This window comes from Lathyrus oleraceus, chromosome 2 (genome assembly GCF_024323335.1).
Source record: "Lathyrus oleraceus cultivar Zhongwan6 chromosome 2, CAAS_Psat_ZW6_1.0, whole genome shotgun sequence".
Taxonomy (NCBI): Eukaryota; Viridiplantae; Streptophyta; class Magnoliopsida; order Fabales; family Fabaceae; genus Lathyrus; species Lathyrus oleraceus.
Window position 1 is genome coordinate 433158531 of NC_066580.1, and position 144179 is coordinate 433302709.

Here is a 144179-nt window from a genome sequence, read left to right on the forward strand (position 1 = left end):
GTCACGTCGCAACAACATGCCCAACCAACATGTGAGGAACGTGAGACCACGCTAATCCTAGGTGTATACTCGGGCCTGGGTTTTAGCCCCACTCAGAACACCCACCCCAAATTAGAGGAACCAACCTGTACAGGATCCAGCATAATGATAACATGATGCATGCAAACATTTATGCAAATATATACACAACATAATAATCATAAATGCAATAAATAAAGCAGCACAAGCAACCAAAACTATCCTAGAGAGCGCTAGGATTGACTCGCTTAGGGAAGATGGACCAGCAAGAGGTCAACTTCTTATAGTCCCCAGCAGAGTCGCCAGCTGTCGCAACGCAAAAAACAACCGGCGGGAAAAGACAAACAAACAGAGCCGCCACCGTGCGTTATTTATCCCAAAGGAGGGAAAGGAAACGCTCGAAGTAAACCTGGAAAGGAAATGGTCTTACGATCGGAGATTGCAAGGATCGGGAGTCGGTTACGCAAGGGGAAGGTATTAGCACCCCCTCACGTTCGTCGTACTCGACGGGATCCACGCTCAAAAGAATAGAAAAAGGTTGCTGAATAACTGCTCAAAAAGAATGCACACACACTGGAATAATAAAACACAGATGGAAAGAGATGGAGGCGGACTCGGCAGGATGTCACATCCTGGGCCTACGTAGTTTGTCAGAAACAAACATCAGAGTCGACGTAGTTCGGGGAAATGGGAAAAAGGCTCGCTAGGATATCGCATCCTATGCCTACGTATCTCATCTGGAATGAGAATCAGAGCTACCGTAGTTCGGCTAACGCACGCCGAAACAAAACACAACACAAAGACGCTGAGACGTCAAAAGAAACACCAATGGAAATAGACTGCCAATGGCTGGTCTTACGTCCGACTCCAAACAAAAGAAACACAAACAGGAAACCGAATGCCAATGGCTAGACTTACATCAGACTCCAAACACACACAAAAAGGAAAAGGTTGCCTGGAGAGATCTCGTGCGATCTCCTGCCTACGTACCTCATCTGGTATGAGGATCAGGGCGACGTAGTTCCCCTTAACAGGGAAGAAACTTTCTCCTAACCAGAGACCGGGAAATAACAACTAAAAGGGAGACTACGACTCGAGCCTAGAAGTTGTCATGTAATCCACAATAGTCCTAGGTTGAGGTTTCTGACAAGAGTTTGACTCACACAGGCAGTGAGTCAACTCAAGTCTATCTCTACGTACGTTCAACTTCCTCGAAAGTTGATCATACGACTCCTACAGAAAGGAGATGAGAAGCAAAAGCCGATAAACAAGCAGAGGTGAACAGGTATCACACACTATACGCAAACAAGTGGCTCATACAAGGCTGAGCTTTAGTCGAGGGGTCATATCGACCTCGACAAACAAGCCAACTGGAAAGGTGTCTGAGGCTCTTAACCACTGACATTGAACGTCAGGGTGAGCAGATGAAATGGGAGATGAGGGTTAGACCTCACAGCTCTTAACCCGGGCCTGGGTGAGCTTGAACCAAAGAAGGTGTGGGAGTCCAGAATGTGGGACTCTATTCCACATGACTGACACAACAAGATTTTGGGTGTTTATTCAAAATGCGTCAGCACGTAGTGCGAGCAAGATGAAAGACTCAACTGAATAGCAGGGGATGGATTGCACATCCCTGCTATCTGCCAATGCCTCTTCACTTAGGAGGTCTTTGAAGTACACGACACAAATATAAACAATCACAAACATTGCCTCTTAAGGAGGGCTTCAGACAGGTGCCTGCCAAAGATAGCATATCTTCCAGACTACATGGAATTCAAGAAATTACCTAAGTGGTATGCCAACCACAAGCAAAGCAAAGCAACTCAAATAATGAGTTAAAGCAGCTAAGGTACCTGTATGAAAAGCTAAACCATCAGTATTCTATTCAGACAAACAACCAACAGTTAACAGATAACAACAGACAGACAGTGGTTCCAATAGACACAACAAGTCAATCCAACAAGTAAACAACTCAAATGATTTCATCTCCAAGGAACCTACAACACAATAAATGTTAGTGGAACACATCATTTTGCATCTCAATTTATGAGATCAACATCATCCATCAAGACTAGAAGCTTAAACCTGAAATGCACAACTCAAAAGATGAGTACAAACCACTAGCACCAAGGCTAGGGTCAAAGGTAAGGTAAAAAGTCAAAACAGCAGCTAATACTCAACATGAAGCATGTGTGATCAATCAAGAACATGTCCTAAAAAGGACCAAGTCAAAAGCATTAGTCAAGGTCATCATTCAACCAAGAGAAGGCAAGGCAAGCAAAAGGTGCATACAATTGGTCATCAAGAATCAAAATTCCATATTAAAACAGAAATGACTCAAACAATTCTAGAAATTTTTATGAGCATACAATATGTCAAACATAATCATCATGCCAAAAATTGTAAACAGAGAAGCTCAATTGGCAAGGCAATGAAAATGAATAAGATCAACATCAAATTGTGTGACACACATTGTCACACCATACAAACACATGCATAAAATAGAGATGGAAAATGCTAAAAATGCACAACCAAACCCCAAAAATCACACAACATGTTGAGAATTAGCACACAAAATTTCATGGCAATTGGATCATTATTGAGCATTTCACATTAGTTTGAATGAGGCTATGTCACAATGCATACATGTTCAATTAGTCTAACACAATTAAATTTCCAACCAGGCACAATTCCAGAAATCCACATCAAAAAAAGAAGACATTCATATGATCACATAGAAAAAAAATCTGGAATTAATTGGATCATCATACTATTTTTGGTGATTTTTTGAAGTTGGAATAAAAATGAAATAAAAATTGCTAAAACATGAAGAAATAATGAAATGAATTGAAGAAATGTGGAAATGCACCAGGCCAGGATCGAAGTGAGGTGCGCGCTTTGTAACACCCTTCTAAAATACCCCAAATATTTAATTAAAACAACAAATATATATCAGAGTAGATATGCAATTAAGGGTGTCACACAATCACTTCACACCATTCACCAAAATAACTGTCATGCTCTTTATTTAATCAAAATAAACATTGCATAATTCGCAGCGGATAGAAATCAAATCAATCATGCAAAACATGTAACACATTACATGTAAACTGGTTCAACAACCAACAATAAAACAATTAAAACATCCCTTCCCGATGTTACATCTACCAGAGCATGACCCACTAAGGAACTACACTAGACTCCAAGTACTAGCTCCTACTCAATCACTGCTCGTTACCTGAAAAATAGTTGTAAGGGTGAGTTCCTCAATCGATATAATAAGCATTATAAAATATCATGTAATGCTAAGTAAATTAACACATTTCATCACCCTAATCATATCACACATTCAGCAACGGCAACATCAACTCATAATCATACTCATACTCAACACAACCACAAAACACACGTATAATATTGGAACACATCCATTCATATTATACGCCATACATATATTATGCAATGAGACTCCATGCATGCGGTACCGACTATTCGTGAACACATAGTTCAACCTCACCGACCAAATCCAGGTACGGCTACCAAGCTCACTAGTCCCACTCATTTGAGACCTAGTGACTCACTCACTAATTCCTCACCATGGGAATTAGCTACCACCCCAAGGGCTATGCTATGCACGCTAAATCACCTAGCATGCAAACATCAACAACAGTCCACAATGACTAACTCACTAATTCCTCACCATGGGAATTAGCTACCACCATAAAGGCCACACTATGCATGCTAAATCACCTAGCATACAACCATCAACAACGATCCACAATGGACATATGCTCACACTCTAAGCCATAAAAACAGTCCATCCACAATTACATACATAATATATACATTCACAACATTATGCATATTTTCACACATCATCAGCATATTTATCACATAATCATATCATGTCATGCCAAATAAGTCAATCACAGTATTAGCACCCTCTACTAATACCTATACTACTCAAAACAATGGGAAATGATCCCTACTATATCACACACCGATATAGGCCAATCATCAAATATGTACACAACATTTAAATACCAATTTTTCCACTTTTCAATAGTGTTAACCGGTTAACGCCCTGGGTTAACCGGTTAACGCAGGACATAACACGCTTCCTGGCACATTTTAACAGTGTTAACCGGTTAACGCCCTGGGTTAACCGGTTAACGCAAACAGAACAGCAAATTTTCATAAATCACAACAGTGTTAACCGGTTAACGCCCTGGGTTAACCGGTTAACGCAAGAAAAACAGCAATTTTTCGTAATTCATAACAGTGTTAACCGGTTAACACCCTGGGTTAACCGGTTAACGCAAGACAGAAAGCTGTTCCTGCGCTAACACGAACAAAACGCAGAATTCTCCGCATTTTTCGCCGTCGGAGGACCTCCGGACCTCCGATTTCGATTCCGTAAAAAGCTACACGTCCAGCAAATTACGACTCACACAACTATCGATTCAATTACAGTTTTTAACATAACTCATCCATCACAATTTTCAGCATTCATAATCCGAATTAGGGTAAATTCAACGGCTTATCACTACCCATTACATGTTAACCCATAATACCCATTAAACGACGATAAACCCCCTTACCTGAGTTAATCCGGCAATCCTTTAGCTTCAAGCTTTTCTCTTCTCCAACCTTCGTTCTCTTGCTCTTCCTCTTTGCCCTTTCTCCACTTCTCTGCCGCTTCTCTGTTTTCACGTGAAAACCCTCTTTACCAAATGAAACTCTTTTTCTTATTCCAACTTATATATTCCAATTATAAAATCCAATAATATTCCAATTATTTAATTAAATTAATAAATATTTATTAACTTAGATTAAATAATTATCTTATTTTTATCGGGGTGTTACAACTCTCCCCCACTAAAAGAGTTTTCGTCCTCGAAAACATACCTCAAGCGAATAACTCGGGATAAGACTCCTTTATCTGACTCTCAAGTTCCCAAGTCACATTGCCACCTGCTGGTCCTCCCCAAGCTACCTTTACCAAAACAATCTCTTTACCCCGCAACTGCTTCAACTCTCGATCCTCGATCCTCATAGGTGATGTTTCAACAGTCAGGTTATCTCTCACCTGTACATCATCTACTTGGACCACATGCGACGGATCAGGAATGTACCTCCTCAACTGAGACACATGAAAAACCTCATGCAAATTCGCAAGTGACGGCGGTAAAGCGATACGATAGGCTACCTCCCCTATCCTCTCCAAAATCTGATAAGGACCAATAAATCGAGGTGTCAACTTCTTCGATTTCAAAGCTCGACCAACCCCAGTTATCAGAGTAACGCGAAGAAACACATGATCTCCCTCTTGAAACTCAAGTGACTTCCTCCTCTTGTCGTGATAACTCTTCTGACGACTCTGAGCAATTCTCATCTTCTCCTGAATCATCTTAATCTTTTCCGTAGTTTGTTGAACAATCTCCGGTCCAACCACAGCACTCTCACCGGACTCATACCAACATAAAGGTGTCTGACATTTCCTACCATACAAAGCTTCGAACGGTGCCATACCAATGCTCGAATGAAAACTATTGTTGTAGGTAAACTCAATCAAAGGTAAATAACAATCCCAAGCACCTCCCTTTTCCAAAACACAAGCCCTCAAAAGATCCTCCAGTGACTGAATCGTCCTCTCAGTCTGACCATCAGTCTGCGGATGATATGCAGAACTCAATCTCAGCTTAGTTCCCAAAGCCCTCTGCAAACCTTCCCAGAACTTCGATGTAAATCTAGGATCTCTGTCCGAAACAATACTCGACGGAATACCATGCAAACTTACAATTTTCTCAATATACAACTCAGCTAATCTCTCTAACGGATAATCCATTCTGATCGGAATGAAATGAGCCGATTTTGTCAATATGTCAACAATCACCCAAATAGCTTCAAAATTCTTAATTGTCCTCGGTAAACCAGAAACAAAATCCATACTGATACTATCCCACTTCCACTCTGGAATAGCCAACGGTTGCATTAGCCTAGACGGCTTCTGATGCTCAATCTTTGACTTCTGACAAGTCAAACAAGAATAAATAAAACTCGCAATTTCTCTTTTCATTCCCGGCCACCAAAATAACTTTTTCAAATCATGATACATCTTCGTAGCCCCAGGATGAATACTCAGGCCACTACGATGTCCTTCCTCCAGAATACTCTTCTTAAGTTCGGTAACATCCGGAATACACACCCGATTACCAAATTTCAAAACACCATTCTCATCAACTCTGAATTCACCACCTTGACCTTGATTCACTTGAGTCAACTTATCAACCAAAAGCACATCGGATTTCTGACCCTCTCTAATCTCATCCAGAATACCACTCGTTAACTTCAACATTCCCAATTTAACACTATTGTGAGTACTCTCACACACCAGACTCAAGTCTCTAAACTGCTCAATTAAATCCAATTCCTTAACCATTAACATAGACATATGCAATGATTTCCGACTCAATGCATCAGCCACTACGTTTGCTTTACCCGGATGGTAATTCAAACCAAAGTCATAATCCTTCAGAAACTCTAACCATCTCCTCTGTCTCATATTCAGCTCTTTCTGATCAAACAAATACTTTAAACTTTTATGGTCACTGAAAACCTCAAATCTTGACCCATACAAGTAATGTCTCCATAACTTCAGAACAAACACCACAGCTGCCAACTCTAAATCGTGTGTCGGATAGTTCCTCTCATGAACCTTCAGTTGTCTCGAAGCATAAGCTACAACCTGCTTATTCTGCATCAAAACACCACCCAAACCCAACAATGAAGCATCACAGTAAACCTCAAGTGGTTCTGACGGACTTGGTAATATCAGAATAGGAGCAGTAGTTAACCTTCTCTTTAACTCTTGGAAACCTTCTTCACATTTTGAGTCCCAAACAAACGCTTGCCCCTTTCTAGTCAACATCTTCAATGGTAACGCCAACTTAGAAAATCCCTCAATGAATTTCCTATAATAACCTGCCAAACCAAGGAAACTTCGAATCTCAGCAACAGACTTAGGAGCTTCCCACTTAGATACCGCTTCTATCTTAGAAGGATCAACAGCAACACCACCTCTTGAAATCACATGACCAAGAAAACTAACCTCTTCTAACCAAAATTCACACTTGGACAATTTAGCAAATAACTTCTTTTCTCGTAGAACTCCTAAAACCACTCTCAAATGTTCAGCATGCTCTTCTTCAGATTTCGAATACACCAAAATATCGTCAATAAACACCACAACAAACTTGTCTAGGTACGGATGGAAAATCCTATTCATATACTCCATAAATACCCCAGGCGCATTAGTCACACCAAAAGGCATTACAGAATACTCATAATGTCCATACCTTGTTCTGAAAGCAGTCTTCTGAATATCCTCAGTTTTCACACGTATCTGATGATACCCCGATCTCAAATCTATTTTACTGAACACACTCGCACCAACCAACTGATCCATCAAATCATCAATCCTCGGCAAAGGATACCGATTCTTGATCGTCACTTTATTCAGTTGCCTGTAGTCCACAAACAACCTCATAGTACCTTCTTTCTTCTTAACCAATAACACTGGTGCACCCCACGGTGACACACTCGGACGAATAAATTTCTTATCCAACAGATCTTCCAACTGACTCTTCAATTCAGTTAACTCAACAGCAGACATACGGTACGGAGCCATCGATATCGGCCTAGTACCAGGTACCAAATCAATCGAGAACTCAACTTCACGCTCTGGCGGCAATTCATTCACTTCTTCAGGAAACACGTCAGGAAAATCACACACCACGGCTAGATCGCAAATCACCAGTTTATCTTTAGCCTCCAAAGTCGCTAACAGCATAAACAACTCTGCCCCATCTGCTACTGCCTCATTCACCTGCCTTGCTGATAGAAACAAACTCTTTCCTTCCTCAATCTCAGGAAAGATCACAGTCTTATCAAAACAGTTGATAGAAACTCGGTTAAACACCAACCAGTTCATACCTAGGATAACATCAATCTGCACTAGTGGAAGACACACAAGGTCCATTCCAAAGTTTCTACCAAAAATACTCAAAGGACAATTCAAACAAACTGAAGTAGTAGTCACTGAACCCTTCGCAGGAGTATCAATCACCATACTTCCATGCATCTCAGATATCTCTAATTTAAGTTTCACAGCACAATCCAAAGATATAAAGGAATGAGTCGCACCGGTGTCAATAATAACTACAAGAGGAAAGCCATTAATATAACACGTACCTCGGATCAAACGATCATCTGCAGAAGTCTCAGAACCCGATAAATCAAAGACCTTGCCTCCTGACTGGTTCTCTTTCTTCGGCTTAGGACACTGTGGACTGATATGACCCACCTCTCCACAGTTGAAACAAGTCACAGTCTTCAACCGGCACTCTGCAGCTAAGTGACCACCTTTTCCACACTTGAAACACTTCTTCTCAGTACTGGTACACTCATGGATACGATGTCCAGCCTGACCACACCTGTAACACTTAGCAGGGGCACTAGAGTCTCCCCCACTAGGCCTCTTCATTCCACTCTGCCTCTGGAAACCTTTGCCAGCTGCATACGGTTTTCCACGATCATTCTGATTCTTGCCTTTCCTATCAACCCTCTGCTGATAGCTCTCCGCTCTGGCCTTGGTATCCTGTTCGAAAATCCTGCAACAGTCAACCAAGTCAGAGAACACTCTGATCCGCTGATACCCAATAGCCTGCTTGATCTCGGGACGTAACCCGTTCTCAAACTTCACACATTTCGAAAATTCCCCAGTAACCTCATCATAGGGAGTGTAATACTTCGACAGCTCTGTGAACTTAGCAGCATACTCAGTAACAGACCTGTTACCCTGCTTCAATTCTAAGAACTCTATCTCTTCCAGCCATCTCTATTCTGAGAACCCAACAAGCTAAAACAATAAGTACTGATAGGGTTACACAACACCTATCACGTACAGGGAAACAAATAATTACGACTCGACTCGACCGACTATGCTCTGATACCACTAATGTAACACCCTTCAAAATACCCCAAATATTTAATTAAAACAACAAATATATATCAGAGTAGATATGCAATTAAGGGTGTCACACAATCACTTCACACCATTCACCAAAATAACTGTCATGCTCTTTATTTAATCAAAATAAACATTGCATAATTCGCAGCGGATAGAAATCAAATCAATCATGCAAAACATGTAACACATTACATGTAAACTGGTTCAACAACCAACAATAAAACAATTAAAACATCCCTTCCCGATGTTACATCTACCAGAGCATGACCCACTAAGGAACTACACTAGACTCCAAGTACTAGCTCCTACTCAATCACTGCTCGTTACCTGAAAAATAGTTGTAAGGGTGAGTTCCTCAATCGATATAATAAGCATTATAAAATATCATGTAATGCTAAGTAAATTAACACATTTCATCACCCTAATCATATCACACATTCAGCAACGGCAACATCAACTGATAATCATACTCATACTCATACTCATACTCAACACAACCACAAAACACACGTATAATATTGGAACACATCCATTCATATTATACGCCATACATACATTATGCAATGAGACTCCATGCATGCGGTACCGACTATTCGTGAACACATAGTTCAACCTCACCGACCAAATCCAGGTACGGCTACCAAGCTCACTAGTCCCACTCATTTGAGACCTAGTGACTCACTCACTAATTCCTCACCATGGGAATTAGCTACCACCCCAAGGGCTATGCTATGCACGCTAAATCACCTAGCATGCAAACATCAACAACAGTCCACAATGACTAACTCACTAATTCCTCACCATGGGAATTAGCTACCACCATAAAGGCCACACTATGCATGCTAAATCACCTAGCATACAACCATCAACAACGATCCACAATGGACATATGCTCACACTCTAAGCCATAAAAACAGTCCATCCACAATTACATACATAATATATACATTCACAACATTATGCATATTTTCACACATCATCAGCATATTTATCACATAATCATATCATGTCATGCCAAATAAGTCAATCACAGTATTAGCACCCTCTACTAATACCTATACTACTCAAAACAATGGGAAATGATCCCTACTATATCACACACCGATATAGGCCAACCATCAAATATGTACACAACATTTAAATACCAATTTTTCCACTTTTCAACAGTGTTAACCGGTTAACGCCCTGGGTTAACCGGTTAACGCAGGACATAACACGCTTCCTGGCACATTTTAACAGTGTTAACCGGTTAACGCCCTGGGTTAACCGGTTAACGCAAACAGAACAGCAAATTTTCATAAATCACAACAGTGTTAACCGGTTAACGCCCTGGGTTAACCGGTTAACGCAAGAAAACAGCAATTTTTCGTAATTCATAACAGTGTTAACCGGTTAACACCCTGGGTTAACCGGTTAACGCAAGACAGAAAGCTGTTCCTGCGCTAACACGAACAAAACGCAGAATTCTCCGCATTTTTCGCCGTCGGAGGACCTCCGGACCTCCGATTTCGATTCCGTAAAAAGCTACACGTCCAGCAAATTACGACTCACACAACTATCGATTCAATTACAGTTTTTAACATAACTCATCCATCACAATTTTCAGCATTCATAATCCGAATTAGGGTAAATTCAACGGCTTATCACTACCCATTACATGTTAACCCATAATACCCATTAAACGACGATAAACCCCCCTTACCTGAGTTAATCCGGCAATCCTTTAGCTTCAAGCTTTTCTCTTCTCCAACCTTCGTTCTCTTGCTCTTCCTCTTTGCCCTTTCTCCACTTCTCTGCCGCTTCTCTGTTTTCACGTGAAAACCCTCTTTACCAAATGAAACTCTTTTTCTTATTCCAACTTATATATTCCAATTATAAAATCCAATAATATTCCAATTATTTAATTAAATTAATAAATATTTTATTAACTTAGATTAAATAATTATCTTATTTTTATCGGGGTGTTACAACTCTCCCCCACTAAAAGAGTTTTCGTCCTCGAAAACATACCTCAAGCGAATAACTCGGGATAAGACTCCTTTATCTGACTCTCAAGTTCCCAAGTCACATTGCCACCTGCTGGTCCTCCCCAAGCTACCTTTACCAAAACAATCTCTTTACCCCGCAACTGCTTCAACTCTCGATCCTCGATCCTCATAGGTGATGTTTCAACAGTCAGGTTATCTCTCACCTGTACATCATCTACTTGGACCACATGCGACGGATCAGGAATGTACCTCCTCAACTGAGACACATGAAAAACCTCATGCAAATTCGCAAGTGACGGCGGTAAAGCGATACGATAGGCTACCTCCCCTATCCTCTCCAAAATCTGATAAGGACCAATAAATCGAGGTGTCAACTTCTTCGATTTCAAAGCTCGACCAACCCCAGTTATCAGAGTAACGCGAAGAAACACATGATCTCCCTCTTGAAACTCAAGTGACTTCCTCCTCTTGTCGTGATAACTCTTCTGACGACTCTGAGCAATTCTCATCTTCTCCTGAATCATCTTAATCTTTTCCGTAGTTTGTTGAACAATCTCCGGTCCAACCACAGCACTCTCACCGGACTCATACCAACATAAAGGTGTCTGACATTTCCTACCATACAAAGCTTCGAACGGTGCCATACCAATGCTCGAATGAAAACTATTGTTGTAGGTAAACTCAATCAAAGGTAAATAACAATCCCAAGCACCTCCCTTTTCCAAAACACAAGCCCTCAAAAGATCCTCCAGTGACTGAATCGTCCTCTCAGTCTGACCATCAGTCTGCGGATGATATGCAGAACTCAATCTCAGCTTAGTTCCCAAAGCCCTCTGCAAACCTTCCCAGAACTTCGATGTAAATCTAGGATCTCTGTCCGAAACAATACTCGACGGAATACCATGCAAACTTACAATTTTCTCAATATACAACTCAGCTAATCTCTCTAACGGATAATCCATTCTGATCGGAATGAAATGAGCCGATTTTGTCAATATGTCAACAATCACCCAAATAGCTTCAAAATTCTTAATTGTCCTCGGTAAACCAGAAACAAAATCCATACTGATACTATCCCACTTCCACTCTGGAATAGCCAACGGTTGCATTAGCCTAGACGGCTTCTGATGCTCAATCTTTGACTTCTGACAAGTCAAACAAGAATAAATAAAACTCGCAATTTCTCTTTTCATTCCCGGCCACCAAAATAACTTTTTCAAATCATGATACATCTTCGTAGCCCCAGGATGAATACTCAGGCCACTACGATGTCCTTCCTCCAGAATACTCTTCTTAAGTTCGGTAACATCCGGAATACACACCCGATTACCAAATTTCAAAACACCATTCTCATCAACTCTGAATTCACCACCTTGACCTTGATTCACTTGAGTCAACTTATCAACCAAAAGCACATCGGATTTCTGACCCTCTCTAATCTCATCCAGAATACCACTCGTTAACTTCAACATTCCCAATTTAACACTATTGTGAGTACTCTCACACACCAGACTCAAGTCTCTAAACTGCTCAATTAAATCCAATTCCTTAACCATTAACATAGACATATGCAATGATTTCCGACTCAATGCATCAGCCACTACGTTTGCTTTACCCGGATGGTAATTCAAACCAAAGTCATAATCCTTCAGAAACTCTAACCATCTCCTCTGTCTCATATTCAGCTCTTTCTGATCAAACAAATACTTTAAACTTTTATGGTCACTGAAAACCTCAAATCTTGACCCATACAAGTAATGTCTCCATAACTTCAGAACAAACACCACAGCTGCCAACTCTAAATCGTGTGTCGGATAGTTCCTCTCATGAACCTTCAGTTGTCTCGAAGCATAAGCTACAACCTGCTTATTCTGCATCAAACACCACCCAAACCCAACAATGAAGCATCACAGTAAACCTCAAGTGGTTCTGACGGACTTGGTAATATCAGAATAGGAGCAGTAGTTAACCTTCTCTTTAACTCTTGGAAACCTTCTTCACATTTTGAGTCCCAAACAAACGCTTGCCCCTTTCTAGTCAACATCTTCAATGGTAACGCCAACTTAGAAAATCCCTCAATGAATTTCCTATAATAACCTGCCAAACCAAGGAAACTTCGAATCTCAGCAACAGACTTAGGAGCTTCCCACTTAGATACCGCTTCTATCTTAAGATCAACATCAACAGCAACACCACCTCTTGAAATCACATGACCAAGAAAACTAACCTCTTCTAACCAAAATTCACACTTGGACAATTTAGCAAATAACTTCTTTTCTCGTAGAACTCCTAAAACCACTCTCAAATGTTCAGCATGCTCTTCTTCAGATTTCGAATACACCAAAATATCGTCAATAAACACCACAACAAACTTGTCTAGGTACGGATGGAAAATCCTATTCATATACTCCATAAATACCCCAGGCGCATTAGTCACACCAAAAGGCATTACAGAATACTCATAATGTCCATACCTTGTTCTGAAAGCAGTCTTCTGAATATCCTCAGTTTTCACACGTATCTGATGATACCCCGATCTCAAATCTATTTTACTGAACACACTCGCACCAACCAACTGATCCATCAAATCATCAATCCTCGGCAAAGGATACCGATTCTTGATCGTCACTTTATTCAGTTGCCTGTAGTCCACAACAAACCTCATAGTACCTTCTTTCTTCTTAACCAATAACACTGGTGCACCCCACGGTGACACACTCGGACGAATAAATTTCTTATCCAACAGATCTTCCAACTGACTCTTCAATTCAGTTAACTCAACAGCAGACATACGGTACGGAGCCATCGATATCGGCCTAGTACCAGGTACCAAATCAATCGAGAACTCAACTTCACGCTCTGGCGGCAATTCATTCACTTCTTCAGGAAACACGTCAGGAAAATCACACACCACGGCTAGATCGCAAATCACCAGTTTATCTTTAGCCTCCAAAGTCGCTAACAGCATAAACAACTCTGCCCCATCTGCTACTGCCTCATTCACCTGCCTTGCTGATAGAAACAAACTCTTTCCTTCCTCAATCTCAGGAAAGATCACAGTCTTATCAAAACAGTTGATAGAAACTCGGTTAAACACCAACCAGTTCATACCTAGGATAACATCAATCTGCACTAGTGGAAGACACACAAGGTCCATTCCAAAGTTTCTACCAAAAATACTCAAAGGACAATTCAAACAAACTGAAGTAGTAGTCACTGAACCCTTCGCAGGAGTATCAATCACCATACTTCCATGCATCTCAGATATCTCTAATTTAAGTTTCACAGCACAATCCAAAGATATAAAGGAATGAGTCGCACCGGTGTTAATAATAACTACAAGAGGAAAGCCATTAATATAACACGTACCTCGGATCAAACGATCATCTGCAGAAGTCTCAGAACCCGATAAAGCAAAGACCTTGCCTCCTGACTGGTTCTCTTTCTTTGGCTTAGGACACTGTGGACTGATATGACCCACCTCTCCACAGTTGAAACAAGTCACAGTCTTCAACCGGCACTCTGCAGCTAAGTGACCACCTTTTCCACACTTGAAACACTTCTTCTCAGTACTGGTACACTCATGGATACGATGTCCAGCCTGACCACACCTGTAACACTTAGCAGGGGCACTAGAGTCTCCCCCACTAGGCCTCTTCATTCCACTCTGCCTCTGGAAACCTTTGCCAGCTGCATACGGTTTTCCACGATCATTCTGATTCTTGCCTTTCCTATCAACCCTCTGCTGATAGCTCTCCGCTCTGGCCTTGGTATCCTGTTCGAAAATCCTGCAACAGTCAACCAAGTCAGAGAACACTCTGATCCGCTGATACCCAATAGCCTGCTTGATCTCGGGACGTAACCCGTTCTCAAACTTCACACATTTCGAAAATTCCCCAGTAACCTCATCATAGGGAGTGTAATACTTCGACAGCTCTGTGAACTTAGCAGCATACTCAGTAACAGACCTGTTACCCTGCTTCAATTCTAAGAACTCTATCTCTTCCAGCCATCTCTATTCTGAGAACCCAACAAGCTAAAACAATAAGTACTGATAGGGTTACACAACACCTATCACGTACAGGGAAACAAAATAATTACGACTCGACTCGACCGACTATGCTCTGATACCACTAATGTAACACCCTTCTAAAATACCCCAAATATTTAATTAAAACAACAAATATATATCAGAGTAGATATGCAATTAAGGGTGTCACACAATCACTTCACACCATTCACCAAAATAACTGTCATGCTCTTTATTTAATCAAAATAAACATTGCATAATTCGCAGCGGATAGAAATCAAATCAATCATGCAAAACATGTAACACATTACATGTAAACTGGTTCAACAACCAACAATAAAACAATTAAAACATCCCTTCCCGATGTTACATCTACCAGAGCATGACCCACTAAGGAACTACACTAGACTCCAAGTACTAGCTCCTACTCAATCACTGCTCGTTACCTGAAAAATAGTTGTAAGGGTGAGTTCCTCAATCGATATAATAAGCATTATAAAATATCATGTAATGCTAAGTAAATTAACACATTTCATCACCCTAATCATATCACACATTCAGCAACGGCAACATCAACTCATAATCATACTCATACTCATACTCATACTCAACACAACCACAAAACACACGTATAATATTGGAACACATCCATTCATATTATACGCCATACATACATTATGCAATGAGACTCCATGCATGCGGTACCGACTATTCGTGAACACATAGTTCAACCTCACCGACCAAATCCAGGTACGGCTACCAAGCTCACTAGTCCCACTCATTTGAGACCTAGTGACTCACTCACTAATTCCTCACCATGGGAATTAGCTACCACCCCAAGGGCTATGCTATGCACGCTAAATCACCTAGCATGCAAACATCAACAACAGTCCACAATGACTAACTCACTAATTCCTCAACCATGGGAATTAGCTACCACCATAAAGGCCACACTATGCATGCTAAATCACCTAGCATACAACCATCACGATCCACAATGGACATATGCTCACACTCTAAGCCATAAAAACAGTCCATCCACAATTACATACATAATATATACATTCACAACATTATGCATATTTTCACACATCATCAGCATATTTATCACATAATCATATCATGTCATGCCAAATAAGTCAATCACAGTATTAGCACCCTCTACTAATACCTATACTACTCAAAACAATGGGAAATGATCCCTACTATATCACACACCGATATAGGCCAACCATCAAATATGTACACAACATTTAAATACCAATTTTTCCACTTTTCAATAGTGTTAACCGGTTAACGCCCTGGGTTAACCGGTTAACGCAGGACATAACACGCTTCCTGGCACATTTTAACAGTGTTAACCGGTTAACGCCCTGGGTTAACCGGTTAACGCAAACAGAACAGCAAATTTTCATAAATCACAACAGTGTTAACCGGTTAACGCCCTGGGTTAACCGGTTAACGCAAGAAAAACAGCAATTTTTCGTAATTCATAACAGTGTTAACCGGTTAACACCCTGGGTTAACCGGTTAACGCAAGACAGAAAGCTGTTCCTGCGCTAACACGAACAAAACGCAGAATTCTCCGCATTTTTCGCCGTCGGAGGACCTCCGGACCTCCGATTTCGATTCCGTAAAAAGCTACACGTCCAGCAAATTACGACTCACACAACTATCGATTCAATTACAGTTTTTAACATAACTCATCCATCACAATTTTCAGCATTCATAATCCGAATTAGGGTAAATTCAACGGCTTATCACTACCCATTACATGTTAACCCATAATACCCATTAAACGACGATAAACCCCCCTTACCTGAGTTAATCCGGCAATCCTTTAGCTTCAAGCTTTTCTCTTCTCCAACCTTCGTTCTCTTGCTCTTCCTCTTTGCCCTTTCTCCACTTCTCTGCCGCTTCTCTGTTTTCACGTGAAAACCCTCTTTACCAAATGAAACTCTTTTTCTTATTCCAACTTATATATTCCAATTATAAAATCCAATAATATTCCAATTATTTAATTAAATTAATAAATATTTTATTAACTTAGATTAAATAATTATCTTATTTTTATCGGGGTGTTACACGCTTCACTCAAAACGATGCCGTTTTGATGCTCTACAGTGCATTTCCAGAAAACCCTAGCGCTACAGTAAACACGGCCATGCACGGTGGTGCTCGCGGTGGAAACCACCGTCTTCTTCATGAAGACGGTGGATGAATAGTAACGTCATGCATTTTTTTTCCAGATTTCGCTCATGAGTACATCATTTGAAAGCTTACAACATGAGGAATTCAAATCTATCATTATTTCATCCTAACTACTCGTGAATCATGCAAATCGATGGAAAGAAAATTTCACATCCAAACTTTAAACTCATGTATCTCCATGAGTATTGCACCAAATTTCAAGATCTTTATATCAGGAGAATCAGCAAGCAACGAACTACAAGTCTATGGCAATAAAAATAAGAATTAGGAGGTTCGAAAATCTGACCTCTTGAAGCTCCAACAATGGCAGTAATGGATTCAGGTGTCTAGCAGCATCCAAATCTCTTCTATCAACCTTGTTATCAATTCTGAAGCATAAATCAACTCCTGGAATGGCTTGGATCTAGCTAAACTTCAAAACTCCATGTTCATGTTCATGTATGGAATTGCTTGATTCTTCACCAATTTCTTCAATCAATGGCTTGAATTCTACCAAATGAGGATCAAGAAAACAGAATATGCAATAAAAATCAAGTGTTCTTTGAAGAATTTTTGAATTATGGTGGAGAGAAATTTTGGAGGGAAATTTTCAATCTAGATCTAGAATTATGAATAATGAGAATTCTGTTAGGATTTACTATTTATATGATATGTTAATCCATTTGCTAATCATGCTTAGGCTTGGTTAATGGAATTTTAAGAAGAAAAGAGGTGTTATGCAAAAATTGGTTTTTCACCTCATGCATGGCAATCCCACGTGAACAGTAGCCAATGGCCATGCAATTTCACTTAAAACCATTTTATGAACATGTTGGAATGATCAAAAGGCTCATGTGATGCACCAATTTCAAATTCATGATTTTCCCTCCAAAATGAGCATGATTAAACAAATGGTTATGTGATGAAATTTCATGCAATGCCTTGATGGATTTGGAAATTTCATGTCATGAGAAGAAATATGCAAAAAGGAGCACTCAATTTGGAGTTATGAGTCAAAAGTTATGTCCTTTTGAAGTTCCATGCACTCTTGGCCATGATTTGATCATATCTTCTCAACCATTCATCAGATGCTCAAGATCTTGGACTTTTTGGAAATGGGAGAGAAAGATCTTCAACTTTCATGTTGGACAAAATTTCATTTGAAGCTTCTTTGATGATGTAAGATCAAGTTGAATTTGAACCAAAATCTTTCCATTTTTGGAAATTTTCAATTACAGGTCACTTTCCATTTTGGGAAACTTTTGATCTGACCTCAAATTCTTCAAGATATGAGTTTGTAATGACAAATGAACCTCTTTTGAACATGAATGAGATGTTGAAACTCATTTCTCCCCCTCCTAGCCCTCAGTTGACTTGCTGTTGACTTTCTAGGTCCTCAGATGACTTGAAAATGCACTGTGGACTTTGAGCCTCTGATACTTGGCCAATTTGCTTCAAAATGAACCTTGGCTCACATAAGCTCAATAAAATGATCATGTGATCCCCCTCTCCATAGAATACCTCATCTCCTTGAAAATCACTGATTGAAAGAATGCATTGATTAGGGTTGACCAGAGGTCAATACCCTAATCCCAAAGAACCTGAGCATGAACAATGAACCCCTTAATAAGGACATAACCATGATGATGAGGATGTATCCTTGCAACCAAGATAATGCTCAACCTTTTGAAGGCCCCAGAAAACCCTAATTGAAGCACAAACCCTCAGATGGTTGGTGATCTATTCAATAAGACCCTCAGGCTTGAATCTCTTAACCTCTCCATCTTCTGAGAAAGACTTAGGAGGATGACTTGTTTATTTTCACATGATATGCAATATGCAATGACTAATGCCCTAAATATAAAATGAAAATATGCTAAGCTAGTCCCAAGAGGAGGAGGGCAAATTTTGAGGTGTTACAAATGGCAACCGAAAGTGGCGGTGATATCCGAAAAGAAAAATCTATCAACGATGACGTCAGCAACATTGTTTGGTAAATTCCAAGAATATGAGAGGGAACTTGGTAGACTTGAAAAGCATGAGAGTCTAGACAAGAAAATCAAAAGCATTGCCTTGAAAGTTGATTCCAAAGAAGTTGAAAAAGAAGACAATTCAGAGGAAGACGAGAACTTCATGCTTCTTGTAAAAAGGTTAGGTAAATATTTTGGTACTAACAAAAATTCTAACTTTACAAGAAAGAAGAAATATTTTAACAAGAAGGAAACATCCACGTCTACTCAAAACATCACTTGCTATGAATGTGGAAAGCAAGGACATATACAGATAGTTTGTCCAAACCTCTCAAAGAAAAATAGTTTCAACAAAAGAAAGGATTCAAAATCTAAAAGAACCTATATTTCATGGGAAGATAATGAAGTGAGTTCATCTTCCGATTCCAAAAGCGAAAAATGTGTTAATCTTACATTGATGGCTTCACACCATTCCGATGATGAAGAAGAAGATGTTAGTAATGAAACATCCTCTCATAATGATACTCTAGGTGCTATTGATGAACTTCTAAATGAATGTAATATTTTGTATAAAATGGTGTCAACTCAAAAGAAACAAATCTTATCTCTCGAAGAAAAGATTGACACCATGGAAAAGAATTTTGAAATAGAAAAACAAAACTTTCTTGAAAAGGAAAAACAAAATCTTACATGCAAAAATTGTGATTCACTTACCTTCCAAATTGTTCAATTAAAAAGAATCCTTAAAAGATATGAAAAAGAAAAAGTTGGATTGGAAAATGTTCTTAGCCAACAAAGATATTCAAATGATAAAAGAGGTCTGAGTTATTCTAAGTTTAACAAACCAAGTACTAGTAAAACTATCTTTGTTAAGGCAAGTGACCAATCCAACAAGGAAAAAGTGAATAAAGCACAAAAAGTTCATCAACATCCTAAGAAGAGATTTCCTAAAAATAAATCATATGTTCCTAGGTATAAAAGTAATTTTGTGCCTACATACTTTTATTGTGGTATAAGTGGCCTACATGCTTTTTTTTATGATATCCATAGATTTAATTATAAAAAAAAAATGCATTCCAAAGACTTTCTTTATTCATTGAGAATTTATCTGTAAAAAAATTATTTAAAATTTATTTATTTCTTAATTAATTTACATATAATTTTTTATACATTCCCCCAAATCTAAATAAAATTAATTTCTTTCATCAATTTATTAATATAGAATTATCTCTTTTCAAATAGATGAAATTTTTGTGTGTATATAAATCTACACCATTCTCAAGTTCTATCCGACTAAAAACAATTCAACTTACTTTAACTAAAATTTAAAAACATTTAAAAATACTAATTTCACACCATAACACTTATTAAACTTTAATATTTTTTAGTATTATATTTTAATTTATTCTTATTAGAAATTTGCCTTCATATCTTGACAAAGAAAAAGAAATTTGCCTTCATATAATGTATTCGTTTAAAAAAAATATAGTAATTAAATTATTTATTATTAGTTACTATCATAATTAACATTTAAGTGTGATTATTATGTTAATCAGTTATATTTTGCATATTCAATTACATAATCCCTATGTCCCAAAAATAATGGCGCATTTTTAAAAATTATTCGTCTTAAAATAAATTTCCAATACAATTTTAATCTTTATTTTCCAATGGTATCCTTCAATTAATAGTTACAATTTACTATTTCTCTTTCCTTATAATTTACTATTTCTCTTCCTTTACATTAATGTAAATGATAGTTAGAATACACCTAAATTTTATTGGGAGGGAGAGAGTATTACTTTTAAGATGTTATGGATTTAACCCTACTCTAAATAAAATTTTAAAAATGGATTATGATTTACACTTTAACTATTATATATTTTTAATAAAGATATATATCCATTTCATTCAAAGGATTTATTCATCTAGTTTCGATCTCTTACCTTTCACAAACATTCTTTTTTTAACTATTATAACTATTATTTATAACATAACTGTGATTTAATTGTAACTATTATTTATAAATATAACTTAATATACATATAAATATAATGTAATTTTATCATAATTATTGTAAATACTAATTGTTAGATGATTGACGCTGAATTTGACCGAAATAATCACGGTTAGATCTCCGCAAGTGTAATTAAGAGAAAATTGGAACCAATTAACTTACTCTTAAACCCAATTAATCCATTTGATGGTGAAAAAAAGTGCATACTAAATCACTTTGTAGTATTCATTTTTATATTTATAAATGCATTTATAAATAAAATATGTATTTGTTTTCTAAACAAAGGTTTATAAATTTTTAGTGACACTCATTCTATAGAGATTTATTAAAAATATATTTGGTTTTCTAAGAAATGAATTCAATATACAATAAATAACAGAATTGACATTTAAGTCAAATTATTAGATATCTTGATTCTATATATTTTGCACATAGGTTGATTTTTTAGGATATTCATAAATTTAGTTATATAAAAAATGCATTTACTTCATGAATTTTTTTATTTAATAAATAAATTACATATTATTATTTATATATTTCTCCTACTAAAAATAAAATAAATTTTGTATTATATTTTATATTATGTAATTATTTTGCATATTACAACCTATCTTTAGATGGAACTTTTATGTATATATAGACAACAATGATTTTTAATTTATATTATATTCAACTAAAAAAACATATTTAAACATGGATTACGTTTTCAAACCTTTATACACATAAAAAAGTAGTATATTATTTTAGACAACACTTTAATATTATATTTAAATATATTTTTCATATAGAAAATAGCTTTATTATACATGTTACAAATTCATATTATGATGAAAGTTTTTAATAAATATAGAAAATAGCTTTTTTTATTCTATTATAATTATAATTTTAATAAATATATTTTACTTTTTTTAAGTTTACAAGAATATCATATTTATTTTAATAATTCTCTACAAATTATTATGATGAAAGTTTTTAATAAAATAAAATTAAACACTTTGAGATAACATTACACAAAACTAAAAAAAAAAATAAAAAAAAAATTCTAAGAACTTAGAGCTAATGTGTTTCTATAATCAAAACTTATTATGCATAAGAATTTTAGATTATGACAATTCATTATTTAAACTTCTTTTCAAATATTATAAGACAATTATAGTGTAGTAGGCAAGTGTTAACAAATATATAGAAAGATAGAAACTATTATATCAACACCTCACTATTTAGTTATATAAAAAATTACAAAGAGTTAAAATTCAATAAAGAGCAAACACATTATTAATATTTCTCAAATCTTAACCGAGGTTTTATCGTCACATAACTAAAACATGATTTATTAATTAAATTACCAAGCAAGCGAACCTTATTATACATTTATTCTCACCATTTTAATGAGAAAAAGCAAAGGAAAAATAAGAAACTAGACAAGAGAAAGGAATATTTATCAACCATAGACCTAAAACAATATACAACACAACCAATTAAAAACTTATCAACCTGTCAATTATCCCTAAAAGAAGATATTTCCTCAAAGATGGGAAGTCTTCTGGATCTAATATGACTCCATACATTAAGCGACCCATCAATTTCCTTCACAAGATCATCATCAAGACCTAAATCATCCATAAACTTAGGTTGTGGCAAGTTTGCATTCAACTCTGTAAGCAATTCCTCAGCTTTATTTATGAACTTAATTTCATCAGAACCTTGAAGTTTTCCTTGCAAAACTTCTTCAATAATTAAATAGGCTTCTTCATAACGTGATTGTCTGATTAAGCATAAGGCCAAGTTTAGAGCCTTCTTGACATCAGCATCTAACACTTGAGCTTCCTTAAAAATTACCTCAGCCATTATGTAGTTTGTCTTTTGCATGTAGGTCCAGCCCATGTTTCCCTATATGATTAATACATATTTTAAGGAGTCAATAATCTAAGAAAAAGAAAACAGTGTAAAGTTAGATTAAAAATAGTGAAAGATTTAAGTACCAATAATCTTGCAGTTTCTTGGTTGATTGAAATTTGGAACTTCTTGCCATTAGAACGAGAAGTATTTGTAGTCTTTCCATTAAAGTCATTTCCTTGATATATAAGTTTAGAACAAGAATTATTTGTAGTTCTTCCATTAAAGTCATCTCCTTGATATATAAGTTTTAGCTTTCTTTTAGATAAATCAATTTGCTCCTCTACTATTCCACATTTCTGTTAATTCCAACAAAAACTAATTCCTTACAAAAATGACACTTGATTTGGTAAATAACATATTAACTAAAACTACAGTTTGAGAAAAATAACACTTACAAATAAATCAATATTTGTTTCAATCTCTCTAATATGTTAATCAATTGATACGTATTTATTAAAAATATTAAATATGTCAAATCATGAATGTTTTGTCATTTTGTATTTATTATTTGGGTAAGATTATCATTGTTTTTATTATAAGTGTTCTGTACAATGTTTGTGCTCTGATCTATATCACATTAATTACTTGTGTCATTTTTTTATAGTGTTCTGTGCAATGTTTGTGCTCTGATAAATCACTATAACAGATTAACTAAAGTTATTATTTGTGTCTGATCATCAGACAATCAGTGTCTTTTTTTGTGTTTATGTTGTATTTATGTAAATTACTAAAATATGATTTATACTACCTTGTAAATATCGATAACAACATTATCAATGTATTCTTGAGAATGTTTGTAGCAAAGACCTCTAGAAGATTTGAAGGCCTCAATAGCTTCTTCAGTTCTATCTAATTGATTTATCACGCCAATCATATCTTTCAAAGCATTATCCACTTTGTCTCCAACATTAATCGGCTTCCAAAAGTACACTATATCTGCTTTTGGATCTCTATCCACCAATTGAATTCATAGGTACATTATATCATTATTCACTAAGATTCCTGAAATTTGTATGATTCTTTGAATCTTAAAAGAAAAGTTACACTACCGCAAGTAAATCTAAAAGTTGAAAATATCTTGATAGAATTACGAGGAAATGGTGGAATTTTCAGAGACAAAATGATGTAGATTATGTGTATGATACCGTTCTTTTATTATTAATAAGTTATATAATGTGTATGATACAAAATTTGGATTATCTAATGTGTATGGTTAGTCAAATTATATTTATAATATTTTAATTCAAACTACACATGTCTTAATTTTTCTGTATGATTTTTTATTTTATATATATATATATATATATATATATATATATATATATATATATATATATATATATATATATATATATATATAGATATATAATTTGTACAAAAATATTATAATGAAAGATATTTAAAATTCTTAAAAAACTTACTAATAACAATAATAAATATTTTAAGTTATACTATGAACAATACAATTAACGTGGTCTATTTTAATTTCAAAATTGTTCTCCATCTTTTTTATAAATAATTTGAGTATTTGATAACGTTTGTTGGTTACCAATTGAAAAATTAACTTGCATCTCTCACGAAAATAACCCACTTTTTTCAGGAAATTCCCAAAATACCTTTGGTTTCAAAAAAAATTACAAACTACCCCACTTTTAGGAGGAGCCGTCAATTGAATTGGAGATTCCTCTTAAAAATTGAATGGAGGCACGAATTGGATTGGCTAGGGCAGGTGCCCTAGCCAATCTAATTGGCGCCCATGTGTAGGGCTTAAGAGGAGGCGCCAATTCAATTGGAGACTCCTCCTAAAATGCAATTTTTATATTATAAATAGATGTGTTGTGTGAGTAATTGTTCCACATCTCATATAATCATTTGGCAATCATGTTTGGTGTTTGTCGCCGATACGGAAAAGTGATTTATGCGAGAGACAAACCTCAAATATTGATGCTGTTCTAGAACATCACTATGTTCGATCAACTGAAGAGGGAGTTGGTTCGTTGGTTAGATGGGGAAATACCAGAAGGGGAAAAAATTAGAAGTATTGAGAGACTTGATAATATCTTTGGTTGGGTGCGAATGAAAACTGATAAGGATGCTAGGGAAATGATGTTCGGTCGAGACGACATCAATTTGATTGTTGTAATGAGTTAGAAATATTTCTGTTTTCAGATAGCTTATTTTGTACTGATGTTTGTTATGAACCTCATTGTAACAAAAACTTAATGATATATAATGATTGAAGGTTGCAGAAATACAATGTTACAAAAAGCTTAAGACCTAGATGATGCTCCTCGATTGGGACAGTTGTTCTTGTTGTGTCCTGATTGACGACAGATACTACATAATCTTATCATTTTATCTGTGGAATTCATCTCTGTTCTGATACGTGTGTTGTTTGACCTTCCTTTTTTCTTTCTACGCATCTCGTCATTGTGCCAAACAATATCACCTTCATATGGAGGTCAGTAATCCTCCATTGGTAGTACAGAGAAGCTTTGATTATATACATTCATGACGGTGTCGGCCTTTTACACATCAGATAAATGGTTGTAAGCATCTTTGCGAGTATAAGCGCATGCTGTAATGACATGGGAGCAAGGTATACGGAAGGCCTGAAATTTTCCATAATCGCACCAACTTCTGTTTAGTCTAACAGCCTAGGCTAAATTTGGTCTCCCCTCGTTGTGGTCCATTGTTTCCTGGACGCTGAAATTTTGCCTATGACGGTCAAAGACTGTTACAGCGTGTGTGCTAGCTTTGATGCTCTCCTCTTTCATGACCTTCATGCAACACTCACTGAATACTTGCCCGGACATTAACACCGCACTCCATCTTTCACCTCTGGTTGCGAACGTAGAAGCCAACCTATAATAGGTCGATCTTACCAAGACAATTATCGACAGATTTCAAATTCCTTTAAATACCCCATTCATGCATTCCACAAGGTTTGTTGTCATGTGGCCCCATAGACAACCTCCGTCAAATGCCCTTGTCCACTGCTTTACTGGTATGTTATTTAGCCATCTCCCTGCGTCTTTATTAGACAGTCTAATTTCATCACGATAATATTGAAATGACGGCTGAGTTAGAGCATACCCAACATTCACCACCTTCTTGCGAAGATTCTTATCTTTTATAGCTCGCATGAAGTTTTGTGCAATGTGTCTGATGCAATAGACATGGGTAGAAGGAAGATCATGTCATCCGTTGTCATGGTTGTTGTAGGCACTCTCAATGGCAGCATGTCTATCATAAATCAAACAGAGATTGGCTTGTGGAGCCACATGCGTTCTGAGATGTCGAAGAAAGAAACCCCATCCACCAGCCGTTTCACCTTCAACAAGAGCAAAGGCAATGGGAAAGACATTGTTGTTGCCGTCTTGTGCAACCTCCATGAGCAAAGTACCCTTGTATTTTCCGTATAACCAAGTGCCATCAATTTGAATAATAGGTTTGCAAAATGCGAAACCTTTGATGCACTGATCAAATGCCCAAAAGAGACGGTGAAAGATTCTATTACCTGTAGCACAGGTTCCGTCTGGCATCATCACTGACAATGTCTCCATAATTGCCATAGTTCTTGGGACATATGTTTTTAGTGCCCATAAAAACCGTGGCAATTCCTTGTATGAATCCTCCCAGTTGCCGAAAACTTGTTCAATAGCCTTTGTCCTCGCAATCCATGCTTTCTTGTAAGATGGAGTATAATTATATGTTGTTCTTATATGGGATATAATTATACTCACCTTCACTGATGGGTCTTTATTAACCAACGGCAGAATGTGTTGACATATCAACGCTGCACTTAGTTTATAGTGATCTTGTTCAACGTTAGTTGCAATGCAACTGTGAGGTGGGTCTATTGAAGCGATCTCCCAAGAGTCGCTTTTCTTCTTGTAAGACGCAGCCAAATGAAACTTACAAAGCATGTTACGACATTCGATAACATACCTTCTAGAATCAGTGTGTTTCACTGTAAAATCAGCAAAGTTGTTCATGTGGAATTTTTTGATAGCCAAAACACATTCTTCTTTGGTACGAAACATGTCTCCCACCTTTAATTCGCCTTCTGATCTCGGATATAGATTATAGAAAACACTGTTGGATGTTTCATCGTCGTGCAGATCCATATTTGTCATATGTTAAGGCGGGCTGTAGACATGACTAGGAGGTATTGGTGGTGGTTGATCATCATCTTCATCGTCGTTGTTCAGCATTGTCGCATCACGCGAAAAAACGGCGGGAAACAAGAACAACAGAGCCGCCACCGTGCGTTATTTATCCCAAAAGAGGGAAAGGAAACGCTCGAAGTAAACCTGGGAAAGAACATGGTCTCGCGATCAAAGAGGATGGGTTCGGGAGTCGGTTATGCGAAGGGAAGGTATTAGCACCCCTACGCATCCGTAGTACTCTACGGGATCCACGCACACTAGAAAGGAAAATGGTTGCTAAACACTGCTCAAATACTCACACACGCTGGCTGAAAGAGACACAAGAAACTGACTGAAACTGACTCGGCAGGATGTCGCATCCTGGGCCTACTTAGTCTATCAGGCATAGACATCAGAGTCGAAGTAGTTCGGACTGGGGAAACGACACATGCTCGCTAGGATGTCGCATCCTATGCATACGTATCTTCTCGGACGAGAGAAGAATCAGAGCATTCGTAGCACGGCTGACACGCACACAAACAAACAAGACACACACAGGCAAACGTGGAGCCCGACTGCCAATCACTGGACTTACATCAGCATCCGAACCAAACACACGCACACTGGAACCCAAATGCCACTCGATGGACTTACATCGGCTTCCAAGCACACAACAACACAACAGGTTGATAGGGAGTCAGGGACTCAGCCTACAACTGTTAAGCACACACACACAAACAGACAGACAGCACATGCTAAGGAGTCAGGGACTCGAGCCTAACATAGGTCAGACAACACACACAAAAGAAAAAGGGCGCCCGGAGAGATCAGCTCAATCTCCTGCCTACATACTTCATCTGGTATGAAGATCAGGGCGATGTAGTTCCCCTACGCAGGGACAAAGGTTCTAGCCTAACCAGATAACAGAGGGGGACACAACTCTAGGGAGACTACGACTCGAGCCTAGATGTTGTCATGCAAAGTCAACCCTAAGTTAAGGTTTCTAGCTAAATGGCACAAGGGCCAACCTATCCTAGACACGGCTTGCACAGGAAGCAAGGATCTCGATTGCAACTAGGGCAAGAGAAAGGGGATATCTCAATCACAGCAAGGGTGAGAGAAGAGAGTTAGATGTTAGCGGTTAGTCAAACTCGGCAAGACATCGCGTCTCGTGCCTACGTATCTCATCTGAACATGAGAATCAGAGTTGCCGTAGTTCGGCCAAACAACTCTAAGCATGGCTCACACAGGAAGCAAGCCACACACACTTGACTTTGCACAAGGGCAAGTCAAGCACAACCTATCTTGCACACGGGCAAGTCTAAGCTAAACCTAAGGAGGCAAAGCAAACAGGCAATCACAAACACAGGAAGCACACACTATACACAAGCAAGTGGCTCAAACAAGGGTTAGGTTTTAGTCAAGGGGTCATATCAACCTCGACAAACAAACCTCTGGAACTGGGTGAATGTGCTCTTAACCTTGCCATTGAGGGGCTAAGGTGAAGCAGATGAAAGGTGAGTGAAGGTAAGACTTCACAGCTCTTATCCCTGGCCTGGGAGAGCTTAAGACAAGAATGTGTGGGTTCAGAAAGTGGGAACCCTTCTACACATCTGAAACTGACTCAACTGTACAGTTGTACAAGATCTTGGGTTTGTATCTGCAATGCATCAACACAGTGGTGTGAGCAAAGCAGATGACACACTGAATAGTGGGGGATAGATTGCATATCCCTACCTTCCACCAATTGCCTCTTCACTTAGGAGGACTTTGACTCTATGCAAGGACAAAATTAAACATCCACAAACATTGCCTCTTAAGGAGGACTTCAGACAGTTGCCTGGCCAAGTAACAGGCCAGGTCTTCCAGACTACATGAAGACAAAGAGACATACCTCAATGCAAATTGCTTATACAAGCAAAGCAAAGCAAAAGTTCACAAGGAACTAAAAGCAACTAAAGTACCTGAAATCAGTCAAGCACAGTTAGTATACAAGTCAGAGTTAAATCAAAATGAAACAGACATCAACCAGTCAACACAAGCAAGTGAATGTGCAAGGCACAAGGCTTAAGGCATGTGAGCCAAGCCACCTACAAAACAAACAAGTTAGACAATGATATTCAAGCAAGCTCAATCAAATTGTAATGATCTCTTTGAAGCATTTGTAGCTTAACCTGAAAACATAAGCTCAAAAGTGAGTACCAGGACCACTAGGGCAAGCCTAGGGTCAAAAGTGAATGAGAAAGTTAAAACAGCAAAGGGCAAGCATCCCAAATCATGTTCAAACAATTAGGAAACACAACCAATTGGATTCACACTCATATCAATCATCATCATCATTTCATGAACCATTTAGGTCAAAACATGGCAAACAGAAACTCATAGAAGTCAACAGCAAGACTTGCATCAAAAACAATCTAAACATTTTCCAAAAATCACCAAATAAATCATGATCAAACCTAACACATAGCATGGTAAGCATGTCAAATTTCATCTCATTTGGACAAGTGGAAGGCAGTCAATGAAAATCAGAAAGTCAAAGTACATTTGAACATGCTCAATGGAGTCAACCAAACATGCATCAACTTAGAAAAATCATAAGTCAAGAATGGTGTATGATAAATGAATGAGACTAAAACCATGGAAAAGATGAGGATGTCTAGTTATCTCATGCAAAATTTCATGTCCATCTAATAAAGTATGAGAATTTCACAAATGAAATGGGAACATGTGTCACACAAAGTCAACATTTGACTAGGCAGGGAGGAAAAATCTCAAACAAATGGAAAATAGTTCAAATAAATCCAAGGAAATTCACATGTAAACTAGACATACAAGGGTGGGTTCATGCAAAATTTCAAGTCAATTGGAGGTCAAGAAGCATGGCAATGAAAATCATGAAGTTGGACATCAATGGTGTGACACAAATTGTCACACCCTAATTCAAAAAATCATATCTCACAAACCACAAATGATAAATTCACAAACTCTACACCAAAATCACCACGAATGTGTCTAGTTTAAGCACAAAAAATTTGGGAGCCACTAGATACATTCTCATCATTTCACAATTGATTTGGCAAAGTGCACAAAATTTGGTCACATGTCACAAACCCTAAGGCCATTTAAAAACCATTCATCCAAAAATTCTGAAAAAATAATGATAAAAAAGTAGAGATCATGATGAACACAACACAAAAAATCCCATTGAATTTGGACCAAAAATGAGCAAGTTATGATTTTTGCAAGATTGGTAATCAAAGTGAAGAAATTAATTGAATTAATATTGAGAAAATGGCATTTTGGTAATATTTTGGCCCACTAATCAAACACGGTCGTTTTGGCCATTGTGAGGAAATGTTTTCATTGGCTAATGCTGAAAGAGGCCATGCACACGAAAATGGGAAAAATCTGGGCAAATTGGGATTAGGGTTTCAATGAACAGTGCAATCCCAAATTGTGATTTCACAAACTTGCCCAGAAATTGCAATTGGCTATATCATTGTGATCACCAAGCAACATACAACAACATCCTAACATTAGTTTTCATTAATTTGAACCACACAACAAGAAATCAATGGAAACATTTTCGAGCATCAAACTTTACCTCATCATATCTTCATGAATAAGCAAACATTTTCAAAAATAAAGGCATCACTAAACTCAGCATTGAAAGACCTACACTAAGCATGTATCCATTTGAAAAATCATGGAGCTCGAAATTTTACCAGTTTGGAGGAACAGTGGTGATCTTGATGTTGTTTGTTGTTATTGAAGTGAGACAGTTGCTCAATGGTCCTTCCAATGAGGGTTGGTGAAGGTTGTTTGCCTTGAAATAACTTGTAGTAGTTTTAAATCCAATATGCCATGACTGAACCTCTTGAGATCAATGCTAAAAGGTGGGCTCACAGATGGGAAAACAAGGTGAGAACAAGCTCATAAGGATGCTTGGATGGTGAAACAAGGCTAGCCAAGCTTGGTTCTTTTAGAAGTTTTTGGTCTGCTTTTTGCAAAAGTGTAAAAGATGATATTTTTTAGAATCAGTGAATTCTGTGTTGCAATGTGTTTGATGCTGCCACTAATGTTTCAAAAGTGACAGAAAATCCATGATAAAATCTCTGTTATGTGATGTGGTACAAAGGATGGTTTATGGAAGTATGGGTGGATTTAGTGAAAACATGTACTTTTCTTCCAAAATTCAAGCAAGCAAGGAATGGCTTTTTTGTTGGTTTTAGGCTGCAAAATGAGGCTCCAATTGACAGCAAAATGATGCATAATGCTGCTGTTCTTTTGAGGTACAAGGCATGGTATGGAGCAGCATGGTTGAAACTTGTACTTTTCTTCCAATTCAAGCAACCAAGCATGGATACATGATGGCCTCATGTACTGCATAATATGAGCTTGCAAACACATTCTAAATGATATTTCTGAGCTGTTCCAATTGGCCAAATGTGAAAAAAATGTTTATATCAAAAAGTCAACTCTTGGTCAAACTTGCATTTAAATGAGAAAAGTCAAAATATGCCATTTTGATTTGTGAAGTTTTGGCTCATGAAATTTATATTTTTGGAAAGAGGGGATCAAATGTGACTTGTAGGAAAAAACCCCACCAAAATTGGCCAAACGGTTTGGGAGATATGGCCCTCTGAAGTTCAAGATCTTTTGAAATCGATTCGATCATAACTTGCCAACCACACATGGGAATTAAGAGTTCTAGGACTTTTTGGAAATGGGAGAACAAGATCTTCAACTTTCATGTTGGGAAAAAATTCATTTGAGGCTTGTATCATGATGTAAGTTTGAGGATCAAAACTTTCCATTTTTGGTAAGTTTCAATTACAGGCCCAGTTTCCATTTTTGGAAATTTCTGATCTGGCTTCAAATTCTTCCATGATGGTGTTTGACATGATATATGAGGACTATTTGGCCATGAATGAGCTCTCACAAACCAATTCCAATCATCAAATCACTGATTAAATGGACAGTTGACCAACAGTTGACTTTTAGGGTTTCTGACTGATTGTGCATTGACTGATGAATTCCAAACCCTAATTCCTTGAGAACTTGACTTCAAATGATGTCCCAAGTTGTATGAACTCTTGATTATTGATCATGGTGCCCAAATTCCACAAGAATGGCCACCATCCACTGCTTTGACTGACAGTTGACTTTCTAGGGTTTTTGACTGTCTGTGCATGAACTGGTGATCTCCAAGCCTTCAACCCTTGACTTGAACACTTCAAATGGACCCCCAAGTCGTGTGAACTTGTTGGACAAACCCTAGGGCTTTGGCTCCTTGAGAATTGTGCTTGCTTGCTTGGTTGACTGATCTCCTGATCAGTTTGACCTAATTCCTTGATTGGCTTGCACTTGAGGCGAAAAAAAAACAATGCAATGCTATGCAATGGACCATGATACGCTATGACCTAGTATGAAAATGTTTGTACAATGATAGGTGCAAATTTGAGGTGCTACAGCTGCCCCTATTCAATCAGCTGGGAACCCGAATGGATGAGAGCAACGGCTGTCAGACTTTCAGGGTAAACAGGGATTGAATACCAAGAACCGTAGAATTTGCACAATACAGGGATCCACCAATGGAAACGTCCACTGGGATTTGATATTTATTGCTGGGTATATATATATATATTTTTGGTTTTGTTTTCAAAGGGTACGGCCACATCCAGACATCGCAACGACGATGAATGGGAACAACAATCACAGCTAGATGCCAACGGACAACTAGGAAAAACTCGACGTTTATCGGGACCAACGGAGAGGTAACCAGACGCTATTGAATAACTGGGAGGGATACAACCATACGTCAACGGACGAAATGGGAAAAACTCAACGTTTACCAAGACCAACGGAGAGGTAACCAAACATTAATGAATGAATGGAAAGGATACAACCATACGTCAACGGACGAAATGGGAAAAACTCAACGTTTACCAAGACCAACGGAGAGGTAAATCCACATGGGGACAGGTACAACTAGACGTCATAGGACGAATAGGAAAAACTCGACGTTTATCGACACCAACGGAGAGGAGAAAACTCTACTGGGGAGAGTGAACACAACCAAATCATCAACGGATGATTGGGAAAAACTCGGCGTTTATCGACACCAACGGAGAGGAGAATACTTCACTTGGGAAGGAGGACACAACCAAATCATCAACGGATGATCGGGAAAAACTCGACGTTTATCGACACCAACGGAGAGGAGGAAACTCTACTGGGGAGAGTGAACACAACCAAATCATCAACGGATGATTGGGAAAAACTCGACGTTTATCGACACCAACGGAGAGGAGAATACTTCACTTGGGAAGGAGGACACAACCAAATCATCAACGGATGATCGGGAAAAACTCGACGTTTATCGACACCAACGGAGAGGAGAATACTTCTTCGGTCTGAATACCGGAAAATTGGCCTTGTGCCATGAGTACATCGACCTGATCGTCGGAAACTCCTTCGGTCTGAATACCGGAAAATTGGCCTTGTGCCAAGAGTACATCGACCTGATCGTCGGAAACTCCTTCGGTCTGAATACCGGAAAATTGGCCTTGTGCCAAGAGTACATCGACCTGATCGTCGGAAACTCCTTCGGTCTGAATACCGGAAAATTGGCCTTGTGCCATGAGTACATCGACCTGATCGTCGGAAACTCCTTCGGTCTGAATACCGGAAAATTGGCCTTGTGCCATGAGTACATCGACCTGATCGTCGGAAACTCCTTCGGTCTGAATACCGGAAAATTGGCCTTGTGCCATGAGTACATCGACCTGATCGTCGGAAACTCCTTCGGTCTGAATACCGGAAAATTGGCCTTGTGCCATGAGTACATCGACCTGATCGTCGGAAACTCCTTCGGTCTGAATACCGGAAAATTGGCCTTGTGCCATGAGTACATCGACCTGATCGTCGGAAACTCCTTCGGTCTGAATACCGGAAAATTGGCCTTGTGCCATGAGTACATCGACCTGATCGTCGGAAACTCCTTCGGTCTGAATACCGGAAAATTGGCCTTGTGCCATGAGTACATCGACCTGATCGTCGGAAACTCCTTCGGTCTGAATACCGGAAAATTATAAGACATATTATCTATAGCCGTCAAAACGTAGATAATACACTCGCATGGAAGATTATCCATAACCGGGTTGTAGGTTGTTAAATGAATAATCGACCGAAAAGAAAGGCATCTGGGTACCAGACTAGGTATGCAAAAGATGACCAATCAACAGGGGATAAAGCTGCTCATTCGGAGTAAGCATCCAAAAAGAAGGGGAAGACCCAATGGGGACAATACTGCTTGATCAAGGCAAGTATCCAGAGGGGAAAGAATATCAATATCACAAACCGGATACTGATAACTGCAAAGAGGGGATTACATCTACCGGTTTGTAGGCAGAAAACCACGGAAAAGTAGCCAGTCATCGATAGGACGAGCACAAAGGGTTAACTCCAACAAGGGGATGAAAGTGGGATTTTACAACTACCAGCTAGTAGGTAGAAAACCACAAAGATAGGACTTACAACTACCGGGTTGTAGGTAGAGGCCAACAAACCATATCCGCCAGGGGATGAAAGTGGGATTTTACAACTACCAGCTTGTAGGTAGAAAACCACAAAGATAGGACTTACAACTACCAGTTGTAGGTAGAGGCCAACAAATTCTGCTGAGGATAAGATGAATGAGTGCCGGTTAGTGAGCGACTATTCATTTATGCCCCAGGGAAGTACAGGAGACAGCCAACTGGAAGTCAATTTAGGATTGATCCAAAAGGCAGACTGAAACAAGACTCATCCTAATGAGGAAAGAACTCAGTAGGGAAAACCCATCCCGTGTAGGGAGGGAACGGAAGCAACCGTCATCCACGAGGATGTATCTCAGTGGGGAAATGGCGGGAAAGGATAAACACTTTCTGCTTAAGGGGTTGGCTCTACATGGAGAGATCAGACACACCCATATCTGCTAGGAAAATCTACTGGAGAGATCTGTATCACCAAATAGCAGGAGGCAACAATCAACAGATACCCGGCGACAGCTGCAACATGAGTATCCAAATGCTATGATTATGCATGTATGCATTCTACCTAAAACGTATGATGAATGCTGACAAACAGACATGCTCCAACCAACGGTCCGGGAATCAACCATCCGGAGAGAAAACCAAAGTCCTCATTCTGCATGGGGAGGAAGAGCCACAAGAGGCTTCCGGAGGGATCGTCAGTCGCAACCGGAGAACAAAGTTCAACATACAGGCGGATGCGCCACAACAACTTGTGCTGAAAATCAGAGATACCGAGAAGCAACCAGATTTCTGATGAGAAATACAAAAGCATTGATAGAGCTCCTTATGCAAACAACTCCGCTGAGGGATCTATCTGAGGGAATGCTATAGTACTGGGATGTTGATCTACCAAATACTGAATCTTCAAAGAAAAACACCCACGTTGGGGAGAGAGGAAGACTATTCTGCTGGAGAGGCGAAAGTTGCAGTCTTCAATAAACACTCTGCTAGGGGAGCTGCCCCACAATAATGTCCGAAACAGCAAACTTGCTGGGGATGCCCCACGATAGGGCTCAAACAGCACTCTACTGGGGATGCCCCACAATAAGTGCTAACGGGGATTTGGAGGAAGAATCTGTAATGCCGGGAACATGAAGATGAACAACTTCAAACAACACTGCGTCGTGCAAATTCACTGAGGAGAGACCATACGAGGTTCTGCAGGACAAAGATACAGTCATGCTCGGGATACGAACAATTGTCTTACCTGTTGGTAATCATACCACCCCCGGGAGAGCACTGTGGGTCTCCTAAGTATCTTTCCATCATTGTGAAGGTTCACTTTGTTTAAGAACAATTTTTTTTGAAAAATTTGTTTATTTTGAAAACAATGATACTTTATCAATTAAAACATGCAAAACGTTTGTTGAGTTGAAACAAATAAGAGTGCAAATAATTGGATGAAAAGCTCAAATTGATGTGATGGAATGGTAGTCTGCAAAGGGCGAGACTCCATAGATCTGTACAAGTTTGAAATCGGTGATATATATTGGAGAGGGCTACATTGAACATAATGACCTTTCCTCTACCATTCTGAATTTTCGACGTATTCAGAGCTTCAGTCGACGACGAATCGAGAATCCCTGACGGATGACAGATGTACAACACAGTCTTGTCAAGATGCAGTTACTTGCCAAATCCCTAATTTTGCCTAGATTGCCCCAGTGTGAGGTGTTCAATCTAGCGGGATGCAAATTCTTTTTTTCAATGTCTCTAACTTTTGCCTGGATCGCCCTTTCGGGTTTTCAATCCACCGAGACGCTCCTTTTTGCCTAAGTCGCCCTTTGGGGTGTTCGACTTAGCGAGCTTTTTGTTCTTCTTTTTTTTCGTTTGTAGGCGAAGTATTTCTTGACTGCATCGGAATTCACAGGACGAGTGAACTTCTTCATTGTTGTAAGTGTCAAAACATTGCCTGAAAAGGCTCTCTTGACAACATATGGACATCCATAATTTGGGGTTCACTTGCCCCTGGAATCGGGTGTGAAAGATAAGACTTTCTTGAGCACAGGGTCCCTCGGAACACACGAGGCTTGATTTTCTTGTCGAATGCTTTCTTCACTCTCTGCTGATATGACTGGCCATGACACATGGCAGTTGATCTCTTTGATTTTGATTGAACTCAGCATCAGCCAACTTGGGACTTTGAGGGTGCTTTTGTTCTTTTGTTTCTTTCTTTCTTTTTCCTTCTTTTGATTTCTTTTGATTTCTTTTGATTTTTTTTTTGATTTTGCACCCTCTCTTTTCTCTTTTTTTTCTCTTCTTTTTTTTTTGATAATGCCCCAGTTGGCTGTTCTGCTGATTCTCGAGATGCAGCTGAGTGATCTTCTTTTCTTGCTCAAGAAGTCGGGAAATCTCGTCAGGAATCCCTTCAACATCATCTTCGTCCGCTTCGAATACAGGGAATTCAAAATTGGGAGATGACGTCCGATCATTATGTTCAATGGGTTTGAGAAACAACCTGCATAAAGATTTAGAGATGAAAAAAGCTTTTTGAAAAACAAACAACACAATCGTTATGCAGATGAAAAGATTGCTTTTATTCTTGTTTTTAAAGGTTTTTTGTGATCACCAATTTCATGCAAAAAGCGAAAAGGGAAAACAATTGGAAAAACAAATGTTTAACATGAATTATTTGAATGAAAATATCATTGCCCAAAATGTTGCCAACAATGCCATCACTTCTCCTTTTGGCATGGGAGAAGGGTTTTTAAACAAAGTGATTGTTACAAAGACTTATGAACAACTGTAGGAACGCCCACAGTGACCCAATTGTGATAGATCCCTCCAGGGATGACAACCGTCAGTATCCTTTGCATCAGCAGCTTCTGTTTTCTGAACAACCCTTCTGAAGAAAAGTCGGTGCCAGCCCAGGACTTGCTATCTTCAAGCTCGATTAACACGGGGACCTAAATCCTCCAAGATCAGAGTACCTAACCTCACAAGGTCTTGAACCTTCATCTTCAGCTGGAAACAACTGTCCACATCATGACTAGGAGCTCCTGAATGATACACACAATGCTGTTCAGGCCTATACCACCACCGAGGATTGACGGGTATAGGAGGCGGGCCTCTAGGAGTGATCAAGTTCCGCTCTATCAGAGTGGGATACAGTTCGGCGTAGGACATGGGGATTGGATCAAAAATGATCTTCTTCCTCTCATTACTCGTACTGGCTTGCTGGGAAACCTGCTGCTGGGGACGATGTTGTTGATGCTGATATTGCTGAGTTGATCTTCTTTACTGTTGTTGAGGTTGGAATAGTCACAGCAGCAACCTGACGATTCTGTCCTCTGTTTGCACTTCTCCGATGGTGCACAACATTTGTTTTACTTTCTCCCCTTTTGGGTGCCCCAGAGGATGGCTTCTTAGAACTGGAAGAACTTGAAGAGCCAGGATGGCGAACCGGAGCGCGGGTTGCTCTGACATTAACAGTCTCTGCAGCAAGAGGCTGTTCTCTGATTCTGATCCCCCTCAATTCATCACCCACGGCATAATCATTGACGAGAATAGTGACAGCAGCATTCTCATGAACGGGTACATCCACCGGTGGAGCACGGTGGACTGGTGGAATCACGGCTTCCAGTCTCTGGGCTAAAGCACGCAACTCCTCTTGCCCCTGAACAACTCCTTGCATCATCGTCATAAACTGGGCCATGTTTGCCCTTATCTCAGCCAACTCTGTCTGAACCTGGTCCATAATCCTCTGATGATTGAGTCTGGTTGAGTAGCGGTGCGGACGACAACCAGCAATCCTCTCTCAGTCAGGAACCAAAGTGAGGAGTCTTTCCAAACATGTCTGCAATGCAAGGATGTGCATGATATGCATGATGTGCATGATATGGGTACTATTTTGTCATGAATGATCCTGATAAAGGATATGCGTATGCGAGTTAACTTTTTTCATGCATTACTATTCTTTGGAAAATAAACATGCTATGATGCAAATGATGGAGCCAAGACTGGCAGGAACTGGCATCTAAGGAACCATCTGAAACCCTAAAGTCGTCTGAGGAGCTGGCATCTGAACCCAAGTCTGAAGAACTGAGTCACCATCTGAGCGAGTACCCTCAAATTCAGCCTAGGGATCCGAAATAAACGGAACCCTCTGATCAATACCAGGGTCAGACCTCCGGCGTCCAGAAACATATGTCCAGAATTCATAGTCACCATCAGTACTAGGAGTCACCAACTGTACCTGTAATAATGAACAAACCCTTCCCCACTCACGGGTGTCATCTAGGCCAGGGTAAGGTTGAGAGAAACGCAGCATAAATAACCTTTCGCAGAATATCATCCTGTGCACACCCGATGTATGCACCGATAATATCCCACCAGGGTCTGAACTGCTCGTGATATCAATGTTCCGCTAAGTGGCGCCATACCACCCGCTTCCCATGAATCACTCTATTCCTAGGTTTCCTAGATTTCACTCATAGCCTGGGTATTGGGCCTTTTACCTCGAGTAACTCCCACCCCAAACAGAGAAACACAGCACAACCAGCAGATGAATATGAATGAAATGCAAACATTAATGCAAATAATAAATGCAAACAGTAAATGCAAATATATACAAACGAATGCAATAAATAAACACAGCACAAAGCAACCAAATCCTAATCTAGAGAGCGCTAGGAGAGACTCGCTTAGGGAAGATGGACCAGCATAGGTCAACTTCTCTTAATACAATCCCCAGCAGAGTCGCCAGCTGTCGCATCACGCGAAAAACCGGCGGGAAACAAGAACAACAGAGCCGCCACCGTGCGTTATTTATCCCAAAAGAGGGAAAGGAAACGCTCGAAGTAAACCTGGGAAAGAACATGGTCTCGCGATCAAAGAGGATGGGTTCGGGAGTCGGTTATGCGAAGGGAAGGTATTAGCACCCCTACGCATCCGTAGTACTCTACGGGATCCACGCACACTAGAAAGGAAAATGGTTGCTAAACACTGCTCAAATACTCACACACGCTGGCTGAAAGAGACACAAGAAACTGACTGAAACTGACTCGGCAGGATGTCGCATCCTGGGCCTACTTAGTCTATCAGGCATAGACATCAGAGTCGAAGTAGTTCGGACTGGGGAAACGACACATGCTCGCTAGGATGTCGCATCCTATGCATACGTATCTTCTCGGACGAGAGAAGAATCAGAGCATTCGTAGCTCGGCTGACACGCACACAAACAAACAAGACACACACAGGCAAACGTGGAGCCCGACTGACCCAATCACTGGACTTACATCAGCATCCGAACCAAACACACGCACACTGGAACCCAAATGCCACTCGATGGACTTACATCGGCTTCCAAGCACACAACAACACAACAGGTTGATAGGGAGTCAGGGACTCAGCCTACAACTGTTAAGCACACACACACAAACAGACAGACAGCACATGCTAAGGAGTCAGGGACTCGAGCCTAACATAGGTCAGACAACACACACAAAGAAAAAGGGCGCCCGGAGAGATCAGCTCAATCTCCTGCCTACATACTTCATCTGGTATGAAGATCAGGCGATGTAGTTCCCCTACGCAGGGACAAAGGTTCTAGCCTAACCAGATAACAGAGGGGGACACAACTCTAGGGAGACTACGACTCGAGCCTAGATGTTGTCATGCAAAGTCAACCCTAAGTTAAGGTTTCTAGCTAAATGGCACAAGGGCCAACCTATCCTAGACACGGCTTGCACAGGAAGCAAGGATCTCGATTGCAACTAGGGCAAGAGAAAGGGGATATCTCAATCACAGCAAGGGTGAGAGAAGAGAGTTAGATGTTAGCGGTTAGTCAAACTCGGCAAGACATCGCGTCTCGTGCCTACGTATCTCATCTGAACATGAGAATCAGAGTTGCCGTAGTTCGGCCAAACAACTCTAAGCATGGCTCACACAGGAAGCAAGCCACACACACTTGACTTTGCACAAGGGCAAGTCAAGCACAACCTATCTTGCACACGGGCAAGTCTAAGCTAAACCTAAGGAGGCAAAGCAAACAGGCAATCACAAACACAGGAAGCACACACTATACACAAGCAAGTGGCTCAAACAAGGGTTAGGTTTTAGTCAAGGGGTCATATCAACCTCGACAAACAAACCTCTGGAACTGGGTGAATGTGCTCTTAACCTTGCCATTGAGGGGCTAAGGTGAAGCAGATGAAAGGTGAGTGAAGGTAAGACTTCACAGCTCTTATCCCTGGCCTGGGAGAGCTTAAGACAAGAATGTGTGGGTTCAGAAAGTGGGAACCCTTCTACACATCTGAAACTGACTCAACTGTACAGTTGTACAAGATCTTGGGTTTGTATCTGCAATGCATCAACACAGTGGTGTGAGCAAAGCAGATGACACACTGAATAGTGGGGGATAGATTGCATATCCCTACCTTCCACCAATTGCCTCTTCACTTAGGAGGACTTTGACTCTATGCAAGGACAAAATTAAACATCCACAAACATTGCCTCTTAAGGAGGACTTCAGACAGTTGCCTGGCCAAGTAACAGGCCAGGTCTTCCAGACTACATGAAGACAAAGAGACATACCTCAATGCAAATTGCTTATACAAGCAAAGCAAAGCAAAAGTTCACAAGGAACTAAAAGCAACTAAAGTACCTGAAATCAGTCAAGCACAGTTAGTATACAAGTCAGAGTTAAATCAAAATGAAACAGACATCAACCAGTCAACACAAGCAAGTGAATGTGCAAGGCACAAGGCTTAAGGCATGTGAGCCAAGCCACCTACAAAACAAACAAGTTAGACAATGATATTCAAGCAAGCTCAATCAAATTGTAATGATCTCTTTGAAGCATTTGTAGCTTAACCTGAAAACATAAGCTCAAAAGTGAGTACCAGGACCACTAGGGCAAGCCTAGGGTCAAAAGTGAATGAGAAAGTTAAAACAGCAAAGGGCAAGCATCCCAAATCATGTTCAAACAATTAGGAAACACAACCAATTGGATTCACACTCATATCAATCATCATCATCATTTCATGAACCATTTAGGTCAAAACATGGCAAACAGAAACTCATAGAAGTCAACAGCAAGACTTGCATCAAAAACAATCTAAACATTTTCCAAAAATCACCAAATAAATCATGATCAAACCTAACACATAGCATGGTAAGCATGTCAAATTTCATCTCATTTGGACAAGTGGAAGGCAGTCAATGAAAATCAGAAAGTCAAAGTACATTTGAACATGCTCAATGGAGTCAACCAAACATGCATCAACTTAGAAAAATCATAAGTCAAGAATGGTGTATGATAAATGAATGAGACTAAAACCATGGAAAAGATGAGGATGTCTAGTTATCTCATGCAAAATTTCATGTCCATCTAATAAAGTATGAGAATTTCACAAATGAAATGGGAACATGTGTCACACAAAGTCAACATTTGACTAGGCAGGGAGGAAAAATCTCAAACAAATGGAAAATAGTTCAAATAAATCCAAGGAAATTCACATGTAAACTAGACATACAAGGGTGGGTTCATGCAAAATTTCAAGTCAATTGGAGGTCAAGAAGCATGGCAATGAAAATCATGAAGTTGGACATCAATGGTGTGACACAAATTGTCACACCCTAATTCAAAAAATCATATCTCACAAACCACAAATGATAAATTCACAAACTCTACACCAAAATCACCACGAATGTGTCTAGTTTAAGCACAAAAAATTTGGGAGCCACTAGATACATTCTCATCATTTCACAATTGATTTGGCAAAGTGCACAAAATTTGGTCACATGTCACAAACCCTAAGGCCATTTAAAAACCATTCATCCAAAAATTCTGAAAAAATAATGATAAAAAAGTAGAGATCATGATGAACACAACACAAAAAATCCCATTGAATTTGGACCAAAAATGAGCAAGTTATGATTTTTGCAAGATTGGTAATCAAAGTGAAGAAATTAATTGAATTAATATTGAGAAAATGGCATTTTGGTAATATTTTGGCCCACTAATCAAAACACGGTCGTTTTGGCCATTGTGAGGAAATGTTTTCATTGGCTAATGCTGAAAGAGGCCATGCACACGAAAATGGGAAAAATCTGGGCAAATTGGGATTAGGGTTTCAATGAACAGTGCAATCCCAAATTGTGATTTCACAAACTTGCCCAGAAATTGCAATTGGCTATATCATTGTGATCACCAAGCAACATACAACAACATCCTAACATTAGTTTTCATTAATTTGAACCACACAACAAGAAATCAATGGAAACATTTTCGAGCATCAAACTTTACCTCATCATATCTTCATGAATAAGCAAACATTTTCAAAAATAAAGGCATCACTAAACTCAGCATTGAAAGACCTACACTAAGCATGTATCCATTTGAAAAATCATGGAGCTCGAAATTTTACCAGTTTGGAGGAACAGTGGTGATCTTGATGTTGTTTGTTGTTATTGAAGTGAGACAGTTGCTCAATGGTCCTTCCAATGAGGGTTGGTGAAGGTTGTTTGCCTTGAAATAACTTGTAGTAGTTTTAAATCCAATATGCCATGACTGAACCTCTTGAGATCAATGCTAAAAGGTGGGCTCACAGATGGGAAAACAAGGTGAGAACAAGCTCATAAGGATGCTTGGATGGTGAAACAAGGCTAGCCAAGCTTGGTTCTTTTAGAAGTTTTTGGTCTGCTTTTTGCAAAAGTGTAAAAGATGATATTTTTTAGAATCAGTGAATTCTGTGTTGCAATGTGTTTGATGCTGCCACTAATGTTTCAAAAGTGACAGAAAATCCATGATAAAATCTCTGTTATGTGATGTGGTACAAAGGATGGTTTATGGAAGTATGGGTGGATTTAGTGAAAACATGTACTTTTCTTCCAAAATTCAAGCAAGCAAGGAATGGCTTTTCTGTTGGTTTTAGGCTGCAAAATGAGGCTCCAATTGACAGCAAAATGATGCATAATGCTGCTGTTCTTTTGAGGTACAAGGCATGGTATGGAGCAGCATGGTTGAAACTTGTACTTTTCTTCCAATTCAAGCAACCAAGCATGGATACATGATGGCCTCATGTACTGCATAATATGAGCTTGCAAACACATTCTAAATGATATTTCTGAGCTGTTCCAATTGGCCAAATGTGAAAAAAATGTTTATATCAAAAAGTCAACTCTTGGTCAAACTTGCATTTAAATGAGAAAAGTCAAAATATGCCATTTTGATTTGTGAAGTTTTGGCTCATGAAATTTATATTTTTGGAAAGAGGGGATCAAATGTGACTTGTAGGAAAAAACCCCACCAAAATTGGCCAAACGGTTTGGGAGATATGGCCCTCTGAAGTTCAAGATTTTCTGAAATCGATTCGATCATAACTTGCCAACCACACATGGGAATTAAGAGTTCTAGGACTTTTTGGAAATGGGAGAACAAGATCTTCAACTTTCATGTTGGGCAAAAATTCATTTGAGGCTTGTATCATGATGTAAGTTTGAGGATCAAAACTTTCCATTTTTGGTAAGTTTCAGTTACAGGCCCAGTTTCCATTTTTGGAAATTTCTGATCTGGCTTCAAATTCTTCCATGATGGTGTTTGACATGATATATGAGGACTATTTGGCCATGAATGAGCTCTCACAAACCAATTCCAATCATCAAATCACTGATTAAATGGACAGTTGACCAACAGTTGACTTTTAGGGTTTCTGACTGATTGTGCATTGACTGATGAATTCCAAACCCTAATTCCTTGAGAACTTGACTTCAAATGATGTCCCAAGTTGTATGAACTCTTGATTATTGATCATGGTGCCCAAATTCCACAAGAATGGCCACCATCCACTGCTTTGACTGACAGTTGACTTTCTAGGGTTTTTGACTGTCTGTGCATGAACTGGTGATCTCCAAGCCTTCAACCCTTGACTTGAACACTTCAAATGGACCCCCAAGTCGTGTGAACTTGTTGGACAAACCCTAGGGCTTTGGCTCCTTGAGAATTGTGCTTGCTTGCTTGGTTGACTGATCTCCTGATCAGTTTGACCTAATTCCTTGATTGGCTTGCACTTGAGGCGAAAAAAAAACAATGCAATGCTATGCAATGGACCATGATACGCTATGACCTAGTATGAAAATGTTTGTACAATGATAGGTGCAAATTTGAGGTGCTACAAGCATGTGATCAACCTGTATCTCGGTCTCCTCTTCTTCTTCATCAACGACGTCCACTTCTGCTTCTGCTTCTGGGTTGACGTCATCTGACCATTATGGATCAAATTCACCAGATTCATCCTGACTGGTTAGTTGAGACTGTTGAGATGGTACACATGGTTGAAGAGTAATGTACAACTCAATACAGTTGCAGCATGAATGTTCATGACTAACAAACATGTATTCAACATCTTCATCGTCTCGTACCTTAAGGGGGAAATACTTGCATTGACTATTCTAAAAAAATATTGGATTTTGATATGTGATCTTAGACACAATACCTGATCCTATACAGGATTGTATTCTTTTTTTCAAATGCAAGAAGACGCGTCCATACCTTAATTTGGATCATGACCATCAAGTCAATGCTGAAGACGCGGCCATATGGACTGCATGCACACCGATAATACGGTTCACAACTGTGGAGATGCACAACAGTGATCGTGTGAAGCTGCAGTTCGGTATGCCCCAAAATATCCCAGATCCCCCAGCTAGCCTAGGAGAATGGCATCTGCGCAAAGTTAACGACCAATGGAACTTCAATCCATGGCAAAGCTTCGCAAGATTGGAGTGTCGCAAATGGAAGCACCGTCATGACCATGTGTTAACTGACGCAGTCATGCCAACTGAAGAAAAACCAAGTCGTACTTATATGGCTTGGTACATATCAGTTGGTTTTTAGTTCATCGCCGAGGATATGTACTTGTATGATCCACGCCAGATGACTTACACACCTGACACCTCAACATCAAACCCCCAACAGTGTCAGACCGGATACACACAACCCCCTGTCCGTCAAGCGTTTTGTTCAACCAACATACAAACATACAACCAAAACATTCCATACACCCAACCCCAATACCAAGAGCATACTCCCTACCACCACCAACAAATTTACCATCAATCTGAGAGTCAACATCGCTTCGCACCCACCCCATCACCCTACCAAAGTCGCCTAAGCCAGAACACCCAACGATCATTCAACACCAACCGCCCCTCCTCCTACCGTAGCCAAGAAGCCCAAACCTCACAAAACCAAAACATCCAACAACCATATCTCTACCAAACACCCCAACAATCTTTCCAACATTTCCTCGACGCATCGTTCACACCCATGTCTCCCTTCAACCGTCCCGGTCGCCCATCAATGAGTCAACCACATCCCAACTTCTCTGGCATGGGTCTGTCGCATTACGCGAAAAACCGGCGGGAAAACAAGAACAACAGAGCCGCCACCGTGCGTTATTTATCCCAAAAGAGGGAAAGGAAACGCTCAGAGTAAACCTGGAAAAAGCATGGTCTCGCGACCAAAGAGAATGGGATCGGGAGTCGGTTATGCGGAGGGAAGGTATTAGCACCCCTACGCATCCGTCGTACTCGACGGGATCCACGCACAATAGGAAGGAAAATGGTTGCTAAAACACTGCTCAAATAAACATCTATACAGGCTGAAAGAGACACAAGAAAACAGACAAGACTGACTCGGCAAGATATCGCATCCTGGGCCTACTTAGTCTATCAAGCATAGACATCAGAGTCAAAGTAGTTCGAATTGGGGAAACGACACATGCTCGCTAGGATATCGCATCCTATGCATACGTATCTCCTCGGACGAAGAAGAATCAGAGCATCCGTAGCTCGGCTAACACGCATACAAACAAACACAGGCAAAGGCAAACGTGGAGCCTGAATGCCAATCAATGGGCTTACATCAGCATCCGAACCAAAACACACACAAGGAGGCAAACGTGGAGCCTGAATGCCAATCACTGGGCTTACATCAGCATCCGAACCAAAAATACGCACTAACACTGGAACCCGAATGCCACTCGATGGACTTACATCAGCTTCCAAGCACACAACAAGACACAGGAAGAAGAAGGGTCTCGATTGCAACTAGGGCAAGAGAAAGGGGAGGTCTCAATCGCAACGAGGGCGAGAGAAAAGCATTAGTGTTAGTTGTTAGTCAAACTCGACAAGACATCGCATCTCGTGCCTACGTATCTCATCTGGACATGAGAATCAGAGTTGCCGTAGTTCGGCTAAACTATTCCTGTTGGTTTGTGTTTTTTAGGTGGACAACGTCACTACGCAATCTACCGGATGCTCGACCTTTGGAGACTTACTCACCTGTAGTAGAAGGAGTTGACGTATCCTTAAGAGGGGATAATGTTTGTTTGTGTTTTAGGAAAGCTCAAGCAAGAAAGGAAGTCCTATACGAAGGAACCGTGCTACCTTAATTGACATGCAAACGAGACTACGCGGAGTCTAGCAAACCTAGGGGATACAATCACACCACACAAACATATACAGCATGAAATAAACACACCAACAAGGGGCTCAAACATCAAGGCTAGGCTTTAGTCGAGGGGTCATATCAACCTCAACAAACAAGCCTCTGTATCGGGGTAAGGTTAGCTCTTAACCTTGCCATTGAGGGGCTAAGGTGAAGCTGATGAAAGGATGAAGTGAGGATGAGACCTCACAGCTCTTATCCCTGACCAGGGAGAGCTTCTGACAAATGAGCATGGGTCCAGAATGGGGGAACCCTTCTATACTCAGAGACTCTGACACAATGTGCACTGCACAAGATCTTGGGCTTGTGATCTCAATGCTACAACCATGTAATGGGAGCAAGGAGAAGACTCACAGAATAGTGGGGGATAGATTGCTTATCCCTAACTTCCACCAATTGCCTCTTTTAGAGGACTTTCACCTGCTTGGCACGAAAAATAAACAACCACAATCATTGCCTCTTAAGGAGGACTTCAGACAGTTTGCCCGGTCAAATAACAGACCGGGTCTCCAGACTACATGAAGAAGAAGGTGCAATACCTCAATGCTAATTGCTTATAAGCAAAGCAATGCAAGTTCTTAAGAGAACTGAGCAACTAGGGGTACCTGGAAACAGTCAAACAGAATCAGCATCCCAACATAAACAAAACAACAACAATAAGAATCAATCAACAATCAAACAATGAGGTGCATAGCACCAAGTCCATGTGAACCAAGCACCCTACAACACAAACAAATTAGTATACAATGATCAAAGGAAACAACTCAATTATGCATCAACCTCCTTAAGGCACTAGCTTTTTAACCTGAAAAGTCAAAGTCAAGCTCAAACATAAGTAACTAGACCACTAGGCCAAGCCTAGGGTCCAAAGGATGGAAAAATCCTAAAACAGCAAGCAAATCATAATCAAAACCAAGATAATTCAATTACAAAGGGATCCCAATTAGTCTCATATCCAAACTGTGCACTAATTTAGTTTTACGCACAAATTAAGGCAAAGTAAGCAATGTTGCATCACATATGGACAACCAGAATGATTACATCCAAAAAAATACCAAAACAGCATAGAAAATTCCACAAAAATTATATCCTAAATAGAGGACATTCAAAAAGCTACATATCAATTTTCATGCCATTTGGACTAGTGGAACTATGGGAATTAATTCAACATGTCAAAGCATGCAAAAACACAACCAAATGAAGTCACAAAATGTACACTAACTTCAATCAAATGGTAAACAGTGATATTAAATGGGAAATGAGTAGGACCAAAGCCAAATGAAAGCTACACATGTCAGGAACTACTCTACCAAATTTCATGTTCATAGGGTTAAGGATGAGGATATGGTAACATGCTAAAAAAATGTTACACAAACAACAAGTCAAAATTGCTAAGCAGCAAACAAAATTCCAAATTAATTAGAAAATGGATTATTAAAATCCACAAAAATTCATGTTGAAAGTTAACATGTCAAAGGTGTCTCATGCAAAAAATCAAAACCATAGGCCAAAGGGAAGCATGGAAAAATAATACATGAACTCAGCATATCAAATTGTGGCACATGTTATCACACTCAAGTTAATTAAATCATATCTAAAAAACCAGAGGTTCAAAAATTGCAAATCATATGTCAAAAATTCCAGGAGAGTGTCAAGAATCATACTCTAAAATTTCATTTCATTTGGAGTTAGCATGGTGATTTCATGATTAAAATAGTAAAACATGTCAAAATAGCACACATGATGAACATCCCTATAGCAATTAATTTTTCTACCAAGCACAATTTTAATTTTTGTATCTAAAAAAAAGTAGATTAAAAATGGAGATTAACAGAAAAAGTCTCGAATTAATTGGATTAATATTGATCATTTTATGATTTTTAGAAGTTTTGAAATAATTATTTAAATAATTATTTAGGTGTTACTTGGATTAATTAACTAATTATGAACAAGAATGGCAAATTTGTAATAAGCGCTTCCTGGCCTAAAACGCTGAGTATCACTAAACTGACGTGGCAGCATTCTAGTGGACGAGACCGGCGAAAACACAAATTTTGAAACGGAGCCGAGCGTTCAAGATCAAACGCAATTTCTGCAGAAGTTCTTCAAGCTTCATCGCTGTTCTTCATCATCAACCCTACTGTTCATCATCGCCTTGAGCAATTTTACACGGAAACGGACATGCGATATACGGATGGAATCGTCTCGCAATGTACATAACGAAAATCATCATGGCTTCGACCAGAATATAACATACAGGGAGATTCAACCAAGAAATGCTTTACATTTAAATGTTCAAATTCGAATTTCTCCATGAATACTCAATAATAATGCAGGATTCGAACTCTATTGTACTCTACATCTAAGACACGATCAAATCCCTATGCTAATTGCACTAATCGACGGTTTCGAAATCCAACCTTTTGAAGCTAGCAGTGCGGAATCGCGATGAATTGAGCTTCGATTCAGCGAAACAGATCGAGTGTGATGATCAAGAAGGCGTGTAGTGATGTTCTTGTAGCTCGAAGGTGCATGGATCAACACGAATCACCGACTGCAATTTGAAGAAGCAGGTTTCGCAACAGCAAGAATCAGCCACGATTTTGCTTCGATCTTGATCAACAGAAGCTCAATATTACCTGCAAGTTAGAAATCAACAGAAAATTCGCACAAAATTGATGGAATCTTGATGAAGGAATCAAAAGTGTGTTGTGTAAAATTGGAGCCAAAATGAGAGAAAATGAGAGAATTTGCTTTGTGGATTTCTGTTGAATTTGTGAAAAATGATTAGTGAGTGCAGTTTCTGTTAGAGATTAAGTATATATACCAAGCTCTTAATCCACCAATAAATCATGATTAGGGAAAAATGGTGATTAGCAAATGTGAGTTTATGTGCATTTTGGCTCTTATGCCCTTGGAATGGTTAGAAGCATTGTAGCAGCAATTTCTCACTTTGAACAAGTTGCAAATATCATTTGGAAGCTGATAGAATTGGTGTCATCTTCAAATTCTTCCTACTTTGCATTTTGGACCATTTTGCCTCTCACTATTAATTAGTTCACCTCAAAAATGACCTTTTGCATGGAGCTTTTTAAAAGAAATCCAATTATGCACCATGAAAGTACATATTAAATGGAGTTTGTGCATATAAAGAACTTGCAATTTGGACAAACCATGTGGAACTTATGGCCTCCTGATTATGGGTCATTTCTGAAATTCACTGAGCCCTAATTTTCCAACCATGCATTGGATTTTCAAGTTCTTGGACTTTTTGGAAAGGTGAGATCAAGATCTTCAACTTTCATGTTGGATAAATGTTGATTTGAAGCTTGTATGATGAAGTTATCTCGAGGAGAAAAACTTTCCATTTTGGGCAGCTGAAATTACAGGTCACCTGCTATTTTTGGAAACTTTCTGTCTGACTTCCAAATCTTCAACCTTGGTCTTTGATATGTCAAATGAGACTCATATGGACATGAATGAGGCCTTTCAAACCATTTCCCACCTTCCAATCCATAAAATCGGGCACAGTTGACCATAGTTGACTTTCTAGGGTTTCTGGTTGACTGAACAATGACTGGTGACTTCTGAGCATCCAACCTTTGGCCAAACCACTTCAAAATGATCCTTAGACCATATGAGCTTGATAAATCAACCCTAGGGCCTTGTCCCAATGAAAATGGCACTCACTTGCTTGATTGACTGATTCTCCTGATCAGTCTTACCCGATCCATCAATTGAGCTTGCACTTGGGCAAATGGACAATGCAATGTTATGCAGTGGACATGTTATGTTATGACCTAATATGAAATGAATGTACAAAATGGTAGGGTGCAAATTTGAGGTGCTACAGCTGCCCCTATTCAATCAACTGGGAACCCGAATGGATGGGAGCAACGGCTGTCAGACTTTCAGGGTAAACAGGGATTGAATACCAAGAACCGTAGAAATTTGCACACTGTTGGGAAATTCTTGTTGTTTTTTTTTTTGTTTTTTTTTTCTTTTCTTTCTTCTCTTCAAAAGCACAACCACATCCAGACATCGACACACGATGAATGGGGAACAGAAATCATTTCAACTAGATGCCAACGGACAACTAGGAAAAACTCAACGTTTACCAAGACCAACGGAGAGGTAAATCAACTCTACTAGGGATAGCCAGGAAAGGATACAACCATACGTCAGCGGACGTAATGGGGAAAAACTCAACGTTTACCAGACCAACCAACGAGAGGTAGCCAGACATCATCGGATGAATGGGAAGAGAGATACAACCATACGTCAGCGGACGAAATGGGGAAAAACTCCACGTTTACCAAGACCAACGGAGAGGTAACCAGACATCATCGGATGAATGGGAAGACTCGACCAGACGTCATAGGACGAAAGGGAGAAGCTCGACGTTTATCGACACCAACGGAGAAGGAGAAAACTCAACCAGACGTCATAGGACGAAAGGGAGACTCAACGTTTATCGACACCAACGGAGAAGGAGAAAACTCAGCCAGACGTCATAGGACGAAAGGGAGACCACAACCGGACACCAAATAGGACGTCTACTGGGGATTCTGGCTGGGAAATCAACCAGACATTAATGAATGACTGGGAATAGGGTATACAATCAGACGTTCATGGACGAATGAGAAAAACTCGACGTTTATCGAAACCAACGGGGAGGTAAATCCACATGGGGAAGGGTACAACTAGACGTCATAGGACGAATAGGAAAAACTCGACGTTTATCGACACCAACGGAGAGGAGAAACATTCTGAGGGGAATCATCTGGTATTACCAAATGATCTGCGGGGAACAATCAACTATACGTCATAGGACGCACAGGAAAAATTCGACGTTTATCGACACCAACGGAGAGGAGTAAACTTCTGGGGACGACCCTGTGGGGAAAGATATCAACTATACGCCAACGGACGCATAGGAAAAACTCGACGTTTATCGACACCAACGGAGAGGAGTAAACTTCACTAGGGAAGAGTGAGAACACAACCAAATTATCAGCGGATAATTGGGAAAAACTCGACGTTTATCGACACCAACGGAGAGGAGTAAACTTCACTAGGGAAGGGACGACGTTATGAACATCGAAAGATGAGGTTTACAGACACCAAAGAATACCAGACACTACGCATGACTGGGAAATCACCGAAAGATGGTGTTTACCGACACCAAAGAAAACCAGACACTACGCATGACTGGGAAAGCACCGAAAGATGGTGTTTACCGACACCAAAGAAACAACACACGCGGGTGCTGACAGGACGACATCTACACATGTCAAGGCAAGGCTACACACTTGCAGGGGATCTCACTGGGGATCAAGGTCACGACAGCGAGCCAACAGGAAGGAACACCAAGGATACCGGGTTGTAGGTATGAAACAGGTGACCGACCAAACGTGAAATGGTTTGTGTTCCAAAACACTCAACATCCTGAAGAGGGCTAGAAAAACAGTCTTGTTAAAGGATGGACATTCGATTCCACAGGGAATACGAATCTTACTCGACTGGGGAGGACAAAACTTCGACCCAAGAGCGCATGAGACATATTATCTATAGCCGTCAAAACGTAGATAATAGACTCGCATGGAAGATTATCCATAACCGGGTTGCAGGTTGTTAAATGGATAAACCGACCGACATCATCCTGAAGAGAGCAAAGGCAAACTTGTTAAAGGATGGACATTCGATTCCACGAGGAATACGAATCTTACTCTGCTGGAGAAAGCAATCAAAAGACTGACCAGAGAGTGCATGAGATATATTATCTATAGCCGTCAGAACGTAGATAATATACTCGCATGGAAGATTATCCATAACCGGGTTGTAGGTTGTTGGATGGATAAACGACCGAAAAGAAAGGCATCGTGTACCAGGAACAGGTATGCAAAAGCTGACCAATCAAAAGAGGATAAAATTGCTAACTCGGAGCAAATACCCAAAAGAAAGGGGAAGACCCACTGGGGACAATACTGCTTGATCAAGGCAAGTATCCAGAGGGGAAAAGAATATCAATACCGCCAACTGGGTATTGATAACTGCACAGAGGGGATTACATCTACCGGTTGACAAGTAGAAAACCACGGAAACAGTAACCAGTCAAGGGTTAACTCCACCAAGGGGATGAAAGTGGGATTTTACAACTACCGATTGGGTAGGTAGAAAACCACAAAGATAGGACTTACAACTACCGGTCTGCAGGTAGCGGCCAACAACCAGAATAAACCACAAAGGCTACCTCTGCTAGGGGATGAAAGTGGGATTTTACAACTACCGGCTTGTAGGTAGAAAACCACGACGATAGGACTTACAGCTACCGGTTTGTAGGTAGAAGCCAACAAATTCCGCTGAGGATAAGATGAATGAGTGCCGGTTAGTGAGCAACTATTCATTTATGCCCCAGGGAAAAACAGGAGACAGCCCAAATAGGCCAATTCAGGATCGATCCGAAAAGGCAGACTGGATCAAGACCCATCCTAATGAGGAAAGAACTCAATAGGGAAAACCCATCCCATTAGGGAGGGAACGGAAGCAACCGTCATCCACGAGGATGTATCTCAGTGGGGAAATGGCAGGAAAGGATGGACACCTTCTGCTTAAGGGGTAGACTCTATATGGAGAGATCAGACACACCCACATCTACTAGGAAGCTACTGGGTAGAACCAGGTTTTTCTTTCACCACCGGATGAGGAAATAAACCTCTCTGGGGGTACCAATCCTGAGTGCCGTCAGGAGCAACTGTAGCGAAAGCGCTGTACAGACGTCGAACAAGAAGCTGCCTCTGCCGGGGAGACGGTCTGATCGGGTTAACACGTGAATGCATATGTTTGAATTTTTCTATGGCGTAATGCTCCATTATGAATGGAAATGCTACGCGATTTGAGGATGCAATGATCACTACATGCAAAATGCAAAGTGAATGAAAACCCCGCTAGGGAGCCCACTGATCAAATACTCCATTCTGTGGGGAGACTCTGCTGAGGAAATCTGCTTGATGAAAACTCTGTAGGGAGAGCACTGACTTCTCACTCATGCTGGAGAACAGAGATACCAAGAATCAGCCAGATCTCTGGTGAAAATAGATAGGCATCGATGAAGTTCCTCATGTCAACCACTCTGCTGAGGACCTACCTGAGAAAATGACGGAATACTGAGACGTCAATCCTCCAAATACCGAATCGTTGCAGAAAAGCATCCGTGCCAGGGAGAGGAGAAGACTGCTCTGCTGGAGAGACGAAAATTGAAGTCTTCAGTACACCTACTGCTTGAGAACTGGCCCACGATAATGTCCAAAACAACAACCTTGCTGGGGATGCCCCACGATAGGGCTCAAACAGCACTCTATTAGGGATGCCCCACTATAGGGCTAACAGAGACTTGGAGAAAACATGTTACACTGTCGGGGACGTGAAGATGAACAACTTCAACCAACACTGCACTGAGCAACCTCGCTGAGGAGAGACCATGAAAAGGTTCTACAGGACAAAGATACAGTTATGCTCGAGATACGAACGACTGTCTTACCCGTCGGTAATCATACCACCCTTGGGAGAGCACTGCGGGTCTCCTAGGTATCCTTTCATCATTGTGAATGTTCACTTTGTTTAAGAACAATTTGTGAAAATTTTGTTTATTTTGAAAACAATGATACTTTATCAATTAAAACATGCAAAACATTTGTTGAGTTGAAACAAATAAGGGTGCAAATAATGGGGTAAAAGCTCAAATCGATGTGATGGAATGGTAGTCTGCAAAGGGCGAGACTCCATAGATCTGTTCAAGTTTGAAATCGGTGATATATATTGGAGAGGGCTACATTGAACATAATGACCTTTCCTCTACCATTCTGAATCTCGATGTATTCGGAGCTTCGGTCGACAACGCATAGAGAATTCCTGGCGGATGACAGATATAGAACACGGTCTTGTCAAGATGCAGTTACTTGCCAAATCCCTAATTTTTGCCTAGATTGCCCCGGTGTGAGGTGCTCAATCTAGCGAGATGCAAATTCTTTTTTCAATGTCTCTAACTTTTGCCTGGACCGCCCTTTCGGGTTTTCAATCCACCGAGACGCTCCTTTTTGCCTAAGTTACCCTTTGGGGTGTTCAACTTAGCGAGTTGTTTTGCTTTTTCTTTGTTTAGGCTAAGTATTTATTGACTGCATCTGGATTCACAGGACGAGTGAACTTCTTTATCCATTGCTGTAAGTGTCAAAGCATTGCTTGAAAAGGCTCTCTTGACAGCATACGGACATTCATAGCTTGGCGTTCACTTGCCCCTGGAATCGAGCACGAAAGACAAGACTTTCTTGAGCACAAGGTCATTTTCTCAGAACTCGAGACTCGACCTTCTAGTCGAATGCTTTCGTCACTCTCTGCTGATATAACTGACCATGACACCTGGCAGTTAATCTCTTCTTTTCGATCGAATTCAGCATCAGTCAACTTGGGACTTTGAGGGTGCTATTTTCCTTTGTTTTTTCTTTTGATTTTGCTTTTGATTTCTTTTGATTTCTTTTGCACCCTTTCTTTCTTTGTTTTTTTTTTTTGATTGATTTTTTTTTGATGCCCCAGTTGGCTGTTCTGCTGATTCTCGAGATGCAGCTGAGTGATCTTCTTTTCTTGCTCAAGAAGTCGGGAAATCTCGTCAGGAATCCCTTCAACATCATCTTCTTCTACTTCGAATACAGGGAATTCAAAATTGGGAGATGACGTCCGATCATTATGTTCAATGGGTTTGAGAAACAACCTGCATAATGATTTCGATATGAAAAACCTTTTGGAAAACAAACAAGACAATCGTTATGCAGATGAAAAGATTGCTTTTATTCCTGTTTTTAGGGTTTTTTGTGATCACCAATTTCATGCAAAAAGCGAAAAGGGAAAACAATTGGAAAAACAAATGTTTAACATGCATTTACTTGAATGAAAATATCATTGCACAAAATGTTGCCAACAATGTCATCACTTCTCCTTTTGGCATGGGAGAAGGGTTTTTAAACAAAGTGATTATTACTCTGACTTATGAACAACTGTAGGAACGCCCACAGTGACCCAATTGTGATAGATCCCACCAGGGATAACAACTGTCAAAATCTCTTGCATTAGTAGCTTCTGCTTTTGATCAACCCTCTTTGTTGAAGACCTCGGAAGACAAGTCAGCGCCAGCCCGGGACTTGTTATCTTCAAGCTTGATTAACATGGGGACCCAAGTCTTCAAAATTCAGAATACCTGACTTCACGAGGTCTTGAACTTTCATCTTCAACTGAAAGCAACTATCCACATCATGACCAGGAGCACCCGAATGATACACACACTGCTGCTCAGGCCTATACCACCACCGGGGGTTGACGGGTACGGCCGGCGGGTCTTTGGGAGTAATCAAGTCCCGCTCTATCAAAGAGGGATACAATTCTGAGTACGACATAGGGATCGGGTCAAAAATGATCCTCTTCCTCTCATTACCCGTATTGGCCTGATTATCATTGAGAGGCTGGTAAGCATGCTGCTGCGGACGATGTTGCTGATGTTGATACTGCTGAGTTGGCCTTCTCTGCTGTTGTTGAGTTTGAGTTGCTGGGATAGTCACAGCGGCCACTTGACGGTATTGTCCTCTGTTTGCACTCCTCCGACGGTGCACAACATTTGTTTCACTTTCTCCCCTTTTGGGTGCCCCAGAAGATGGTTTCTTAGAACCGGAAGAACTGGAAGAGCCAGGATGGCGAACCGGAGCCCGGGTTGTTCCGACATTAACAGTCTCTGCAGCGAGAGGTTGTTCACTGATTCTGATCCCCCTCAATTCATCACCCACGGCATAATCACTAACGAGAATAGTGACAACAACATTCTCATGAACGGGTACACCCACTGGTGAAGCACAGTTGGACGGAAGAATCATGACTTCCAGTCTCTGGGCTAAGGCTCGCAGCTCCTCTTGCCCCTGAGCAACTCCTTGCATCATCATCATAAACTGAGCCATGCTCGCCCTCATCTCAGCCAACTCCGTCTGAACCTGATCCATGCTTCTGATGATTAAGTCTTGTAGAATACCGGTGAGGTCGCTGATCAGCTATCCTGCCTGACACAGGAACCAGAGTGAGAAGTCGGCACAAGAACACCTGTTATGCAAATGTTATGATTATGATGCTAATGCATATGATGCACATGAAATGTTCATCTCTCAGGCATTCAAAAAGCCTGATCCATCTCAAGAAATAACAACCTGCAACGACACAAAGCAACAGGGAGATACAGAAACAGCATACAACAGAGCAAGGAATGCAGAGAAAATCTCATCTATAAATGAGCAACTGGATCATACAACACAGATCCAAAATATCCGACAAGGTACAACAAAGAATCCCACCCAACAAGCCTGGGGGTGATTCATAACATAAACATCAGGAAATACAAGCTAAGACAAGTTACTTCCAGGAATGAGCGTCTTCAAGTAGTGACACTGGTCTATCAACAGTTCACACTCTGAACATTCTGGCAAGGGAGTGATCTTCTCCTTCAACTGTCCTCTAAGCTCGACAACTTCTGCCCCAAGCTGGGTCTCTGATGCAAGTCTCTGGTCGACTTCCTTCTTCAACTGGATATCTTTGTCTCTGAGTTGCTTCTCTAAGTCCCTGATCTTCTTCAGATAACTGACTTCAGATCTCTGCAATCTCAAACACTCTCTGTGCTCTGCATCGAGCAAATTCTCCATCTCTGAGTAAGATCTCTTCTTGCTCCTTACACCACCAACACCTGCACTCTGGGCATCTCTGAGTTGATGGGTCAGATTCAGCCTATCAGCCTTGGCCTGGTACAACTCCATCTGGGCGTCTTGCTCTTTCTCCTTCAGGCGACGATTCTCCATCAGGGCTTGCTTATACTGCTCAGCTGGCACAGTATCAGCAAGAATCAAGGGTGGTTGCACTTGCAACGGATTCATCCTATCATAGGGCAACAGCAAAGTTTCCACTCTCTTCTTCACCCAATCAGTGTACTCAGGCATAGCAATGGCAAACTTCTTCCCTAAAACGGCTCCATCTCTAACACCAATAGACTTCCAAGCTCTTCCAATTTGCTCCAATCTAACAGGGTCGGTACGCTTCTCAAAATACACACTCTCGGCTATCTCAGCTTCAAGTGGCCTTCTACTCATAATGAACCCCAACTGGCGAAGAGAAAGAACCGGGTTGTAATTGATGCAACCCTTGGTCCCCACAAGTGGCACGTTCCGGAATTCTCCACAACTCATAATAACATCCCGCACGTCCATCCGGTATGAATGCCATCTGATGTCATATGAAGTAAGAGACATCACCCTCTGAGTCCACCTATAAGTGCTCTGAGCATCAACAAACGGCCCACTGACTGGCAGGAGAGACATAAACCACCTGAGCAAAAGTGGGAGACAACATCTGATAGCTCCACCCTTACCATGCCTACTGTGGATAGCATAGTAAGTGTCGGCTAACAGAGTAGGAACTGGATTCCCTCCAATAAAGATGCAGACTGCAGCATAGTCAACAAAGTTGGGCATACTCGGAAACAGAACGATCCCATAAATCATAACAGCAAACTGGGCACGGAAAGCTTCCCAATTCCCCTTCTCTGCTTCTCCTCTAGCAGCTCTCAGCAGAAACTTCAAAGGCAAACCAACAGTATCCCCACTGGTCTTCCAACTATCACTGATCTCTCGAACACTCAGATGCAAAACCTTAGCAACAAACCTGAAGTCAACTTCCTTCGGTACGTCCAAGAAAGGAATCTGACGCTGAATAGGGACACCCAACAGAATGGAGTACTCCTCGAGAGTAGGCGCCAACTGATAGTCCTGGAAAGTGAAACATCTAAGCTCTGGGTCATAAAACTGGAGAAGAGTCTGCAACGGCACAGGGTCGACTACCAACTTCAACAAAGTCAACAGATCCCCATACTGGTCAACGAACCCCTTCAGATGATCACTGGTCACAAAACTGCTCAACTCAATCAGAGACGTCAGAGGCTCACGGTGAAAGCTATAGGAACAGGTCTTCCGCTTCGGCTCGGGAACTGTTGCCATCTCTATCAATGAATCAAGCTCTGGAATGTACCTGAGAATGATATGCATGCAGGGATTAGTCTTTCTTTTTCTCTTTTTTTCATCATTTTTTTTTTCATTGCATTTCTTTTGAAAAATAAATATGCCATGATGCCCATGATGCAGACACGACTGGCAAGCTGTGCATCTCTGAACACAGGATCAAAACTTCGGCTCAAATTCTGATCACAATCATCTGAAACCCAAAGTCAACTGGTCAACTGTCGTCTGAACCCAATATGAGAAACTGAGTCACCAACAGGAACACACTGAGTCACCAACAGTCACCAACCGGTCACCAACAGTCACCATATGTACCTGTTAAAATGATCATTCCCTCTCCACTCACGGGTGTCATCTAGGCCAGGGTAAGGTCGAAAGAAACGCATCATAAATAACCTTTCGCAGAATAACATCATATACACACCTGAAGTATGCAACGATGATACCCCACCAGGGTCTGAACTGCTCGTGATGTCGATGTTCCGCTAAGTGGCGCATACCACCCGCTTCCCATGACTCACTCTATTCCTAGGTTTCCTAGATTGCACTCATAGCCTGGGTATTGGGCCTTTTACCTCGAGTAACACCCACCCCCAAACAGAGAAACACAGCCAGCACAGCAGATGAATATGAATGAATGCAAACATTAATGCACACATTGAATGCAAACAATGAATAATGAATGCAGTAAATAAAGCAGCAAATAACAACCAAAGCCCTAACCTAGAGAGCGCTAGGAGAGACTCGCTTAGGGAAGAAGGACCAGCACAGGTCAACTTCTCTAGTATTCCCCAGCAGAGTCGCCAGCTGTCGCATTACGCGAAAAACCGGCGGGAAAACAAGAACAACAGAGCCGCCACCGTGCGTTATTTATCCCAAAAGAGGGAAAGGAAACGCTCAGAGTAAACCTGGAAAAAGCATGGTCTCGTGACCAAAGAGAATGGGATCGGGAGTCGGTTATGCGGAGGGAAGGTATTAGCACCCCTACGCATCCGTCGTACTCGACGGGATCCACGCACAATAGGAAGGAAAATGGTTGCTAAAACACTGCTCAAATAAACATCTATACAGGCTGAAAGAGACACAAGAAAACAGACAAGACCGACTCGGCAAGATATCGCATCCTGGGCCTACTTAGTCTATCAAGCATAGACATCAGAGTCAAAGTAGTTCGAATTGGGGAAACGACACATGCTCGCTAGGATATCGCATCCTATGCATACGTATCTCCTCGGACGAAGAAGAATCAGAGCATCCGTAGCTCGGCTAACACGCACACAAACAAACACAGGCAAAGGCAAACGTGGAGCCTGAATGCCAATCAATGGGCTTACATCAGCATCCGAACCAAAACACACACAAGGAGGCAAACGTGGAGCCTGAATGCCAATCACTGGGCTTACATCAGCATCCGAACCAAAAATACGCACTAACACTGGAACCCGAATGCCACTCGATGGACTTACATCAGCTTCCAAGCACACAACAAGACACAGGAAGAAGAAGGGTCTCGATTGCAACTAGGTGTCGCATTGCGCGAAAAACCGGCGGGAAAACAAGAACAACAGAGCCGCCACCGTGCGTTATTTATCCCAAAAGAGGGAAAGGAAACGCTCAGAGTAAACCTGGAAAGAACATGGTCTCGCGACCAAAGAGAATGGGTTCGGGAGTCGGTTATGCGAAGGGAAGGTATTAGCACCCCTACGCATCCGTCGTACTCGACGGGATCCACGCACAATAGAAAGGAAAATGGTTGCTAAATCACTGCTCAAAACACACACAAACTGGCTGAAAGAGACACAAGAAAACAAAAGAGACTGACTCGGCAGGATATCGCATCCTGGGCCTACTTAGTCTATCAGGCATAGACATCAGAGTCGAAGTAGTTCGGACTGGGGAAACGACACATGCTCGCTAGGATGTCGCATCCTGTGCATACGTATCTTCTTGGATGAAAGAAGAATCAGAGCATTCGTAGCTCGGCTGACACGCACACAAACAAACACAGGAAAAGGCAAACATGGAGCCTGAATGCCAATCACTGGACTTACATCAGCATCCGAACCAAAACACACGCACACTGGAACCCAAATGCCACTCGATGGACTTACATCAGCTTCCAAGCACACAACAAGACAAAACAAAGACACAGGCGCCCGGAGAGATCTGCTCATCTCCTGCCTACGTACCTCATCTGGTATGAGGATCAGGGCGACGTAGTTCCCCTACAGAGGGATAAAGGACTAGCCTAACCAGATAACAGAGGGAGACACAACTAGGGAGACTACGACTCGAGCCTAGATGTTATCATGCAAATTCATCCCTAAGTTAAGGTTTCTAGCTAACTGGCACAGGGAGCCAGCCTATCCTAAGCATGACTTGCACAGGAAGCAAGCCACACACACACTTAACTTGCACAGGAAGCAAGCCAAGCAAAACCTAACTTGCACAGGAAGCAAGTCTAAACTAACCCTAACTTGCACAGGAAGCAAGTCAAACAAACCTAACTTGCACAGGAAGCAAGTCAAACAATCCTAACTTGCACAGGAAGCAAGTCAAACAATCCTAACTTGCACAGGAAGCAAGTCAAACAATCCTAACTTGCACAGGAAGCAAGTCAAACAATCCTAACTTGCACAGGAAGCAAGTCAAACAATCCTAACTTGCACAGGAAGCAAGTCAAACATACAAACACAGATAGCACACACTATACACAAGCAAGTGGCTCAAACAAGGGTTAGGTTTTAGTCGAGGGGTCATATCAACCTCAACAAACAAACCTCTGGAACTGGGTGAATGTTGCTCTTAACCTTGCCATTGCGGGGCTAAGGTGAAGCAGATGAAAGGTGAGTGAAGGTAAGACTTCACAGCTCTTATCCCTGGCCTGGGAGAGCTTAAGACAAGAATGTGTGGGTTCAGAAAGTGGGAACCCTTCTACACATTTAAAACTGACTCAACTGTACAATTGTACAAGATCTTGGGTTTTTATCTGTAATGCATCAACACAGTGGTGTGAGCAAAACAGAAGACACACTGAATAGCAGGGGATAGGTTGCTTATCCCTTGGTTCTGCCAATTGCCTCTTCACTTAGGAGGTCTTTGACTCTATGCAAGGACAAAATTAAACAATCACAAACATTGCCTCTTAAGGAGGACTTCAGACAATTGCCTGGCCAAGTAACAGGCCAGGTCTTCCAGACTACATGAAGTTAGGAAGTTATACCTCAATGCAAATTGCTCTTAAGCAAAGCAAAGCAAAGTTCACAAGGAACTAAAAGCAACTAAAGTACCTGAAATCAGTCAAGCACAGTTAGTATACAAGTCAAAGTTACATCAAAATGAAACAGATATCAACCAGTCAACACAAGCAAGTGAATGTGCAAGGCACAAGGCTCTAGGCATGTGAGCCAAGCCACCTACAAAACAAACAAGTTAGACAATGATATTTAAGCAAGCTCAATCAAAAAAAGAGTTGGTCTCATTGGTCATTTGTTGGTCAACCTGAAAACATAAGCTCAAAGGTGAGTAACAGGACCACTAGGACAAGCCTAGGGTCAAAAAGGAATGAAAAAGTCAAAACAGCAAAGGGCAAGCATCCAAAATCATGTTCAAACAATTAAGAAACACAACCAATTGGGTTCACATTCATATCAATCATCATCATCATTTCATGAACAATTTAGGTCAAGGCATGGCATTTAGAAGCTCAGGGAAGTCAACAGCAAGACTTGCATCAAAACCAATCTCAAACATTTCCAAAAATCATCAAATAAATCATGATCAATCACAACCCACAGCATGGTAAGCATGTCAAATTTCATCTCATTTGGACAAGTGGAAGGCAGTCGATGAAAATCAGAAAGTCAAAGCAATTTTGAACATGCTCAAAGAAGTCAACCAAACATGCATCAACTTAGAAAAATCATAAGTCAGAGATGGTGTATGATAAATGAATGGGACTAAAACCATGGCAAAGCTTAGGATGTCTAGTTATCTCATGTCAAATTTCATGTCCATCCAATAAAGTATGAGAATTTCACAAATGAAATGGGAACATGTGTCACACAAAGTCAACATATGACCAAGCAGGGGAGAAAATCCCAAACAATTAGGAAATGCCACAAATAATTCCAAGAAAATTCACATGTAAACTAGACATACAAGAGTAGGTTCATGCAAAAAATCAGATCAATTGGAGGTCAAGAAGCATGGCTATGAAAATCATGAAGTTGGACATCAATGGTGTGACACAAATTGTCACACCCTAATTCAAAAAATCATAACTCACAAACCAGATAAGATAAATCCACAAACTCTACACCAAAATCACCATGAGTGTGTCTAGTTTAAGCACAAAAAATTTGGGAGCCATTGGATAAAGTATCACCATTTCACAAATGTTTTGGCAAAGTGTACAAAAATTGGGCACATGAACAAAACCCTAATGCCATTTAAAATTCACATGTGCACTATTTGAATAAAAATGCTCATAAAAAACTAGATGAAGAATGGAGACCAATGTAAAAAATCCCATCCCAATTGGATCATCCCTTAATTATTTATGAATTTTTGAAGTTTGTAAAGAAAATGAAATAAAAAATGAAAATGCAAGGAAATGTTATTGATTAATTAATTATTTAATAATTATTTAAAAAAAAAAAAAAAAAGAAAACGACACATGTCGCGCAGTGGAGCGCTGTCGTTCCAAAGAGATGGGATTTCAAGATCCCCAGCAGTGGGGCCCATGGCCACTTGCACCAAAGCATGCCCCACGGTCACTTCTGTACAGCAAATTCCCAAAACCAATTGCCATGCTTTCTTTTGCTTTATGCAGCGACAGCAGTGCCAATTTAATGGGATTTTAAATCCCAGCCAAGTGGGGCCCACGGCCACCTGCATGTTTGCATGGCCCACTCGGCCAGCCAATCCCAATGCGCATGCAAGGCGGACAAGCAAAAACACAAGGGACATACACGGCTTGGCAACAGTAACGCGAAGGAAAGGAAAAACAATCTGGGCAGCAGAAAGAAAAAACAGTTCCAGCATTTGCAGAAAAAAGAAAATATGCAGTATCTACATGTTCATCACGAAAAAATTCCAGCAAGAACAAACGGTGGCCAAAATCAAAAAGCAATATATCAATGTGTTCACCTCATCATGTACATTAATAATCCCACAACCATTAACATTGATTCAAGCTATTAAGAGAAAAACAAGCAAAAGCATATTCACACATCAAACTTTAATATGGCATAACTTTCAAAGTAGCCAACCATTTTTAGTGGTTCAAGTTCCAAAATGACCAACACAAAGAGCTCTACACAAAGCAATGCATGATTTAGAAAAAAGAGTGACTCGAGTTCTTACCAAAATTGAAGGACAGTCGTGGTACAGATGTTGTTTGGTGTTTTTGATTCGAAACAGATGAAGCAAGGCCCTCCAAATGATGATTGGTGAAGGTTCTTTGGCTTGGAATGGCCTCAAACAACTTCTGCCATGGATGATGTGTGAAGAAAACAGTTGGATAAAAGCTGTTACAGATGGAGAATGATGATTGAAATGTGTCCACAATGATGTTTGGATGGTGGAACAACAATGGCCAGGCTCAGTTCTTTGAGAGTTTTGGACAGGTTTTGGAAAAATGCCAAAATGTGTTTTTTGAGAGAATGTGAATTTCCGTTGGTTTGTGCAGCTAGTAGTGGTTTCAATATGACAGAAAATCCTCTCCAAAATCTCTGTTTTGTGGTACAAAGCATGGTCCATGGATATGTGGGATTGGTTTGGTGAAACTTGTACTTTCTTCCCAAAATTCAAGCAAGCTAGCATGGTCTATGTGTACTGCATAATTTTGACTTTGCAACATGACCAAAACCAAATTTCTGAGCTATTTCAATTGGCCAAATGGTTAGAAAATGATTATTTTGAAAAGTCAAAATTTTACTCACTTGAAATTAATTAAGGCAAGTTCAAAAATGCCATTTTGATTGGTGAAGTTTTGGCACATGAAAGTTACATTTTTGGAAAGAGGGAATCAAATATGTTTTGTAGGAAAAAACCCCACCCAAATTGGCCAAATGGTTTGAGAGATATGGCCTTTTGAAGTTCAAGAATTTTTGAAAATGATTTGATCATAACTTGCCAACCATACATGGGAATTGAGTGTTCTTGGACTTTTTGGAAATGGGAGAACAAGATCTTCAACTTTCATGTTGGTCAAAAATTCATTTGAAGCTTGTATCATGATGTAAGTTTGAGGATCAAGACTTTCCATTTTTGGTAAGTTTCAGTTACAGGTCCAGTTTCCATTTTTGGAAATTTCTGATCTGGCTTCAAATTCTTCCATGATGGTGTTTGACATGATATATGAGGCCTATTTGGACATGAATGAGACCTCTCAAACCAATTTCCATCATCAAATCACTGATTAAATGGACAGTTGACCAACATTTGACTTTTAGGGTTTCTGACTGATTGTGCATTGACTGATGACTTCTGAACATCCAATCCTTGACCAAAACACTTCAAATGGATCCCCAAGTCATGTGAATATGTTAGACCAACCCTAGGGCCTTGGCTCAAAGGAAAATGCACTGGCTTGCTTGACTGACTGATCTCCTGACCAATTTGACCTAATTTCTTGATTGGCTTGCACTTGAGGCAAATGGGACAATGCAATGCTATGCAATGGACCATGATATGCTATGACCTAATATGAGAAATAATGATAGGTGCAAATTTGAGGTGCTACACTAGGGCAAGAGAAAGGGGAGGTCTCAATCGCAACGAGGGCGAGAGAAAAGCATTAGTGTTAGTTGTTAGTCAAACTCGACAAGACATCGCATCTCGTGCCTACGTATCTCATCTGGACATGAGAATCAGAGTTGCCGTAGTTCGGCTAAACTATTCCTGTTGGTTTGTGTTTTTTAGGTGGACAACGTCACTACGCAATCTACCGGATGCTCGACCTTTGGAGACTTACTCACCTGTAGTAGAAGGAGTTGACGTATCCTTAAGAGGGGATAATGTTTGTTTGTGTTTTAGGAAAGCTCAAGCAAGAAAGGAAGTCCTATACGAAGGAACCGTGCTACCTTAATTGACATGCAAACGAGACTACGCGGAGTCTAGCAAACCTAGGGGATACAATCACACCACACAAACATATACAGCATGAAATAAACACACCAACAAGGGGCTCAAACATCAAGGCTAGGCTTTAGTCGAGGGGTCATATCAACCTCAACAAACAAGCCTCTGTATCGGGGTAAGGTTAGCTCTTAACCTTGCCATTGAGGGGCTAAGGTGAAGCTGATGAAAGGATGAAGTGAGGATGAGACCTCACAGCTCTTATCCCTGACCAGGGAGAGCTTCTGACAAATGAGCATGGGTCCAGAATGGGGGAACCCTTCTATACTCAGAGACTCTGACACAATGTGCACTGCACAAGATCTTGGGCTTGTGATCTCAATGCTACAACCATGTAATGGGAGCAAGGAGAAGACTCACAGAATAGTGGGGGATAGATTGCTTATCCCTAACTTCCACCAATTGCCTCTTTTAGAGGACTTTCACCTGCTTGGCACGAAAAATAAACAACCACAATCATTGCCTCTTAAGGAGGACTTCAGACAGTTTGCCCGGTCAAATAACAGACCGGGTCTCCAGACTACATGAAGAAGAAGGTGCAATACCTCAATGCTAATTGCTTATAAGCAAAGCAATGCAAGTTCTTAAGAGAACTGAGCAACTAGGGGTACCTGGAAACAGTCAAACAGAATCAGCATCCCAACATAAACAAAACAACAACAATAAGAATCAATCAACAATCAAACAATGAGGTGCATAACACCAAGTCCATGTGAACCAAGCACCCTACAACACAAACAAATTAGTATACAATGATCAAAGGAAACAACTCAATTATGCATCAACCTCCTTAAGGCACTAGCTTTTTAACCTGAAAAGTCAAAGTCAAGCTCAAACATAAGTAACTAGACCACTAGGCCAAGCCTAGGGTCCAAAGGATGGAAAAATCCTAAAACAGCAAGCAAATCATAATCAAAACCAAGATAATTCAATTACAAAGGGATCCCAATTAGTCTCATATCCAAACTGTGCACTAATTTAGTTTTACGCACAAATTAAGGCAAAGTAAGCAATGTTGCATCACATATGGACAACCAGAATGATTACATCCAAAAAAATACCAAAACAGCATAGAAAATTCCACAAAAATTATATCCTAAATAGAGGACATTCAAAAAGCTACATATCAATTTTCATGCCATTTGGACTAGTGGAACTATGGGAATTAATTCAACATGTCAAAGCATGCAAAAACACAACCAAATGAAGTCACAAAATGTACACTAACTTCAATCAAATGGTAAACAGTGATATTAAATGGGAAATGAGTAGGACCAAAGCCAAATGAAAGCTACACATGTCAGGAACTACTCTACCAAATTTCATGTTCATAGGGTTAAGGATGAGGATATGGTAACATGCTAAAAAAATGTTACACAAACAACAAGTCAAAATTGCTAAGCAGCAAACAAAATTCCAAATTAATTAGAAAATGGATTATTAAAATCCACAAAAATTCATGTTGAAAGTTAACATGTCAAAGGTGTCTCATGCAAAAAATCAAAACCATAGGCCAAAGGGAAGCATGGAAAAATAATACATGAACTCAGCATATCAAATTGTGGCACATGTTATCACACTCAAGTTAATTAAATCATATCTAAAAAACCAGAGGTTCAAAAATTGCAAATCATATGTCAAAAATTCTAGGAGAGTGTCAAGAATCATACTCTAAAATTTCATTTCATTTGGAGTTAGCATGGTGATTTCATGATTAAAATAGTAAAACATGTCAAAATAGCACACATGATGAACATCCCTATAGCAATTAATTTTTCTACCAAGCACAATTTTAATTTTTGTATCTAAAAAAAAGTAGATTAAAAATGGAGATTAACAGAAAAAGTCTCGAATTAATTGGATTAATATTGATCATTTTATGATTTTTAGAAGTTTTGAAATAATTATTTAAATAATTATTTAGGTGTTACTTGGATTAATTAACTAATTATGAACAAGAATGGCAAATTTGTAATAAGCGCTTCCTGGCCTAAAACGCTGAGTATCACTAAACTGACGTGGCAGCATTCTAGTGGACGAGACCGGCGAAAACACAAATTTTGAAACGGAGCCGAGCGTTCAAGATCAAACGCAATTTCTGCAGAAGTTCTTCAAGCTTCATCGCTGTTCTTCATCATCAACCCTACTGTTCATCATCGCCTTGAGCAATTTTGCACGGAAACGGACATGCGATATACGGATGGAATCGTCTCGCAATGTACATAACGAAAATCATCATGGCTTCGACCAGAATATAACATACAGGGAGATTCAACCAAGAAATGCTTTACATTTAAATGTTCAAATTCGAATTTCTCCATGAATACTCAATAATAATGCAGGATTCGAACTCTATTGTACTCTACATCTAAGACACGATCAAATCCCTATGCTAATTGCACTAATCGACGGTTTCGAAATCCAACCTTTTGAAGCTAGCAGTGCGGAATCGCGATGAATTGAGCTTCGATTCAGCGAAACAGATCGAGTGTGATGATCAAGAAGGCGTGTAGTGATGTTCTTGTAGCTCGAAGGTGCATGGATCAACACGAATCACCGACTGCAATTTGAAGAAGCAGGTTTCGCAACAGCAAGAATCAGCCACGATTTTGCTTCGATCTTGATCAACAGAAGCTCAATATTACCTGCAAGTTAGAAATCAACAGAAAATTCGCACAAAATTGATGGAATCTTGATGAAGGAATCAAAAGTGTGTTATGTAAAATTGGAGCCAAAATGAGAGAAAATGAGAGAATTTGCTTTGTGGATTTCTGTTGAATTTGTGAAAAATGATTAGTGAGTGCAGTTTCTGTTAGAGATTAAGTATATATACCAAGCTCTTAATCCACCAATAAATCATGATTAGGGAAAAATGGTGATTAGCAAATGTGAGTTTATGTGCATTTTGGCTCTTATGCCCTTGGAATGGTTAGAAGCATTGTAGCAGCAATTTCTCACTTTGAACAAGTTGCAAATATCATTTGGAAGCTGATAGAATTGGTGTCATCTTCAAATTCTTCCTACTTTGCATTTTGGACCATTTTGCCCCTCACTATTAATTAGTTCACCTCAAAAATGACCTTTTGCATGGAGCTTTTTTAAAGAAATCCAATTATGCACCATGAAAGTACATATTAAATGGAGTTTGTGCATATAAAGAACTTGCAATTTGGACAAACCATGTGGAACTTATGGCCTCCTGATTATGGGTCATTTTTGAAATTCACTGAGCCCTAATTTTCCAACCATGCATTGGATTTTCAAGTTCTTGGACTTTTTGGAAAGGTGAGATCAAGATCTTCAACTTTCATGTTGGATAAATGTTGATTTGAAGCTTGTATGATGAAGTTATCTCGAGGAGAAAAACTTTCCATTTTGGGCAGCTGAAATTACAGGTCACCTGCTATTTTTGGAAACTTTCTGTCTGACCTCCAAATCTTCAACCTTGGTCTTTGATATGTCAAATGAGACTCATATGGACATGAATGAGGCCTTTCAAACCATTTCCCACCTTCCAATCCATAAAATCGGGCACAGTTGACCATAGTTGACTTTCTAGGGTTTCTGGTTGACTGAACAATGACTGGTGACTTCTGAGCATCCAACCTTTGGCCAAACCACTTCAAAATGATCCTTAGACCATATGAGCTTGATAAATCAACCCTAGGGCCTTGTCCCAATGAAAATGGCACTCACTTGCTTGATTGACTGATTCTCCTGATCAGTCTTACCCGATCCATCAATTGAGCTTGCACTTGGGCAAATGGACAATGCAATGTTATGCAGTGGACATGTTATGTTATGACCTAATATGAAATGAATGTACAAAATGGTAGGGTGCAAATTTGAGGTGCTACAGGGTCATGAGCTCAGCTACGGTGGTACACCATCGATGCATACTGAAGACTATGCCGACTTGTCTGACTACCTCAATAGACCTTCTCCTGTAGTTGGTAGTGACGCTCCTGGCCCATCAGATGCTCAAACACCGGTACCGAATCATCAACGTGGGTTAGGGTCACGGGTTAGGGTAGCTAGAGGATGGACCGAAGGTCGGTTAGGTGATCTCAGTCATCACCATTAGGTTTCTTTGTCTAAACGACAAATTTTATTAATATTAATTGGTCTTATATCAAATTTATCTATCACGTATACCATTTACCGAAAAAAATTGCATTTTAGGAGGAGTATCCAATTGAATTTGCGCCTCCTCTTAAGCCCTACACAGGGGCGCCAATTGGATTGACTAGGGCACCTGCCCTAGCCAATCCAATTGGCGCCTCCATTCAATTTTTAAGAGGAGTCTCCAATTCAATACTCCTCTTAAAAGTGGGGTAGTTTGAGATTTTTTTTTAAACCAGGAGTATTTTGGAAATTTTCTTGAAAAAGTGGATTATTTTCGTAAAAAAATATATAATTTACTATTTCTCTTCCCTTATAATTTACTATTTCTCTTCCCTTACATTAATGATAGTCAGAATACACCTATATTTTGTTGAGACGGAGAGAATATTACTTTTAAGATGTCATGGATTTAGTATAAAAAAATACACTCAAACAACTTATTCATTGAAAATCTATTTATCTATTAAATAAATTAAATATTATTATTTTATAAATTTCACCCTACTCTAAATAAAATTTTAAAAATGGATTATGATTTACACTTTAACTATATATCTAACAATTTTGGTAATCATCAATTTATAAATTTTTTCAAATATACATATTTTCATTCAAAGGATTTATTCGTCTAGTTTCGATGTCTTACCTTTCACAAACATTCTTTTTTTAACTATTATAACTATTATTTATAACATAACTGTGATTTAATTGTAATTATTATTTATAAATATAATTTAATATACATATAAATATAATGTAATTTTATCATAATTGTAAATACTAATTGTTAGATGATTGACGTTGAATTTGACCGAAATGACCACGGTTAGATCTCTGCAATTGTAATTAAGATAGAATTGGAACCAATTAATGACAGAACTTACTCTTAAACCCAATTAATCCATTTGATGGTGAAAAAAAAAGCATACTAAATCACTTTGTAGTATTCATTTTTATATTTATAAATGCATTTATAAATAAAATATGTATTTGTTTTCTAAACAAAGGTTTATAAATTTTTAGTGACACTCATTCTATAGAGATTTATTAAAAATATATTTGGTTTTCTAAGAAATGAATTCAATATACAATAAATAACAGAATTGACATTTAAGTCAAATTATTAGATATCTTGATTCTATATATTTTGCACATTAATAACTATGTTGATTTTTTAGGATATTATAAATTTAGTTATATAAAAAATGCATTTAAACCTTCATGAATTTTTTTTATTTAATAACTAAATTACATATTATTATTTATATATTTCTCCTACTAAAAATAAAATTAATTTTGTATTATATTTTATATTATGTAATTATTTTACATATTACAACCTATCTTTAGATGGAACTTTTATGTATATATAGACAACAACGATTTTTAATTTATATTATATTCAACTAAAAAACATATTTAAACATGGATTACGTTTTCAAACCTTTATACACATAAAAAAGTAGTATATTATTTTAGACAATACTTTAATATTATATTTAAATATATTTTTCATATAGAAAATAGCTTTATTATACATGTTACAAATTCATATTATGATGAAAGTTTTTAATAAATATAGAAAATAGCTTTTTTTATTCTATTATAATTATAATTTTAATAAATATTTTACTTTTTTAAGTTTACAAGAATATCATATTTATTTTAATAATTCTCTATAAATTATTATGATGAAAGTTTTTAATATAAAAAATTAAACACTTTGAGATAACATTACACAAAACTAAAAAAAAATAAAAAAAATTTCTGAGAACTTAGAGCTAATGTGTTTCTATAATCAAAACTTATTATGCATAAGAATTTTAGACTATGACAATTCATTATTTAAACTTCTTTTCAAATATTATAGGACAATTATAGCGTAGTAGGCAAGTGTTAACAAATATATAGAAAGATAGAAACTATTATATCAACACCTCACTATTTAGTTATATAAAAAATTAAAACAAAACACATTATTAATATTTCTCAAATCTTAACAGAGATTTTATCATCACATAACTAAAACATGATTTATTAATTAAATTATCAAGCAAGCGAACCTTATTATACATTTATTCTCACCATTTTAATGAGAAAAAGCAAAGGAAAAACAAGAAACTAGAGCAGAGAAAGGATTATTTATCAACCCTAGACCTAAAACAATATACAACACAACCAATTAAAAACTTATCAACATGTCAATTATCCCTAAAAGAAGATATTTCCTCAAAGATGGGAAGTCTTCTGGATCTAATATTACTCCATACATTAAGCGACCCATCAATTTCCTTCACAAGATCATCAAGACCTAAATCATCCATAAACTTAGGTTGTGGCAAGTTTGCATTCAACTCTATAAGCAATTCCTCGGCTTTATTTATGAACTTAATTTCATTAGAACCTTGAAGTTTTCCTTGCAAAACTTCTTCAATAATTAAATAGACTTCTTCATAACATGATTGTCTGATTAAGCATAAGGCTAAGTTTAGAGCCTTGTTTGTAACACCCCAAATAAAGTAAAAGAATTATTTAATTAAGTTAATAATATATTTAATAATTTAATTAAATAAATTGAATTATTGGATTATTATTATTATTGTGGAATAATAATTATTATTGGAAAATATATAAGTGGAATAAGAGAAAAGGTTTTCATTTTTTTGGAAAAGGTTTTTACGTGAAAACTGAGAAGCTGCAGAGAAGAGGAAAAGGGCAAAGAGCTGTGGAGCAAAGGTTGGAGAACGGAAAAGCTTGAAGCTCGAAGAGTTGCCGGATTGTTAAGGTAAGGGGGGTTTATCGTCGTTTAATGGGTATTATCGATTAACATGTAATGGGTAGTGATAAGCCGTCGATTGACCCTAATTGGGATTTAGAATGCTGAGAAATTATGTTGAATAAGTTGTATTAAAGCTGAAATTGAATTTGTGTTTGAGTGTATTGTGAATTTCTGAGCGTATAGCTTTTTACGGAAGTTGAATCGGAGGTCCGGAAGTCCTCCAACGGCGGAAAATGCGGAAACTCTGCATTCTGCCTTGTGTTAGCGCAGGAACTGCTGTTTCGCCTGCGTTAACCGGTTAACCCAGGGTGTTAACCGGTTAACACTGTTATAAATTGTGAAAAATGTTGAGTTTTGCCTGCGTTAACCGGTTAACCTATAGCGTTAACCGGTTAACACTGTTGCGTTTTGCCTGGAAGTGTAATTTTCCTGCGTTAACCGGTTAACCTATAGCGTTAACCGGTTAACACTGTTGCAGTATGTAAAAATGGTTGATTTTTATGATGTAAGTGTAATTGGTGATTGGCCTATTGTATCCAATTGTGATAAATAAATTCGTGGAGTCTATGTTGCGAAATGTTGATGCAAATGTGTTGATAAGTTGTTTTTGTGGAAAATATTAAGTTGTAGGCTGATGAGCCAAAGTTGAATATAAGTTGTTTTGTTGAAAATGCTGAGTTGTAGGCTGATGAGCCAAAGTTGATTTTTAAGTTGTTGTTGCTGAAAAAGCTGTTATGTTGTCGTTGTTATTATGTTGTTGAACTTTCAAGTCGTACATGCCATATACATTCATATGCATTAAGTCGGGGCTTTTGCTCACACCACGTTGGCCTGGATTGGCAAAATTTGGGGCTTTTGCTCACACCACGTTGGCCTGGATTGGCAAAAATTTTAAGTTGAAAGTTGAAGGCTTATGCCTTGATGCCCACTAAACTGGCAATGATTTTAAGTTGGGAGTTTTACTCCAAATGGTACCACATGCATGAAGAGTCGAGTCTCATTTGAGTTGCATTTACGTTGTGTTTGAATATGATGTTGAGTTGAATATGCTGCTACCGAATGCATGATATGATGTGGGTGATTAACGTGTAAAGTTACTTAACATAACATGATGGTTTATAATATTTGTTATATCGATTGAGGAACTCACCCTTACAGTTATATTTTTCAGGTAACGAGCAGTGAGTTGAGTAGAAGCTAGTGCTTGAAGTCTAGAGTGGTTTTAGTGGGTCATGCTCTGATAGATGTAACATCGGGACGGGATGTTTTATTTGTTGAATAGATGTTAATTTTAAGATATTACAGATGTTGAATGTTTCTATCCGCTGCGAATTTTTAAAGAAGTGTTTATGTTGGATTAAATAATGAGCATGACTGATTTTTACGGTGAATTATGTGAAGTATTATGTGACACCCTTGGTGCATGATTACTCTGATATTGATTTATATGCTGTTGTTTTAATTAAATATTTGGGGTATTTAGAAGGGTGTTACATTAGTGGTATCAGAGCAGGTCGGTCTGTCCGGCCAGTTGTCGTGTCGTTACTGTCTAACAATTGTGTAATTGTTATTAATCTAACGTTAAGTTGTGTTGTATTGATAAGTTGAAATGGCTGGAAGGAATGACGCTGCAATGGCTGCCGCAATGCAAGCAATGGCACAAGCGGTGCAGAACTTGCCAAATGCTGGTGGTGATGCTGGGTCACGTAGCTTGGCGACTTTTCAGAGAGAGAATCCGCCGGTGTTTAAAGGGAAGCATGATCCAGATGCAGCCTTGGGATGGTTGAAAGAGATTGAGAGAATCTTCCGTGTTATGGATTGCACTCCAGCTCAGAAGGTTCGGTATGGTACTCACATGCTAGCAGTCGAAGCTGATGACTGGTGGCTAGAGACTCACGAGAGGTTGACCGTGGCAGGTGAAGTCATTACTTGGGATGTATTCCGTAGGGAATTTCTGAGGAAGTATTATCCGGAAGATGTCCGTGGTAAGAAGGAAATTGAATTCCTTGAGCTGAAGCAAGGAAACATGTCTGTCACTGATTATGCTGCGAAATTTGTGGAGTTGTCCAAATTTTATCCTCATTACACTGGTGGTGGTGCTGAATTTTCGAAGTGCATCAAGTTTGAGAACGGATTGCGCTCTGAAATTAAGAAGGATGTTGGGTATCAGAAGATACGCATTTTTACTGATTTGGTTGATAGCTGCAGGATATTTGAAGAAGACAATAATGCTCATTACAAGATTGTCAGTGACCGCAGAGGCAAGCAACATCAAAACCGTGGCAAGCCGTATGATGTTCCAGCTGGAAAAGGGAGACAAAGAGCTGCTCCGGCTCAGAGAGCTAGTGGGGGAGGTGCTCCTACTGGTATAGTTTGCTTCAAGTGTGGTCAGGCTGGTCATAAGAGTAATGTATGCACTGCTGAAGTAAAGAGGTGTTTTCGCTGTGGTAAGATAGGCCATGCAATAGCTGATTGCAAGCACAAGGAAGTGATTTGTTTTAATTGCGGAGAAGAAGGGCATATTGGAAGTCAGTGTCAGAAGCCGAAGAAAGGGAATCAGTCAGGAGGCAAGGTCTTTGCTTTATCGGGTTCTGAGACTTCTGCAGATGATCGTTTGATCCGAGGTACGTGTTATATTAATGGCTTTCCTCTTGTAGCTATTATTGACACAGGTGCGACTCATTCCTTTATATCTTTGGATTGTGCTGTGAAACTTAAGTTAGAGATATCTGAGATGTTTGGTAGTATGGTAATTGATACTCCTGCGAAGGGTTCAGTGACTACTACTTCGGTTTGTTTAAATTGTCCTTTGAGTATTTTTGGTAGGGACTTTGGGATGGACCTAGTGTGTCTTCCACTAGTGCAGATTGATGTTATTCTGGGTATGAACTGGTTGGTGTTTAACCGAGTTTCTATCAATTGTTTTGATAAGACTGTGATATTTCCTGAGAGTGAGGAAGGAAAGAGTTTGTTTCTATCAGCGAGACAAGTGGATGAGGAAGTAGCTGATGGGGCAGAGTTGTTTATGCTGTTAGCGACTTTGGAGGCTAAAGATAAACTGATGATTTGCGATCTAGCTGTGGTGTGTGATTTTCCTGATGTGTTTCCGGAAGAAGTGAATGAATTGCCGCCAGAGCGTGAAGTGGAGTTCTCTGTTGACGTGGTACCTGGTACTAGGCCGATATCGATGGCTCCGTACCGTATGTCTGCTGTTGAGTTAACTGAATTGAAGAGTCAGTTGGAAGATCTATTGGATAAGAAATTTATTCGTCCGAGTGTGTCACCGTGGGGTGCACCAGTGCTATTGGTTAAGAAGAAAGAAGGTACTATGAGGTTGTGTGTGGACTACAGGCAACTGAATAAAGTGACGATCAAGAATCGGTATCCTTTACCGAGGATTGATGATTTGATGGATCAGTTGGTTGGTGCAAGTGTGTTCAGTAAAATAGATTTGAGATCTGGGTATCATCAGATCCGTGTGAAAACAGAGGATATTCAGAAGACTGCTTTCAGAACAAGGTATGGACATTATGAGTATTCTGTAATGCCTTTTGGTGTGACTAATGCACCTGGAGTATTTATGGAGTATATGAATAGGATTTTCCATCCGTACCTAGACAAGTTTGTGGTGGTGTTTATTGATGATATTTTGGTGTATTCGAAATCTGAAGAAGAGCATGCTGAACATTTGAGAGTGGTTTTAGAAGTCCTACGAGAAAAGAAGTTATTTGCTAAATTGTCCAAGTGCGAATTTTGGTTAGGAGAGGTAAGTTTTCTTGGTCATGTGATTTCAAGAGGTGGTGTGGTTGTTGATCCTTCTAAGATAGAAGCGGTATCTAAGTGGGAAGCTCCGAAGTCTGTTGCTGAGATTCGAAGTTTTCTTGGTTTGGCTGGTTATTATAGGAAGTTCATTGAGGGATTTTCTAAGTTGGCGTTACCGTTGACGATGTTGACTAGAAAGGGGCAAGCGTTTGTTTGGGACTCAAAATGTGAAGAAGGTTTCCAAGAGCTAAAGAGAAGGTTGACTACTGCTCCTATTCTGATATTACCGAGTTCGTCGGAATCATTTGAAGTTTATTGCGATGCTTCATTGTTGGGTTTGGGTGGCGTGTTGATGCAGAATAAGCAGGTTATAGCTTATGCTTCAAGACAGCTGAGGGTTCATGAGAGGAACTATCCGACGCACGATTTAGAGTTGGCAGCTGTGGTGTTTGTTCTGAAGTTATGGAGACATTACTTGTACGGGTCAAGATTTGAGGTTTTCAGTGACCACAAAAGTTTAAAGTATTTGTTTGATCAGAAAGAGCTGAATATGAGGCAGAGAAGATGGTTAGAGTTTCTGAAGGATTATGACTTTGGTTGAATTACCATCCGGGTAAAGCAAACGTAGTGGCTGATGCATTGAGTCGGAAATCATTACATATGTCTATGTTAATGGTTAAGGAATTGGATTTAATTGAACAGTTTAGAGACTTGAGTTTGGTGTGTGAGAGTACTCACAATAGTGTTAAATTGGGAATGTTGAAGTTGACAAGTGGTATTCTGGATGAGATCAGAGAGGGTCAGAAATCTGATATGCTTTTGGTTGATAAGTTGACTCTAGTGAATCAAGGTCAAGGTGGCGAATTCAGAGTTGATGAGAATGGTATTTTGAAGTTTGGTAGTCGGGTGTGTATTCCGGATGTTACCGAGCTTAAGAAGAGTATTCTTGAGGAAGGACATCGTAGTGGTCTGAGTATTCATCCTAGAGCTACGAAGATGTATCATGATTTGAAGAAGTTATTTTGGTGGCCGGGAATGAAAAGAGAAATTGCGAGTTTTGTCTATTCTTGTTTGACTTGTCAGAAGTCAAAGATTGAGCATCAGAAGCCGTCTGGGCTAATGCAACCGTTGGCTATTCCAGAGTGGAAGTGGGATAGTATCAGTATGGATTTTGTTTCTGGTTTACCGAGGACAAGTAAGAATTTTGAAGCTATTTGGGTGATTGTTGACAGATTAACAAAGTCGGCTCATTTCATTCCGATTAGAATGGATTATCCGTTAGAAAAATTGGCTGAGTTGTATATTGAGAAGATTGTAAGTTTGCATGGTATTCCGTCGAGTATTGTTTCGGACAGAGATCCTAGATTTACATCGAAGTTCTGGGAAGGTTTGCAGAGAGCTTTGGGAACTAAGCTGAGATTGAGTTCTGCATATCATCCGCAGACTGACGGTCAGACTGAGAGGACGATTCAGTCATTAGAAGATCTTTTGAGAGCTTGTGTTTTGGAAAAAGGAGGTGGTTGGGATTGTTATTTACCGTTGATTGAGTTTACCTACAACAATAGTTTTCATTCGAGCATTGGTATGGCGCCGTTTGAAGCTTTGTATGGTAGGAGATGTCGGACACCGTTATGTTGGTGTGAGTCCGGTGAGAGTGCTGTGGTCGGACCGGAAATTGTTCAACAGACTACAGAAAAGATTAAGATGATTCAGGAGAAGATGAGGATGGCTCAGAGTCGTCAGAAGAGTTATCATGACAAGAGGAGGAAGTCACTTGAGTTTCAAGAGGGAGATCATGTGTTTCTTCGTGTTACTCCGATAACAGGTGTTGGTCGGGCTTTGAAGTCGAAGAAGTTGACACCTCGATTTATTGGTCCTTATCAGATTTTAGAGAGGATAGGAGAGGTAGCCTATCGTATCGCTTTACCGCCGTCACTTGCGAATTTGCATGAGGTTTTTCATGTGTCTCAGTTGAGGAGGTACATTCATGATCCGTCGCATGTAGTCCAAGTGGATGATGTACAGGTGAGAGATAACCTGACTGTTGAAACATCGCCTATGAGGATCGAGGATCGAGAGTTGAAGCAGTTGCGGGGTAAAGAGATTGCCTTAGTGAAGGTAGCTTGGGGAGGACCAGCAGGTGGCAATGTGACTTGGGAACTGGAGAGTCAGATGAAGGAGTCCTATCCAGAGTTATTTGTTTGAGGTATGTTTTCGAGGACGAAAACTCTTTTAGTGGGGGAGAGTTGTAACACCCCAAATAAAGTAAAAGAATTATTTAATTAAGTTAATAATATATTTAATAATTTAATTAAATAAATTGAATTATTGGATTATTATTATTATTGTGGAATAATAATTATTATTGGAAAATATATAAGTGGAATAAGAGAAAAGGTTTTCATTTTTTTGGAAAAGGTTTTTACGTGAAAACTGAGAAGCTGCAGAGAAGAGGAAAAGGGCAAAGAGCTGTGGAGCAAAGGTTGGAGAACGGAAAAGCTTGAAGCTCGAAGAGTTGCCGGATTGTTAAGGTAAGGGGGGTTTATCGTCGTTTAATGGGTATTATCGATTAACATGTAATGGGTAGTGATAAGCCGTCGATTGACCCTAATTGGGATTTAGAATGCTGAGAAATTATGTTGAATAAGTTGTATTAAAGCTGAAATTGAATTTGTGTTTGAGTGTATTGTGAATTTCTGAGCGTATAGCTTTTTACGGAAGTTGAATCGGAGGTCCGGAAGTCCTCCAACGGCGGAAAATGCGGAAACTCTGCATTCTGCCTTGTGTTAGCGCAGGAACTGCTGTTTCGCCTGCGTTAACCGGTTAACCCAGGGTGTTAACCGGTTAACACTGTTATAAATTGTGAAAAATGTTGAGTTTTGCCTGCGTTAACCGGTTAACCTATAGCGTTAACCGGTTAACACTGTTGCGTTTTGCCTGGAAGTGTAATTTTCCTGCGTTAACCGGTTAACCTATAGCGTTAACCGGTTAACACTGTTGCAGTATGTAAAAATGGTTGATTTTTATGATGTAAGTGTAATTGGTGATTGGCCTATTGTATCCAATTGTGATAAATAAATTCGTGGAGTCTATGTTGCGAAATGTTGATGCAAATGTGTTGATAAGTTGTTTTTGTGGAAAATATTAAGTTGTAGGCTGATGAGCCAAAGTTGAATATAAGTTGTTTTGTTGAAAATGCTGAGTTGTAGGCTGATGAGCCAAAGTTGATTTTTAAGTTGTTGTTGCTGAAAAAGCTGTTATGTTGTCGTTGTTATTATGTTGTTGAACTTTCAAGTCGTACATGCCATATACATTCATATGCATTAAGTCGGGGCTTTTGCTCACACCACGTTGGCCTGGATTGGCAAAATTTTGGGGCTTTTGCTCACACCACGTTGGCCTGGATTGGCAAAAATTTTAAGTTGAAAGTTGAAGGCTTATGCCTTGATGCCCACTAAACTGGCAATGATTTTAAGTTGGGAGTTTTACTCCAAATGGTACCACATGCATGAAGAGTCGAGTCTCATTTGAGTTGCATTTACGTTGTGTTTGAATATGATGTTGAGTTGAATATGCTGCTACCGAATGCATGATATGATGTGGGTGATTAACGTGTAAAGTTACTTAACATAACATGATGGTTTATAATATTTGTTATATCGATTGAGGAACTCACCCTTACAGTTATATTTTTCAGGTAACGAGCAGTGAGTTGAGTAGAAGCTAGTGCTTGAAGTCTAGAGTGGTTTTAGTGGGTCATGCTCTGATAGATGTAACATCGGGACGGGATGTTTTATTTGTTGAATAGATGTTAATTTTAAGATATTACAGATGTTGAATGTTTCTATCCGCTGCGAATTTTTAAAGAAGTGTTTATGTTGGATTAAATAATGAGCATGACTGATTTTTACGGTGAATTATGTGAAGTATTATGTGACACCCTTGGTGCATGATTACTCTGATATTGATTTATATGCTGTTGTTTTAATTAAATATTTGGGGTATTTAGAAGGGTGTTACATTGTTGGCATCAGCATCTAACATTTGAGCTTCCTTAAAAATTACCCCAGCCATCATGTAGTTTGTCTTTTGCATGTAGGTCCAGCCCTTGTTTCCCTATATGATTAATACATATTTTAAGGAGTCAATAATCTAAGAAAAAGAAAACAGTGTAAAGTTAGATTAAAAATAATGAAAGATTTAAGTACCAATAATCTTGCAATTTCTTGGTTGATTGAAACTTGGAACTTCTTGTCATTAGAACGAGAAGTATTTGGAGTCTTTCCATTAAAGTCATCTCCTTGATATATAAGTTTAGAACAAGAATTATTTGTAGTCATTCCATTAAAGACATTTCCTTGATATATAAGTTTTAGCTTTCTTTTAGATAAATCAATTTGCTCCTCTACTATTCCACATTTCTGTTAATTCCAACAAAAACTAATTTCTTACAAAAATGACACTTGATTTGGTAAATAACATATTAACTAAAACTACAGTTTGAGATAAATAACACTTACAAATAAATCAATATTTGTTTCAATCTCTCTAATATGTTAATCAATTGATATGTATTTATTAAAAATATTAAATATGTCAAATCATGAATGTTTTGTCATTTTGTATTTATTATTTGGGTCAGATTATCAGTGTTTTTATTATAAATGTTCTGTACAATGTTTGTGCTCTGATCTATATCACATTAATTACTTGTATCTTTTTTTATAGTGTTCTGTGCAATGTTTGTGCTCTGATAAATCACTATAACACATTAATTAAAGTTATTACTTGTGTCTGATCATCAGAAAATCAATATCTTTTTCTGTGTTTATGTTGTATTTCTGTAAATTACTAAAATATGATTTATACTACAAATAAATCAATATTTGTTTCAATCTCTCTAATATGTTAATCAATTGATATGTATTTATTAAAAATATTAAATATGTCAAATCATGAATGTTTTGTCATTTTGTATTTATTATTTGGGTCAAATTATCAGTGTTTTTATTATAAATGTTCTGTACAATGTTTGTGCTCTGATCTATATCACATTAATTACTTGTATCTTTTTTTATAGTGTTCTGTGCAATGTTTCTGTTCTGATAAATCACTATAACACATTAACTAAAGTTATTACTTGTGTCTGATCATCAGACAATCAATGTCTTTTTCTGTGTTTATGTTGTATTTCTGTAAATTACTAAAATATGATTTATACTACAAATAAATCAATATTTGTTTCAATCTCTCTAATATGTTAATCAATTGATATGTATTTATTAAAAATATTAAATATGTCAAATCATGAATGTTTTGTCATTTTGTATTTATTATTTGGGTCAGATTATCAGTGTTTTTATTATAAATGTTTTGTACAATGTTTGTGCTCTGATCTATATCACATTAATTACTTGTATCTTTTTTTATAGTGTTTTGTGCAATGTTTGTGCTCTGATAAATCACTATAACACATTAATTAAAGTTATTACTTGTGTCTGATCATCAGACAATCAATGTCTTTTTCTGTGTTTATGTTGTATTTATGTAAATTACTAAAATATGATTTATACTACCTTGTAAATATCGATAACAACATTATCAATGGATTCTTGAGAATGTTTGGAGCAAATATCTCAGGAAGATTTGAAGGCCTCAATAGCTTCTTCAGTTCTATCTAATTGATTTTTCTTCAGTTCTATCTAATTGATTTATCATGTTAGTTATATCTTTCAAAGCACTATCCACTTTGTCTCCTAACGTTAATCAACTTCCAAAAATACACTATATCTGCTTTTGGATCTTTATCCACCCATTGAATTCACATTCATATCATTATTCACAAGTAAATCTAAAAGTTGAAAATGTCTTACACTTAAACCTAAAATATTAATAATTCAAAATAAAGTAAAAAATACAAATAATCATTAAAATACAACTAAGAATTATGAGGAAATGGTGCAATTTTCAGAGACAACATGATGCAGATAAAAATCAAAAGTGAAATTTTCGAAAGGGTATAGATACCATAACTGAGCATGTTTGGCTTTGACACAAGGACTATCACCAAAAGGAACTTTATGGATAACATGATAAAGATCATGTTTCTTTCTGTTAGAACTTTTCTTCAAGACACTAACTCCTTTCATTTTCTGTCACGAAAGATAGAGGCCTTTGTTTTGAAGGCACATGCACCTCATAAAGAAAAACTCAGGACATAGGAAAATATATAGTACAAGGAACCTGGGATGCTAACCACTGTGAAAGAATGTGGAACGAATTGAGGCTTGATTCTATATGACATCATGCTTCCAATGCTAAATGGTTTTTGACACGTGGCATTTTAAAAAAAACTATTGTCTTATAATTCTTTTATTATTATTAATAATAATTATTATTATTAATAAGTTATATAATGTGTATGATACAAAATTTGGATTATGTAATGTGTATGGTTAGTCAAATTATATTTATAATATTTTAATTCAAACTACACATGTCTTAATTTTTCTGTATGATTTTTTATTATATATATATATATATATAATATATATATATATATATATAATTTGTAAAAAAATATAATTAAATATATTTAAAATTCTTAAAAAACTTACTAATAACAATAATAAATATTTTAAGTTATACCGTGAACAATACAATTAACCAAAACTTTATATATATATATATATATATATATATATATATTATATATATATATATATAATATATATATATATATATATATATATATATAATATAAGTCTTTGGAGTGGTCTATTTTAATTTCAAAATTGTTCTCCATCTTTTTTATAAATAATTTGAGTATTTGATAATGTTTGTTGGTTACCAATCGAAAAATTAACTTTCATCTCTCACGAAAAATCTATATTTATAATTTTCATTAACTATTAAGTGGTGATAGAAGTTAAAAATCTTTTTTTATTTATTTTTATAATTTTCATCTCTTTCTCATTCAACATATTAATTTTTTTTTATCTCTTTGTTTCTACTTTCTCTCTTTTTGAACTATTATTTGTTTTTTTTTGGAAAATCAAAAGTGGAGTATTGTTGTTGTTTGTAATTGCTTATATTGTTTATTTGAAATAGTTGAATGATAGAGTAGAGTTTTGATAAGAGAATATTTTTTAGATAATGACTAAAGAATGGTAGGTTTGTCACTTTCTATCTTTTTTTTTATAATACTTCAACTTAATTTTAAAAAAAATTCCCAACTTTGGTTGCATTTTTCATATTTTTTTTTCAATATTTTTAATTGTAGTGTAAAAATCATCTCAATAAAATCAAATGGAAAAATCAAAAATAATGTTAGGTCTACTGGAATTGAAATGCATCTTTTAATATATGCAATGTATCCATTAATGCATCCTTATAAGACCAATCAATGTGACTCAAAATTTAATTAATAGAATAAAAAGATGAAATGATAATATGTTTGATGTGTGTGTAAAATATCTATTTAAATTAATCACAAAAAAATATCTATGAAATTTAATATTTTTATATCATTTTTTATTAACGTTCTTAAAGACCTTAATCGACAGAAAGTTTAGATGATACAATTTAAAGTGAAAGAGATCTCGATGGAGTTTAGATGACACATTTTTTATATATATTTATCCCAAAACCAATTAATATCATGTTCAGTTTAATTTATTTGTAATTCAATAGCAGTATGTCAATTTTAATAGATATGTCTGACTAAACTCTTAGAGTCTGGGATGTGAGGATCGCCGTCGCGACAAGATTCGGTAAAATAAACAGCACTGAATTTTTATCTTAAAATAACTTTTTGGTTCTCAATTTTGTTTAAAGAAGAAAAATTTTGCGTGACACCGAAAATATTTAGATACCGGTTTTAGCGCGACTTAGTGAAAGCGGTATCTGGTCTTAAAATACAAATTTTTAATTTCTAAAAACAACGACAATGCTTTATTAATTAATTAAGATTTGTTGGTTTTTAAAAAGTGTTTTGAAATTGTAACTACGGTTCCGAAATACATTACGGACCGCACGAAAGTGAACAGTATTTTTAGAATGATAACTCTTCCAAAAATGATTTTTAAAACAGAGTAAGGTGCTGAATTTTATTTGAGGCCCGAAGGTACCCAAAAAGTACATTCAAGTCTCTGTCTCATTTAATTCATAAACTTGTTATTTTAGATCCGTTTTCAAATAAAACTTTTACCGATAGTCTTAGGTTTACAAAGCAATAATAGATAACGGTAGGTTGACATTGATCTATGTGGGTTCGGCAATTTTTATACTATAGCTGATTTTTTCGTGCGCTTACAGGATGCCCATCAAGTTTTTGGCGTCATTGTTGGGACCAACCGTCAGTATCGTGATTTCGATGTAGCATCGTATAGACTAAGGCACTCTTGTTTCAATTACTATAATCCTAGGTGGATGGATCAACCAATTTTTTTCTACAATTATCACTCCCAATATTTTGAGAAACCTCCAAGTTCTCATAAATCCGACCTCGAAATATTAATAGAATTTCATTGTGACGCAAGCTCTCTCTAGACTAGAATCTATGATGGAGCGTTTTGTGGCGATACAAATTCTCCATAATGAAGAGTTTAGAAAACAAAGTCTTCATACTAATGAAATCCTTAGGCAGTTGAACACTATGGTCGAGTGTCTCGTGACTTAGAACAAGGCATTGGAGACTCAAATCTCCCTGCTTGCACAGACACCTCTAACCTTTGAGGTGGTGGATGAAAGAAGTAAACCCAAAATTGAAAAGGTGATACTCAGGATAGAACCAAAACCACTTCCACAAGTTCATAAGTATGAACCACCTCACAGAAGGAAGAAAAGAAGAGGTGAAGGATATGAGATATGACTTGATAAATGGCCATGGGAGCCGAAGATTATTAAAAGTTTGACCGACGAATCACTCTCGAAAGAACCACCATAAATGCTTACATTCCTGAGTCGTCGAGCTACCGACGTTAAACAAAGCGTTGCGTGGGAGGCAACCGTCAATTTTTTTTTATCATATTCAATTTAATTCAATTCTTCTTTCCTTAATTTTCAATTATTTTTCTTTAAACATTTTAGCTTAGTTCGTATTTCGAATTTTATTTATACCTTCATAATTTTTGTCAAATTTATGGTCTATTAAGCCTTAAGAAAGACCAAAATTTAAACGATAGCCCCAAAGACACTTGAAAACACACCATTAAGGACCATGGCATTCACCATAGGCTTTAAACTTTTGAAAGCAAAATTTTATAACCCATGGTGTTCGCCACAGGTTCATGGCGTCCGCAGTGAACCTTGAACGTGCAAAAAATAGCAAATTCACCCTATGCTTTTCAAACTTACAACTTTCTAACTTATACCCAGCAAAATTTACTCTTTAACTCCCACCCACTCACATTTACTCTTCCCCCTTTCCAAAACCTTCTCAAAACCTTCAAACTTCCAATTTTTCCTCTTCCAAACTCCATTATCCACCCTCTATTTAAACCAAATCCTTACCCAACCTCCACACCTCTTATTCTAGCATTCTTACTCACAAAAAAAAAACTTTTCAATACCACTTCCATTTTAAAAATTTTCAACAATGGCTCAAAGAAGGGATGTTGATTACATGTACATTACATTTTGGGATGGAAGGGATGGTGTTAAGCAGATAAAGCGCTATGAAACTTTGTTCAACCGAACGATTCTTGCGACGAGGTATGCTGATGACTTTTGTTTCCATAATTTAGGTTTATATGATAGTGTTCATTGGATGTTGAATATGATAGGTTTATCTCAGTTTATTGGATAAAAATACCCCACATCTGTTAGACTCACCTTAGAATTTCTAAGCTCTCTTTCAAACACTACATAGTTAATGAGTGCTAGCACTGTAGGGACTGTCAGTTTCAAAATGTATGTCCATAACATTGAGTTCTTGTTCTCTAATAATCCTTGAGTACTTTATCTAAGCAGTCATCATCATCCCAAGCACACACTATGTAGGGAAGTTGATGCAAATAAGAGAATGATCATTAGCTTAAAAGAAAAAATTAATAAAAAGGGAATGTTCTTTCTAAGTTAGGTGACTCTCACCCGGTCATTTAGCCAAATGGTATCTTATCCTTCTATTTATTAATGAATAAAGTCAAAGTGCGTAGATTGATAAAACTATATCATAGTCACTAACATATATTTCCTAGTATGAGTATGAAGGGATAACAGGTTTAATGTGTGAGTTAGGTTTGGGCATAATGGCATGATTCAGATTGGTTTGCATAAGAGGGAAACTTTTGACCACAAAATACGAAATTGTGTTTTCACAATATCCTTGGTGAACAATTAGTACCTATCAAGTCAATTTTGGCCGAAATGGATTTTATATCCATGTATGAGTAGTTGAGTGCTATATTTTTTAAAGTCTTTACATTATAATGCTGGATGTACTAAAAATTTCATATATGCTAGCAGTTTGCTTGAGGATAAGCAAAGGTTCAAGTATAGGGGAGTTTGATAACTACGAAATGCATAATGTTTCTGACTCGATGCACATGACATTTTAGTTTATTTTGTCTCATTTTTATGATGTTATGCTTTTATATTGTATTTGTTTCGAGTATTTGTCAGGTAGGAGCATCCGTGCGAGAAATCAGGATGAAAACAACGAAAAATAGATAAAATACCAAGCTTGTACTCATGGCATTAACCATGGTGCTTGCCATGACGTGACACTCATGAGCGCCACCTAGCAAGCAATAAAAGTTAAAGGGCTTGTAAACACACCTTCTTCAATCCTATCCTCTATTACCCACTAAAAACTCTTCACTTACCAACACAATCCTCTTGAAAATCTCACTATCATAAAACTTTATATATTAATCATTTCACACCTAATCCCAAATAAGCTATTTTTCATAATCACTTTTTTCACCCCTAAAAGCATTCCAAAAATCCTCTTACAAACCTTAATCCTCTCCTAGCTCCATCCATGACTCCTCCTAAGAACTCCAAAGGAAAGGGTAAGATGGGTGAATGTTGAAATGCTCCTGACTCTGACCAAGAACAATTCCAACCATCCTTGAAGCAGAGAAGAATGATGACAAGCTTCAGACAATGCAATGTTCTCCTTCCGAAATTTGGTAAACTTGACACTTTTCCCTCTTCTAGTTTCTAATTTCCTGCCATGCTAGAATATCAAGGGGTTATAAATTTCATATCGGATTCAGGGTTGTTTTATCAAGATTTGGTTAGGAGAAAATTATGCCCATTTCACTATTCTTCCGGGTTATTCCTTTAGTACTACTGTTAGAGGTATTGAGATTGCAATGTGCTTGGAAGATGTTGGTGCTTGTTTAGGTGTCCCATCTGAAGGCGAAAGAATTTCGCATGGTTTTACTCCCGACACTGAGGGTTGGGAAAATTTCAACAACTTAAGGTTTTACTTCAGTATGAGCAAGATCTCTGAACACGAATTTTATGCTCGTCATGCTCGCTCAAATTCAACAAAGTTGTTTCTCTCAAGCAAGAATTTATCCGTCAATGACCGCATGCTTCACTACTTCCTCACTTATATGTTTGTTCCGAAAGGTAACAATTATGAAAAAATTGGGAATACTAAATGCAACTCATGTTTTCTATGAAGATAAATATGAAGATTAATTGGACATATGTGATACTTCCATATAGGAAATATTCAAGAAGTTTGACAAGTGGTTTTCCTTATGCTATAGCCATTACAAAACTCTTAGTATCATGTGGGATTGAGTTGCATAGGGAATCCTCTAAAAATATGGGAAGGACAAGTATGATCTCCAGCAAGACTTGCCTAACAAATATGGGAATTTTCAAGGATGTTGATGGTCTCTACAAACATACGGATGTGGAAAATGCATATGCACCTCCTCCCGCTCCCGGAGGTGGATATACACTTGAGCTTATCTATAACAAGATTCATGAGATGGATATTCTTCACTCTTATGAGCTTCGAGCCATACGTTCCGACATAAACTTTCTCAAACAACAAAACTGCCATCATAATGAGGGAGTAGAAGAGGAAGAGGAAGAAGGGGATAAAGAAAATGAAGAAATGGAAGATAGTGATCATAATGTTTTTTCTTATTGTTTTTCTCATAATGTTATAATTTCATTGTTGCTCTGTTTTCATGTATGTTTTCATTTAAGTTGTAGTTCTTTTATAAACAATGTTTATCTTAATATAACTCCTTGGTTGATTAATGTTTTACTATATCTATGTGTAACACCTCAAAATTTGTCCTCCTCTTTTGGGACTAGCTTAGCATATTGCATTTCATTTTTAGGACATTAGGCGTTACATTTTGCATACCATATGGAAACATTGAGCAAGTTATCCTCCTAGGTCTTTCTCAGAAGATGGAGAGGTTAAAAGATTCAAGCCTAAGGGTCTCATGAATTGATCAGTAATCATCTGAGTTTGTGCTTCAATTAGGGTTTCTTGGTTCCTCAAGGGGGTTGAGTATCATCTTGGTTGGAGTGGTACACCATCATCATCATGGTTCATTATTCCTGATCAGCTTCTTTGGGATTAGGGTTTTGACCGCTGGTCAACCCTAATCAGTTGCATTATGCCAATCAGGGTTTTTCAAGGAGAAGAGGTCTTTCATGAGATGGGGATCATCATGTGGTTTTATGGAGCTTGTATAAGCTAGGGTTTCATTCTGGAGCCATTTCATCAGGAGATTGAGGCCCAAGTTCATCTGTGCATGACCAAGTCATCTATCAGTCAACAAAAGTCAACCACAAGTCAACTGTTGGATTTGGAGGTGGGAAGTGGTTAGAAATACTTCATTCATGTTTAAACAAGTCTCATTTGACATTTCAAACATCAACATTGAAGAAAATAAAGTCAGGACAAAACTTTCCAAAAATAGAAAGTGACTTATAATTTGAAATTGCCAAAAATGGAAAGGTTTTCAACTCAAGATTACATCATCAAGAAAGCTTCAAATGAAATTTTGTTGAACATGAAAGTTGTAGATCTTTCTCTCCCATTTCCAAAAAGTCCAAGATCATGAATTTCTCATGTGTGGTTGAGGAGATATGGATCAATCATGGCCAAGTGAACATGGAACTTCAAAAATGCATAACTTCTTAACCATAAGTCCAAATCAAGTGGCTCTTTTTGCTAAATTCTTGTTTTGACCTATAATTTCCAAATCTTGCATAAAATTGCCTAATTTGTCATTTCATGAGCACTTGCCAATTTTGGGATTTTTGGAGGGAAATTTCATTATTTAAATTTGGTGCATAATTTGGATATTTTGCCTTCACCATTGGTTTCAAAAATGTTTTTTAAGTGAAATTCAAATGAATTCGTGTACTGTTCACATGCCATTTCCATGCATAAGGATGAAAACCAAAATTTGCAAAACACCTCCAAATTTAATCCATTTCATTAGCACTTGGCTTAGGCTTAATTAATCATGATTAGTGGAGCATATATAACACAAATCATAACAGAATTCATCACATTTCCCAAGTTTAGATCTAGAATTCTCAAAATCTCAAAATTCTCTCTCACTTTTTTCTCCAAATTTCTTCAAACACTTGCATTCTTCCTTGGTTCATTCATCATCCAGAGGTATTGTGGAGCATATTTGGATCAAGAGTCAAGGGAAATCGTGGCTGAAGAGTTCATGTTCATAGATTGAAGCTTTCATGGCAGTTGGAGATTCAGTCGAATTCAAGAGCCTTTGAGCCTCCATTTCATCATCATCCATCTCTAGAAGCACATTGGAAGAAGATTTAAGCCTTGCCAAGCCTTGGAAGCACGTGGATTCAAAGCTGCACTTCAAGAGGTCACTTTTTCCACTTCCTTAATTCTCAAAATTGTTGATATATTCTTGTAGTTCATTGAATGATGAGTAATCTGCACTTTGAATGGAGTGATTTGGTGTTAAATTGAGTTAGATCCACGCGTTTGAAGTTTTGATGATGAACTTTGATTTCTTAGATCCATGCGTGTTTAGGTGTTTTTCTCATGAAATGTTTGTGGATTGTGACTGTATGTTGAATGATGAATTGAATGATACGTTTGTTTTTCATTTCTGGTATGTTTGAGATTTTTCTGGAAAATTGAGATGAAGATCTTCATGATCTTCATCATGTTCTTCACGTGTCCAGATTTCCTGCACATTTCCTGCGGATTTTCGTGCAACCTTCATAGCGCTACCTAGGGAATTACCTGCGAGTTCATCGCTATTTCCTGCGGATTTTTCAAATGGTGTTGGCGCGCGCGTTAGGGTTTGGTAGTGTGAAACGGTGACATTTTTGGTTTGGCGCGCTTGCATTCAAATTGTACTTCAATTCGATTCCCCGTGGTTCCACCTATTTCAAAATTGCCATGCTTATTTCCTTTTCCCTCCATGTTATTCATACTATGCTTTTCATGTTTTTTTATTTTTTCTTTCACTTCATAAATTCATAACTAATTGATAAATGATCCAAAAAATATGGGAATTTTTGCATTAGATCACATTTTGTGTCTAGTTTTTTTTAGTTATTTTTTCAGAAAATGTGCCTGGCTGGAAAATATTTTGCCCTAGGGTTTGTGTATGCATGTCCATTTTGAACCTTTCTTTACTATTTCATTTGTGAAATGATGGTTGTTTATCCAATGCTCATGAAATTTTACATGCTTAAACTAGACTCTTGGATGGACATTTTGGTGTTGAGTTTGTATTTTTATCATATGCCATTGCTGAGATATGATCATGTGAAGTTAGGTGTGACAATGTGTGTCACACCTTCGGGTGTCCAACATGATTGATTAATTTACCATGCCAAATGAATTCCAAATGTTCTGATTTTTTGTATGGTGCTTGATATGAATGTTGTGAATGCTCATGATTTTTTGTGGAGTTTTTGGATTGATTTCTGATTTGATTGAGATTTTTCATTCTGGATGATCATTTGTGAACTTTTGAATGGCATTGATTTTCATTTGTTTGTGAAATGCTTGTGGTTTATCCCATGAATGTGAAATTTTGCACACTACTTCTGGACATATTGAATGGTGTTTTTGCTTTGGTTTGAGGTTTTTATCATGTTTCATTTCTGTTTTATGCTTGTGCTAAGTTGGTGTGCCATTTGGTGTCACATATGTGCTTGATTATGCTTACCTTGCCTTATGCAATTTGATTACCATGCCTAATGTTGCCCAATTGCCTTGATTTTTGGTGTGTTGATCATTTTGTATGTTCTGTTTACTCATGAATTTTGTCAAAACTATTTGAATCATTTTTGATTTAATGTGCATTTGTTCATTCTGATGTCACAATGTGGTTACAATGTGCATACCTTGCCATGTTTGGTTCAGGAAATGAATTTGGTGAATGATATTAAGATGAGACCTTTTGGATAATGTTCTTAATTGATTGAAGTTGATTCATGCTAATTTTCATGTTCTGTTTTGAATTTTTTCTCCTTCTTTGACCCTAGGCCTTGACCTAGTGGTTTGTCTCATCTTTGAGCTTTGGTTTCAGGTTGAACATCCAGGTTATATGGTTCATGATGCTACCTCACTTGAGCATTTGATGTTTGATTTTGGCTACTAACCTTGTGTGTTTTGTAGGGTTGTTAACTCATTTGAGTTTGACTTGTTGGCTTATGCCTTTGCTCATTGGGTTTGACTGTTTGATATTCATGATTGTCTGTTTGTCTGTACAGTTGTACTGATTTATGTGATGTTTCCACAGGTACATTAGTTGCTTAAGTTCATTTTGAACTTTGCTTTTGCTTGGTTGCTTAACCACATAGGTATAACTCTCTGACTTCATGTAGTCTGGAAGACCTGTCCTGTTATGTGGGCAGGCACCTGTCTGAAGTCCTCCTTAAGAGGCAATGCTTGTGAATGTTTAAATTTGTGCCAAGCAGGAAAAGTCCTTTGATAAGGCAATTGGCAGATAAAAGAGATGTGTAGTCCATCTCCTGCTATTCAGTGTGTCATCCAATTTGCTCACACCTTGTGTTGATGCATTGTGGATATTAACCCAAGATCTTTGTTGTGTCAGTCATATGCGGAGAAGAGTTCCAACTTTCTGAACTCCCGCACTTTCATTTGTCTGAAGCTCTCCCAGGCCAGGGATAAGAGCTGTGAGGTCTTACCCTCACTTCCCATTTCATCAGCTTCACCCTAACTCTCAATGTTAGGGTTAAGAGCTAACATCACCCTGTTACAGTGGCTTGTTTGTCGAGGTTGACATGACCCCTCGACTAAAGCTTAACCTTGTGTGAGCCCACTTTGTTTGTATATAGTGTGTGCTAATTGTGTGTATGTTTGCTTTGCCTGTGCTGTTTAGGATAGCTTGTTGCCGGTGCAAGTTAGATAGAAACCTCAACCTAGGACCATGGTGGATTACATGATAACTATTAGGCTCGAGTCAGACTCCCTTTTAGTTTGTCATTTCCCAGTCTCTGGTTAGGATAGGAGTTTCTCCCCTGTTAAGGGGAACTACGTTTCCCTGATCCTCATACCATATGAGGTACGTAGGCAGGAGATCGTACGAGATCTCTCCGGGCACCCTTTTCTTTTTTGTGTGTGTTTGCTTGACAGCTAGCAGGCTCGAGTACCAGACTCCCTGTTAGTTTGTTTGTTCACCTTTTTTGTTGTTTTTGACGACTCAGCGTCCGGTTAACCTCTTGTTTCTGGGAGTCTGACGTAAGTCTAGCGATTGGCAGTTGGTTTCCTGTGTGTGTTTGTTGGTTCGGAGTCTGATGTAAGTCCAGCGATTGACATTCGGTTTCCATGTTTGCCTGTTTGTGTGGAGTCTGACATAAGCCCAGCAATTGGCAGTCGGTTTCCTGCGTGTGTTTTGTTTGGCGTGCGTGAGCCGAACTACGGTAGCTCTGATTCTCATTCTAGATGAGATACGTAGGCATATGATGCGAAATCCTAGCGAGCTCGTTCCCCTCTTATTCCACCTGTGTCTTATTCCAGTGTGTGTGTGCATTCTTTTGAGAAGTGTTTAGCAACCTTATCTTTCCTTTCTGAGCGTGGATCCCGTCGAGTACGACAGATGCGTAGGGGTGCTAATACCTTCCCTTCGCATAACCGACTCCCGATCCCATCTCTCTTTGGTCGCGAGACCATGTCTTTTCCAGGTTTACTTCGAGCGTTTCCTTTCCCTCTTTGGGATAAATAACGCACGGTGGCGGCTCTGTTTGTTTTGTTTTTGCCCGCCGGTTGTTTTTCGCGGATGCGACACTATGCCAAAATGCTTAGCTTTTAAACCTTTTCCCGTCCTTTTTGTTAATGACAAAGGGGGAGATGATATTATGGTTTTTGTGTGTCTTTCTCTAACAAATTTTGCAGTAAGCCTTAAATTGTAAAACTCTCATGGATGCATGGATCAATGGGGAGTTATCATTGTTAGGGGGAGCATTATGCATAAAGCTTCAATTGTTTGTCATCATCAAAAAGGGGGAGAATGTGAAGCCAAGACTTTCCATCCAATATGTTTTGATGAAGACAAACTGTAATTCAAATGATCATGTCAAAAGTATGAAAAAAGCTTCAAGTGAATTTAATCAAATCCAGTACTCAATGTTCAATGTGTGAAATCTAGCATCAAAGGATTCAAGACTTTTTGAAGATTAGCTTTGATCGTGAGTTTTTAAGGTACAAACATGCAATATATATTGATAACTTAGTGCTCAAAATTACTCCAAATATTCATTGTATGCATGATCCATTATGTCTCACATATCGTTGTTACTATGTCTTTTTTCTAAACATTTTTTCAAAATTCAGTTCAGGAAATCGATTCCCCCTTTTCCAGGAATCGATTTCCACTTGCTAGAACCAAATTTTTAACTCGGGAAATCGATTACCCCCTTTTGGTAAATCGATTTCCCTCACAAAATTTTGAATATTTCTGATGTAGTGGTTGTTTTCAGACCTGTCTTATGAACTAAACATTTTCCAAAGATCATCCTTTAACCATTGCATCTTTTCATTGAATCACACTTTTTCATATATATATAATATATATATATATATATATATATATATATATATTAATATATATATATATATATATATATATAATATATATATTATATATATATATATATATATAATATATTCATAAAACAAAGGTCACCTCTTCCATTGCAATTTGAAATCTTATACACACTCATTTTCAAACAAGTGTTTTGATCTTTGAACTTTCATTAAGAATTTTTCTGCATTGTTCACATATATCAGTCCAAAAAATTCATCTCATATTCATAAACACTTGAGCACTAATATATCCTTATAAATTGGTTGTTTGGAAGATCAGTCATAGTGATCGATAAATTATGATATACTTTATTTACTTAATATTTTTCAGAATTGGTTGTAAACACCTTTTGTCCAGGATTGTTGGAAGCCAGAGAGTTAAGTTTGAGAGGATTGTTCTCATATCAACTTAGTGAATCACAAGAGGTTGTTATTGGTGACTGTGTCTGTCTTGTACAAGTCATAGCAGATAGTAAAATCTCTATCGTGTTGAAAGAGGACTAGACGTACCTTCGGATTGTAATGGGAACTAGGATACTTCCTTGTGTTCTTTATTTTTCTGCACTTTATCGCTTTCCAAACTCATCATCAAACCAGAAAAATAAGAACAAATGTGTCTCTAAAACCATAATTTTTAATTGGCCCTAATTCACCCCCCCCCCCCCCTCCCCCCATCTTAGACGCACTCAGAACTTACAGTACTTCTAAGGGATTTTCATTATAACCAAACTGATTACAAATGTCAAGCACCAAGCAAGAGGCTTCTAATGCTCAAATCCTCAGGTAAGAGATTTCTACACTCAAGCACACAAGCAAGAGACTTACAATGCTCAAATCCTTAAGTAAGAGATTTATATGCTCAATCACACAAGAAAGAGACTTTAAATGCTTAAACACTAAAACAAGAGACTTCTGACTCTAACAAATTGTTAAGAGATTTGGTTAAAAATTACACTTGATATACAATCAGAAGTGTAGACAAAATACAACCTAGAAAGACTGTAAGACTTAAGAACTTCTAAAATATACACAATGTTAATAGGTTCTAAGTCTAGCAAATTTGACAGAGTAACTTCTCTTTGAAATGTTAAGGTTTATAGTCTTGTATTGAAGTGTATTAGTATTCAGCTTATGGTCCTTTAACTCCTTATATAGAAGGGAAAAAAATAGATGTCGAAGACTTTCACTAAAAGGTTGGATAACCTTTGTACTTGATTAGACATATCAAGAAAACAACTTTATGCAAGAGAAATTATCCGTTGAAGCTCGGACAATAATGAAGAGATATTTCCTTAAGTCTTAACATGAACAAAAGATCTCAGAGTCTGCCAGAGGTTCCTCGATTGAAGAGATTACAACCTTCATAGGTCAACTTCTTCATACTGCATTCTTCAGAGGCTAAAATCTTCAGAGTCTATTTCTTGGCTTCTGATACTTCAGAGTCGGGACCTTCTATCAGAGACAAAGTCTTCAGACATGATCTTCAGAGCCAGAGTCTGATCTTCAGATTCAGAATTCTCAAGCTTCTCTTTATCTATTCTTAGTTTTATAACCATGCTTACTTGAACATATGTTAGAATACTCCATTGTTATTTAAATACTTTATTATCATCAAAATATATCTAAGGGATATGGTATCAATCAATATTGTTTCAACATCCTTGTCAAAGTCATGTTTAATTTTTTAATTAGAACTATTATTGACCCATTAATTAGGATTGAAAATGAACCATATGGTAAGGATATGTTAATTTGAACCTTCATTTATCTCCTAGTCTCATATTTTCCATAAAGTGATAAGTCTCCATGAAGTCTAAATTTAACAAAATAATCTACTTTTTTTCTCGTAATGACCGATTTATCGCATCTTTCTAATCAAATAAGGTAAAACAAATTTCATCTTCAAAGATATTATTGATATAACCTATGTTTCTTAATATTTTTCGGGTATTTAATTAATTTCATGCATGTTTAGATATAAATTTTATTTTAATGTGTTATAACACACATGTATACAATATTGTATATTGTAATTTTTTCTGGAGATATTTTGGTAATCTATCAAATTCCTCAGCTAAGTCAAATATTTTTTGGATATGACTTTTGTTGTATAATAAAAATTTTAAGAGACAAGCTTATATATCTTACGGTTCTCCCCGAATATTAAACTTTAATTTGTTGCAAGTTTTTCTTCTACCATATCAATTGGATTTTAATGTGTATCTATATTCATCTATGAATAAATTATTTATCCATTAAACTTTCTATAAATAAGACATGGATATACAATATTGTATATTATAATTTTTTTTCTTCTCAATTAATTATGTACATGAATTTATTATTATTGAATGATTTTTTATTACAATCTATTTTGGATGAAATTATTTTGTGTACTCAACCTACACAATTCCATATTTGTTATGGATTAACATTTTCTTTTTAATATTTTTGAGCATAATCAAATGATACGTTTACTTTAATATTGCAAAATCAAAACTTGAATATTATATTGTTTCTTTTTAGTTTAGAGTTCTAATTATTTCTTAATTAAAAAATATACTTTCATACCAATATATTTTATTGCAAAATTATTTATTCACTAATAAAATTATTGTTATTAACTACTATCGTAATTAAAATTTAATTGATATCATTATCTTAATCCGATATAATTTTCAGACTGATAGTTATATTTTTTTTTATGATATTCATAGATTTTATTATTAAAAAAAATGCATTCTGAAGACTTTATTCATTGAGAATTTATCTATAAAAAATTTATTTCTTTATTAATTAATTTAAATATAATTTTTTATACATTCCCCCAAATACAAATAAATTTAATTTCTTTCATCAATTTATTAATATAGAATTGTCTCTCAAATAGATAAAAAAATTGTGTGTATATAAATGTACACCATTCTCAAGTTCTATCCGACTAAAAACAATTCAACTTACTTTAACTAAAATTTAAAAACATTTAAAAATACTAATTTCACACCATAACACTTATTAAACTTTAATATTTTTTAGTATTATATTTTTATTTATTCTTATTAGAAATTTGCCTTCATATCTTGACAAAGAAAAAGAAATTTGCCTTCATATAATGTATTCGTTTAAAAAAAATAGTAATTAAATTATTTATTACTACCTCCGTTTTTTATTATAAGTCGCTTTGGAAAAATATTTTGTACCACAATATATGTCGCTTTATAATACCAATGAATCATTAATGTTATGTTTCCTATTATACTCTTAAATATTTATTATTATCTCTTCTTTTAATTATGTCAATTTATCTTTTCAATACCATTAATGAAGGACAATTTTGTAAAATCATTCATAATTTCTCTTTTTTATACCATAATTATTACATTTCTTAATATGTGTGAAAAGTCAAAAACTACTTATAATAAAAAACGGAGGGAGTATTAGTTACTATCATAATTAACATTTAAGTGTGATTATTATGTTAATCAGTTATATTTTGCATATTCAATTACATTAATCCCTCTGTCCCAAAAATAATGGCGCATTTTCAAAAATTATTTGTCTTAAAATAAATTTTCAATACAATTTTAATCTTTATTTTCCAATTGTATCCTTCAATTAATAGTTATAATTTACTATTTCTCTTCCCTTACATTAATTATAGTTAGAATACACCTTATAATTTTCAAATATATATATTCTCATTCAAAGGATTTATTCATCTAGTTTCGATCTGTGATTTAATTGTAACTATTATTTATAAATATAATTTAATATATATATATATATATATATATATATATATATATATATATATATATAAATATAATGTAATTTTATGATAATTATTGTAAATATTAATTGTTAGATGATTGACGCTAAATTCGATCGGAATGACCATGGTTAGATCTCCGCAATTGTAATCAAGAGGAAATTGGAACAAATTAATGACAAAACTTACTCTTAAACCCAATTAATCATTTGATGGTGAAAAAAAGAGTATAGTAAATCAATTTGTAGTATTCATTTTTATATTTATAAATGCATTTATAAATAAAATAGGTATTTGTTTTCTAAACAAAGGTTTATAAATTCTTAGTGACACTCATTCTATAGAGATTTATTAAAAATATATTTGGTTTTCTAAGAAATGAATTCAATATACAATAAATAACAGAATTGACATTTAAGTCAAATTATTAAATATCTTGATTCTATATATTTTGCACATTAATAACTATGTTGATTTTCTAGGATATTCATAAATTTAGTTATATAAAAAATGCATTTAAACCTTCATGAATTTTTTTTATTTAATAAATAAATTACATATTATTATTTATATATTTCTCCTACTAAAAATAAAATTAATTTTGTATTATATTTTATATTATGTAATTATTTTGCATATTACAACCTATCTTAAGATGGAACTATAGACAACAACGATTTTTAATTTATATTATATTCAACTAAAAAATATATTTAAACATAGATTACGTTTTCAAACCTTTATACACATAAAAAGTAGTATATTATTTTAGACAACACTTTATTATTATATTCAAATATATTTTTCATATAGAAAATAGCTTTATTATGTTACAAATTCATATTATGATGAAAGTTTTTAATAAATATAGAAAATAGCTTTTTTTATTCTATTATAATTATAATTTTAATAAATATATTTTACTTTTTTTGAGGTTTACAAGAATATCATATTTATTTTAATAATTCTCTACAAATTATTATGATGAAAGTTTTTAATAAAAAAATTAAACACTTTGAGATAACCTTACACAAAACTAGAAAAATTAAAATAAATTTCTAAGAACTTAGAGCTAATGTGTTTCTATAATCAAAATTTATTATGCATAAGAATTTTAGACTATGACAATTCATTACTTAAACTTCTTTTCAAATATTATAGGACAATTATAGCGTAGCAGGCAAGTGTTAACAAATAAAGAGAGATAGAAACTATTATATCAACACCTCACTATTTAGTTATATAAAAAATTATGAAGAATTAAAATTCAATAAAGAGCAAACATATTAATATTTCTCAAATCTTAACAAAGATTTTATCATCACATAACTAAAATATAATTTAATTAAATTATCAAGCAAGCGAACCTTATTATACATTTATTCTCACAATTTTAATGAGAAAAAACAAAGGAAAAACAAGAAAACAATATACAACACAACCAATTAAAAACTTATCAATATGTCAATTATCCCTAAAAGAAGATATTTCCTCAAAGATGGGAAGTCTTCTGGATCTAATATGACTCCATACATTAAGTGACCCATCAATTTCCTTCACAAGATCATCATCAAGACCTAAATCATCCATAAACTTAGGTTGTGGCAATTTTGCATTCAACTCTGTAAGCAATTCCTCAGCTTTATTTATGAACTTAATTTCATCAGAACCTTGAAGTTTTCCTTGCAAAACTTCTTCAATAACTAAATAGGCTTCTTCATAACGTGATTGTCTGATTAAGCATATTTTAAGGAGTCAATAATCTAAGAAAAAGAAAACAGTGTAAAGTTAGATTAAAAATAGTGAAAGATTTAAGTACCAATAGTCTTGCAGTTTCTTGGTTGATTGAAACTTGGAACTTCTTGCCATTAGAACGAGAAGTATTTGTAGTCTTTCCATTAAAGTCATCTCCTTGATATATAAGTTTAGAATAAGAAGTATTTGTAATCCTTCCATTGAAGTCATCTCCTTGATATATAAGTTTTAGCTTTCTTTTAGATAAATCAATTTGCTCCTCTACTATTCCACATTTCTGTTAATTCCAACAAAAATTAATTCCTTACAAAAATGACATCTGATTTGGTAAATAACATATTAACTAAAACTACAGTTTGAGATAAATAACACTTACGAATAAATCAATATTTGTTTCAATCTCTCTAATATGTTAATAAATTGATATGTATTTATTAAAAATATTAAATATGTCAAATCAGGAATGTTTTGTCATATTGTATTTATTATTTGGGTCAGATTTTCAGTGTTTTTATTATAAGTATTCTGTACAATGTCTGTGCTCTGATCTATATCACATTAATTACTTGTGTTTTTTTATAGTGTTCTGTGCAATGTTTGTGCTCTGATAAATCACTATAACACATTAACTAAAGTTATTACTTGTGTCTGATCATCAGACAATCAGTGTCTTTTTCTGTAAATTACTAAAATATGATTTATACTACCTTGTAATTATCGATAACAACATTATCAATGGATTCTTGAAAATGTTTGGAGCAAAGATCTCTAGAACATTTGAAGGCCTCAATAGCTTCTTCAGTTCTATCTAATTGATTTATCACACACCAGTCATATCTTTCAAAGCAGTATCTACTTTGTCTCCAACATTAATCGACTTCTAAAAATATACTATATCTGCTTTTTGATCTTTATCCTCCAATTGAATTCACAGGTACATTCATATCATTATTCACAAGTAAATTAAAAGTTGAAAATGTCTTACACTTAAATCTAAAATATTAATAACTAAAAATAAAATAAAAAAATACAAATAATCATTAAAATACAACATAGAATTATGAGGAAATGGTGCAATTTTCAGAGACAAAATGATGCAGATAAAAATCAAAAGTGAAATTTTTGAAAGGGTATATAGATACCATACCTGAGCATGTTTGGCTTTGACACAAGGACTATCACCAAAAGGAACTTTATGGATAACATGATAAAGATCATGTTTCTTTCTGTTAGAACTTTTCTTCAAGACACTAACTCCTTCCATTTTCTGTCACGAAAGATAGAGGCCTTTGTTTTGAAGGCACATGCACCTCATAAAGAAAAACTCAGGACATAGGAAAATATATAGTACAAGGAACCTGGGATGCTAACCACTGTGAAAGAATGTGGAACGAATTGAGGCTTGATTCTATATGACATCATGCTTCCAATGCTAAATGGTTTTTGACATGTGGCATTTAAAAAAAAAACTATTGTTTTATAGTTTTTTTATTATTAATAATTATTATTATTATTATTAATAAGTTATATAATGTGTATGATACAAAATTTGGATTATCGAATGTGTATGGTTAGTCAAATTATATTTATAATATTTTAATTCAAACTTCACATGTCTTAATTTTTCTGTATGATTTTTTATTAAAATTATATATATATATATATATCTTGTAAGAAAATATTATAATAAAAAATATGATGAGATGCTTCAACCAAGTTCAAGGGACTGAACAAGCCAATCACCTCTATCCGACAGCAGGAGATGAGATGCTTGAAGACATGATGACAGTAGTGGAATTAAAATCAATAGGACTTCTTCCACATAGCTTTCTCTTTGTTTTCGACAATTTCCTCTTACTAGGATTTCTGTCTCCTTGTACACAAATTGTCTGTTTATAGGCCTTCTTTCAAAATCAATACAACCTTCTTTCAAAAGATGCTTTTGTTTTTTTTTCTTTTTCTGTTTTGTTTGCGTAAACGTCCATTGATTTAATTTGAATTAATATATGCATTTGAATATGACCAATGTTTACCAAAATACATGCATAGAATAGCAATAGCAATTACTACAAGACTTCAGGATCGAGGATAAGGTCTAATCATGCTTCCAATGAATCCACTACCAATTCTCTTCCCCCAGCAAGCCTGTTTTTCCCCAGAAGAAGTTGGCAGTATTCCCCGGCACAGCCAGCTATTCCCCAACAGAGGTCGGCATCATCAGACAGATTGATCATCTCATCCATCCCCAGCCAGGCTCTGTTGAATATCTCTACCATCAGACAGAAATCAAATCCCCCAGCTGAGACAGGGTCATCAATACAAATATCTCCGACCCGAAGACTGAGATTTGTTTCCCCAGTAGAGTCCCCTGGAGGAACGTTTCAGACACATAGGGCATTCATTACATCACTTCACATCACATACCTACATACAATGTTCATTCCGCATCATATACATTACATCATTTCATAACATATACATGCATACAATGTTCGCATTTATTTCAGACGCATAATTCACTCATTACATCATTTCACAGCCCACGCATGCATACAACATTTGCATCTCATGCATCATGACATGGCATGAAGCTAACTTTATTTTTCAGGTTAATTATCCTCTTGATACAATCAAAACAAAGGTCCATTCAGACGGGCATCCTTATCAATTACATTCAGGATTCAACTACATCTTTCGGATATACTCCATGTCACCATTCATTCTGACATCCTCCTAACGATGGCATCTATAAGCCCATCCCCAGTAAATTGTGGCAAATACTATCAGATATAGCCTAGCGTACGGTTCATCCTGATTCTTCTCAACATATGACTCCTTCAACTCAGATACGATCTAGCGTATGATCCATTCTGACCTCCAATAACTCAAAGACAGTCTAATGTACGACCAAGTTAGACCTTCAAATCTTCAAATACCACTCAAATACTGTCTAATGTACGACCAAGTTAGACCTTTATCTCCTCAGATGCTACCTTCGGACAGGTACATTTCTGAATGGTAGTCTAGTATACGACTACTCCCTTACTCAGGTGCTACCTTCGGACAGGTACATTCCTGAATGGTAGCCTGGTATACGGCTACTCCCTTGCTCAGGTGCTACCTTCGGACAGGTACATTCCTGAATGGTAGTCTGGTATACGGCTACTCCCTTGCTCAGGTGCTACCTTCGGACAGGTACATTCCTGAATGGTAGTCTGGTATACGACTACTCCCTTGCTCAGATGCTACCTTCGGACAGGTACATTTCTGAATGGTAGTCTAGTATACGACTACTCCCTTACTCAGGTGCTACCTTCAGACAGGTACATTCCTGAATGGTAGTCTAGTATACGACTACTCCCTTACTCAGGTGCTACCTTCGGACAGGTACATTCCTGAATGGTAGTCTGGCATACGACTACTCCCTTGCTCAGGTGCTACCTTCGGACAGGTACATTCCTGAATGGTAGTCTGGTATACGACTACTCTCTTGCTCAGGTGCTACCTTCGGACAGGTACATTCCTGAATGGTAGTCTGGTATACGACTACTCCCTTGCTCAGGTGCTACCTTCGGACAGGTACATTCCTGAATGGTAGTCTGGTATACGGCTACTTCCTTGCTCAGGTGCTACCTTCGGACAGGTACATTCCTAAATGGTAGTCTGGTATACGGCTACTCCCTTGCTCAGGTGCTACCTTCGGACAGGTACATTCCTGAATGGTAGTCTGGTATACGACTACTCCCTCTTCAAGCAGATTCAGCCTAACGGACGGCTCTATCTGCAACTCAGAAACGATCTAGCGTACGATTCGTTCTGATCTTTCATCCCCATCAAAGTCATCTGCCTAATGAACAGCTCACTCTGGTATTCAGATACGGTCCAGTGTATGATTCATTCTGATCCCTTATCCCCAGCAGTATACAGCATACTCTGACTCCCCAGCGAAGTCAACAGCATGATGGATGATTCACTATACGATCTAGCGTATGACCCGTATGACACCCATGTCTTCAGATATCGTCTAACGTACGACACAGTCTGAAGCTCCCATCATCAAACTTCCTGGATGGCATCTTTAAGCCCATCTCCATCAAGACCAATTGACAAGCGCAAATTTTCGGGGCATTCTAGTGTTCAATAATCTTCCACCTCCAGACCACGAATGGTGCACATACCATTCTACTCTCTCGGTTCAAGAATATTGAACAGGGGCAGCTGTCATACCCCAAAATTTGCCCATTAATATTTCAAGACATTTCAGGGCGCTCCGACTCATTTTTATGACACTTAAAGGAACAAAGGCCCAGCTCGCGAATGACCCAAAATGGCCTACTCGCTACACGCTCACCTAGTGATAATATGAAAGTGGTTTATTTGGAAGCGGAGGAAAAGGGGTTCAAAAAGAAAGAAAACGAACCAAACAGCAAAGCCCAACCCAAAGTACAAGAACACGGGTGTGGCATCTGTGACGAGCGTCACAGAGGCTGTGACGAGCGTCACGCCTACCCCTGTGACGGGCGTCACACATGGTGTGACGAACGTCACACCATTCCCCTACTTTGTGGGCGCAGGCAACGCTTCGGAGACTTGAAGATCCGTTGGGCCCTATATCCACGTACGTGTTGAAGACTTTTTTTGGCAGCAGGCATGACCTAATGACAACAATATAAATAGCCGCCTTGAAAACCTAAAAGAGGGCTTTTTTCCGAGATTCTTTTTCCTTTGCCGTTTTCGCCTTTGCATTTTTTCTTCTTTTCCAGCAGCTTAGGCATTGTGTTTTACAAGTGCTACACTATTTCTTTTGCAATTCCGGATTCCCTTTTGGTATTTAGTTAATTCTTTTCGCACAATAGTTTCTACAACGGAAACTATTGTGTGCCTTTTTACCGAATCTAATCTTACGGCGGCAGCAAGGTCACCTCCGCTCAATTCTATCCGATCGGCCAATTCAAGGTTGCGACTCAATTGCAAACAGGTTTGCGTTACTATTATCGCTTTATGTTCCTAATTCACATGTGATATCATAATTGAGATTCATAAATATATTTGAGGTTTTGCATGTAACTTAAGTATGCCTGGATACTTTGAATTGTTGTAATGGATGCCGCTGTTCTTCGTCCTATTCTGATCTTTGCCCATCTGACCTGTTTTATCATAACCATGCTTTGTTTACCTATTACTTTGGTGCAACTCTCGATTGCACCCTGATTTGGTATTCTAACCCGTTTGCTGAATTTTGCAAAGGTTCATATGTCCCAGGAAAAGATTGCTGTTTAGGTCTTCCATTTTATTCGCGGGATACCCTGGTGGAGACTCACCCTAAGTGGCCTAATTAATTTTAATGTGTTAATTTTAACGTCTTAATTTTAATGTATTAATTTTAATGCATTGATTTTAGTATGGACTTAATTACTTAATTGACTTTAAAATATGACCTTTAAATAAGCGATCTTGGACCTCTCTTTGCTGCCCTACGGTATTACGGTATAACGGTCATGTCCCGCGAATATGGGGATATCCTTAGCAAAGACCCTTCGGTTAAATCATCATAGTCCCTCGGATGTTGCCTTCGAAAATACGATTTTGTCCCTCGATGACCCTTCGGTGTAGCCTACGGTTAAATGATGATCGTCCCTTCGAATGCTAAGGTATCCTCACAACTGTTGCCTTCAATGACCAATCGATGACCCTACGATGACCCTTCTACATCCCAAGGATAAAACTACTTACTTCTCAATAGTAAGGACAGTTTTACCCTCATAAGGATAGGAAATGCCCGGAAAGACCTCGGACGGGTATAACCTTAATTGCTCACTCATAACAAAAAAATACTTTTCACACCTCACACCTTTCAAACATCTTTTGGAAAATCATCACTTAGCATACATCCGTACTAGGATCATTGCCGAGTTATATTTTTCTAAACTACTTTCAAAAACTATACGGGATAACCACTTTGTATACATTCATGCAAGAATCATTACAAAGTTAAATTCTCATTTTCAAAACATTTTTCACACATTTCTCAACCACCTTTTTCAAACTAGAAAACATAAATGATTGAGCAATTAAGAGCCCATGGATAACCATGGATACAAAGGATGCTAATACCTTCCCTTTGTATAAAGTACCTCCCGAACCTAAGAATTTAAAATTAAGGTCTTTCCTGTTCTTTTCCACCTTTCCTTATGGGATAAAAGAAAAGTCGGTGGCGACTCTTGCTAACCGCGACATTGCGATTAAAAATCCAATAAAGTCAGTTCACCGTATGACAGAACTGGCGACTCTGCTGGGGACTACAAAGAGAGGTCCATCTTAAAAAAAAAAAAATCATTTATGTTTTATCATTCCTTCTTTTAAGGGGGCTTTGAGTGAAAGATCCTACACCCGGATCTAGTGTACCTTAGGTAAGTAGCAATAGATCATCGCGACTATCCGGCGTATACTGGAATGGTCAAAATGATAGCTACGGTTAATGTGACACTTTGGTTGTCCTGATGGTCCTCATGTTATTTGAGGAAAAATTTGGCTTCCGCGTGGTGTCATCAAAGCATTAACCAGACCTTTAGAACCCTAATTGACCCATCCTAGCCATTAGAAAGTAGTGAGATAACTGGCTTCGGTTCCGACTGAGGTTGGTTGATACTCGATACTACACTCTTTGAGATTGGACTTTAGGGAAGCTTCGGTCAACCACTGGGTGTTGCACTGAAGTGGACCTAAAGAAAGGTCGATGATCTGAGATCCTTCTAGAACCCGGTTACTATTCTAGGACAGGTTGAACCAACCAAACTTCAGCGGGGAGGGTACTTACCTATGGAACTCATGCAAGCCTTAAAACCTAGGAATGATTGTTGTGTGACTTGCTTGTGCTTGTTATTTATTTAACATCATAACATCATAACATCATAACCTCATAACCTCATAACATCATAACATCATCATACTAACCATTTCAAGGACTTAGGAATTTAGCTTTGCTCTGTTGAACAGGTTATGGCTTCCAGGAAGACCATCCGGATCAATTTTGTAGCAATCTCTCCTCAACTCAAGGATTTAGTGTCAGAACTTCCCGATCATGCTCAGTTCATCAAGAAACACGGTCATCTCCTCAATTTGGTTACCACTGGTTTCAAAGAAGATATGATGAGAGTCCTATTCCAGTTCTTCGATCCCAAACATCATTGCTTCACTTTCCCAGATTATCAGTTGGTACCCACATTAGAAGAATTCTCCCAGCTGCTTGGGATACCTATCCTGGATCAAATACCTTTCAGTGGTTTAGAAAAGAGGCCAAAATCTGAAGAGGTTGCCGCAGCTTTACACATGACGAAGTCCGACATCGAAGCTAATTGGGTAACAAGGAGTGGAGTTAAGGGTTTACTTGCCAAATTCCTGACAAATAAGGCCCGAGAATTCTTAAAAGTTATGAACGGCCGTGCTTTCGAAGACATCCTGGCATTGCTAATCTATGGCTTGGTGTTATTCCCTAATCCAGACCAATTCATAGACATGAATGCTATTAAGATATTTCTCACTCATAACCCTGTACCTACCTTGCTGGGAGACATTCTGCATTCCCTCCACACTCGTACCATGAAAAAGCAAGGGACTCTCATGTGCTGCATACCTCTATTGTCTAGGTGGTTTATTTCACACCTTCCTCAATCAGTCTTGAAGAATGAGCAAAATCTGAGATGGTCTCAAAGGATAATGTCACCCTCCCATTCAGACATCTGTTGGTGTCCTCAGTTCAAGGAAAATGTTACCATCATCGATCGTTGTGGCGAGTTCCCTAATGTACCACTCCTAGGAATAAGAGGAGGTATTACTTACAATCCTGCTTTAGCTCTGCGACAGTTTGGTTGTGCTCGAAGAGATGGCCCACATGAAATGATCATCGAGGGCATTGTGTTCGACTATGACAACGATTCCCAAGGCCAATGTCAAAGATTTGTACGAGCTTGGGGCATGGTGAAGAGAGGTACGGTAGGACCGAAAAATTCTATTCCTATGGAACCTTATCTCAGATGGGTACGCGCCAGAGCTCGTGAACTTGTCATGCCATATCTTGCAATCGGACCTCAGATTGTCGAACCTGAAGCTGAAGGAGGTGCTCCTCAGATCATTCCTTATCCAGATATGCCTACCAACATTGAGGAACTAAAGAGATCCTGGATCCAGTTGAGAGAAGAAAGGGATACTTTCGAGACTCAGTTCGTCGCAGAAAGGAAGAAAGTGTTAGAACTTACCAGTCAGCTTAATGAGGAACGAAGACTCAATGCGTATCTTCGCCCAAAAAGAAGTCGCCCCTGGGAGACTTGAGCTTTCATTGTATTTTTATTATCATTCCTTTTGTAATAAACATTGATCAAAGAAATTAGCGATAAACATTTCTCTCTTGTTGGTGATTTACGCAAAGTTAAATTCCAAAAGTCCTTGAAAACATTTCATACATTGCATAGCATAACATTGCATAACAGGTATTCTACAAGTTCAATGTTCTCACGGTCTTCATTGCAAACAGAAAAATGGATCTCGAACAAACTGTCAAAGATCTCCAGACTCAGAATGCTCAGTTCAAGGACATGATGCTAAGCTTATCCAAGGGGCAGGAGGAACTGAAGGCTCTTTTGGCTGAAAAGAAGAAGGACAAAAAGGTTGTGAGCTTCATTAATCCGGGCAGAAGGCGTAAAAGACAGGCTACGGGAATCAAATTTGGAATCCCGAATGGTCCAGAAGAGGGGGCGGAGAATGATTCAGAGGAGGAGAATGCTGATTTCTCTAACCCTGAGGATGATGATGAAGAGTATGAGAATGAGCAGTACTCTCCAAGAGATGACAAATACAAATTGCTGGAAGAACGCATGCTAGCCATGGAGGGTCAGAAGACACCTGGTCTGGATTTCGAAAGTTTGGGTCTGGTCTCCGATGTGACCATTCCTCGCAAATTCAAAATCCCCACTTTCACTAAGTACGATGGTGCGTCTTGTCCTCAGATGCATCTAAGGGCTTATGTGAGAAAGATCCAGCCGCATACCACTGATAAGAAACTGTGGATCCACTTCTTCCAAGAAAGTCTGTCTGGCACTCAGTTGGAATGGTATTACCAGCTCGAGAGCTCTGACATCCGCACCTGGACTGATTTAGCAACAGCATTTTATAAACAGTACCAGTATAATTCTGAGCTAGCACCTACTCGGTTACAGTTGCAGAATATGGCTATGGGGTCCAAAGAAAGCTTCAAAGAGTATGCTCAGAAATGGAGAGATTTGGCCGGCAGGGTCAAACCCCCTATGACTGACCGAGAATTAGTAGACCTGTTCATGGGTACCCTGACTGGCCCATTCTATAGCCACTTACTGGGGAGTTCTTCATCAGGCTTCACTGAACTTATACTGACAGGTGAACGGGTGGAGAGCGGCATTCGAAGTGGAAAATTACAGGTCGCTACTTCTACAAGCAGTAAGAAGTCCTACCATGGGAAGAACGAATCGAATGCTGTGTATGGTCACAGGAATCACAATAAGAAAAATGGTGACCACGCCGTTGGAGCAGTGACAATCGCAGCCCCGCCAGCTCAACACTTCCAGCAAAGACAAGACAGACCAAGAAGGCAGTTTACCAAGCTCAATATGACTTTAGCACAAGCACTGCAAAGCATGCTGAAGGTAAATTTAATCACTCTCAGAGGTCCTCCTGCAAATGTCAACACTGCTTCGCCTCGTTATAATCCCAATGCCAGGTGTGCATATCACTCCGATAGCCCCGGGCATGATACAAACGATTGTTGGCTGTTGAAGAATAAGATTCAGAACATGATCGACGCTGGGGAAATTGAGTTCGAGCCTCCGGAGACTCCTAATGTCATCACCGCTCCTATGCCTAACCATGACAAGACTGTTAATGCTATGGACGACGATTCTCACATTTCCAATGTGACGGACTTAACATCTCCTCTCCCGATCATAAAGAGGAATTTATTGCAAGCTGGTTTATTTCCAGGTTGTACTGAAGATTGCAATCTCTGCATACTCCGGCCCGAAGACTGTTTGAAATTGAAGAATGGTATTCAACGGCTGATGGACGATCGTACAATTCTCTTTGAAAGGGTTTCTAAGACGGAAAACCCTATTGAAGAAGTATCTGTGATTGCGAGGTCCAAGATTCCAGTGAAGATTACTGCTCCCAGAATACCTGTGAAGATTATTGCTGAGCCCAGGGTAGCTCCTCTAATCATCACTGCCCCCGGCCCAGTACCATATTCTTCAAGCAAAGCCATCCCGTGGAACTATGGAGGTGATGTTTACATCCATGGCGTAAAGCAAGTTGGTGATTCTGCTAATCCTAATGACATTGTTGGGACTAGTAAAGTTACTCGAAGCGGAAGGATCTTCTCTCCAGAGATCTCACCTCCAGTTCCCGAAAACCGAGGAAAGGAACCGGTCAACCCTTCCCCGTCAGAGGCACCGATTGAAGCTACTACTGAAGACGTGGCCAAACGAGAAATGGAAGAAGTGTTGAAAATCATCCGCAAGAGTGATTTTGATGTGGTAGAACAGTTGGGGCATACCCCGTCTAAGATCTCAATGTTATCCTTGCTGTTATCGTCTGAATCTCATGCCAATGCATTGGTAAAATTCTTGAAGACCGCTCATGTACCTCAGGAAACATCTGTCGATCAGTTCGAAAATTATGTTGCTCACTTGGCCGTTGACAATGGCCTAGGCTTTTCCGATGTTGATCTGACACCAGCAGGAAAGAATCACAATAAAGCCCTGCATATCTCCATTGAGTGTAGGGGAATCACTTTGTCTCATGTGTTGATCGATAATGGCTCTTCCTTGAATGTGCTGCCGACAGCTGTGCTGGATAAGCTGGATTGTAAAAGCATTGAACTGAAACCTAGTGACGTTGTGGTGCGGGCTTACGATGGTGCAAAGAGTGTTGTCCACGGCGAAGTTGTTCTCCCTATCAAGATAGGACCTCAAGTCTTCAACACTACCTTCCATGTAATGAACATTCGTCCTGCCTATTCCTGCTTACTGGGACGCCCTTGGATTCATGGGGCAGGCGCTGTAGCCTCGTCTCTCCATCAAAAGTTGAGGTATCCCACAAAGGGTAAAATTGTCACCGTGTGTGGAGAAGAAGAGTACATTGTCAGTAGTGTGCATACCTTCAGATACGTCGAGATGGACGGTGAATTCATTGAGACCCCTTGTCAGTCATTTGAAGTAGTTCCTCCGACCAATCCTGTCCTTAAGCCGACTTCCTGTGTACCCAAGGTTATTCGTGCTCCTCCTGCTATGATTTCTCTGAAGGACGCTCAAGCCGTGGTTGAAGATGGTGGTCGTACTGGCTGGGGACAATTGATCAGCGTACCGTACAAGTCTGACAAATTTGGCCTGGGGTTCAGCTCTGACAAGAGTCAAATTAATGCTGTAGAAGATGCCGACAGTGATGGCGACCTGGATAGCTGGATCTACCCAACAATTGGCGACGGACTCAATAATTGGAAGGCTGAAGACATTATCCCGATCTCCTTTAGTCAGGAGTAATTGTTATTGTCCATTTAGTATTGCAAATCTTTAATTTTTCAATTGAACTTCTTAAAGCATTGTGTCTACGCCCGGGGCACAATAGCTAATTTGTTAAGGGTTTTGTCATTTCATAAGCATATTCATATTCAATAAATCAATGGACTTTTTCGCATTCAAATATTGCGCTCTTTATTTTTCCTGTCGTCTTTCAAACAAGCTATGCTTTCTTACACACACTCACGTAACAAATTGCAGATCCGTATCCACTCTGGATCCTATTGATAATAATTCCGCTACTGTTCATTATGACTTTGAAAATCCAATCTACCAAGCCGAAGATGGAAGTGAGGAAGATTGTGAAGTCCCTGGAGAGCTTGCCAGACTATTACTGCAAGAGGAAAGGACTATACAGCCGCATAAAGAGTCCCTCGAAATTGTAAATCTGGGTACTGAGGTAGACAGAAAAGAAGTCAAAATAGGAGCAGATTTGGAAAACAGTGTCAAAGAAAGACTGATTCGGATGTTACATGACTATGTAGAGGTTTTCGCCTGGTCTTATGAAGACATGCCAGGATTGGATACTGACATAGTAGTGCATCGGCTGCCTATGAAGGAAGACTGTCGTCCTGTCAAGCAAAAGGTTCGCCGCATGCGTCCTGAAATGTCTGAGAAAATCAAAGCCGAGGTTATGAAACAATTCAATGCCGGTTTCCTAGCCGTTACTTCTTATCCTCAATGGGTTGCCAATGTGGTGCCAGTGCCAAAGAAGGATGGTAAGGTGCGAATGTGCGTAGATTACAGAGATTTGAATAAAGCAAGTCCCAAAGATGACTTTCCACTCCCGCACATTGATGTTCTGGTAGATAACACCGCTCAACACAAGGTATTCTCATTCATGGATGGATTCTCGGGTTATAACCAGATTAAGATGGCACCTGAGGACATGGAGAAAACTACGTTTGTGACGCAATGGGGCACTTTCTGTTACAAAGTAATGCCATTCGGTCTAAAGAACGCCGGGGCAACGTACCAGCGTGCTATGGTGGTTTTGTTCCATGATATGATCCATCATGAGATAGAAGTATATGTGGATGACATGATAGCTAGATCTCATACTGAAGAAGAACATCTCGACCATTTATACAAACTGTTCGAGAGGTTGAAGAAGTACAAGTTGAGATTGAATCCGAGCAAATGCACTTTTGGAGTAAGATCCGGTAAACTCCTGGGCTTTATTGTCAGCGGTAAAGGAATTGAGGTTGACCCGGCTAAAGTGAAAGCTATTCAAGAAATGCCAGTTCCCCGTACAGAGAAAGAAGTCAGAGGTTTCTTGGGACGCTTGAACTACGTTGCTCGATTTATCTCCCACTTGACCGCTACCTGCAAACCCATCTTCAAATTGCTGAGGAAGAATCAAGAGATGATATGGAATGACGAATGCCAAGAAGCTTTTGACAAAATCAAGAACTACCTCCAGGAACCTCCGATTCTGATACCACCAGTTGAAGGAAGACCTCTAATCATGTATTTGACCGTGTTAGAAAATTCAATGGGGTGCGTATTGGGGCAACATGACGAGTCTGGTCGAAAAGAGCATGCCATATACTACCTGAGCAAAAAGTTTACCGACTGTGAAACAAGATACTCACTGCTCGAGAGAACTTGTTGTGCTTTGTCCCGTTCTCTGTCAGCTTCAACCAAGTTCAAGGGACTGAACAAGCCAATCACCTCTATCCGACAGCAGGAGATGAGATGCTTGAAGACATGATGACAGTAGTGGAATTAAAATCAATAGGACTTCTTCCACATAGCTTTCTCTTTGTTTTCGACAATTTCCTCTTACTAGGATTTCTGTCTCCTTGTACACAAATTGTCTGTTTATAGGCCTTCTTTCAAAATCAATACAACCTTCTTTCAAAAGATGCTTTTGTTTTTTTTTCTTTTTCTGTTTTGTTTGCGTAAACGTCCATTGATTTAATTTGAATTAATATATGCATTTGAATATGACCAATGTTTACCAAAATACATGCATAGAATAGCAATAGCAATTACTACAAGACTTCAGGATCGAGGATAAGGTCTAATCATGCTTCCAATGAATCCACTACCAATTCTCTTCCCCCAGCAAGCCTGTTTTTCCCCAGAAGAAGTTGGCAGTATTCCCCGGCACAGCCAGCTATTCCCCAACAGAGGTCGGCATCATCAGACAGATTGATCATCTCATCCATCCCCAGCCAGGCTCTGTTGAATATCTCTACCATCAGACAGAAATCAAATCCCCCAGCTGAGACAGGGTCATCAATACAAATATCTCCGACCCGAAGACTGAGATTTGTTTCCCCAGTAGAGTCCCCTGGAGGAACGTTTCAGACACATAGGGCATTCATTACATCACTTCACATCACATACCTACATACAATGTTCATTCCGCATCATATACATTACATCATTTCATAACATATACATGCATACAATGTTCGCATTTATTTCAGACGCATAATTCACTCATTACATCATTTCACAGCCCACGCATGCATACAACATTTGCATCTCATGCATCATGACATGGCATGAAGCTAACTTTATTTTTCAGGTTAATTATCCTCTTGATACAATCAAAACAAAGGTCCATTCAGACGGGCATCCTTATCAATTACATTCAGGATTCAACTACATCTTTCGGATATACTCCATGTCACCATTCATTCTGACATCCTCCTAACGATGGCATCTATAAGCCCATCCCCAGTAAATTGTGGCAAATACTATCAGATATAGCCTAGCGTACGGTTCATCCTGATTCTTCTCAACATATGACTCCTTCAACTCAGATACGATCTAGCGTATGATCCATTCTGACCTCCAATAACTCAAAGACAGTCTAATGTACGACCAAGTTAGACCTTCAAATCTTCAAATACCACTCAAATACTGTCTAATGTACGACCAAGTTAGACCTTTATCTCCTCAGATGCTACCTTCGGACAGGTACATTTCTGAATGGTAGTCTAGTATACGACTACTCCCTTACTCAGGTGCTACCTTCGGACAGGTACATTCCTGAATGGTAGCCTGGTATACGGCTACTCCCTTGCTCAGGTGCTACCTTCGGACAGGTACATTCCTGAATGGTAGTCTGGTATACGGCTACTCCCTTGCTCAGGTGCTACCTTCGGACAGGTACATTCCTGAATGGTAGTCTGGTATACGACTACTCCCTTGCTCAGATGCTACCTTCGGACAGGTACATTTCTGAATGGTAGTCTAGTATACGACTACTCCCTTACTCAGGTGCTACCTTCAGACAGGTACATTCCTGAATGGTAGTCTAGTATACGACTACTCCCTTACTCAGGTGCTACCTTCGGACAGGTACATTCCTGAATGGTAGTCTGGCATACGACTACTCCCTTGCTCAGGTGCTACCTTCGGACAGGTACATTCCTGAATGGTAGTCTGGTATACGACTACTCTCTTGCTCAGGTGCTACCTTCGGACAGGTACATTCCTGAATGGTAGTCTGGTATACGACTACTCCCTTGCTCAGGTGCTACCTTCGGACAGGTACATTCCTGAATGGTAGTCTGGTATACGGCTACTTCCTTGCTCAGGTGCTACCTTCGGACAGGTACATTCCTAAATGGTAGTCTGGTATACGGCTACTCCCTTGCTCAGGTGCTACCTTCGGACAGGTACATTCCTGAATGGTAGTCTGGTATACGACTACTCCCTCTTCAAGCAGATTCAGCCTAACGGACGGCTCTATCTGCAACTCAGAAACGATCTAGCGTACGATTCGTTCTGATCTTTCATCCCCATCAAAGTCATCTGCCTAACGAACAGCTCACTCTGGTATTCAGATACGGTCCAGTGTATGATTCATTCTGATCCCTTATCCCCAGCAGTATACAGCATACTCTGACTCCCCAGCGAAGTCAACAGCATGATGGATGATTCACTATACGATCTAGCGTATGACCCGGTATGACACCCATGTCTTCAGATATCGTCTAACGTACGACACAGTCTGAAGCTCCCATCATCAAACTTCCTGGATGGCATCTTTAAGCCCATCTCCATCAAGACCAATTGACAAGCGCAAATTTTCGGGGCATTCTAGTGTTCAATAATCTTCCACCTCCAGACCACGAATGGTGCACATACCATTCTACTCTCTCGGTTCAAGAATATTGAACAGGGGCAGCTGTCATACCCCAAAATTTGCCCATTAATATTTCAAGACATTTCAGGGCGCTCCGACTCATTTTTATGACACTTAAAGGAACAAAGGCCCAGCTCGCGAATGACCCAAAATGGCCTACTCGCTACACACGCTCACCTAGTGATAATATGAAAGTGGTTTATTTGGAAGCGGAGGAAAAGGGGTTCAAAAAGAAAGAAAACGAACCAAACAGCAAAGCCCAACCCAAAGTACAAGAACACGGGTGTGGCATCTGTGACGAGCGTCACAGAGGCTGTGACGAGCGTCACGCCTACCCCTGTGACGGGCGTCACACATGGTGTGACGAACGTCACACCATTCCCCTACTTTGTGGGCGCAGGCAACGCTTCGGAGACTTGAAGATCCGTTGGGCCCTATATCCACGTACGTGTTGAAGACTTTTTTTGGCAGCAGGCATGACCTAATGACAACAATATAAATAGCCGCCTTGAAAACCTAAAAGAGGGGCTTTTTCCGAGATTCTTTTTCCTTTGCCGTTTTCGCCTTTGCATTTTTTCTTCTTTTCCAGCAGCTTAGGCATTGTGTTTTACAAGTGCTACACTATTTCTTTTGCAATTCCGGATTCCCTTTTGGTATTTAGTTAATTCTTTTCGCACAATAGTTTCTACAACGGAAACTATTGTGTGCCTTTTTACCGAATCTAATCTTACGGCGGCAGCAAGGTCACCTCCGCTCAATTCTATCCGATCGGCCAATTCAAGGTTGCGACTCAATTGCAAACAGGTTTGCGTTACTATTATCGCTTTATGTTCCTAATTCACATGTGATATCATAATTGAGATTCATAAATATATTTGAGGCTTTGCATGTAACTTAAGTATGCCTGGATACTTTGAATTGTTGTAATGGATGCCGCTGTTCTTCGTCCTATTCTGATCTTTGCCCATCTGACCTGTTTTATCATAACCATGCTTTGTTTACCTATTACTTTGGTGCAACTCTCGATTGCACCCTGATTTGGTATTCTAACCCGTTTGCTGAATTTTGCAAAGGTTCATATGTCCCAGGAAAAGATTGCTGTTTAGGTCTTCCATTTTATTCGCGGGATACCCTGGTGGAGACTCACCCTAAGTGGCCTAATTAATTTTAATGTGTTAATTTTAACGTCTTAATTTTAATGTATTAATTTTAATGCATTGATTTTAGTATGGACTTAATTACTTAATTGACTTTAAAATATGACCTTTAAATAAGCGATCTTGGACCTCTCTTTGCTGCCCTACGGTATTACGGTATAACGGTCATGTCCCGCGAATATGGGGATATCCTTAGCAAAGACCCTTCGGTTAAATCATCATAGTCCCTCGGATGTTGCCTTCGAAAATACGATTTTGTCCCTCGATGACCCTTCGGTGTAGCCTACGGTTAAATGATGATCGTCCCTTCGAATGCTAAGGTATCCTCACAACTGTTGCCTTCAATGACCAATCGATGACCCTACGATGACCCTTCTACATCCCAAGGATAAAACTACTTACTTCTCAATAGTAAGGACAGTTTTACCCTCATAAGGATAGGAAATGCCCGGAAAGACCTCGGACGGGTATAACCTTAATTGCTCACTCATAACAAAAAATACTTTTCACACCTCACACCTTTCAAACATCTTTTGGAAAATCATCACTTAGCATACATCCGTACTAGGATCATTGCCGAGTTATATTTTTCTAAACTACTTTCAAAAACTATACGGGATAACCACTTTGTATACATTCATGCAAGAATCATTACAAAGTTAAATTCTCATTTTCAAAACATTTTTCACACATTTCTCAACCACCTTTTTCAAACTAGAAAACATAAATGATTGAGCAATTAAGAGCCCATGGATAACCATGGATACAAAGGATGCTAATACCTTCCCTTTGTATAAAGTACCTCCCGAACCTAAGAATTTAAAATTAAGGTCTTTCCTGTTCTTTTCCACCTTTCCTTATGGGATAAAAGAAAAGTCGGTGGCGACTCTTGCTAACCGCGACATTGCGATTAAAAATCCAATAAAGTCAGTTCACCGTATGACACATATGAGACACTCATGCATCATGAAAATAAAGCATACATCATGCAACATGTATATCATACTTTTCATTAGCAGTTTCCCCATAGAATATCAAAAGTATATGTACCTCACCAGTGGAATATGTAAGGATTAAGCTGCTACTCCATGTCTCACATGGCCATTCTCAACGGGATTTTTTTTGGATACGTTAGTATTTAGTCATCTTCTACCTTGAATACCTGAAAAGCATCTGCAATTCTTGTATTCAGGTTCAAGAAGATTAAATAGGGTAAGTTGTTGCACCCAAAAAATTTCCCTCCCCTTTTCACCTTATCATTCAATCCCTAACTTGAGAATCATTTGCATACCCTCATGCTTCATTCATATGCATCAATCATTCATTCATATCTAGTGGTTGATCATTGTGGATTCAAAGTTCTTGGCTTGCAAAGCTAGGGTTTTGGAATGGAGGAAATCCTAGAGGTCTGGCTTGGATATTCATCTGGTTGTAGGGGATGCAAAACCCTAATGATTTGATCTTTGAAGCTTGAATTCAATCATGGTACTCTTTAGAGGGGTTCAAACCCTAATTTGCAGATAATTGGGTAGTAAGGTCATGATTGATTTGTGGGTCTTATCTTAGCCTCTAAACCCTAGTTAGGGGGTTCATATGTTGGAGACTTGGTTGAGAAGCATCCTAATTCATCCAAGGCCTTTGATTGAAAGATATTCTTTTGAAACTCTAATCTCATATGCTTGAAGGCCCATGCAAGTAAAGAATTGACTAAGACTCCTTGGTTTGACTAAAACCCTAGTCCATTTGGGGAAGGCTCATGCCCATCATCTTGTCCATCATACCCACATAATCCTAGCTCTTACAGGGTCATGTCTCATATGCATATGGTGTGAATTACTAGTCCTTGGTCTATGAATTCATGCTTGCATCAATCCTTTGATCTTTTGGGCTTTGGTTCGCTTTTGATCCATCAAGGCTTTCAAACCATGTCTAGGTCTTTATTTTGGGTCCATCTATGTTTGATCAGGATTCATGCTCACCTACACAAGTCCCTACAAGAAAACCCTAATTTGATATTTACAGTTAACTTTGGTCAATCGTTGACTTTTTGGTTAACTAGTTAACCAAAGTCAACCACTTTCCATAAGTCATTTCAAGTCGTTCACCTTCAATTTATGTCCATTTCAAAAGCCTTGATTCAATTCAAAATTTAACCATTTTTCATTTAATTTGCCATTCAATGTCCAAGATTCATTTCTAATTCAAGTTAAAGTCATCCCATTTCACATAGTTTTATCTTAGACCTTGAACTATCAATTTCAATACCATTACGTTACAAGTATCATGCCATGGTCATTCAAAAGTCAATTCCATTACTTACTTCCATGTTTCAACTTAAAGGCAAAGATACACTTCATTGTATTCATTCCATTTTAAACCATTCACATGTGTTAATCATTTTGAATTTGGCATAGTCATGACTAACAAAAACACATCTACATAATCCAACTTTCAAGACATAAGTATTAAAAGCTTCATAAACCATTCAATTTTCTTTTCACAAATCAATACACGTTCCATCAAATATCCTAACATCCACTACATTAACAATTAAATGGTCTCGTACAAGCTCAAGAGTTCAATGCAAAACCAACCGTTCAAGCTCTCCATTGCAATCTTCAACCATGAGCCAACCACATCCATCATCATCTTTTCACTTCATACATGCCACACATATTGGATTAGAGTTTTGGTTCATTTCACTTGTTCATGATCGATTACGAAAGCACTTTGAACTTTCAAAATTCCATTCACATCACTTCATTTCCAGTAGGGCATACCTAAGGAAGTGCATTAAAATCTTTGAATTCATTCATCCATTCCCACTGTCTTTGGGCACACATAGATTCATGTTTCATTTGACCTTCATACATAAGGTCCTACATACATACATGTTATGTGTGCCCAAAGATTCTGTTACAATTCATGTTTACATTTCATTCATGTATTTGGAACAATTCCGTTACAATTTCGTTTACACATAAAAACATGTTTACATTTCAGTTACAATTCCGTTTGAATTCCAATTTAATTTCATTCTAACTAACATTCTCATTTCCAACTGAAAACTGAATTTCACTTTGAATGTGCATTTTATTTCAAAACAGAAATCACTTCCTATATGACCCCTGCTTCAGTTCAGAATAGAGCATCGGATTTCATTGTTTTCACGGCATAACATAAAATCTCAAACGCAGGAAAATCACTTTTCGTCACGTATCCACAAATTCACTTTTCATTAAATCATTTTCATTCACTGTTTCACAACAACAAAGATCAGAAGAGAAGAAAGCAAGATAGTAACAAACAGATAGCATGTACACAGGAAATTCACGCATCCATGAGCTCGAATTTTAGAATAAACATACATGTTCTTATAAGCTGCATCACAACTTATTGGTTCTATGAATTGGCATCAATTTTAGTAAAACTTAGTGTTATCACAAGATGTCACGCTTGTAGTCTTGACATGTGATATCAGCTTTCTGCAGGTTGGTTGAAATGGTTGTGCAGGATTTATTCAAGATGTCAGACCCGATGTTACGACATGTGCATACAGAACATTCAGTCTGAATGTTATGTATTTTCTTGTTGCGCTTTTCATGCAAGTCTTTGTGTGCTTATGTGGAGATTGCATGCATTATTCAAGGAGTAATTCTATTTAACGCCGGAATATTTTACTTCCCAAAAAGGAATGATTCGCTGCTATTTCTTAGGGAATAAGCAATAAATAAAATTAGGGTTTCATGTTGCCCAGGCCCATTTAGAAAGCTTCTATTTAAAGACTATGTAAATCCTGTTTTAGATACAGAAAAAACACGAACGTGAAGTGAGTGAGGATTAGGGTTTTAGTCTTGTGTGAGTTTGTGAATTGTGAGTCATTCATCCATCTTGTTGATGTGTGAATTGGACTGAGTGTTTGAGTTGTATTTTGTCCACTCTAAGATTTGAAGTACGAGTGTATTTGTTCACTTGTTTGAAGCTTTTAAGGAAGATCAAGTGTGTGTCCTTGAAGTGTGTCTTCTTTCTTTTTGGTATTTGTTCTAGTATCACTGCTGTGATTGAGGGGGGGGGTGAGCAGGGTCTCATGTCTAAGAGTTCTTAGATAGAAATCACACGGGTAGAGATTAGGTGAAAAGACTGTAACTTGAAGTTGTTTGCTGAGAGTTTTTGAACTAATTCTGTTTAGTGGATTTCTTTCCTGGCTTGGTAGCCCCCAGACATAGGTGTGTTTGCACCGAACTGGGTTAATAATTATTTGTGTTGTTTTTCAGATGTTTCCTGATTTTTATTTTGTTCATATTTCACTTGTTGCTCAGATATTAGTATTGTGACATTACCTTCGAAATCTCATATCTGATACCAGAATTTCAATTGGTATCAGAGCATGCATCCTGCTCTGGTTCTGGGTGAGATCTTGGGACGTTACTTTCTTGTACTATGGACAGAGACGGAGGATCTGTAAACAGACCACCAAATTTAGATGGATCTAACTATGATTACTGGAAACCTCGGATGGTAGCCTTCTTGAAATCTTTGGACAATAAGGCTTGGAAAGCTGTTCTAACAGGTTGGGAATATCCTTTCATTACTGAGGATGGAAAAGTTACAACTGATAAGAAGCCTGAGGAAGAATGGACCAAGGAGGAGGATGAACTAGCTCTTGGAAACTCTAAAGCATTCAATGTTATATTCAATGGGATTGATAAGAACATCTTTAGACTGGTGAATAATTGTGAGGTGGCTGAAGATGCTTGGGATATTCTCACAACCACTCATGAAGGTACCTCTAGAGTGAAGATGTCTAGATAGCAGCTGTTTACTACCAAGTTTAAAAATTTGAGGATGAAAGAAGATGAGAGTATTCATGATTTCCATATGAATATTCTTGAGATTGCTAATTCCTCAGGTGCCCTGGGTAAGAAGATGTCAGATGAAAAGCTTGTGAGGAAAATTCTTAGGTCACTTCCCAAAAGATTTGCCATGAAAGTGACAGCCATAGAAGAATCTCAAGATATCTGCAAGATGAGAGTGGATGAGCTAATTGGATCCCTCCAAACATTCGAGTTGGGAATGAGTGATGGAATAGAAAAGAAAGTCAAAAGCATAGCCTTTGTGTCCAACACTGAAGATAAAAAGGAAGAAAGTTGTGAGGATACTGATGAAGGTATGTCAAATGACTTAGTGCTACTTGGAAGACAATTCAACAAAATCCTGAAGAGGATGGATGTGAAGTCAAGGTCTAATGTCAAGAACAACTCATTTGACATCATTAGGTCCAATGACGCTGGAATGTGGGAAAAATTCAAACAGGGCAAAGGAATTCAGTGCCATGAATGTGAAGGGTATGGTCACATTAGAGCTGAATGTGGGACCTATCTCAAGAAACAGAAGAAGAGTCTTGCTGCTACTTGGTCTGATGATGACTCTGAAAGTGAAACAGAAGGAGAATCTGTCAATCTTGTGATTGCCTTGACTGGGAGATGTGATCCTGATGAAGATTCCAGTGATGATAAATTAACCTTTGATGAATTAGCTACTTCTTACAGGAAGTTGTGTTTCAGAAGTGAAGAAGTGTGTCAACAAGTGGAGAATCAGAAGAAACTAATAACCCAAGTATAGGCTGAGAAGACAGAACACTTAAAAACCATTTCTAATTTGAAGATTGAAGCCTTGTTCCTGAATTCCAAACTGGATGAGAAGACTAAGTCTATCAGAATGCTAAACAGTGGATCTGACACCTTAGACAAAATCCTCCAGGCTGGAAAGATGACAGGAGACATGACTGGCCTTGGGTTCAATGAATCTTCTCCTGATTGTAGTCCCTCTAATAGCAAACTAAAGATGTCACATCAGGTGTCTCAACATCACGAGGGAAGATAACATAAGCACTCAAAAGGAAAATACCAAAGATGGAGATGTCATTACTGTGGGAAATTTGGTCACATAAAACCATTTTGCTTTAGGCTGTATGGTTATCCCAGTCCTACTCATCAACCTAGACTCAAACAACACATCTCTTCTAACAGAAAACAGTGGGCTCCTAGGGTTGGTGCTACTAACTTGATAGCTCACACTTCCTTCAGAGTCTCAGCCAAAGAAGATTGGTACTTTGACAGTGGATGCTCCAGACACATGACTGGAAGCAAAAATCTGTTGGTTGACCTTCAATCTCATGTCACCAGCTATGTAACTTTTGGTGATGGAGCAAAGGGTGAAATCAAGGGGATTGGAAAGCTAAACTGCTATGGAGTTCCTAACCTTGATAATATGTTGCTTGTTAAAGGATTGACTGCAAAGCTGATCAGCATCAGTTAACTATGTGATCAAGGTCTTAATGTGAACTTCACAAAAATTGAATGCTTGGTTACTAAAGTAAAAAAATGAAGTTATCATGAGAGAAGTCAGGTCTAAGGACAACTGCTACATGTGGATTCCTCAAGAAACTAGCTATTCATCAATATGTGCTCTAGCTAAAGAAGAAGAAGTGAAATTATGGCATCAAAAACCGGGTCATCTGCATCTTAAAGGGATGAAGAGGATCATATATGTTGAAGCTGTCAGAGGAATCCCAAAATTAAAGATTGAAGAAGGAAGAGTATATGGTGAATGTCAGATTGGAAAGCAGACAAAGATGTCACATCAAAAGATCAAACATGACACCACATCTGAAGTGCTGGAACTTCTCCACATGGACCTGATGGGGCCTATGCAGGTGGAAAGTCTTGGTGGAAAAAGGTATGCTTATGTTGTGGTGGATGACTTCTCCAGATATACCTGGGTGAATTTTATAAGGGAAAAATCTGATGTGTTTGATGTGTTCAAAGACCTTTGCCAAAGACTTCAAAGAGAAAGAGAGAGTCATGTCATCAGAATCAGAAGTGATCATGGGAAAGAATTTGAAAACAATAAATTTGTTGATTTCTGTTCATCTGAAGGGATTGGACATGAGTTCTCTTCTCCCATTACCCCTCAGCAAAATGGTGTGGTGGAAAGGAAAAATAGAACTCTCCAAGAATCTGCTAGAGCTATGATTCATGCTAAGAAGTTACCTTACCACTTTTGGGCTGAAGCTATGAACACTGCTTGTTATGTTCGCAACAGAGTAACCTTGAGAAAAGGGACCTCAACAACTTTATATGAAGTCTGGAAGGGAAGAAGACCTACTGTCAAATACTTCCATGTGTTTGGTAGTAAATGTTATATCCTGGTTGATCGTGAACAAAGAAGGAAAATGGACCCCAAGAGTGATGAAGGAATATTTATGGGCTACTCAACAAACAGCAGAGCCTTTAGAGTCTCTAATTCCAGAACTAAAGTTATGATGGAATCTATCAATGTTGTTATTGATGATCAAGAGACTGATGTCACAGACGATGTTGAAACATTTCTGAATGATGCCCCAACTGAACCTTCTGATAAAAGTAGTGAGAGTGAGTCCACCCAAGATGAACCTGAAGCTGATCAAGTAAACAAGGGACCCTCTATCAGAATTCATAAGGATCATCCTAAAGATCTCATTATAGGAGATCTAAATAAAGGAGTCACCACTAGATCAAGGGAAGTGATCTCACATGCCTGTTTTGTGTCAAAGATTCAGCCTAAGAATGTTAAACAAGCTTTAACTGATGAATTCTGGATCAATGCCATGCAGGAAGAGTTAGGCCAATTCAAGAGAAATAAAGTATGGGAATTGGTTCTAAGACCTGAAGGAATAAATGTTATTGGAACAAAGTGGGTATACAAGAATAAATCTGATGAAAAAGGTGTGGTTACTAGGAATAAAGCAAGATTAGTAGCTCAAGGATACACTCAAGTTGAAGGAGTTGACTTTGATGAAACATTTGCACATGTAGCTCGCCTGGAGTCCATTAGATTATTGCTAGGAGTGTCATGTATTCTGAAGTTTAAACTGTTCCAAATGGATGTGAAAAGTGCCTTCTTAAATGGATACTTGAATGAGGAAGTATATGTTGAACAACCAAAGGGATTCACAGATCCAAATCTACCAAAGCATGTGTATAGGTTGAGGAAAGCTCTTTATGGGTTGAAACAAGCTCCTAGAGCTTGGTATGAGAGACTCACATTGTTTCTCATTGAGAATGGATACAGAAAGGGAGGCATTGATAAGACTTTATTTGTCAAAGATGAAAAAGGAAAGCTCATGATTGCTCAGATCTATGTGGATGATATTATGTTTGGTGGGATGTCAAGTAAGATGGTTCAACATTTTGTTGAACAAATGCAGTCTGAATTTGAAATGAGTCTTGTTGGAGAACTAACTTATTTTCTTGGCCTGCAAGTCAAGCAGATGGAAGATTCTATCTTCCTATATCAAGGTAAATATGCCAAGAATATTGTTAAGAAGTTTGGCATGGAGAATACAAGCCACAAGAGGACACCCGCTCCTACTCATCTGAAGTTTTCTAAAGATAAAAATGCTGTCAATGTGGATCAAAGTCTCTACAGAAGCATGATAGGGAGTCTGCTATATCTTACAGTAAGCAGACCTGGCATTGCTTTTGTTGTAGGTGTGTGTGCTAGATATCAAGCTGAACCAAAGGTGAGCCATATAAACCAAGTGAAAAGGATCCTGAAATATGTCAATGGCACTTGTGACTATGGGATGCTATACACTCATGGATCTGACTCTGTGTTGTCTGGCTATTGTGATGTTGATTGGGCTGGAAGTACTGATGATAGGAAAAGCACATCAGGAGGATGTTTATTCTTGGGGAACAATCTAATATCATGGTTTAGTAAGAAGCAAAATTATGTTTCTCTGTCTACTGCTGAAGCTGAATACATAGCAGCTGGAAGTAGTTCTTCTTAACTGGTGTGGATGAAACAAATGCTGACTGAATACAATGTCATACAAGATGTCATGACATTGTACTTTGACAACCTGAGTGCTATAAACATCTCAAAGAACCCTATTCAGCACAGCAGGACCAAACATATTGATATCCGTCACCATTTTATTATAGAACTTGTGGAGGATAAGACTGTAGCCTTAGAGCATGTTGCTACTGAGATGCAATTAGCTGATATTTTTACAAAGGCCTTGGATGCAAATCAATTTGAATTCCTGAGAGGGAAATTAGGGATTTGCATTTATGAAAATTTGTAGCAATTAATATGAAGTGGAAAAAGTAATCAAACTATTGTCTATTTTCTTAAAATAAAGTGCCCCCATTATGGTAAATCATTACCTTGTATTGGAAACACCATATATTCCATCTTCACACGCTACCCCCATAACCCCATTACCTACTCCAACTCTTCCATCTTCCTTTTCCTTCTCCACAAACCTTTGCTAGGGCAACCTTACTTTTTCCAGAAAAGCTCCAAAATGTCACAACATCAAGATACATCTGCTTCTAAAAATACCAAGTCTACTCCAAAAGTTAGTGTTTCTCCCATGGGCGTCCCTGATGATGAGATTCTGGATGTTGCTCCTCTCTCTGTTATTCTCAGCGTGGACATTGATTTGAACCAACCCATCTCCATTGATGCCTCCGCTTCTGCTTGTTCCAATCAAGGTAATCCCTCTAGTTTCTCGTCTGGTTCAACTCCTGTCACTAAGCATAAGGAAGGAACACATTATAATGATCGTGTCATAAGAGACCTAGTTACTAGAATTCTTAATGAAGGTCACTCTGTGAAGGGGGTCTCTACTCCCCTTGATCAAATGTATCCCCCTCCTAGGGTTGAACAACCTAGTGGTAAGGGTGATGATTCCTCCAGTTCTGAAAAGGACTTGGCTGTTGAGGGGTTGTACTCTCTAGGGAAAATCGTGTCTGACAAAGGGATATTTGTGGCCTCTAACACGGCTAATGCTTCCCACTCTGAGAAGCATGATGATGCAAATTTTGTGATTGATCTAGAGGATGGTAGCTCTGATGATCAAGAGGAAAGCTTGATTCATCACATAAAGCCAAGTGTGGCTAAACGCATGAAGACTCGCAAAGTAAAATTTATGGCTGATCTTATGTCAGCTAGAGAAGCTAAGAAGACTGCTATCATTGGTCCCTCCAAACCTTAGAGCAAGGTTGAAATAAAGAAGATGAAGGTCAGATATGATTCTGAGCCTAAAGAGGATGTTGAGGAAGATGTCCCTGACATCTCACCTGCGAAGAAAACTACTGTTAGGAAGACTCATGTTAAAGTACCTGTTGTGCATTTGGATAACATCTCCTTCCATCTTAAGGATGGAGCTGCTAACTAGAAATTTGTGATTCAGAGAAGGGTATCTGTGGAAAGGGAATTGGGAAAAGATGTTGCTGATGTTAATGAGGTCATGGACCTGATACAAGCTGTTGGGCTTTTGAAGACTGTTGATGGGTTCTCTCAATGCTACGAAGGTTTAGTCAAGGAATTTATTGTTAATATTCTTGAGGATATTTCTGATAAGAACAGCAAGGAGTTCTGCAAGGTGTATGTGAGGGGTAAGTGTATAACATTCTCTCCTATTGTTATTAATAATTTTCTAGGCAAAAATAATGAGGGTGCATGAGAATTAGAGGTTACAGATAATCAAGTCTATAGAGAGATTACAGCTAAGCAGGTGAAAGTTTGGCCTTTTAAAAAGCATCTTCCTGCTGGGAAGTTGACTATCAAGTATGTTATCCTGCATAAAATAGGAGTGCTAACTGGGTCCCTACCAACCATATCTCCACCATTGCTAATACTTTTGGGAGGTTTATTTTTGCTGTTGGGACAAAAGTGAAATTTGACTATGGTAGATTTATGTTTGATCAAATCATCAAGCATGCAACTACTAATGCAGTTAAGCTGCCAATTGCTTTTCCCTCTATGATTTACCTAGTGGAATTATCTTGAACCAACAACTTGGTATTCTGTGCTCAAATGATTTACCTAGTAGGAGAAAACTAGCTCTGTCTGTGCACTACAAACTTTTTGAAGGCAGCCATGTCGAGGATATTGTCATGACATCTACCATGAAGAGGTCAGCCTCAAAAGTTGGAGCAATTGCTGAGCTTAAGGAGACATGCAAAGAGCTAGGTGAAGGGGTTAGGGTAGCCATAGCTAGAAAACAATCTTTGGAAGCCTTGATTGAAAGCTTAGAGCAGGCTGAGGGTGAAAATGTTGAACATGTTAATGTCAGCCATGAAGAAGAAGCTGAAGCCCACACCTCTAGTGAGAGGTATGCTAACAATGATGATGCGAGTGGCAATTCTGCTTCTGGCGCTGCTGAAGAGGCTGCAAACTCAAGCTCTACTGAGTAGCTCTGTTGGCTTTAGTCCCTCTTGCTTTGTTGGTTTTCTTGGTTTTTTGTTGTTTTGATGGATTTCTTTGTGTTTTTGGTTTGATTCTCAGAATTATTACAGCTGTGTTTGTACTTGATGATGTAACTCTTTAACTTTTGGTATTTTGGTTAATGACTAGATAGACATTTATTTTGTCTCTTTGGTCTCTTTTGGCTAAAAAGATGGAGAAGTAGTTGTAGATGTAGCTGAGTATCTTAGCTTAGCTCAGCAGTATTGTTGTTGCTCTGCTTGTCTGATACAGAGGGAGAATTATGGTGTTTATTTGTTTGGTACAGGGGGAGAATTCTATGTGCTCTGTTTGTGTGGAGCAGTGTGATTGTTGCTTGTTGTGGACTAGATTAAGGGGGAGTTGTTGTGTTCTGGGAAGTTGCATGGACTTGAGGGAGAGTACAAGCACTTGTGTGTCCTGATGTTTGCTAGTTGGTTCTTGCTAGTGTTGTATGTGCAAGTGCTTGTGTGTTTACTAGTTTCTATTTTTGCTAGTGATGTGTGTATGTTTTTTTTCTGCTGCTGAACTGATGCTATGATTGAACTTGTGATATGTTGTTTGTTTTAGCCAAAATTTGCCAAAGGGGGACTTTGTTGGTTTTATGAATTGGCATCAATTTTGATAAAACTTAGTATTATCACAAGATGTCACGCTTGTAGTCTTGACATGTGATATCAACTTTCTATAGGTTGGTTGAAATGGTTGTGTAGGATTTATTCAAGATGTCAGACCCGATGTTACGACATGTGCATACAGAACATTCAGTCTGAATGTTATGTATTTTCTTGTTGCGATTTTCATGCAAGTCTTTGTGTGCTTATGTGGAGATTGCATGCATTATTCAAGGAGTAATTCTATTTAACGCCGGAATATTTTGCTTCCCAAAAAGGAATGATTCGCTGCTATTTCTTAGGGAATACGCAATAAATAGAATTAGGGTTTCATGTTGCCCAGGCCCATTTAGAAAGCTTCTATTTAAAGACTATGTAAATCCAGTTTTAGATACAGAAAAAACACGAACGTGAAGTGAGCGAGGATTAGGGTTTTAGTCTTGTGTGAGTTTGTGAATTGTGAGCCATTCATCCATCTTGTTGATGTGTGAATTAGACTGAGTGTTTGAGTTGTATTTTGTCCACTCTAAGCTTTGAAGTACGAGTGTATTTGTTCACTTGTTTGAAGCTTTTAAGCAAGATCAAGTGTGTGTCCTTGAATTGTATCTTCTTTCTTTTTGGTATTTATTCTAGTATCATTGTTGTGATTGAGGGGGGGTGAGTAGGGTCTCATATCTAAGAGTTCTTAGATAGAAATTACACAAGTAGAGATTAGGTGAAAAGACTGTAACTGGAAGTTGTTTGCTGAGAGTCTTTGAACTAATTCTGTTTAGTGGATTTCTTTCTTGGCTTGGTAGCCCCCAGACGTAGGTGTGTTTGCACCGAACTGGGTTAACAATTGTTTGTGTCATTTTTCAATTGTTTCCTGATTTTTATTTTATTCGTATTTCACTTGTTGTTCAGATATTAGTGTTGTGACATTACCTTCGACATCTCATATCTGATACCAGAATTTCATAACTGGTAGGTTTTGCATTTCTTTTCATTGTGTTTGAGCTCGATTCCGTGACGCTGTTGCGATTCGGCACCGTGGACTTAGATAGTTATTTAGGTAGATTTCATAGAAGGATGCTTGAATCATGGAATTGCAATGACGATAGAGGAACGCGAAGCATGGATGAGGGATAAACGTGAGGCCGAAAGACAGAGAAGCACGTCTTTGTGGAGAAGGTAACATTTTTAGGCTCTAGTTAGATTTTAATTAGAACCTAATTTGTGTCCCTAAGTGTATATTGCATGTGAATGGTCATTTTGCCCTTATGGGTTTATTTTGTTTTAGCTATAAATGTGTGCACCTCTAAGACTAATCTTTGACTTAGAATATTAGATAGTTTTAATCAAGTTTTTGACTAACACATACATGCTCCCCTTAGGAATAGCCTGTGAATATTACTTTACACTTAGATTAAGTTAACTAGTCGGTTTCAAGCTAATTCAAACCCTCGATTCAAGTTGATCAAAAGCAATTTTGATCAACTAAGTCCTTTGATCTTGTATAATCCCACAATCTATTCAAGTGATAAAAAAGACTCTTGATCACTTGATAAGACTCTTTTTGTAAGTTATGGACCTCGAGACCTCAAGTCAGAATCTAAATCAATGCATCTTAATCATACCAAGAAATGGATCATACATGACACATCAAAGGTGGTTCTTCAAGAACTTGTTAATCAAGGTTAAAATTGTGTGGCATAAGTCTTAAATAATAGAGAATAGGTGAGAGTGGAGAATTCATATCCTCATTCTGAACATCTTTGGGTATGGGATGAATGACCCAATTGCTCATCGTATTCACCTCTATTCATAGACTTTAGCATGATTCAAATCATATGATTATCAAGTCTCTCCATAGTAAACAACATCAACCCTAGTGGGTTGAACTACGAAAGCTCTGACTTTCTCATTGCACTGTGAGAATACGTAGGCAGTAGAATTCAGATTCTCCACGAGCTACCTTATTTATAATCCTACCTTATTCAGTGATTCTTAATTCTTCAATAAATACCATCTTTTTTAGATCAAACACATTTTTCCTTAGGTTCCATAATCAATGCCTTTCTGTGAACCAAGAGATGTTTTCCTTGATGCCAAACACTTAATTCTCTTTGTTTTTGGTTATGACAATAGTGGGTATTCCTAGTTTCCTCCACATCTTAGTTTGTATCTCTTTTACTCTTCGGTTCAGGATTTATTCTTTCATGGATCCAAGCTACCATTTCTTCTTTGATCCCAATATGTTTGTTTCCCAACAAGTGATATATTTTTCCTGGTATCCAAACAACACCTCCTTGTGGGTCTCATGCCCATCCTTTTAGGAAATTTGTCCGTCTTGTAAACCAAAAGATATTTACCTTGAGGCCAAACATCTAATTCATTCTTTTTGGTATGACGATACAGTGGGTATGCATAGGTCCACCCACATATTAGTATGTACCTTTTTACTCTTGGATTCAAAGTCAGTTTTCCATTATGGATCCCCATGCTACTATTTTGTTGATACAAGTTATACTTTATCATCACTTCAATCATACCCTTGAAGTTGTTTGTCTTGTTAGTCCTAGTTACTTAGGAAAACACTTCCTTATCTTTCCTTTGTTTTCGTGGTTCCACGAACTACGAATGCTCTGACTTTCTCATTGCACGGTGAGAATACGTAGACACGAGGATGTGAATCCTTGGTGAGCATATTTTTAATTGTTCCTTCTGCCATAGGGCACTCTCCATCCATCTCCATGTTACATTCATATTCTATCTTCATTCACTTTATGTGATATATTGTTGCCTTTGAGCCAAATATAATATTTTTTAGAGATCCATCTTGTATTTCCTTGTGAACCAAGAGTTATATATGATGTGAAACCTGTCATCCCCTAAAATTCACCCTACCCTTCACAATGATCATCTAGGTCACTAACCCTAGACATATGCATATCTTCATATCATTTATTTCATCTGTATAGCCATGTTCAATACAAGAAGACATGTATCATGGATTCCAAGCTTTATGCTTGTACTTAATAGAGACTATAGTTTCCCTACAGCTAAAGGTGACTCAAACTATCAAATCCTAATTGGAGTTATCTCTTGAATCTTGTGCATTTTGTCCAGCATTGGTGATCCATCTATGACTTCTTGGTGAAGCAAAACCCTGATTATGTCCCATACCCTCTATGTGGCCTCCTAACCCTATTTCCATTTGATTCTCTTTCATTCCATCGATGTTTGACCCTCTTGCTTGGTCAATCTTCATCCCACAACCTTTTTTTTCATGTCTAGTCTTGTTGGTTTCTTGGTGTTGACCCCACTTGTGCATCATGTATTTGTATCCTTTGGTTTGTGCCTATTGCTGTCACCTAATCATCTTCATGCCTTGCAATAGTCATTGCTTTGCTTAGCCTATTTGCATTTGGTCATTATTCATTTCACCTGTTGCTATGCCCTGGTTTATGGGCCATGCTTGGTCATGCTTGTCATTGATCTTTTCAATCATTCTTATGTACCCTGGTTCATGTTTAATGGCTCATTCATGGATCCATGATTTGATTCCAGTCCCTCACAAACTTTGGTTCAATCCATTGTTAAGTCATATACAATTCTTGTCAAGATGGTTCCATCTCTTGATTCCATTCATACTTAAATCATGTCCATTTTGAATCATGAAAAGTTGTTTCATTTTAATTTAATTACAAACATGTTGACAGACTATAATGTGCAAATTCATTACAATATCAAATTCATGACCAAGATCATGCAAGTAGCCATTACATTCAATTGTGCATTGCTTGAAAAAAAGTGCAAAATTTGGAAACTTTGACCAATTATTGACTTTGGTCAACAATTGACTTTTTGGTCAACCACCTAGAAATTTTGAACCACATTTCAATACGATAAACCATTTCCATTCTAAACTTTTCAAACCATAAACAATTTTTCCAAACCAAACATTTCGAACCAAAAAAATACATTAGTTCAATTCAAAATGTACAACAAAATTTCAATCCCAAGCTAACCATACAATTCCAATCATTCAAAAGATGCAATTCAAAATTACACCATTCATTCCAATACATAAGCATACATACATATTCATTTCCAATTACAACCACATTACAACAATATCCAAATAAATTAAAGTTACAAGACTACAATAATTATTTCACATTAACAAGCTTCATAGCATTCCACATGACCTTTGGTCGAGAAACTTAATTAACATCATTGAATTCTTCAAATAAGGGAGGTCCTTGGAATTGCTATTGGCATGCTCTTCATTACAATTGTATCATGTTGCCGTCACGGGAAAAAACCTCCCAATCTCTTCAATGGACCTGGAAAAAAACGACATAAATTGCTAACCAAAGTGAAACAAACTGATAATTCAAAACAGAAATTTACAACTGTTATGACATATACATGACAAAACCAAAAGACTGAACAGAATAACAAACTCATAACCTCTTCTACCTAAATTATAACATAAATCCAAGTTGTTAACAACTTGAAGAATAGAATTGAGTTCACTCCAACAACCACTTGAAGCTGAACCTCAAAAGCTCACCATAACAGAACTTTCAACAACTCATTAAACCCTCTTATGTTTTTTTCTTCAACCTGACTTCATAAAGCCACAACCAAATGGCAACAAAAAGCTCACCATAACAGAACCAAAAACCTGCAAGTGAGATTGAATAAACTTCAAAAGATTGCTAAACTCCCCTCTCATCACTCTATAAATTCATCAATACTGCATATTTCAAAACTAGGGGATTCCGTCTCATTTTTCACGCTCCCTCTCAATTTTTTCCCAGTTTCACTCTCCCTCTCAATTTTCTCAATGACTCTCACGTTCATCCTTCCAGAATCCACAAACTCTTCACCCACGATTCATTACCATTCCACTCCCTATCTCTGCTACAACCTTTCTCCAATTGCTAAACTCAGAAAATGACACAACCGAATTCAAAAGCTAGGATTCAATAGAAATCGGAAGAGAAAACAAGAAAAACAAGCATGTGAACCTTATTATACATTTATTCTCACCATTTTAATGAGAAAAAGGCAAAGGAAAAACAAGAAACTAGATAAGAGAAAGGATTATTTATCAATCCTACACCTAAAACAATATACAACACAACCAATTAAAAACTTATCAACATGTCAATTATCCCTAAAAGAAGATATTTCCTCAAAGATGGGAAGTCTTCTGGATCTAATATGACTCCATACATTATGCGACCCATCAATTTCCTTCACAAGATCATCATCAAGACCTAAATCATCCATAAACTTAGGTTGTGGCAATTTTGCATTCAACTCTGTAAGCAATTCCTCAACTTTATTTATGAACTTAATTTCATCAAAACCTTGAAGTTTTCCTTGCAAAACTTCTTCAATAACTAAATAGGTTTCTTCATAACGTGATTGTCTGATTTAGCATAAGGTCAAGTTTAGAGCCTTGTTGGCATCAGCATCTAACATTTGAGCTTCCTTAAAAATTACCTCAGCCATCATGTTGCTTGTCTTTTGCAGGTAGGTCCAGCCCATGTTTCCCTGTATGATTAATACATATTTTAAGGAGTCAATAATCTAAGGAAAAGAAAACAGTATAAAGTTAGATTAAAAATAATGAAAGATTTAAGTACCAATAATCTTGCAGTTTCTTGGTTGATTGAAACTTGGAACTTCTTGCCATTAGAACGAGAAGTATTTGTAGTCCTTCCATTAAAGTCATCATCTCCTTGATATATAAATTTAGAACGAGAAGTATTTGTAGTCCTTCCATTAAAGTCATCTCTTTGATATATAAGTTTTAGCTTTCTTTTAGATAAATCAATTTGCTCTACTACTATTCCACATTTCTGTTAATTCCAACAAAAACTAATTCCTTACAAAAATGACACTTGATTTGGTAAATAACATATTAACTAAAACTACACTCTTAGATAAGTAACACTTACAAATAAATCAATATTTGTTTCAAATACTAAATGTTTTGTCATTTTGTATTTATTATTTGGGTCAGATTATCAGTGTTTTTATTATAAGGGTTCTCTACAATGTTTGTGCTCTAATCTATATCACATTAATTAAAGTTATTATTTGTGTCAGACCACTAGTATTTTTTTATAGTGTTCTGTGCAATTTTTGTGCTCTGATAAATCACTATAACACATTAACTAAAGTTATTACTTGTGTCTGCATTCAGTGTCTTTTTCTGTGTCTATTTGTATTTCTGTAAATTACTAAAATATGATTTATACTACCTTGTAAGTATTGATAACATTATCAATGGATTCTTGAGAATGTTTGGAGCAAAGACCTCTAAAAGATTTGAAGACCTCAATAGTTTCTTCATTTCTATCTAATTAATTTATCACGACAGTCATATCCTTGAAAGCACTATCCACTTTGTCTCCAACATTAATCTACTTCCAAAAAAATTTGGATCTTTATCCACCAACTGAATTCACAGGTACATTCATAAGATTCCTGAAATCTGTATGATTCTTTGAATCTTAATAGAAAAGTTACACTACCGCAAGTAAATCTAAAAGTTGAAAATGTCTTACACTTAAACCTAAAATTAATAATTAAAAATAAAGTGAAAAATACAAATAATCATTAAAAAACAGCATAAAATTATGAGAAAATGGTGTAATTTTCAGAGACAAAATGATGCACATAAAAATCAAAAGTGAAATTTTCGAAAGGGTATAAATACCATACCTGAGCATGTTTGGCTTTGACACAAGGACTATCACCAAAAGGAACCTGGGATGCTAACCACTGTGAAAGAATGTGGAACGAATTGAGGCTTGATTCTATATGACATCATGCTTCCAATGCTAAATGGTTTTTAACACGTGGCATTTTAAAAAAAACTATTGTCTTATAGTTCTTTTATTATTATTATTAATAATTATTATTATTATTAATAAGTTATATAATGTGTATGATACAAAATTTGGATTATCTAATGTGTATGGTTAGTCAAATTATATTTATAATATTTTATTTTAAACTTATTCGCATAGTTTGAAATTTATTATATTTTTTCTATGTGAACTTTATGCAATGCTATTGAGATAATTTATTATAAAATTCTTAGGGATATATACACAAGGCTTTAAAAAAATTATGCACAATCCAATAACTAAAAATATATATCATAATTATTGAGATGATATTATACAGAAAAAAAACATAATTATTAAATTTCATAATTATAATTAATAATATAAGTTTATGGTATGAAACTAAATAAAGAATGGGGCATAATAATTTTAAATTGTATAAATGGACTTTTAAATTTCTATTTAATTCACAATATATGTTTTTAAAAATGAAGAAAAGGCATGATATATATTATATATATTTTGGAAAAAATTTAAATTAAAAAAATGTAAGTACACATACAAAAATTTATAAATTTAAGTCTACTGTGATTATATTATAATGAAAAGTTTGATTTTATATTTGTTATTAGGAATAAGTGTAAAAAATTAGATATAACTCATTCTATTTTATATATATATATATATATATATATATATATATATATATATATATATATATATATATCTATATTATATATATATATATATATATATATATATATATATATATATATATATTTATTTATTTATTTATTAGTAATGTTGATAGTGTCAAAATTAAGATAGTATTATTAAATTTTATGATAGTCTTATAGTTAATTATTTTTTATGAAATAATTGAAAAAATATTTTGCCATCTTTCCGTTAATTTTATCTCATATTAAAATAAATTAGTTATTTGAATAATGTGTTTTTTAATCTAAGATAGTTTTGTTATTATAATTATTAAGGGCAATACATATAATTGAGGAGATATAAGTATAGTATTTATGTTTGCCATAAAATAAATTCTTATAATTAGAAATATTTTATATTTTTTCTTAAATTTTCGGTTAATTAGTATTGTTCATTATACATAATTTAAAATATTTATTATTGTCATTAGTATGTTTTGTAAGAATTTTAAATTTTTTCGATATAATTTTATAAAAAAAATTAAATGAATATATATATAGAGAGAGAGATAGAGATTAATTATTATACACTCTCAATGTAAAAAGTTTTACACCGTCGATTCATCACCATCACCCGTTTGTATTACTTTATAGATTTTTAAAATAAAAGTCAAACTTTTTTTAATATCCAACGTATATAATTAAGTGATGGTGTAAAACCCTTTTACACTGACAGTGTATTTCAATTAATCTCATATATATATATATATATATTATATATATATATATATATATATATATATTATATATATATATATATATATATATATATATATATATATATATATATATATATATATAATATATATATATACTATGAGAATGGTAATTTTATGTATGAATATGAAAATAAATTTGAACGGTTAGATTTAAAATAAATAGGTGAGAGGATAAAAAATTTGATAATCTTAAATATAATATTTATTTAAAATCAATTATTTTAATAATGAAAGAGAGAGAAAATTGATTAAGAATAAAAATGACAGTTAATCTCATCCATTTATTTTAAATCTAATAGTTAAAATTTATTCTCATATTCTCATACTATACGTCATATATATATATATATATATATATATATATATATATATATATATATATATATATATATATATATATATATATATATATATATATATATATATATATATGAACCATTTTCAAACAAAATTTGTACCAATAGCATTAGATTTACAAAATATCAATAAATAACGGTAGGTTGACATTGGTCTATGTGGGTTTGAAACTTTTATCTTAGAACTGATTTTTTTCGTGCACTTGTGGGATATTCATCATGTTTTTGGCGTCGTTGTTGGGTACCAACAATCAATATTGTGATTCTGTTGTAGCACCGTATAGACTAAGGTATTCTTGTTTCAATTACTATAATCCTAGGTTGATGGATCATCTCAATTTTCTCTACAATTACCACTCCCAGTATTTTGAGAAACCCCCAGATTCTCATGAATCCGACCTCAAAATATTAATGGAGGATTTCATTGCAACGCAAGCTCTCTCTTGGCTAGAATCTATGATGGAGCACTTTGTGGTGACACAAATTCTCCAGAATGAAGAGTTTAGAAAACAAAGTCTCCATACTAATGAAATCATTAGGCAGTTGAATATTGTGGTCGAGTCTCTCGCGACTCATAACAAGGTATTGGAGACTCAAATCTCCCTGTTTGCACAAACACCTCTAGGATCCTTCCTTGAGAAACATGCGGATGTTGTAACAACCAGTAGAGAAAAACAAATCGAAAATCCTAAGGAGAGAGATAATGAGGTTCAGGAGAGTTCTGGTGAGAAAATAGTAGAGATTAAGAAAAATCCATCGATACCACCTGAAAGAGAGGTTGTCGAAATAGTAGAGAAGGAAACACCTTATGTTGTCCTTTCTCGCAAAGGTTTATGGAAAGTAAGATAAACTCGCAATCCAAAAGGTATGTGGAGGTATTGGAAAATATTCACACCAATTCACCTTTGTATGAGGTCCTGCATAAAAAGAGAAAGTTAGAGGACCATAAAACTAGGGAAATCATTAGTGTTAAGAGGGAAAAGTTAGTCTTTGAGGTGGTGGATGAAAAAGTTAAACCCAAACTTGAAAAGTTGACACTCATGTTAGATCCAGAACCACCCCCACAAGTTCAGAAGTATGAATCACCTCACAGAAGGAAGAAAAGAAAAGACGAGGGATGTGACAGATGGCTTGATAAGTGACCATGGAAATCGAAGATTATTAAAAGTTTGATCGATGAATCATTCTTGAAAGAACCACCATAAATGCTTACACTTCTGAGTCGTCGAGCTACCGATGTTAAACAAAGTGTTGTGTGGGAGACAACCCACAATTTTTTTTTATCATATTCAATTTAATTTAATTCTTCTTTCTTTAATTTGAAAAAAATATCTTTAAACATTTTAGCTTAGTTCTTATTTCTAATTTTATACCTCTATAATTTCTTTTCAAATTTATGGTCTATTAAGCGTTAAGTGAGACCAAAATTTAAATGATAGCCTCCAAAGACACCTGAAAACACACCATTAAGGCCCATGACGTTCACCATGGGCTTTAAACTCTTGAAAATGAAATTTTATAACCCATGGTGTTCACTTCAGGTTCATGGTGTCCGCCATGAACCTTGAACGTGTAAAAAGCAACAAATTCACCCTATGTCTTTCAAACTTACAACTTTCTAACTTCTACCCACCAAAATTTAATCTTTAACTCCCACCCAGTCACATTTACTCTTCCCCATTTCCAAAACCTTCAAACTTCCAATTTCCCCTCTTCCAAACTCCACTATCCACCCTCTATTTAAACCCAAATCCTTACCCAACCTCCACACCTCTTATTCAAGCATTCTTACTCACAAAAGAAAATCTTTTCAACGCCACTTCCATTTTTTAATTTTCAACAATGGCTCAAAGAAGGGATGTTGATTACATGAACATTACATTTCGGGATGGAAGGGATGGTGCTAAGCAGATAAGTTGCTACGAAACTTTTTTCAATCAAACGATTGTTCCAACGAGGTATGCCAATGAGTTTTGTTTATGCAATTTAGGTTTATATGATAGTGTTAATTGGATGTTGAATAGGATAGGTTTATCTCAATTTATTGCACAAAAATACCCCACCTATGTTAGACTGGCCTTAGAGTTCCTAAGCTCTCTTTCAAACACTACATAGTTAATGAGTGCTAGCACTGTAGGAACTATCAGTTTCAGAATGTTTAACCGAGAGTATCAATTTAATCAAAATGATATAGATGACCTATTGTATTTCCCACATGGTGAGAGTGATGTTTGTGAGACCTCGTTAGACACAAAGTGGGCACACGAGTTTGGTCATTTTGGGGAATAATTAATTGGTAATCTTGTTGATAGTTTTGAGAGGACTAATGCAACTCATGTTCGTAACCCGACCATAAGATACTTTCTCTAGGTATTGGCACATTCCATTTTGTTTGGGATAATAATAGTAGAATAAATGCAAAGGAGTTGTTTTATATTCATTTTGTTTTTGAACCAACACGAGTTAATTCAGCCCCGTTTATGTTGGCCCATATGCAAGCTGTTGACACTACTAAAAATAGGCATATCTCTATTGGAGGGGTGATTACCTCCATAGCTCGCGCCATAGGTTTAGATGCGGAGCTTGCTACACTTGATCCTCTACCCACACCTTCACTTGATATTCATGCATGCTGCCATATGTGGTTGATTAAAAATAGGAAGGATGACAAATTTTCATTGATGATTAGTAACAAAGAGGTTCCTAGTGTTGCTTTACCATTCCCTGATTGCACGAATGTGCAACATATGGAAAATTGGATTTATAATTTGAATGCCAGTACTAAGGTCGAAGCAGTGTCCATGGACATTCCTGAGAATGTTAATGCAAGAGGTGACACCGATGACGAGTATGACCATAGAGAGAAAGGATATCATGTACATGAGCCTCCCCCGCATCATCTCCCCTATATTATTGTTTCATTTTCATACACCACATCATATTTTTTGACACTTTTTCAGGTACATCTACCGGAGCCGCAAACATTACACTTGATAATGTGTTTCGCGAGGTGCAGGCCCAGAATGACATTGATGCTGAACGTGGCATCCTTATCTCTGCCATGCATAGACAATAAATATATATGATGCAACATATGGATCAGATACAGATACAACAAATAACTATGATGGAGCAGATGGGTTAGATGCAAGCTTCAAGAATAGACATGATGGATAATATGCATCTGATACATGTTACACAATCTTCCCTGATGGGAAGTGTGTGTCACCTTCGAGCATCATATATAACCATGACAAATCATATGCATCAAATACAAACATCACAAACTGCCATGGCAGAGCAGGTCCAGCAGTGGCAAACCTTTCAGAATTCCATGGAGCACCGCCACCAAGAGATGTTACAGCACCTCTGGTTTTTAAAAGCAATTGAAGATCACTGTAATAACCAGATGAATGTCTTAACTCAGAAGTTAACTAGCTTGCAGGTCCAGTTAGATGGTGGACATGGGTGTTGTGGATATGGTTAGGGTAGGCATGGGGGACATGGGGGTTATGGCCAAGGTCGATGCAAATATTGATCCTTATAGTCCAGGTTCTTCTTTTCTTTTTCCCACTTTTATCGAAATATTGAGGACAATATCCAGTTCAAGTGTGGGGGAGGAACTTTACTATTTTTCTTGTATTGCTTTCTAGTTAAATTTCCCTGTTTTCTAGTTCAATTGTTATTTGATATGTTAATTGAGTCAGTGCATGCGATGTCGAGTCTTTATGCATTGTTTCTTGAATCTCCAAGTTTCTTGAGCCATACCAATTTTTTTCTCTTAATATGACTTGAAATCAATAGCATGATTAGAAAGTATTTAAGTTGCAAATGAAATAAATGCTAGATTGAGGAGACTTGGGAATATAGTTGCAAAATCGGTATCGTCCCAACACCTCAAGTCTCCCAAATATGGAGATAAATTTGAATACATATTATGTCTATAACCTTGAGTTCTTATTCTCTAATAATTCTTGAGTAGTTTATCTAAGCAGTCATCATCATTCTAAGCACACACTATGTAAGGAAGTTGATGCAAATAAGTGAATAATCATTAGCTTAAAAGAAAAAATGAATAAAAAGTGAATGTTCCTTCTAAGTTAGGTGATCCCCACCCGGTCATTTAGCCCAACAGTATCTTATCCTTCTATTTATTAATGAATAAAGCCAAAGTGCGCAGATTGATAAAACCAGATCATAGTCACTAACAGGTTTTCCTAGTATGAGTGTGAAAGGATAACATGCTTAATGTGTGAGTTAAGTTTGGGCATAATGGCATGATTCATATTGGTTTGTATAAGAGGGAGACTTTTGACAGCAAAATGCGGAATTGTCTTTTCATGATATCCTTGGTGAACTATTAGTACCTATCAAGTCAATTTTGGCTGAAATGGATTTTATAGCCATATATGAGTATTTGAGTGCTATGTTTTTTAAGTCTTTACACTATAATGTTGCAGGTACTAAAATTTTCATATATGCTAGCAATTTGCTTAAGGACAAGCAAATGTTCAAGTATGGGAAAGTTTGATAACTACAAAACGCATCACATTTCTGACTCGATGAGCATGACATTTTAGTTTATTTTGTCTCCTTTTTATTATGTTATGCTGGTATATTGTATTTGTTTCGGGTATTTGTCAGGTAGGAGCATCCTTGCTAGAAATCGAGACGAATATGACAAAAAACAGAGAAAATATCAAGTTTGTACTCATGGCGTTCACCGTGGCGCTCGCCATGACATTGTCGTACCCCAAAATTTGCCCTCCCCTTTTCATCTTTTCACTCAACCTATGACTTGAGAATCACTTGTACACATTCATGCTTAATTCATGTGCATCATGCATTCATTCTCACAAACATCATAAATTCAAAGCTTGTGAATGACAAAAACTTGGTTCTGCATGAGGCCAGTGACACTTGCTCATCATTTGGGCAGTCTTGGTGCTTGAGACCTTGGAGATGGCATAATGGTATGCGCTCATGCCTAAACCCTAGTTTGTTTGGTTCTTGTCTTTGAGGGAGCTTTTGATCTTTGAAACCCTGATCTTTCGTGGACCATTTGTTTGAAGCATTGTTGCTCATTAGGTAACCTTTTGGACTATGTGGCTTGCAACCCTAGTTCCTTGATTCATTGTTGCTTATCATCATTTGACCTTGTATTGTCCAGTGACTTTGATTTAAGTTTGGAACCCTGCCTTTGGTTACTTGACTTTTGTCAATATGGTTGATCTTGTGAAACCCTAATTCATTGGATTTAGACAAGCTGGTCATTATGGTTTGATTTATCCATCAGTTGTGGTTTAAATGTTTGACTTTCGATACAAGGATTTCTTCCATCTATGGTTGTACATGTTCTCATTCATATTCATAATGCATTGATTCATGCCATATTATGGACTCATTGGTTCATGTTCCATGATATGTTTATGATCCATTTATTCATGATTCATGATTTCATTCACATTATGATCCATTGATTCCTAGTTCATTGATCGCTTTTCTAGTCAATTGTTCAGGTTGTATGATTCATTCAAATCCATAATACATGTTTCAAACAAGGTAACTTAATTATGGACTTTGGAAGGAAGAGATTTAATTTGAAAAAAAAAGGTCCATTTCTTGAAACAATTGTCCATTACATTCATAGAAATTTATAAAAATATAAAAAATATATATTTATATTTCTGTTCATCATCACCCTCAATTTGACCGGTTCATAAAACGAAAGAGAAAGAAGATGCTGAAATTTCTTTCAAGAGTGAAAGTGAGTTAACATTATGCACACCTACAAGCCAAAACCAATCATTCAAAGCCATGAAAATCATAAGCCATACACGAACCAACTTGGCTTACTGCAACTTATGCAATACAAACAAAAGGACACCATACACTTAGCTTCCTTCAGCATAATATTTAACATAACATCAAATTCTAATGCATTCAAAACCAAGCCTAACTAACAATTCATTTTCCAAGCCATCAATTAACATA

The 144179-nt window shown here is 37.8% G+C and overlaps 2 protein-coding genes and 1 long non-coding RNA gene across 8 annotated transcripts in view; all 3 read right to left on the bottom strand.

Annotated features, from left to right (window-relative positions):
• Window positions 1-22702: 22702 nt before the first annotated feature.
• Window positions 22703-102249, bottom strand: LOC127119989 (protein SULFUR DEFICIENCY-INDUCED 1). 3 transcript variants are annotated; one of them, XM_051050373.1, is made up of 4 exons: window positions 101935-102249; window positions 100852-101064; window positions 81247-81342; window positions 22703-23038 (listed from the first exon to the last, which is right to left on the bottom strand). In XM_051050373.1, the coding sequence occupies exons 1-4, from the start codon at window positions 102049-102051 to the stop codon at window positions 22742-22744; spliced, it is 723 nt and encodes a 240-aa protein (XP_050906330.1). In that variant the 5' UTR covers window positions 102052-102249; the 3' UTR covers window positions 22703-22741. The 3 variants fall into 3 exon arrangements, with proteins under 3 accessions (XP_050906330.1, XP_050906331.1, XP_050906332.1); XM_051050374.1 differs by lacking the exons at window positions 81247-81342; window positions 100852-101064 and adding an exon at window positions 23227-23439 and having other exon boundaries at window positions 22703-23134; XM_051050375.1 differs by lacking the exon at window positions 81247-81342 and having other exon boundaries at window positions 22703-23134.
• Window positions 102250-133484: 31235 nt separating this feature from the next.
• Window positions 133485-136365, bottom strand: LOC127123565 (protein SULFUR DEFICIENCY-INDUCED 1; the record flags this gene model as incomplete). The annotated part of the gene is made up of 4 exons (XM_051053776.1): window positions 133485-133868; window positions 135040-135090; window positions 135183-135398; window positions 136267-136365. Coding segments are annotated over 4 exons (375 nt in total), but the record flags the coding sequence as incomplete, so codon positions are not given.
• Window positions 136366-143911: 7546 nt separating this feature from the next.
• LOC127119992 (uncharacterized) overlaps window positions 143912-144179 on the bottom strand; it is a 1797-nt gene continuing 1529 nt past the window's right edge. For 2 of the 4 annotated variants that reach the window (XR_007802952.1, XR_007802951.1), the window contains one exon: window positions 143912-144179. This exon is cut by the window's right edge and continues 258 nt beyond it. This is a non-coding gene — a long non-coding RNA (uncharacterized LOC127119992). The other 2 variants (XR_007802950.1, XR_007802949.1) reach the window with 1 other exon arrangement.

What these genes read in the sequence shown, in the direction of transcription:
- LOC127119989 (XM_051050374.1), bottom strand. Translation starts at nt 102,051, where the DNA reads ATGGAAGGAGTTAGTGTCTTGAAGAAAAGTTCTAACAGAAAGAAACAT. An exon ending in TCAAAGCCAAACATGCTCAG is followed by an intron (nt 23,440 to 101,934) that starts GTATGGTATCTA and finishes TGGAATTAACAG; the next exon opens with AAATGTGGAATAGTAGAGGA. An exon ending in AAGAAACTGCAAGATTATTG is followed by an intron (nt 23,135 to 23,226) that starts GTACTTAAATCT and finishes TTAATCATATAG; the next exon opens with GGAAACATGGGCTGGACCTA.